The sequence below is a fragment of the Lonchura striata genome, chromosome 2 (genome assembly GCF_050655825.1).
Source record: "Lonchura striata isolate lonStrDom1 chromosome 2, ASM5065582v1, whole genome shotgun sequence".
Lineage (NCBI taxonomy): Eukaryota > Metazoa > Chordata > Aves > Passeriformes > Estrildidae > Lonchura > Lonchura striata.
This window is the reverse complement of record NC_140704.1, coordinates 49,626,656-49,770,834: the sequence shown is the minus strand read 5'-3', so window position 1 is coordinate 49,770,834 and position 144,179 is coordinate 49,626,656. Positions and strand designations below refer to the sequence as shown.

The window sequence follows — 144,179 nt, the reverse complement described above, 5'->3', positions numbered from 1 at the left end:
GATTATCTGCTACATGCTCAGAAGACATGGTCTATATTTTTTGAGAGATGTAACAGGCTTCAAGCTGTTTGCTTATTACAACTACTGTCTGGCCAGCCACCAAAGCATGCCAGTTTATCCTTTGGAGTAGGTCAGTAACAGTCCTGGGAGGAGGATTAAAAGGGGTGAATGTAAAGTCAGGTAGGAAGGGGCATCCAAGCAGGTGAAGTGGTTGGTTTTGGTCAAATGTGTGCCACTAACCGAAGTGACATGCCAGCTTATAAAGGAATTTTAGCTTTCTGCAGGTAACCTGCAAGAAGTAGAAGTTGAGCCAGCAGATGATGGGATGTGGATGGCTAATGGACAGGAGAAAAGTGCAGCAAGGCTTGAATGTTGGTCTGAACAGAACCTGTTCCTGCAGCTTTTCCTGTAAAATGAACAGCATTTCAAGAGCTCTGAAAATCCTCCTCTAACTTATTTAGTCAGGGGCTAGATGGCACTGTGTACCCAAAAAATAAGATGTTAGTCACAGATTTAATAGTCAGATGTTTCTGTACAGACTGTGAAAAGTGAACAGCAGTGAAAAGCTTAACAAGACAGGAGCAGCAGCCAGAGAACCAGACTTCTGCTGCTGTGGTCATATATACAGAAGCCTTATTTATGGGGGAAAAAAAATGAAGGATCCACTTTCTGAGCTGAATATCGCCATGTTTCACCTCTCTTTCCAGACCTGCACATCTCTTTGCACTCCCTTGCCATCACACATGCCTGGTGTTGGAGAAGAGCTTAAGGCCCACAGGCCCTTTCTGTTAAACCACAAGCTGCTTTTCTGCCAGAAGCATGTGGAAGCACCAAGCATAGCTTGTCCCCACCAAAGGAAAGCTGATATCCTCCCACAATACCTGCAGGGCTGCTGGGACAAATGCCAGCGCATCCAAGCAGCAATTACCGTGCCTCTTGTGAGGAAAGAAAACTTTTCATCAAAATAACAGATAAGGCATGATAAAACACAGCAAACTGCATTCAGCTCTGAAATCTTAAGACTTTTATAGCAGAGAGAAGGTCTTTTTCTTCCTTCCTCATTAAAGCCATGAAGGCAGACAATTCAACTTGTCTTAAAGCCACAAAAACTTTTCAGAAGTTGTCAGTTTACAAAAACCTGATATTTGCACATACAGAAGTATATGGAAACTTACATTGCTATGTTGTTTGGGGTTTGTTTTTTTCTGCTTGCCCCCACAACACTCACAGTTTGTCTTTAGAAATGCTCTGCCCCACTGAAAATAGTAACATAAACAGGAGCATAAGACAATCTGAGTTGCTTTTCTATAATGCTCCCCTGCAATTGCCATTTAGATTTTTTTTCTGAGACACCAAGGTGCTATGTTTTGTTAAACCTTAGGCAGATGAGCTCTGTCACTCTAGAGTGTGGATGTGACAGCCTGGTCAGAGAGCGAGAAAACTAGATAAGCTTTCCTAGAATCAGCTTTTGAGACTTTAAGGAATTGAAGATAAATAATCATAGCTTATTATTATACCAAACTTGCAGGTGTTGTTTTCCTACTCTCTGTTTTCTTGTTTTTCTCAAAGATTGTTTATAAGAAAGGCATTTTGTTAATTAGCCAGTCAGGTGAAATGTATTGATTAATTGACCAGTCAAGTCTATCTGTATTGGAACAATGTATAAAAAGGAGAATCTGAAGTAAAGCTGCAATGCTGTGCAAACCAGCCTTCTGGTGAGTCTGTGTCATTTCTTTTTCGACAGCAACACTGAAGAACTAAGTGAGAAGTAAAGGAAATTAAAAGAAAAAATGTCCATGGCAGTTGATATAAATAAGTGCAAATGGAATATGAAGACTTAAGTCTTTTGCGGGCCTTCACGAAACAAAAATGCTCCCAACAAGTGGGCAGATCAAATAGCAACACCACGGTGGGAAATAGTCTGTCATAGCATCAACAAAGGTCACTGAAACCATAAATCCATTTTTAAAAAATCCCCAGTGGATTTTCTGCTACTTCCAGCTCTCCTCTTCCTATCTTTATCCTTCCAACTTTCCTATTTACCTTCAGGGCAATATGTGCAGACATTCCTAGAGCAGTCACTAACACAGATAAATGGGTTACCATCAGCGGTCAAGTCATAGGGCATATCCACATGATGATGTTTTGCAAGGAGTTATGAAGTTACCTGCCCTGAACTCCTGGGCTGTCCTGACACAGCTGTCCCCAGCCTGGGTGTTATCCACAGCATGACATTAAATATTTGGAGCCTTGAGCAGACTTCTACAAATGACTGATGCATGTGCTGATGAGTCTTCATGTCCAAAGCATCAGCCAGAGTCAGGTCCAGCATATGCCCAAGCCCATTTCCTTGGCTTTCCTCCTCCTTTTTTTTTTTTTTTTTGTTTTGTTTTGTTTTGTTTTGTTTTGTTTTGTTTTGTTTTCCCTTTTATTCATCCCTAGGCTTTCTAAAACACTGCTATATTAGGAAGTTTTAATGAATGATCAAGTTCAGTTTATCCTCTTCAACCATCACTTTTTCTTGCAGAAAGGAATGATATCAAGTATTTGCGAAAGGAATTATATCAAGTATTTGCAGTGCTGTTTTATCCCCTACTCCACCCTGCTCTCATCTCCAGCACAAGGAAGTTTGAGTTTCAAATTCATCTCACCAAGCAGGTCACCAAGCATAAAATATACTTACTATCTTTTCTCTCCAGCAATCAGAGAAACTTGGGCAAAATTAACCAGCAAGAAAGCAATTGCTCTGACGGCTATGGAAATGAGCCGTAGCATTTTATGTTCTTGGCTTGCACAATACAACCAAGGTGCAGACTGAGTTCATCTTCAGATGAATCTTGTTTTCAAGATCCAGCCCTGGGCATTGTGGTAGAGCAAAGCAGCCATGGTAGGTAAAAGGCATGGTAGGTGAGTTCAGAGACTGACCAGAGCATTATTTAACTAAATGATGTGGAAATGCACCAACAGACTCTCACTTCCATATGTAAAGGGATGTCTCAAGGGACTGGTTGAACTGGTTAGGATGACTACATAAGCAGAGAAGTGAGAATTGATTATGGCAATGCCAAAATTTGTCCAGAAGTATGGATTTATCATGTATTTAACCATGTAAAATAACAGAACAAAAAATTTCAGCAACTGTTCTCCTTCTAGAGCATTCTAAATCACACCTAAATCACACATTTGCTTTTAATGCCAAAATTAAGCTGGGCATTAACTTTCTCCTGTGGCTCCTCAGGAAAATTGCGAGCAATTGCCAAATTGCAGGTTCATCCAGGGTGTGTGCAAAGCTAACACAGAGAGCAAAGGTGTTTGGGTGTAGCTGAGGGCTTATTTTGGTCTGGAGCGTGGCTATTAAGAACAAAAAGCATGATAAGAATGCAGTCAGAGTTCAGCGTCCTTGCCTAAGTATACAGGACTGAGAGTTAGTAAAAACACATTCTTACACATGCAGAAGGTAAATATGCACCAGCCTCCACAAAACCATTGTAATAATTTCATAACTATGATAATTTAATAATTTTAGAGTGTATCAAAGCTTTACAGTCATCCTGAATTTACAGGTTGCATTACAGGTAGCATCACCACTGACCTGGGTGGTGACCTGGTTAGCTGACCTGGGACTCAGGGAACATATAGAAAAGTGAGAGGGATTTGAGATTAAACTAAAAGCCTGCATCTGCACAGATACTTTTACTATATTTTTTAATCTATAACATAGTTATTCTGCAATGCCCATTTTCCAAAGTCTGTAAATTATTTCCAACTATGTAAGTTTAGACTGTATTTCTACAAAGATCACAAGATATTGTTGCCATCTCATGAACTAAATATTTTGTGTGCTATGTGGATACAGTCAAAGAAAGAATTGAGAAGCTGTCATGGGGTTTTTTATGATTTACCAAACAATAATTTAGAAACTGCAGCTCCTGCTAAATTCCATTATTTCTCCTGCAGCTTGACTTTTAAAGGTGCCATGCTTGTCTTACATTTAAAAGACTTCTCCTCTACCCTTGAAGAATTAAGACAATTTACAGGATGGAGGTTAAGTGCTAGAAGTAGGATTAAAAAAAAAAAGGCATTAAAACCATTAAAAGCAAGTAGCATAAACTGTAGATGAACAGCTAATAAGCTGAAGAAAAAATACCTTATTTAGCTTTCATACCTGATAATCCCTGAATATTTTTAAGTGACTGCATGATGGGGTTTATTTTCTAGTTATACTGCTAATACAGACATGTAAGATTAGCATAAAAGTTCATTTAGAAGTATATTTTTTTAATATTACTGAAAGTATTAGAAATTTTCCTGCAATATATTACAAATACATAGCTAAATTTACACTTATAGCACCAAAAGCTCTGGGCACTCATTATGAAAATGTAGAAGCACTGCCAGGAAAAGAGGGATGTGGGCAGGAGTGATAGGTCCACTGTGTTAATCAAGACTGATTCTGTCATTAAATATGTATATCTATCCATATTACATATACACACTCACATATCTATAGTATATAACAGAAGATATGTATGATATAGAGCATATTGTATACCACATATTACATTACATATTATATAGTATTAATATAATACATACTCTGGATTCTGCTATGCTATGTTGTGTTACATTATGTTGCATTATTTATAGATACACTTACTGTATTTTAATGTTTCTTTGATAGTTGACCAAATTAGAAACATCTCGAAATTCACAGATTCAGTTTTTTTCATCATGTTTCTGCCAAACATGCCTTCTTTTACTGGACCGGTCTTTCTGAGAAATCAAGTGCTTCTTTGTTCTGGATGGATCAACTTTAGGGAAAGTACAGGAACCACATGCACTGTCATGACAGAAAGTCAACTTTTGCATAAAGTTCATCCCCTCAGTACTTTCTGGTGGGAATGGGTTGCAAATGAAAGGGAAATACAAGATTTTGAAGACAAGAGCTAAAGCAGACAGTAACTTGCCTTCTGCATTTCAGGAACGGCAAGGATATTTTGTCCCAATTATATCGTCCCAATTATATCAGCTGCCTGGGAATGCTTATTTTCAAGTCTATTCTGTAACAATAACTCATGCAAATTGTGCCTTTGGGGTTAGAAAGATGGGCTGGTGTAGAAGTAATCAGGCTGTTGTCACTTTTCAAACAGCTAGCAGAAATTTCAGAAAAGGTTGTGAACAATGTGTATCCTCTCTTAGACCTTTATTTAAACTTTGTATACGATGCATGAGAGAACCCTCTGGGCAAATACCATGGTAGTTCAGCTATGGTCTGATGGCTATTTTTCTAATGTGTGGTAGTCTTGATAAGTACATTAGACCAGGGCTGTTGATAAAGAACTCCTGGAAGCAAACAAGTGGTAGTGCCACATTTTTATGGAAGGGTTGTAGTTTCCACAGCAGGCACTCCTGGCTCTTGTACAACTTTGAGATAATCTATGACATGCTTAATCTCCATCAATGCCCAAGCTGTGACCCATGACATTCTCTCATCAGCTTGGCTTCTGTTGTTAAGTTATACAGCCACTTATACTGTAACACCATGGTGTTCCTCAGCAACATATTCAGGCTGAAAAACCATCAGAAGTACAGATCAGATGGGGATTTGAGCAACCTGTCTAGTAGAAGTTCCTGCTCATGGCACGGGGGTTAGAACTAGATGACCTTTAAGGTTCCTTCCAACCCAAACCATCTGTGATTCTATGTGTATATAATGTGAGCTTGTGCCTGTCCTCATATGTGCATAGAACATGTGTGTGTGTGTACATGTGCATGAGATTTAGGCATTGCATATACTAAAATACATGTACACAAGAATTGGATACAGAATGGACTATTTCATTCAAATATTTATAAGCAGAAGATCTCATAAACAAAAGCAATGTACCATACTAATCAGTGATGAAAAAAAGACTTTGTAGGACAGTGCTCTGGAGCCTGAAATATTCCCTCAAAGCCAGTTTTGCTCTGCCAGAAGATACAATGCTGGCAAGTCTTGCCCACTTTAAAAATATTATTCCCAGATTTTCAGTTTTCTTAGCACAAGTTTTGTTTCTAGAACTGCTGGTATTATCTTAAGCTAATACTTTGCATCAGTCCTATTGCTTCATTTAAACCAAATGACACTGCTGCTAATCCAATCTGTTTCTCAATCACACAGCCAGCCTTGTGTTTAGCGTGGTCCTGTGCTAAGGTAGTCAAATGTAGCATGAATGATTAAGTGACAATGAGTTGTCAATAAAAAAAGAGACATCAGCAAAATGCCTCTGATTTCTCACCTAGCCCTGGATTCCTCATGGAGAATCTTCCTGTGGGTTTGGGAAAAATGTTTATTTCTTCCAAGCAACAGTAACCAAAAAGAGACCATGACGGATTTTGCAAACAGGGTACATGTTTTATAGAGCATAGGTATATGCTCTAGCTTGTGTCAAAAAAGCCAGGAAAAGTGGAAGAGGGTTGCAGAATGGCCCATGGGTTGCATTTTCTTCTTGTCCTCTGCAGCACAGAATGGCCTGAAAACACCTGGCACTGATGCTACTTCATTCTGAAGGCAAGAATTTGCTGTACTTGCAAGTATTTGTAGAGTACTTGCAGGGTGAGCAGAAGTTCTTGCTACCTGTTGCCAGACCAAAGAATTTGCCCAAGAAGATGAAAGGCTTCATTATTCTTCCTCTCTCAGAAGAAGAGATATAATAACATACTTCCAGAATAGCCCCTGCAATAAATGAATAAATAAAGAAATAAATACATACATGTGGTAAGTATATTCACTACACATACATACATAACTTTAACAAAAAATCTTTATGATATGTATTTACTTAAATTGCATTTAGGGACACTGGTCAGATCAGAATGGAGATTATGCTCTGAGAGAATTAAATCAAAAGTATCATTGTCTCTGTGGAATGTGCAAAATACAGATATATTACTTGCATCTGACCAACAGTTACTATTACAAGAAACAGTTGAAAGTCAGCCCATGTTTGCCTTTCACTGCTGATCATCTTTCTATTCATCTTCTATTCTTTCATGGCACACTGAAAAATACTTTGAAAAATTATTAGCTGATAACTGCACATATACTGACACCCATGTCTCTGTCTGAAAAATATGACAGTCTCTCCCTGCACCTGGAATTGAAAATACTGTCCTATACATAACATTAAGATTTATTTTATCAACATTGCTGCTAATTTGGTTTTATTTTACACAGTATCCTAAGAAGCAATCCTTGTGTTGGGAGCACTATGAAAATTGCTTTTTTTTTTCACCTTTCACCTATACCTGTTCTGGATAAATGAGAGCAAAAAGCCCACATCTTATCTTCCAAGATAGGGAGTAACCTGAATTTATGGGGCAAATAAGACCATTTATAGGTGCCTAACAGTTGTAGGGGACAGGTCTCCAGTCAGAAGTCAGGAGGAGACAGTGAAAGGATATACATGGAGCTGGTCTTAGACACAGGAGCGGCCAGTATCTTCTTAGTCCAGGGGCTGGCTAGACACATACCTGAGGGCATTACTTCCATTTCCTAGCATTTGTTAAATGATGAAATTGAATTAAATTACAACCAAATATGAAGTATAGAGACCTGAAAATATTCCTCCCCAAATTGTTCTGCTTTCACAGAGCACTGGCTCATGGTTTTTTAGCCAGTTACACTTTCTGACATCATTTTAAAGGCAGTGACTTTGATTCATTCCCATCTCCATGTCAATAGGAAGACTTTTAACCTATTATTTTCACCAGAATATTTTTTGTATCTTCCCTTCCTGTGTCAATATCTGGAAGTAACACAAAGAAAGAAGATTTCCAGTACTCAGTTGTGCATCATGGAGCATGCCCACCTGGTTTAAGATGTGGAAGTCAACAGCTAATGATCTCCAGATTAAATTAAAATAATAATACTAAGGATAACAGGTTGGCACCTTTAAGATCTCAAAATACAATACAAAGTATTTGCTAACAGTAAAGACAATATATAAAGTTTTTTGCAGTTTTTTAAATTAATAAATGTATGGGTACTTATATAAAGAGCAGTAATTCTTGAACAAATTAACTGAGAAAAAAATTAAAATGTGTCTGTTCCTAAATGCAAATAAAATATGCACATAGAAACTCCTAAAGCACCTTGAAACAAAATTAAGAAAATTAAGGCTCTGCAATACAAAGTGTGATCATCAAGAGCTTTCATTGTACTCTAACTGGGGAGGGTTCATTTTTGTTAATACCTTCTGGTGCACTCATCATATAACAGACTGAACTTACCTGACTTGTGCAACTGACTGGATGAATTAACTATGTTATTTGCTAGGCAAATGTGTTTCAAAGTCTTTGTGCAATAAAGATAAAAAATTAGGGGTTTTTTTTTAAATTTGAGAGCTTGAGACCTGTGTAGGGTGCGGGTAATTTTTTCTCCTTTTAAGTTTTATTAATCTTTCCTTAGAAGTATGAAGAGACATGCTTATGTTCAAAAGATTTGCTATACTAAGAAGAAGTGAACTGAATTATTACTTAGTGAGATAACACTGTTACAGTTTCATTGAACTCTTTAAAAGCTTTTCCATGAGAATGATACCTGAAATTGTTTATTTTAACATGGCATTTATTTAAACTGTTTAGGCATTAATTTGTTTTCTGTTTTATGAGTTTATTTTCCTTTTGTGTTCTTCCTTAGGATCAGATTCATAGAGGGTTACAACATATGCCATTAGAATTGGGAAACTGAAAAGGTCAGTGTTAGATATAGCAAAACCACAAGAATGAGAACCATTTTTCAAAAAAATTTGGAATATCTTCCCTCTCCCTGAGCTCTTTCAATGAGGAGCTTTGTCATGGCTCACCATTCACCATGGGTGACAGTGCAATCTCTTCTCCTTAGCCAGACTTAGTCTAGAAACACCAAGCAGCTGAAAAAGCTGTCATGTAGCCAGATCAAGACATTGTCGATGTGGGGCACAGAGGCTTGAAGGCAGTCTAGTATTTGGGTTGTTTCATGTCTTTAAAATGGTCATTTTACTTTCCATTTCCAACTGGGGACATAGCACCATGCCATCTGTGAAGCAAAAGCAGCAGCTGGGCAGGGGAGGAAAGGGCAAGGGGGAAGAAAAAAGTTGATCTGCAAATCTTTTAAACATGAGCTTTTTGAAATGTTGACATCTATGTAGAAACAGCCAAGAACAAACCAATCTTCTTCTTGAAGAAGTCAGCTGTGGCCTGGAGCATGTCTTTGTGGGGACAAAAATGTTCATGAAAGATTGTATTAAATGTACATATAGATACATATATCTATATATAAAATATCTTTAGGACCTTGGTATTTCTATGTTAGCTTTTATTTGGATTTATAAGATTAATTTTATTTCTATTTACACCATTCCAGAGGCGAGGGGAGCAAAACCAAAGCTGCGACATCTAAATCATGGCCTAAACCAAGGCTAAGAGTGGCAATCAGATCATAGTCATAGTCTGTCCCACATTACCTGGGTATGATAGCATCCCCAGCATCTGCCCTGCTTAGAATGCTTGAGTTATTACAAAATACTCCTGCTAATAAAAACAAGCACCCCAGAACAGCCATCAGTTTTATCCTCACATCTGGTGGATCATATATAATTTATGCTAATAATTTTCCACTTCTAAATCACAGCACATCCATAATTTTCCATTTCTAAATCATAATGCAGAAATCACTGTGAAAGATAAAATCAGACAAGAATCTTGCAGGTGAATAATTTAATTTCTTTAAGCATCTTTTGTAGTATTTTCTAAGCATTATTTTAATTGATTTAAGGTAACCCCAAGCAGTGAATGTGTTCTTGCTGTTCCACAGCAAATCTGATTAGAAAGTCAGATAACATTGAGAGGATGCTATTTTGACAGGTTAGTCTTTTTTTCAGTCTCACCTCCTGCAGTCTCAATGCTCCTGAACAGCTTAATCAGCTCAGGTTGGGTCTGCTCCTCCTTTCCACTCCACAACTGCTATGGCCTAGTGAACATGTAATTGTTGAACAGCAAGAATACAACCTCTGCTGCCTCTCTCCGTCCTTTTCCTTATATAGGCTTCACAAAGGTCCCTGCTGAACCCCAGAAAGGCAACATCAAAGGCAGGTGAGTCCTAACTGAGCTTTTCTGCTTCCATACTGGCCCCTTTCCTGCTGCTGCCACTTACCCTTATCTAGGCAGCCATCCTGCTGGGATCAGGCACCATTGCCAACCTGCCCAGCAGCAGGACAGCAAGCAGGTTCAGCATCTGCTTTTGGCTGCAGCACAAACTAACCACCCCACTTCTCCAGATCTCACTTATGTCTTTCATAAATAATCATGGTCTCTTCACTGTGTTTTTGAGATCTGGGAAGGAATTTGAAGGTGTTATTGATGCCATCCATAGGTACTGCCAAAACAGGTTATTGTGTATGTATGGACTTAATCCAGCTTTCAGATGATATGGAGCTAACATGTAAACAGACCCAGCCACATCCTTATAGGTCTCTGCCAGGTATGTTACTTTAGCTTCTGTAATGATACGTCTGCAGGAATGCAAGATGAAACAGAGCTTATGACAGAGACACCCTATGAAAACTTGGGCATGCCATATACAAAATTATTTGCCTGTTTGTATTTCGTAAGACTACCCACAGTACCATTGCACTATGCATATTTAAAAAACCCAAGGATGACCCATGATTAATGAACAGAGTTGACATCTGGAAACCCGAGATCTGAATGACAGCTCTCCCGCGTTTTCTATGCAACTTGTACCAACCTCCTGCAAATAAATATTCCAAAACCAGTGGCCTGACTTTAGATACTCTAATAAAGTTGGTCTGTTTGCCAGAGACACTGAGTTTAGTTGCTGCATATAAGCTATAAAAAAACTGTGGGTACTCAATAATTCTGATAATCAGGCTGCTGTTTTTCTTTTAGGTTATTAAATTGAGATACATCTCAGCACAATTAGAAATTCATCTTTGTAAACCTTGTTCTCTGTTTTGATAAAATTCGCCCTTGAGAAATCTTATAAAAGCATGTAAAGCCTAGATGAATATCAAGTTTAGGACCAGGAATAGGATATTTCTCGTCTGCATTTAATTGTAAAACAGAGCTATGGTTACTAACCTGACTCACCAAAGGCATTAATAAGCACATCCATTAAATTTGTATATTGCTAATCTTCTGTTTGTGGTTCTCCAAGATCAAGGACTTTTTGATCAATTGAAACTGTCCCCTGAGCCTATCCTCCACACCAATGATATCTTCTCTTTTTCATGTTCCAAGGATTGTCTTTCCATTTTTGAAGTCAACGTGAACATTTTCTGTTGTGTTCTGAGTGTTATCATTCATGATTCTCAAAGGTAAACCAGACAGAAGATAGAGTTAAGTTTGGAAGACTAAAGAGGCAGTAAAAAGAAAGACACTGATAACTGGAAAAGATAAATATGAATGAGTGAAATGCAAAAGGTTAATTTCAAATTTCATAAGAGCAACAAAATACCAAAGAAGAAAAGTTCAGAAATGAAAAAAATCCATAAAATCAAGGATAAATGTCCAGAACTAGCTTTGTTGTTTGCTTTGCTTTGCTTTTTGATAGAAAATGCTATATAGCCTATTAAAACATTTAGGATTTAAATGGTAAAAAAAAAAAAATGAGATCATGAAGTAGAAAGATTTGTGAAAAAGGATAAAAAATATAGAAAGAAGGGAAAAAGAAAATATTTGTAGTGACTTACATTGTTTTTTAATGATAGAGACACAAAGACTGAGGAAGTTACTAAGAAGGAAAACCCTTATTTAAAAAGTCATGATTACTACACAGTTTATCAGTAATGGCTTTGGGACTCCTTAGCTTTACATAACTAAAATCCTCATTGTTCAGTACATAAGGTTACAATAAAAGCCATTGCAGCAGATTCTGTGATTACTGTGCAACAATAATTGAATAACTTTTAAACATGTCTTTAAAAATGCAGAAACTTGACATTAATAAGTATTAATGCAATAATATTACTATATAGTTTAAATTTTAATATTTAATATAATATTAATGCAGAAACAGTATTTTTCTGAGATAATATTATAATTTTTCATCTTCTTCTGTTTCAAACAAATTTCTTCCCCAGGCACATTTATTTCTCTGGGCATTTTGTTTCCCTGGGCAGGTCCAGATGTCACTGTTTTCTTGTCTGACTGTGCTAGACCCAGCATGAGAGACAGAGCTCATAGCCAATGAAGAAGGCTCAGAATTGCCCATGAAAATAAAAAATGGGGGTGGTTTCACAGCCAACAATATCTGTCCTGTTCTGGTGAGGAATTGCCCTTCCTATTCCTGGCTTTGAAACCATTTCACAGAGCTAGAACAAGGCTTGAGAACCTTCATTGTTGGGCAGGGTCAGTGGGGTTTTTATTATTTTAGCAGCATGAAGGTAAGGTGCCTGTCTCTCCTCTACTGCACATACACCAGCTTTCACTGGTACTTGTTTCCCTAAAACTCTTAGCAATCACTGGTTAGAACAGAGGTTAGAACACTTGCCCACTTCATTGACAGCTATAGAATGGAGAACAACCTCAATTCACAAAGTAGCTGAGTCCTTGCTGAATTACATTCCTGCATGTAGTAATCACTGCACAGGTTGTGGTGGTTAAGTTGATAAATATTTGATCAACATTCAAACACAGAGGTAGTGAACAGTTCCTGGTGCTGTATGAGGTACTGAAAGGCCTGTGGTGTTAAATACCAGCTCCCTGCCCATCTCTGTCAAACTGGGAGCATTCAGGCAAAGGGACAGTTCTGTGTTACTTCAATATAATCCATTCTCTGTGTTGCCTCCATCTACCAGTACATCACTCACCAATGGTTGCAATGCATTTTTCCTCTGATTCATCATATTTTTTAAAATGTTTTAAGTACTGAAGGTTTCTCTATTTTTTTTTCCCAGAGCAAATTCTGTAGAGCTAGTAAAGAAAGAAATGAAAGGGAATCAGTTCCTGCAGGCCTTTGAAAAGGAATTTATCTATTTCAATTTGCAAATCACAATTCAGGTAGTATTTTTAACACCATGTCCATGTCTAACTTCTCTTTAATGCATGAGGGGCTTGGATCCTGTGTGCTTTGGGAAATTTCCCTGTGTACTTGCCTTCATCTTTAGGTATGAAAAACAGGATCTTAGAATTTCAGTGCCTCTTGCAGTTTCTTACAAAAATAGTGCCTCCCTACAACATGGATGCACTTTGAAGAGAATTGCACAAAATTATCACTGAAAGATTCTTAGATTCTCTCTTTTCAGGATCTTATAAGTTAAACAGCAAAGTTAACATGCGTTTTTAGTTGCTCTGGTGTTCCTGCTGTTGGTTTATTCTGGTATGTTGATGGCTTCAATCAGATCAGCTGATTGCTTTCTGTTAGGCAATATTTCTGCAAATACTTCTGGTATTTTATATGTATACTGCAGAAATTCAGACTGCACCTGCAACTAGCACTATGAATTCAACTCTTTCACTGATCACTTTTTCTCTGGCTCACACCCCTAAGTGAAATCAAGTCTTTTCAATCCATCATGAGCTGCTATAAAAACTTGCTTCATAGAATTTTGCACTTTCCACTAGCAATGCTCAGAGCCGAAAAGACACATCAGCTATATGGAGCACACTGCCACCAAGGACTATGCTCATGAAGTCATTGAAGAATAATCTTGCTAAGTTTCTGTGCTTTTTTATAAAGGATCACATTTTCAAACCTGGAGCCATAACTGTTAGGCACTTCTATAAAGTTCCTTCAGTGCTGAATACCAACAGCAGGCATTGAAACTTCAATTTCCTCAGCACTTCTAAAAGTCAATCTATATGCAGTTTGGCTGCGCAAATATGAGGCAATATAACTAATCCAGCTCTGCAGAGTTGTTCTGTGCTATACAATATACTTCCAGCTTAAAAGTGGGACATTTCAAACCCCTCCAGTTACACAGAAGTAGAAACTATGCCTGTTAAGATACCATTATTGAAAGATTCCTTTCCTCCTCCTCCCCCTCAACCAATCCACTGTCTTTGGAAGCATAGGCACCATCTACTCTGGGCACCACTAATTTTCAATTGAGTAACACTGGTCCATTAATGACCTCTTTGATGAAAATAGCCTAATAACCAGCACATGGGAGCAACAGAGAGGGTGGGAGTCCTGTTTCTTCACCACGTGTCCCCACACATATGCAGATTCTCACTGTCTAATGGCACACAGGGATTGTGCTTTGTGCTGGAGCCAGAGCTCAGCACCTACCCATCATCACCTCCCATTGCTGCATTTACAACTTTTATTTAGCAAGAATTTAATGAGACTGATTGTTGATGCCTGGCATTTTGGAAGGTAGAAATGTCAGGGACAGCAAACAAAAACAACAGCCACCATATGTCCTTGAAGAAGATGACACAAGCCTTCTGACCAGCCTCAGCAATGTGAAGCAGCCAGGACTAGTGTCTCTAAGTAATTTGTAATGCTTTGTAAAAATGTCTGCCAAAATAAATTGAGCAATATCTGTAGAAGTCTGTAATTCCTACCTTTAACTAAATTCTCAAAATCTTAACAAGAAGGAATTAGGTTAATATAAGACACTTACAGTAATAATACTTTCATAGAGCCCCTTAAATCCATAAAAAATTAGAGGTCATTACAAAATAAGAAACACTTCACATGATCTTTATATGGGAGATCAGTATTTCTTTCAAAAAAATTAAAACTGATATATTAATCACTTTATTAAAAGTTAGGATTATTTTACTGTTTGTTTAATCAGAAGTAAACTGAGAACAGATCACAGTTCTAAAGTAATGGAAGCTTTAATGATAGTGATTGAGTCACTATGAAAAATTTTGGCTCACTAGAGATCAGTTTAACAAATATTAACTAATAGTTCTGCTAAGTGCTAGTTTCTGAATATTTTGAAAACCAGATCAATAACTAACTATACTTCAGTAAAATAAGGTGCAAAAATGTAGATTCACATTTTAAAATCTCTCTGTGTGTACTTCCTTCATTTGGACAGAAATAGCTTTCCTGGAGATTTCTGTAATAGGGTGTAGCCTACTGGCAATGGTAGTCTTCTGCTACTGAAATAAATCTTAGTTGCTTTTCCAATATTAAGCAATTGGTATTCAGGATATTTCAAATTAAATGTAAAGTTGTTCACCTTTGTGTCAAAAGGGAGTGATATTTAGTATCTCAAGCATGTTTACACCAGCTGCCCTGCTTGAGTACATAGAAGCTTTGTGGTGGAGCTGCTACCAGACACTGACCAACAACATTGATGTTAAATATTTGGCAAAACCAAAATTATTCACATGGAAAACTAATTCACACTTAACATTTTATTCACTTATGTGTTCTAAAGCATGGTAAATATTCTCAGAAAATCCACTGGACACATTTCTTGAACAGGGCAAATACAAAAAAAACCCAAAACCCTGAGCAGCAAGCCCAGCGTGTGTTGTCTACAGCATCTTGGCAATTATTAGTCTCAGCTTATCAAGTCATCTTACACAGAATGGAAACAAAAAGAATAATCAGTATCATATTTATTGGTAAGAACAGAGGAAAAATAAGATGTCTGCAGTCTAGCAGCTGGTCTGTGTTCAGCCTATAACTCTACAGCTTGTGAATTGGCCACACACAGTGTGTACTGTGAAGGTGTACAAAGCACCTGCATGATTTACTAACTCTAATGTCATTAGAATTATTTCCAAATGTTTTCATATGTTGTCCCCCAGGGATTAGTTGCCTTGGGAATCACTTGTATTATTTACCATTATTTTCCTTACTGACATAGCATGACCCTGACTGATAGCCTTAACTGGTGCAGAGGTGGGGGTAGTGTACTTTTTGACCATCAGTCTCATACTCTGATGTAACAAAATTGCCATGATTTTAAAGATAAGTAATCCTTCCCAAGCATATTGCCAAACCTGTGTTAAAAGGTCAACATTTATGCTATTTTGTGTCTTCAGCAGAAAAAATAAAGCTGACAGGAGTTAAAAACTGATCTCCATAGTGCCAAGGAGTATGTGTAGTGACATAACACCTACCTGGGATACAGCATCTGATCGCAAACACATGTTTGTAACTACATGTAGCTCTTGACAAAACATTTTGTTTTGTTATCTTGCTGTATTGAATAACTGAAGTGCATGAAGCTCATAAAGATAGGTGAAGTAATAATAATAATTATTATTGCTATTATCATCATCATCATCATTATTATTATTAAGAATTGCTTGTTTCTAGAAACCAAAATACAAAAACAGAGAAAAAAGAGCACATTTTCAGCTTTTGGGGCTATTTTTTGTGTCTTTATTTTTAATGGGGGTAAATGTGTTTTGGTAATTTCTCTAAGTAGATGGCATCCTAAACTGTCCCAGATTTTAATAAAGTTTAGTGCTATCACAATTTCTATGATAAATTTCAAGGAGTGGAGGCATTGTTGCCTGTAATTATTGCTCAAGTGTACTTACAATGGCTTTTTGGAGCACTAGGTTTTTCCCATACTAATACTACTATTATTCATTTTATGTAGTATTTTGTCTAGCAAAGAGATAAGAGCATTTATTATCCAGCAAAGTGGGATAATTTTGCAATGATATGCTCAAAATCCTCTGTATATTGTTGAATTAAAAAAGCAGAATAATGACAAATAACTAAGAGCACCAGTCATACACAACACAATGTACTTGGTTTATTTTACAACAGCAATTTTAATTCCTTCATAATTGACTTGTAATTTACCGTTTTAAGAAAAAAATGTACATCATTGGTTACTATCTGGGTTTTATGTACTTCACTCTGAAAAAACACAAGAGAATTAGAGTAAAACTGATTACTTGCTGTACTGAGTTAAAGTCTACCACCTTTCTCTTGCAATAATGTGAAGGTAGTTGCTATTAGCCAGCAGAACGGGTCTCCAAGCTATAAAAATTCATCAGGTATCTCTCAGACTTCTGAGATAGGAACATTAAGGCATTTTGGCAGCTCTCATTAGGCAAATCACTGAAATCTGTCTGATCTAGGCAAGAATCACACAAACTATTTTTGGACATTCAGCGATTATACTAGCTCAGTATACCAAATTAATTCAAGGTTTTGACTTTACTGAACCTTTAAAGTCTAGAGACCAAGTCCCTGTGATCAGGAGGCCATCCCTGTCCTTGGAGGCCACACATTGTGTACAGCTGCAAGGCATCCCTGTAAATTCATCTGGACATCCAGACTATGTAAAGAAAGGAATTTATACCATGGGTATAAATGAGTTCTCACCAGGGCTTTACACAATCCACATCTTTCCTATGGAAAGGTTTGGAGCACTTCAGAAATCTCTTCTGCTTTTGTTACAGAAGGGGTTTAGAAATCTTCTGGTGCTCATTAACATGAGTATATGTCTAGTTTGGGAGTTTACCTGTTGTATTACTACTGTTGATCTCAAATGCAACATTTCACTGATTGCTAATTAATTTCATGTTGTTGACAGATCAGTAAAGCACTCAGATCCCAACTTGCTTTAAACCATGTGGACTGAACAGGTTTTCCCTGCAACACTAAAGGAAAACAAATAACCGAGCTCAGTTGTGTAGATCAGTTTAAAACATCTCAGATAAATATCACTGAAGTAAAGGATCCGGTATTCTATAGAGAGAATGCATTCTCTAGAGATTGTGGCTTTGAGAACATATCACCCCAGCAAGTTTGTTCACCCTTAGAATGCATAAGGACTGTTGGTCTCCCCCCATAAGGTTTTCTTCTTGAGTGGTCTGTGGGGGAAAAGGGAAAACCATCCAGTGTGTCATTGGAGATGTTGGTGTAGGCTACTGAAGACGGATGGATTCCTATCTGAAATGAGGAAACACTTGCGTCTGTCTGAACAAACTGTTCTTTTAGGCAAAACACCACTATTCACATTGAAAACAGCAGCAGAAAATGCTACTGCCTCTGCCCACTCCTGGTACAAAACAAGCATAATGATCTCTTAGAAACAACCAGGAAGAAAAGATACAGGCGCACAAGCACACATCTATACCTATGCCTGTATCTATGCCTCCAGTGAGCTCCTGAGTTAGTGCAAACAAACCTCACATTCCAGCAGCACTGGTAAGTGCAATGGAGGGCCTGTGCTGAGGACACCAGTTAGAGACAGCAGAGCTGCATTCAGGCAAAGTTGGAAGAAGCTGCAGCAGCAGTGCTCTTGCTGTTCATAAGCAAAGAGCTGTTCAACAGCAAAGAGCTGTTCATAAGCAAAGGCAGGAAACAGAAGCCATGAAGGAGCAGTTTGTTTCCAATTCCTGAGAGGTCCTGAATTGGTACTGAAAGGGAAACAACCCTAGAAGTAAAGGCTCAAGAAATAGTAACCTCCCTAGCTGGGAGAAGAGCCAGGCCATGGGAGCAAAGAGGGAAAGGACTGAAATCTCTGTGTTAGAGAAACACATTGCATGTTCAGTAAAGGGCAGCACTGCCAAGTTTTGCAATGCCAGGTGAAGGACCAGTGTCCTCTGGCACTGGCTGATGTGTCTGCTCGTGAGCCTCACTGTCAGTCCCACAGCAAGAGCCTTTTCATGGAAAGAGCAATCTTCAAAGCCTGTAGATGCCCAGAAGGTGCTGGAGCTCCTGTCACTGTCATAGGTACCCACAGACCCACACCACAAATACCAAAAGCAGCACCTTGCAGAGATTTCTGCGGCGAAGGCTACATTTCAGTCCGCTTTTCAGGTATCGTCTGATTTCCTGACCACACAAACCACCTGTCTTCTTACCATTCCTGCAAAGATTCATCTTATTTTGATGCCATGCACTGATATGTACAGATAACACATTAAATTACTAAAAATCATTCTCTTAGGGATTGTTTTAGAAACAGAATGTGAAGGGGTTGGAAGGGAATTTAAAGACCACCTACTCCCAACTCCATTGCCATGGGTAGGGACACTTTCCACTAGACCAGGTTGCTCCAAGACTTGCCCAGCCTGGCCTTGATCACTGCCAGATTTGGGACATCCACAACCTCCCTAGGCAATCTGTTCCAGCAACTCACCACCCTCACAGTAAAGACCTTTTTCCTAATACCTCACTCAAATTTCCCCTCTTGTAATTTGTACCCACATATTTATTATATTACAATTCACTATGTTTACCTGTCAAGCTAGGGAGAAGTTAGCATACAAATATTTCCTCCAGCTATTTTCTTACACTTCTACAAGACCTAAACCATAAGGTTTAAGCACATAGACTTTTAAGTATCATGGCACTGAAGGAAAAATCAGAAGCTTGTCAGATGAAAAATCAGAAGCTTGTCAAATGAAAAATCTCCTGCCATGTACCTTACTAGACCTTCCTGCTTTTAGGAATTCCATGTACAGAGGTTAGACCCAATGTTGATCAGAGAGAATCTAACTACCCTACAAGAGAATGTGTCCTGTGAAGCATCTCAGTGGGCTCAAACCAAGGAGAGTGAGCCTTGGAAGGTCTGAAGTTTCAGCCTGAGGAAGAATGCAGTAAGGAAAAACTGTTGTTCTGAATCTGCTGAGTGTGAAAAGCTGAGTTGTGGCTTGCTCCTGTGACACTGCTCTTCCTTGTTATCCCTCCTTCAGGTAAAAATATAGTGAGAAACAAGTTAAACCCAAAGAGCAGTGTTCCCCTATGAAAAATGTTTATACACATCAATTTCTTTCATTACACATGCTGTGTCTGTGAACAGCTGCCTGTTCACCATCACAAAATATCAAATAACTACAGAAAACAAACAAAAGAAATATTAGCTTTACTAAAGATCAATGAAACACAGTTCTGTTACATTAGCAGCAGACTAGCTGCTACTCAAAATTTTAAAAAGAAAAAAAGAGAAGCATAACCAAGGTTGTCTTTCAGCCTGTAAAAACTCCTACAAAGAAGGAGCTTTAATGAGTTAAACCAATGCTAAGTGTTGGTTCTCAGGCAAAAGAGAAACCTTCAGCCCAATGAAAGACAGGATGGAAAAAGGCAGTGGATCAGTGCATTATTTGCCACAATAGATACCAGAGGCATTAGTGGAAGTAGACCACTTATGATTGAAAGCTTGTAGTCTAGAAATTACTGCAAAGAAAAAAACAAAACAACAAAACCCCAACCAACCAACCAAAAACACTACCACCATCTGTCTATTATGAATTCCCAGAGTACATGTGTGACTTTAGATGTATGAATAAATACTCTCCATTTTGGAATTTAAATATCTCCAAGTTGAGAAAAAGGTGAATATTTGCTCATCTTCTGCTCATACCCAAAGAGACATTAATATTCTTTGCTCTGGATGGGCAATGATGCTTCACTTCTTGTGATCCTATTCTGCATAATATCTCCACATCCCAGTTTGAGGTCAGAACTATTAGCAGTGATTAGGCTAAAGTGCTCATGGAGTAAAATATGATTGTAGCTTCCTTCTAACTCAACTTTTCTCTGTTCCTCTTCTCTGCTCTAATGCTGGAATTTAGACTGCTGCAAACCTCTAAAAAAATCAATCATTCAGGTGACAGACAACCTGTCAGAGAAGAGAAAAAAACAGAAGGCTTGAGGAGAGCTGGTTGTGTGCCCTCTATACACATATCTGTATACACATATTGTTCCTACTGGTGATACAGCCAGAGTGCTTGACAATAAAAACATTGACCTGTGCTCATAAAAGGGGCAGATTAACCAAAGGTTACCATGTTTGTGAATGCTTCTAGGCTGCCTTTTTATTCAATGTAGGAGCCTGGCACTACCTGCAGAGACTGGCCTTTGTGAAGAACAATTTGATCTCTGCAAAATGTTCTTCACCGTCCCACAGAGGCTGACAGCACAAGAAGCAGCAAAGGAGTGGAATATCATCTGTCATTCACATATTCTTTCGGGCTCCACTGAATAGAAGCACAGACAATATCTCTTCTCTGGTACTTTATACAAATGTGCATGACAGACTGAGCCCAAGACTGATTTACAAGCAATCATGGAATATCCTGAAACTCAAATTTTCTACTCAACAAAAAAGCTGAAGAAATTGGTAGTATGCTCACATACTGTACACAACTATATATCCCTTTCCCAAACATGTTGTTTTTTATTTCCTGTATCTTAGCTTGCAATCCTCCCAAGAAGAAACAATGAGGAAAAACATGCCTGCAGCCTCTCACTAGCTCAAAAACAAAGGCTCTCAGAGCTACGGAGCACACTGGGCTTAACTCAAAACCAGGAATAAAGTATTTAAATGGGGAACCACCACTTAGGAGCTTAGCCAAACATTCTTTACCAAAACACCAAGGAAAACAAATCTGCTAGAAAAAGCAAGAGATGTTTAATACAGCCATGCAACCTTTACCAAATCTGGTTGTCGCCTACTCTGCCTATACCAAGCCTGCCCTGGCTGTATCGAGGGGGTGATATAACTGTTTTCAGATCATCACTGCACATGTAACTAGCAGGGAAAGTATCCCTCCAAATCAGCCCAGACTCCTGACAGTAGTAATAAACTAGCAGCCACTGCAACTCTGTGTCTTTGAATGACTCAGGCTTTTCTTCTTTGCTGAGGGAGCTACCTACTTAAACTGACAGCAAACATTGTAATGATAATTTTCTTGCTTAGTGTATGCTGATTCACTGCTGATGCAACAAGTGTGAGACCTGCAAGTTATTTTGAAAACAGGCCCCTCGCAGCAGCACCATAAGTTCATTTTAGTAAAAAAAAGACTGAATTTCTCTCACTAAATCTGTCTTTGAAATTCTGGCTGCCTCAGTCTCTAGGGAAAGTTTCTCTCCTTTTACACAAAGTACATAAATTCTATTGGACCATTTAAAATGCACGAGCTGTCCTGCAATGAGTAATTTGGTAATAGGTATTTTGGCATTCAATTCCCTGCATTCAGTTCCCTTTTCTCTCTGTGATCACTTACCCTGCTGTTGGAATGGATGTATGAAGGAGCCATGTTATGCACCATGTCCGAATTGTCTAGTGCGGCTTTTTTTATGGCCTACCTTTTCAGAGTGTTAACTCAGGTACCACTAGCATGAATAAAATCAGAGAACCATGCCTTGTCTCTATAAAGTGAGCACAAATCATAATGCAGCCCTGAGGAAAAAGATAAACAAATTTCAACACTCCAAACTGTCAGATCTCAGGCTTATACTGCAGTTAATCACAAAAGCTAAAAAAAAAAAAAATACAGTTTAGTGCAAGACCATGCCAATTCAGGCCTTCCTTCTCCCCTTAGATTGTTCCCTTCCTGACATTTCTCTTTCACTTTTCTTGCTATCGCTAGCTCTATTGTCCCCTTGTTTTAGGCTTTAAAACAACTATGCCTTTACCTCTTGCAAAGACAATTGCAGTAAAATACAGCACCAAAACCTAACTTTCCAAGACTGAAAAATCAGTCCTTATTTTTCATGATCAGACCACCCTCCTTTGGATTTGGTTCCTGTCCCCCACAAACTATTTTGTTTGCCCTCACTGTCCCAGTGTTTAACACACCATGCAGAACTAGCCATGCTGATGCTGACTTACACAAGCTCTCCTCTACTACAACTCATGTATGTCAGCAAACCAGAAGTTTAGTCATGGCCAGGAATGGTATTTGCAAAGTATACCTACATAGGCAAAATATAAGCGTCGTGATGCCACCCAGCTGACTGAGACAGTGTCCCTGCTGGTTTAATGTTCAGTGTCCCTGAACATTAAACCAGTTCCTCACACAGTGCTCCTTAGTCAGCACTGTTTCATTGGAAGAGCTTTGTCAGTGACTTCGCTTGTGTCCACTTCAGTAGGCTGGGCCATGGGAAGGCATTATTATACAGGGAAATAATTTTTCCAGCACAAACATGACTAAGGACCATTAGCTTTGAGATGGTCAACTTTCAGAAATGGTGAACAACTAGTAGAACCAGAATGCAAGTGAAGCATTTTGCAAAGAAAATAAATATTCTGTTTCCTCCTATTGCTTCCCAATTTCTCTTTCCTTTCCCATGAAGCTACTGAATTTCACAGGTTTAACTCTTGATAATAGTATAAAGGATAAGTACTTTTTATGACATCTTTTACAAAACTTGTTTTGTTTTCCTTCACAACAACTGCTCCAGCAATATAATTCCAGTCTTCAGGAATAAATAAGACAGAACTGACTCCAAAATACTACTTTTCTGAAACCTGTCCTAATTTTGGTATGATTTTGTATCATCAATTTCGTACTTTTAGAAAGAAAAAACTGCCCCACTTCCAATCCACATATAAGTGATGCAAATTTGCTAGGAGGTTTATGTTTTATTATCATACATTAAAGTTATCTACTGTAGATAGTTCTGCTTTAATTTGTTTGCAGATTGCAAACAGGTTCATGTAACTCTGTATCCCTCAAAAAGTCAGACCAAACACCATCACACATCTTCCAAGCAGCTCACAGTTGAACAATGTAAATTTCTTTCAATTTCTACCCTCTTCTTCTCTCTGCAGTGTTGTTTTCATGTTGTCTTGTTACTACTCTGAAACTTACAATTACAGGAAGATTTCTAAGCTCTTACAAAAGCCACATTTAATCAGTTTTCAAGGCAATGTTCATGCACTTAGAGGTAATGATTCCTGATGTTATTCACATCAGGAGCTCAGAGGAGCTTCACAGTTTGGTTTAACACTTGCTTGAAAAAGATACACTGTTAACTCACAGCTGTACCATCCATTCATGCTCCCAGACTTGGTGTGGTGCCATTCACTGTCCAGGACACTTTGGAAACCTGTCTTTCTCATAAATACAGAAGCAGCTCTTTAGCTATGGATGGAGGAAAGTCTTATCATGTCTAATGATGTAATCCTGAAACACATGGAATCACAGAATGTTAAGGTTTTGGAATGGACCTTAAAGATCATCTAGTCCCAACACCCCCTGCCGTGTGCAAGGACACTTCCTTAAACACTGCCAGGGCTGGGGCATCCACGACCTCCCTGGACAATTTATTCCCTTGTTCCAGCACCTCACCACCCATACAGTAAAGAACTTCTTCCAAATATCTAACTTAAAATTCCCTTTGTTGAATTTGTACCTACTACCCTGTGTCTTATCACTACAGTTCCTGACAAAGAGCTCCTCTCCAGTTTCCCTCTAGGATTCTTCAGATACTGGAAAGCTGCAGCCACACAACCTTCTCTTCTCCAGACTGAACAGCCACAGCTTTCTCAGCCTGTGTTCATGGGGGAGGTGTTCCAGTCCTTTTATCACCTTCGAGGCCTCCTTTTGGCTAACTCCAACAGCTGCATGTTCTTCTTATGTTGGGGACACCAGAACTGCACACAGCGTTCCAGCTGGGGTCTAACCAGAGACGAGCAGAGGGGCAGAATTACCTCCCTCGCCCTGCTGACCCCAGAGCTGCTTTTGATGCAGCCCAAGTTCAATTGACTTTTTGCCTTGCGAGCGTACACTTGCCGGCTCATGTTGACTTTTTCATCAATCGTCACTCCCAAGTCTTTCAGCTCATCCTTCAGCTCTTCTGGCACCGGACTAACCTGGGGAGGGTCGGAGCACCGACCCTCGGGCAGGGCAGGGCAGGGCAGGGCCGGCCCGGCAGCCAAGGGGATGGCGGCGGGCCGGCCTCCCCCGCCGAGCGGCTGACGGCGGGCGGGCTCCGCCGCAGGCCGAGGCCCGGCCCCGCCGGGCCCTGCCGGCGCGGGCAGCCGCAGCCCCGCTTCCCCGCCCGCCGTGAGCCGGGGCGGGGCGGCTGCGAGGGGCGGCGCCTCCGCGATCCCCGGGCCGCGCCGGGGGGAGGTGGCGGCGGCGGATCCGGGCCCGGCGGAGGCGGAAGGGGCGGGCGGACGTGGCCCTGACTCTGCGGGACGCGCGATGCTGGTGAGTGCAGGGAGGCCGCGGCGTTGTGTCGCAGCGAGGCCTGGCCCGGCCCGGCCCGGCCCGGCAGGACGCGAAGGCGGCGGCGCGGGGCCCGGCACTGAGTCACGCCGCGGGGACCGGGGGAAGGGGCGGTCGGGCCCGGCCCGCCCGCCCGCCTTTCTTCTCCCGGGGGCGCTGCCGGCCCGGGAGCGCGGGGGCGGCGGCGGTGGCCGCCCGGGCCGCTCGTGGATCCGGCCCCGGAGCCGCGGGCCGGGCCGGAGCGGGGAGGCCGCGAGCTGCGCACTCAGCACGCATCGCCCCCGGCGGGGTGCGGGAGCGCCCCGCTGGCCGCCCCGGCCCCGCAGGAGCTGCCCGACCACCGCGGGGCTGCCCGCTCCCTCCCTCCCACCCCGGCCTTGCCCCGTGACCGCGGCCCCCGCATGGCTAGGGCGCCTCGGTGCCTGCCCCAGCCTTTCCGTCCCGCCCCGGCGGCTCTCGGACCTCGGGCCCGTCCTCCCGCAGCCCTCGCTGTGCCCCAGTCGGCCCCGGGACTGCCCACCCCAGCCATCCCAGGCCCTGCTCCTCCCACGCCTCTCCTCTCTTTTCTCCCTGTGAGCTTTTGTCCGTAACCTCACCGGGCACTGTTTTGGGGAGTTCACCTGCTCTCTGTCCTCCCTGTCCTTTCCTGTGCTGCTTCCTTTCACCCTGTTCATCCCACCAATCCCCATAGCCCTGGTGATACTCAGGTCTGTCTAGGAGCTATTTGGTTGTACCTGGAGACATTCCCTAGTGCTCTCACGTACCATCGTGGCTGGGGGATCTTTGCCACAGTTCATCTTGGTCAACTTCTCTAGGTTTCTCTTGCTCTCAAGGACTGTGCGCCGGGTTTCCCCTTGTTGCCACCTACTGTTGTAGGTGCCCCGTAACCCTTTGTTTGTCTGTGTACTTATTGTCTCTAAACAGATGACTATCTTGCATTTTTTGTTTCAAATAACCAGCTCGTTTCCCAGTAACTTTGCCACTGCAAGCTAAGTGTGTCCTGATTGGGGTCCTTTCCCCATCCTTCTTGTTTCCTCTTGAAGTTATATTCCAGCACTGTCATTACCCCTCTGTTACCTTTCCCCTTCCAGTTTTCTTCTGCCCAGTAACCGTTTCCTTCTTCATGCTTTTTTGCCCTTCTGATCTTACTTTCCTGTCATTAAAGCCTTCCTTGTGATCTCACCTAATACTCTTTTCTTTGCACATACTCCTTTCCTCTGTAGATTCATATACTGTCTCCCTCACTTTGTATTTAAATGCTCTATCTATGCCTTTGAGGAGAAGGGAATTTTACCCTAGGTTATCTGAATACTTGTGTTCTGGTTTCAGCTGGCATAGCGTTAAACACTGAAAGGGCAGAGATTAATTACTTGGTTTACCTTATTTTGTTTTGATTTTTTACTGTCTTCTTTAGCAACTTTTCCCTTGGTATATGTGTTCATATATAATCACTTACCTCAGCCCTAATACAGACACATGCCCTGATGCTACTCGGGGAGAAAAAAATCTCTATTGGAAATCCTTTTGGGAGGACTGGGAAGAATCGTCCATGGAAGCCAGAAATATGTGGTGGCTACATAGCTTGAATTAGGCTAAATAATGTTTGTAATACCATATTGTGAATTGGTACTTAATTGGTGTGGAGTGTATTTGGGATACCTCCTCTTTGGGGAAGTAGCAAGATACTGTACAGGTACCATGGTACGTAGTTTTTACTCACAATGAACTGCTGTAATGTCGTGTGTTGATGATTACGTGTCTGTGTGGCATCGGCACTTTGAGTTTCTGATGGTGACTTGACCAGAAAGAAGCCTTCTCCATCTGCTTTGTAACTTCTTGTTTTTAGTATTTATTGTCCAACTTCTTATTTTGTGTCTGTCTTAGTTGGTTTGGTTCTTAAGATTGGTTACATTTCACAGCCACCTCATGACCACATGTTTGAGGTGCAGTTTCAGCACTGGACACACTTGCCCTGTGGAGGTATGGTGAGCACATTTGATCTCGGGATTAATTCATACACCTAACTATAGAATCCCGGTTCAGTGCCTTGTGTTAATAGCGTCTCTGGAGGAAACTTTCCATTGCTTAGCCAGGGATCATATAGAAATATAGTCTTAGTTTGGGCACCTAAATTAGGCATATGTGTTTTACTCCTTAGCTGACAAAGTAGCGGTGGTGGTTTAGCAAAATGATTCTTCTTCCACCTTGCTCCTTTGTACACTGCTTTGAACTGGCCTTAAAACTTGGGCCCATTGCTCAAACCATGAGAAAATCACATTGCTTTATTGCTTTATTAAATAACTTAAATTCATTTAAGATAAATGGATGCACACCCTTATTTGGATACTACTCTTTTTTGATTTAGCTTATTTGTAGTCTTGGTGCAAGCTCTTGGATTTTAGAAGTAGTATTATAAAAACAATACTGAGTCCTTAGAGAAAGTTCTCAGATAGCTTAAAAAGTGTTATCCTACATACAACTTTTGTGTTAACATTTTGGAGTACTGATTTTCATCTGTTGTATTTCTTAGATATTGCCTAGTTTTGTGTAGTTACAATTATTTCAGTAGGGCCTAACTTAATGATGAGTCATATCTCAGGTGCCAGTGGTTGCATGGATTGGAAATACCTGGAATCTTCTCTCTTGCCACTGATGTTTGATTTTTTTTTTTTTTTAATTAATCAAAAACCCCACAAAATGTTAGTTTTAAAGATGCTCCACTTACTCTACTCTCAACATCAAAAATCTGTATTATTAGCATGAAGTGAGGAATTTCCTGGTAAGAGGTCAGTGTGGCACCAACTGTACTGTTGTACTTCCTGTGCTGTCCAACAGGGTCTGTTTCTGTGCATCAGAAGGAAAACGGAGCAGAAATCCCACTTGGATGGGAGATCAGGAGGATGTGCAGAGGCAGTCATAGCAGCCTGCAGCTTGGTGCAGTCTTCCTGCTGCACAGACCTGGAAGAAAGAAGAGTATGGAAAACTTGGCCTTGGAAGTTCTGCATGTGCTTTAGGAATGCATGATCTCATTTTAAATTGAATACTTAGGTGCTAGCATGTTTTTTAGGTAAGAGTACTCTCATAGGAAAATTTTAGCTAACTGTATTTTTCAAGCTTATCTCCATGTAAGAAGTGGGTGTTGGAACCAACATTTAGAGGTCTGGTTACAAATTATAATCTATTCAGCATGCAAACTTAAACAGCTATTTTTTTGGTTTGTTATGGAGACCACTTGAGTTTCCCTTGCTTGATAAAAGAGAATTTTCAGTAAGAAAATATAATTCTTGGAAAATTACAGAGACATGTTGAACTTGTCTACATGAGTAACTTACTGTTTTATTGTAAGAGTTGTATGTTTTTCAGTAGAAGAACCACTAGAACAAGAGCAGATTGGCAGTTCATGTTTCTACAGCGCTGCAGTCCTGACCTGTTACAGGTGTGACTAAATGACTGGATAATAAAATTGCTCTGAACTGATGTGCCCTGTAATAGTGCTGTAACTTGCAGCTTTTAATATAACCACAGATTTAAACACTCCCTGCCTTATCCCAGCTTCTGGAAAGGTCACTGCTTTAGGAAATTATCTGTGTCCCAGTGAGTAGTTCTCTGTCAGTTTTCTCTTTACCCACAGAACCTCTTGATGTCACAAGAGAGAACGTCTTCCTGTTGCTGCCTTACCTCTTGTAAATGATACAAGTCAAAATCAAATATGTATTTTTTTAACTAAACCAAACATTGATTACATTCCACTTTAATTAATGTAGTGTTTTTCAACTCCTTCTTTATCTATGAACCTTCGAAAAATGAAGGCTACTGTGAAAATAGAAAAATAGTAATTTAATTTCGTACTTCAGGGAATGGGTAAATTTCATATGTAAATATGTTCATATGTCATATGTAAATTTTTGCCAGAGTTGGTGTCTCTTTCTCTCCAAAATTTCAGTACTTTCTTTGCCAGTAGTATCCTGAACTTGTAAAAAGAAGTAGGTGATTCTCATTCTGTTTTGTTCTGTGGTAACTCTTACCTGGAGCACTGCATCCAGCTCTTTGGCATCCAGCACAAGAGAGGCATGCAGTTATTAGAGTAGATCCTGGGAGGGCTACAGACATGACCAGACTGATGGCACACCTCTCCTATAGCTGAGAGAGTTGAGGTGGTTCAGCCTGGAGAAGAGAAGATTCCAGGGTGACCTTATTGAGGCTTTCATTTAGTGTATAAAGGGGGATTATGAGAAAGATGGAGAGAGACTTTTTGCAAAGACCTGTAGTGGCAGGACAAAGGACATAAATTTTAAATGGAAAGAGGGTAGATTTAAATTGGTTATAAGGAAGGAATTATTTACTTTGGTGGGTGGTGAGGCATTGGAACAGGGTAACCAGAGAAGTTGTGGGTGCCCCATTTCTGGCAGTGTTCAAGGCCAGGTTGGATGGGGCTTTCAGCATCCTGATCTAGTGCAGTATGTTTGTCTGTTGTAGAGGGGTGGTTACTAGGTGATGTTTAAAGGTGCCTTTCAAGCCAAACCGTTTTATGGTTCTTGAGTAAACAGTGTAACTTCAATGTGATGTTCTTCCAAAATCCCAGGAAAAGAATTTGCATTATCTCCTTTTCTTCTCCTTTGGATTGTTCTGGTTTTGGAATCAAAAGGTTCCCTGCTTTAGTTTGGTCTAATGCATACAAGGCATTGCTTGACAGTAGGACTAAGAATAAAGGATTAAGAAAATACATTTTCTCTGACATCTTTGTAGTTATGCTCTAGATTTGAATATCAGTTCAATACCATTGACTTCTGTTTTTCTTTAAATTACAAGTACCTAAAGTTGATAGAAAATTCTCCTTGTCTTTGGATTTCATTAGATTTGCTCTAGTTTATGTTGCTGTATTTCTCAAGTTGGTGTTATTGTGTACAAGAAATGGATTTACATGTAGCATGGTGAGGATCATGGTGATGGAAAGTTTCTGCAGTGCAGGGAGCTCCTCACTCTGCTCTGATAACGTACTTATCTTTTCAAGACATGCACATACTTTTCCTATTTTATTTGAGACCGGTGGCTTTGCTACTGGGACCTGGATGTATTTGATTCATTACTATACAAGGAAGAGAAAAAGATAAATTTATACATTTGAAGCAGGCAGCTACAAAAATTTGGGTTATTAGTAAGGCAATTTCAGACATAACTGAAGTCAGAAACTTCTTGTATTTTTAATTTGCATTTGATGTAACTTGACTTTTTGTTCCTCTGTGTTTCAGGTTGGACAATATCTTAATGTGGATTAGAGTTCAGAGCTGAGGCTGGTGGTGTGACCTTAGTTCACCCTGTTTTGCTCTGTAATTTAAACTTAATTTCATATGTAAATTTGCAAGCTCCTTTAGTCTCACAGGTGGTGGAGACTGTCATTTGGAAACTATCTAAAGTTTGGAGGACTGCATTAGGGGAAAAAAGAGGATTTTAGGAAATAGTTCATAGTTTGTTAGCTGTTAGTCTTTTCATCTTGCTTTTCATGGTAATAATTTCATGGGCAAATGCTCTGCTTCTGGGTAGAGAAAGGATAAACTTTTCACTGTACAATTGAAAATGCTTTTTTAGAATGTTTGCTTTTTTTAAAGAAAACAGACTGTTCTCTTACTCTTTTTTTTCAGAGATAACTTTTGAAGAAGTTTTGTTGTTTCTGAAAGTGTGCCTATGCTAGGATGCTGTCACTAATAGGAGTTGTATAAAATCAAAGTTTATATCCTTTAGTAGTTAAATTGATTTTGTTACATTCTATTGCAGGCTTAGCTTTAATTACTGGTGCAAGCTTAATCAAAAAGAAGGAGGATTTAAATGCGGGTGTTAGGGTTGTGTGGCAATTTTAACTTTTACAAAATTAAGTTAAATTTTTTCACTTCTATACCAAAGGTGCCTGTTGCAGTTATTAGAGATCAAAACTGATTAAAATTTGCTGAAAATTATACCAAGTTTTTTAAGTAGAACTAACTTTTTGTGAGGTATAAATTCTTTGCTAGAAGTTAAGGCTGCTAGAATTCAGACTTTGGAATTGAACCAGAAGAATTACATACAGATCCCTTTCTGGATTTTAATGAGAAGGTGCTCATTCTTTTTTGGGTTGACAGTAGGCATCTGGAATGAAATATATGAAAGGTGTACTGTTCATTGCCAACAGTGTTTGCAGCATTACGCCACAGTCAGAATCAAGATCACTAGCACATATCCATACACTTAATGTAAACACTATTTAAAAGCAAAATATAAAATAAAGAGGGAGCGGCTTTCGCAGGTTGTGATTTTGTTACATGCAGGAAATGAATGTAAGTAACTGCAACAGTCCTTAATTTATCCCTTATTTGTCACTTCAGTATGAAACATTAGTATAAAGGACGTTATGGGAAGAAACTCTGCAGTATTTAAGCTGTGCTCTTGTAGTGCATTCAGATGTCTGAAAATATCACTGTTTGCAAGATTAATCAGTGTGACCATCATCTTTATTTATAAATTGAAGGGGCAAATTGGACTGCCTTGATCAATCAAGCTCGTGCACAAATAACAAGAGGGAAGAAGTTGTAAAATTAGCAAGCTGTTGGGAAGAGATTCCAGCCAGAATTGGTTTTTGCTTGTTAGCAACATGCTAATGTTTTTTTTTAAGTTATTTGTAAGAACTACTGCCTTCCAAGAGCATGGAAAAACTCTGGAAATATTATTGCAGGTGAAAATTCTTGTTTGTGTTTTTAACAGGGCAGTATGAAAGTGTATTTTGCAGTGCTTTGAGTGCTGTTATAATGTTGGGGGATTTGTGTTAGGGTTCACATACCATGTCTGAAGCAAACTGTAAGACAACACTGTTTTCTTGGTGGAGATCAATAGGATTATGATGCTTTAGCTTACTAAGTTGGATTTAGTTTAAGTTTTGATGTCTGGTAAGGTCTTTTGGGAAAACAGTTATGAATAAGAATTGTCCTTGCAGGATCATTATGGTCTCCAAACTAGCCCAAGGTATTTCAGAGTTTCCAGCCCTTCTGTGTTTGTTCTTTCTAAATTGTGTTGGATTTAACTCCTTTTGCTGTTGTTTTTGGGGTTTTTTTGTGGGTTTTTGGGGTGGTGTTTGGTTGGGGGGTTTTTTGTGTGTTTTTTTTTTCTCCTTTCTAAGGAAAAAAAGATACATTACTTTATCTTCTGCTTGGAATGTTGGGTAGCTAGCAATTTTCATGGCTTGTCCTCCCTCATTTTCCTTGTGTTCATCTTCCTGACTGATTCAAGAAGTGCATCTTCATGTGCGTTATCCTTCATTATTTATGTTTATTTGGGCTTCATTGAGCTTTGTTTAGTCTTTTGCTTTCTTGTTTGTTGTGTTTTTTGTTTGGGTTTATGCAGGTTGTGTTGTATATATGATTTAAGCCAGAGAGAAAGTGGGAATACTCAAGGCTCTTTATCTTAGGGTGGTGGTTTAACCCTGGTTGCATGCCAGGCAATTACCAAAGCCCCTCCATCATTTCCCCCAGGTAGACAGTGGAGGACAAATACAATGAAAGACTCATGAGTTGAAACAAGGAAAGGGACAGATTTCTCATTGATTACTATCAGAGGCAAAACAGACTGGTCTTGGGCAAATTAATTGAATTTGTTATTAATCAAAATCGGAGCATGAAAAGTAAAACAATTTTTTTAAAACACTTTCTCCCCACCTCTCCCTCCTTGGGTTCTACCTCCTCCCCACCAGCAGCACAGGGAGACAGGGGCCTGAGGTATGGTGAGTTCACCACAGACTGTTTCTAGCACTGCTCAGGTAGAAGAGTCCTTCCTCTGCTCTGACACAGATCTTCCCATGGGAGACAGTTCTCCATAAACTTATCTTGCATCAGTTCTTCCCATGAGCTACAGCTCTTCATGGACTGCTTTGATGTGGGTCTCTTTGCACAGGGTGCAGTCCTCCAGGCACAGCCTGCTCCAGCATGGTCATAAGTCCTGCCAGGAAACCTGCTCCAGCATAAGCTACTCTGTTCATGAGTCTGCAGGGTCCCTGCCATGAGCCTAGTCCAGCATGGGATTCCCATGGACTCACAGCCTCCTTTCAGGCATCGTCCTGCTCTGACATGGGTCTCCTCCATGGGCTGCAGTGGAAATTTGCACCCCTGTGGACTTTCGTGATGTGCGAGTAGGTCTCTGCATCCCTGTGGTCCTCCATGGGCTGCAGAGGCAGAACTGTTTCACCATGGTCTTCACAGGCTGCAGGAGAATCTCTGCTCCAATGCCTCGTCCTCCATTGACCTTGGTGTCTGCACAGTTTCTGTCACATATTCTCATTCCTCTCTTCTATGGGTGCAATTACATCTGTGCAATAATTTACTTCCCTTCTGCCATCTCTGGTTGGCACAGCCTTGGCCAGTGGCAGATCCATCCTGGACCTGGCTGGCATTGGCTGTCTTGGACTTGAGGGGAGCTACAGCCAGCTTGTTATGGAAGTCACCCCTACAGCGGGCCCCCCCCAATTACCAAAACTTGCTACACAAACCCCCTACACTTCTGTATAACTTTCTCCCTTATTTTTCCTTTTTCCAAGGTATAAAAGCTGTATTAAAAGTGTTTTAAGAAGCTAAGAAACACATTAACTGCTGGCTCAGTTAAAAAATAATGTAGAGTCTACATCCTGGTTTTGACACAGGAATATGCAAGACTTTATGTCCCGAAAGGACATTTCAGTTTAGGAGCAATCTACAAATTTTCACATAAGGATTATTTCATCAACAGAGGATGGCCAAGCAAAACTTGAAATGTTTTCCCTATGTAGTACTTAAGGATGTAGACCCTTGCACTGTTTTCCAAATAGATGTTGATGCAGTAAAACAACTCTAAAACTTATTGTTTGTGGGATTCTAAATATTGACCAGAGTTTACTTCGGCTGGAGTTGCAAAAGGGAGAGTTTGCTTGGGTAGACTATAATAGCAAACCTTGTTGAGTCTAGATCTAGCCTTTGTTTATGAGGCAGCTTGTATATGTTGGAGTACAGTGTGGGTTGTTTGGGGTTTTTTGTATTAGCCGTGGCATTATTGTAGGGAGATACCTGTCAAAAGCTGCTGGAATTGCTTGTTCAAGGAAGACAAAGGTAAAACTGAAAGGCAGAAATAAAGAATGTTAAATAATAGACAAAGAGAAGGGAAGAAGTGGCACACTCCAAGTTTCTTGGTTTTATTCTGATGAGTAGTTACTGATATTTTAGAAAAATACTTGTATTCAGGCATGCAGATAAGTCACATCTGTTAAAAAGGCTTTTAGTGAGGGCAATCATGGATAATTTAAGTAAATAAGGAAAGTGTGAAAACTGCAGTTCCAAGTTACTTACATATATTGTGCTTAAATTGGAACTTAAAATTGAATTTCAGAGTCTTTTTAGCTGTGAAGAACGTGTCCAAGCTTTGTTTTATTTGCTCAGCTGGCAACTGTATCGTTGGCACATGAAGTAATGTAGGAGTGTATTAATTACAGTGCTTTAGATATCATTGATCAGAGCTGTAAAACATGGAGGAGGGGGCGTGGGGAGAACATCGAAGCCCAAAATGAAGTCATCGTTAGGGAGGTACAGTATTAACCACCCAAAATTTACACCAAATTTACACAACTTGGTCTTAAATTGCTGCCAAATTACACATACTTTCTTCTGGGTTTTTTGTTTTTGTTTTTGTGGGGTTTTTTTGTTTGTTTTGTTTTGTTTTTGGTTTGGTTTGTTTTGGTTTGGTTTTTTTTTGTTTTTTTTTTTTCCTTAATGCTGCACATAATTTTCTACCAGACCAGTTTTGGGAGGGAGGAGTGTGCATGCTTACATCTCTGCCTTTTCTCATAATGAACTGAATTTATCTCCCTTGCAAATGAGATGAGCTGAGCTAAAACTCATCTACACGTAGCTACATGTAGCTCAGTGTTTTTTTTAGTAATACAGAGGAACTGAACATTGTTACTTTTGTCATTTGTCTCTTAAATATCTTCACTGAAAAGGGAGAAAAAAATCTGGTATTTCTCTTCTGGTACTGATTTCTGGAATAACCATTTTTTACAATAGTTGTGTCATTTTGCTGGAGCACAGTGAATATGTCTGCTATAGGCATATTCTCCAGATGTTAATTAATTACATGTTTGTAGCATATGAAGTGCTAAGGACATTATGCTTGTTCCTAGTCTTGCTTTAAGAATTATGTCATGTGAAGTGCATAAACTGTCTACCTAGCTCATAGCCTTTCTATTTAGTGGCCTAAAATAATTCTGGACAGAAATGTGAGTGCTATATAATGTTGCATGCAGGACCATGACTCAACTAAGCAGTGTTACAGTGTAGAACTTACAATGCTAACACATCAGCTGAAGTCAAGATACTTTGGAAACTTCATAGTGCTGAAGGCTTTTGAACTTGTTTTTAGTGACATTCATTCCACCATAGTTTATTAGTGAAACTTCATTCTCTTCCCAAATGGGTTTGGGTGTAGTATGATTAAATTCAGTCACTTAAACTCATGCTATTAGACATGACAAGAATATTTTCCTCATATTTGAAATTTGATGAGATAAAATGAGTCTAGAGGTTGTGCCTCTTTATTGCATCTTTAAAACAGTGCTGTCTGGGCTCTTGCATCAGCTGGGAAACCTTGCTCTGAACCTGTAAGTTCTTACTGTGCAAGAAGCTGACAAGTTCAAATTCTCTCTGTAATTACTGAAGTGAAATATCTTGAAGTATGTCATTTAGAAATAAGGGGTTGTGGAGGAACAACAGGTGATGCACAGGCCTTGGAGCTGTAAAGCTGAAAGTTATATTGTGTTAGGATGTAATGATTAGGTATTTGCTCCAGCAGATAGCTTGGGATGCTGAAAATCTGGTGGGGTCTATTATGTTTTTTAAATAAAAGCTTGGTTAACTTCCACATTTTCTTGAAGGCCTCTTCCAGCATAAACATCATTTTCCAAAGATGTGGGATATCTCAAGAATACTCTTAATTATTAGATTATCAATAAAAACAAGCCCAGTATTTTCTAATGCATTGCATTTCTTTGCATGTGATGTTTATTTATCATGATGTGTGTCCCCAGGTAATGAGAAAGAGGGAGTAACATTTGTTTTAAGTCCTTCAAGGTTGTTTTAAAGTTTTGGCAGAAGTGTTACCTCCTTTTGTTTGGACTGTTTTAATTGCAGTACTTGAGTGCGGGGTTGAAAGATTGGCTGGCATAGAACACTATCATCCTGCTGCATCAAATTGTGCCTATTTTGTCTGGAAACTGCAAGGGTGGTATTTCTCATGCAAATATAGTTGCTCCTGAAGCTGTAATGAAGTTTGAGTTCTCTGGTCCAAAGCTGTGGAGTGGATGTTGCAACTCAGGCAGCTGGTATTATCCTTGAAGCAGGTCAGCAGCAAGTCTGATCTGGTCAGCAAAAAGTCTGCTTTCTTTGGGTAGGAAAGCACAGTGATGGTCAGTTCAAGACCAGCTCATGCGTAGTCCTGCCAAGAGCACTTTGCAAAGGAGAAATCTCACTGATTTAAAGGTCATGACTTAATGGTGCGGTTTTAATTCAGGCAGAGTCTGGGCACTAAGCACTGGCTTAGGAACTCTCTCCCTCTTTTTAGCAGTTGCGATGTTGGGTGAAGAGATGCAGTGTCACTATTGTGGACTCAATTTGACCTTCGAGAATTGTTTGCCTAGGAAAAGTTTTTTTGTGTGTGAATCAGAATAATAGCACTTTTCACATGAAATAGAATATCATATGTTTGTCTATAATAACAACTGTGCCAAGTAACAAAGCCTTATGTTACCCTTGCTCTTTTTATAAATTTAATACCATAATTTAGTTTAACCACTAAGTACGAATAATTCTTTTCATAAGTATGTTTTTCTAGTAAAGTGTTCTTACATATTGAAATTTTATTCTTGTTAAAGTAATGTATTAATAATTACCTTTCCATTTTTCTGCACATGAATAGATCTGGAAGAAATTGATAGTAGATAATAGATTTATTCATCTAGTGCTCTATTTTGTGATTGTTAACTAGTAGTTAACTGGAAGAAGTAAATTGTTTGAGTCTAGGAAGTTAGTGAGATGATACTGTCATTCCTTATTAATGTAATTGCAAAAGTCAAATTTGACACCAACCAAAGGATAGTGAGTTAATGCCAAATGCAGTGGAATTATGACTTATAATGAATATTTTTATGTAGTGGACTGCATGTGAAAATAAAAACCAAAATTAAGTTCTTTTTCATAGCATACAGAGGTTTACTATAGGGGAAGGGGAGGGAAAATTATTACAGTGTGAATGAGGAGCGCCTTGAGTTGAAAAGATTCTGGGTAAAGGTAGTATTCATAGATGCACCAGGATATATAAAAACTAGGAGATGATTAATTAGAGAGGAGAGTTAAATATTTCCATCATCATAGAGGGGGAAACTCAACATCTGCTGGTTATGCTTTCTGCTAGCTAGCAAGGGGTTGGCCTTTTGTTAGACGCTCTTATACGGCAAATAAGTATTTTGTATTAGGTACACCAAAACAACTTTTACACAAATGCACTCTAAGCCCAGGCTGCTTGCTGTTGGCAGATTAATAAGCAAGTGACAGTTAATTCTGATACATACTGCAGTTGTTGTGGGGTTGCAGGTTCAAAGCAATTTCTTCTTTAGTACCAGATTTAAGAAATCAGAGTGTTTCTGCTCTCCTGGATTGTAGACATGGAATTAATTTTCTTGCTTTTATTGCGATGCTGACTTAGGATCACAGTCCAAGACTGTGGGTGTGTAACATGCATAGAGTGCATGTGGAGGTGAATGACCATTCATGGACCTTTGTTCTTCCGGGCTTTTGTTGCTCAGTCCTGGAAGTCCACTGTCAGTAGTACTGCAGCAGGTTCAGTTTCCAAAAATTAAAGAAGTTAAATACAGGCAAGGCATGATCTCGATTCCACTTCAGCATTATGATGCATGATTGTCATGTGTCTTTAATAGCTAGCTTGCTGTAATTAGAGAAACAAAAATGGGAGGGTTGAACTTTAGGTGTGTCTTTACTAAGTTGTATATTGATTGAATTCTTGCTTTTCTACCTAATCCTCTGAGTAGCTGTTTCTCCTGTAAAAAAGAAAATTAGCTACATATTCAGTTGTATGTCAGATTTAAATGAGACTGTAATTGTTGCTGAGACTGACATAATGAAAATACTTCCGTAGTGTTATTACTTAGAGGTTGGGATTTAAATGTGTATGGGTCATGGGAAAGCAAAGGACTGTGAGGCGTGGTAATTTCTGTGTTACTGTAGTAAGACAGTCATTGACTGAAAAGAATGAAGAAAAGTCTCTATCTCAGCTGGTCTTTCTAGGGTTCAGGGGAAAAGACGAAAGAGAACTTCAAGATAACTGGGTGGAAGTCAGGGAGGGTGTAACAGAATACTTAATTTTCAAAACTCCGTGAAGCCTGGAGTGGAACATGGAATAACCTAGAAGTGGCTGTGACAAAGCACCTATGACTTAACTGTAGGTTCTAAAATAATTTATTTTATTTTCTGCTTCTCAGAGACCAAGAACAAATAATAGGATTTATTTGGTCTCAGCCTATACTATTCTTGAAATTACGGAAGGGTTCATGTGAACCTTGGATGACAGATTTATCATAAAACTTTATTGTCTGGAGAAAAATGGAACACCATAAGGTTTCACTGTGGTTTGAATATTCCAGTCAGTGAGCTCTAGGGTGCAGAATGACAGAGTTGTTTAGGCTGGAAGGGGTCATCATCTAGTCTAGTCTCCTTGTCTTGGGCAGGGACACCGTCCTTTAGATCAGGTTGCTCAAAGCTCCTTTCAGCATGGCCTTAAGCACTGCCAGAGTCAGGCATCTGCAGCTTTTTGGGACAGCCTGTTCCAGTGTCTCAACACCACCCTCACAGTAAAGAATTTCCTCTTTATATCCACTCTGAATTGACCTTCTTTTAAGTTAAAACCATTGGCCCTTCTCCTGTAACTACAGTTACTAGTAAAAAGTCTTTTTCCATCTTTCTTACAAGTTCCCTGTATGAATAGAAAGACTCCAGTAAGATTAAGTTGGTCCTGACTTAGTAAAACTCTTTTATTTGTGGGCTAATTTTTTACATTGTCATTTTCTGATATGTACTTAACCCTGTTGCTTTGGAGGATAAGTCATGTTAAAGTTGTAAACATATGTATGGACTTGTATAAAGATGAATCTTCTCTGCTCAGTGCTTTCAGTGGACCTTTCCAGGTGAATATGTTCCTTCACCGTAGTATCTTGAGGCTGATGAATTGGTGGCCATTTTTTCACTATGTCCCGAACTTTGTGCACTTAAAACTCAAGGGAGTAGTGCATTTTATTACTTTCTGATTGCTTCATTCACAATTTAATTGATATTTATTCTGTACTCCTATTAGTAGTTCTTTCTTCCCACTGTTATTGACTGTATGCTCTCTTTCTGGTAAATTATATTGAAGGAAGTGGTGATCTTCTACAAAGCAAAGAAATTAATGTAAGCATATGCTTGCCAGATAGGAAAATTCTCTGCTACCAAAATGCCTTGGCCTTTCAGGTTGCCTGTAATAGATTCTCAAGTTTGGAAGAGTTATTGATAACTGAAGAAAAAGTTAATTGTAGTATTTTCTTGTTAATCTTCAATATCCATAAGGATGCTTCTTAAGCAATGAGATACCACAGAAGCCAGAGCTGTTCAGAAGTACTGGAGTTTTACTGTTGAATGGGAAGGATCTATTTACACTTGCTGGTAAATAGTGTCTGCTGCTTGGAAATCTTTTTACTGTTATGTTGTGTTGTTAGCATTAGGGTTTTGTTGTCAGCTGCACTGATCTAAGTACCTACAGTCTTTGGATAACTCTGGATACTAACTGTCTCATTTTGTGGTGAATTGCTAAATTATTTTCCTTGGTTTTGGTATTTCACATCTTAAGATGTATTTCTCATCTGTGTAAACAACAATATTTCAATTAAATAATAAATTTTGTATCTTTAGTGTGGATAAATTTGGACCGTCATATAACATGTATGCTTTCTTTTCCTATTGCAGATTATCCTCCTGAAGAACATCACATTTTGTGTGTAAAGAATATCTTGCTGAGTTGCTGCAACTAAGTTTAGAATGTTACTTGACTTGTGATTCTGATGGAGGAATAACAAGAGCTCAGGCTGCTGCACTGGAAGACTTTACAGGAAATACAAAATGTCGTCGAATAGGAGTCAGAACCCGCATGGACTTAAACAGATTGGTCTTGACCAGATATGGGATGACCTAAGAGCTGGAATTCAACAGGTTTACACCAGACAAAGTATGGCGAAATCCAGATACATGGAACTCTACACGTATCCTAGTGCCTATGATAGTGCTTTCACTGCAGTGGTAGATTAGAGATAGCTTTTTACTTTTTCAGACAGAAAATTGCTCCATAACTATTTCACTTTATGGCTTTTAAGAATGCATGGGTTTGTTTTGAAGATTGGCCTTTTCTATTTAATATTACTGGCAAATAGCAAGAACATTCTATTGTCTGGAAAACTGGCTCACATAATTATTAAGGCTACCTCTATATTTCAGGTTTGATTACTATTATCTTTAATAGAGCACATGTTTAAAGATATTTTATTAGGAGGTCGAATTTTGAGTCCACAATGCACAGAAAGAAAACAGAAATTCCTCTTCTCTGTTAATCTCTGGCATTATGCTTCAGGTCTTACTGATAATCATGTCCAGTTACCTGGAAAATTTTCAATTGTTGTTCTGTGTGTAATACTTCACTATTGACTTGATCGTATAATTTTCCAGCTAGAGTGCAAATGTCTCCTGTGGATTTTGCTTTAATTCCTTGCTTGCATTGGAGAGCTATTTTCCAGCATCTCTCCATTCTGGGTGTTGCTGTAAGATGCTGGAAGGGACTTAACCTCCTTGTTCAAATGCACTGAGGTACTCTTTGGAAGATTGTAGGAAACTTATTTCTATTGGGTATTGTATAAGGATTTTTAAAAACTAATTTGTAGGAGAAATGTGTCTCTTATGTTATAGTTATGGTGTTTGACTTTAGGACTTGATTTTAGAAAGGAAATTCTTTTATATTTTGCCTATAAGGTGGCATGTAAATGGATTCAATGACCTTTGTTTTGCATCTTTTGTTCTGCCCCAACTCTTGTAACCTTTTATTGCTCAGTAAAGTCAGCACTGCTTAAGAGGGTGATGGTGTACACACTTTGCTGTACATATGATAGAAATGATTACTGAATATATTTCCTATCATTAAGTAGTTCTGCTGTTTTTCTCTGTCAGTATTTAGAGTTTGGTTTTTTTAATGAAGTTATTATTCTGAACTAATGTCTATAGGTGTTGTTGGCACTGATTTGGAATTGCAGCATATAAAATTTTAGTCTGTATTAATTTTTTGCAAAGACAGAGCTTGAAGTCTATAAACCAGTGAAATCTGTAGTTCCCTGGACTTTCTAAGGTGGCAGAAAAGTTTCTGTACATGTAATCTTAGCATCAACATGTAATCTTTTCTATCTGTGCGTGCAGAATCCATGCTCCAAGCCATGGTGGGAGAAGCCCTCAGCAGCCTACTGTCTCTAATATACTTCTTTAATTGTGATGGGAAGATAGAATAACATATGTTTAGGGTCAGTACTTTTCCTAAGATTTAAAATTAGTGATTTCTTGCAGTGCTAGGTTAAACATTGGTTTTGATTCAGTGAAACAAGTCTGTGAAAGTTGAATGTCTGATAGAAATATGACATACAGTCAAAGCTCTGAGAGTTTTTTCTTCTGAGTGCCTTTAATACATTCTTGTTCATGAGGTCTGTTAAGCAGGGCAGCTGAAGACTAACTACTGATTATAATGGTAATGGTTTAACATTGCCTTTTTCCCTCTCCTGATGTTCTCAAAGATGCTCAGCTGTAAAAGGGATATGCTGTCTGTTAGTTACTCATTTCCCCCCTGCTTCTGCTTCAAGGAGTTGTTGGTATGAAAATAAGGACTGGTTTTGTTAATTTCTTAAGTGAATTAATTTAGGAGGTAATTTTGGTGCTCAGTTTGGAATTTTTCTCCAAGTGTTTGGACTTTAATATAATAGTTAGAATATTTGGTACTGGTTAGGCTGAGTATTTAATCTCCTATGAAGATAGCAATGCATTTTGCTTCCTATACCAGGTACATGTGTTCAAAAGTTGTGCTTAAAAGATTGCACCCCTTTCAAAGCAGTAACTGACATATTTGCCCAGTCTTTGTGAACAGCAAGTCTTGTACTCTGGTAGACTTTTATTTCAGGAAGCTTTGCTTATCAACCAGCTTAGTTTGGAAAGCAGAACAGCTGCAGTTGAGTCGCAGTTGCAGCTGTAATTGGACTGAAGATCAGCTGTACTTGTAAGAATGTCTTGACAATTTACAGTTTAGTTTTTCCTCATCCTCTTTTGTCCTCTGTCTCTTTCCCCATCCACTTCCTTTTTTTTTTTTTTCTGTCTCGTCAGGATATTTCTCCTGAAGTGGATTTCATTTCATCCCTCCAATTTATAAGAGGGAAACTGTGCATATAAGCAAACCAGCCTTCAATCCTGTATCTGTGCTTGATTTTTCAAACAAAATTGACTGGAGATGTAGAAGATTTTGTTGTGCCTTGTTTTCAAGTGCCTCTGGGAAAGAATAAGAATAGTTATGCAATTCAAGCAGTTCAGACCTCTGTCGCACCTGCACTTATTTTCTTTGTTCAGAGGGCCTCTTTGTGGGACGGTAAATTCAGTCTTTTGAGTACAGGCTGGTGCCTGTGCTTAAGGTGGGTTTTTTCCCCCTTCATTTCAGTGGGAGCAGAAATGAGAAGGTTATTCCAGAAGTTTTCTAGATCTGAGAATATTGAAGAGGTGAATGAAAAATTTTGTTTCTGAATGGTTGTTACCAAATTCCTCATCCGTACTTCTTGTAATTTAGATTTATTTGTGCTTTAATTGCAAGCTACCTTTTTTTTGTGAGATCAGATGATCATGTCTTTCCTTCTTGTGCAGTTTGTTTTGGTGTTTCATTTTTTTCCCCTACATGTGAGATTCTTGAAAATGAAATCTAGATGTTTTTCTGTTCCTTACCCAGATATTATGTAATTTCTAGTCCTGAAGAGCCTAATCGTTCCTATAACAGTAATTAACATCATCTGACAACCAGTATTACAAGCTAGCTCAGAATTACATGCCAAACATTGACTTTATGCCAAAAAGAGAAATAGCCAATAAAATTAACTAGATTTCTAGGAACAATTGACCTAACAGCACTACTAATATTGTGAGGGAAGGGCCTGTTCACACTGTTTTCCATTTAGTGATTATTAGTTTGGAGGCTGTGATCCACAGGACTCACTTGTAAAAGTCAGTGTTTAGGGGTATATGTATACAGAACATCTCCTGGTGGCACATAGTCTGTTTGGATGAAAACTTCAATTAGTCCGTCCAAGAGAGAGCCATACTTTTGTATAGCAAGTTTTGAGTTTCTGTTTTGAATTGTTGGTTGAAAACCTATTACTTAGTTTACTAGAATTGTTCTTACTCATATTGCTGCAGGCCACTTGTCTTTATAGCCACCTCTTCTTAACTCCATTTGGCAGTGATAAAATATTCATACATCTTGTGCTATTTTCTTCTCTTTTGGCATAAAGTGATGTCCATTTTTCAAACTAAATGTATGGCAAGCCTGCAATTTATTTTCCTCAAACCTCATAGTATGTGAGGATGAATTGGGGTTTCCTTGACATTTGTATTGAAAATCAATGGAGAGAATGAAAGGGGTTTGTTACTTTTTTTGTTTTATGTATCTTAAGAAGATTCTCTGACCAAGTAATAAAATGCCAGAAAACTTTGCTGCACTATATCAAAATAGTGTATTTTTTCACAGTTACTTAGACAAAGAGCTGAGTAACTTTGCTGAAATGCTTACTTTTTTTAGAAGCACACATCAACAATTTTCAGATAACATTGGTGAATGGAAAGATTAGTGGTGTGCTTCTCTGTTGTATGTGTGCACTCTTTATTTGAAATGCCAAAATTTTGACATAAATTCATGCTTTCACTGCCCTGATGTACCAAACATAACCTGAAAAGCATTTTTAGGGATTCTTTTAAACAATCTAGTTAATTTATGGCCATACAGAACAGACTAATCTTTTTGTCCAAATTTAATATTTAAAGAAAATTGGAGAAAAATTAGTTTAAAGCATCCAATTGCTATTAATTTATAACAGATTAGATTTGCATCTGCATGAGGATATCTTAAAATGTCATTGATAAGAAGAGTTTATAATACTGTTGAAGGTATGATGTGGTTGTTTAACTAAGATGTAAGTTGCAATGTCCAGATTGCTGTGTATTCAGATTGGCTTTCAAGGTCTTTCAAATGTTATATACATAAAAATTACACTTGATTTCAACAGGTTCCTAGAATACATTTGAGTAATTGATTGGCATCATTATCATATAGGTCTTATGTGGAAATTTGAAGAAAGTGACTGACTTTATTATGACTTAAAATTTGCTTAAGTCTTATACCAGTAAATTGGATCTTAAAAATGTGTTTCTTACATTATTCCATTATTAGCCATCATTAGTAAATATTTTCAAAATAATTGCTTGAAGTTTGTCAAGGACAGGTAAAGGCTAGGGTGTTCTGTCACATTTCATTATTTTATGAAAAATCCTTGCTTATTGTGATTCAGTTTTGTTCACTTTAACAAAGTGGTGCCTACTGAATATCTATTGGATCAAATGTAAGTAATTGTATATCAGAAAAGTTTACTGTAATCATTTTATAAATTGAGATTTTTTTCCTCACATATTATTAGCAAGTGATATAGGAAAATACTGTGTTGAACATTAAATAATTAAGTGTAGTATGCTTACACTTTAAAAATACCAGATGACTCAGGATAATCTGTATGTTCATGAAATAGAAAGTATAAATATATTTTAACTTTTTTTTTTTCCTGTGAGCAGATTCAGCACCAGTAGTATATGTTGACCAAGCAAAACCATGAAGCTCTTTTCCAGCATCCATTGCCAGGGTCTTTTACTTACAAAAGATTGCTTCTACTTCAATCTTTTTTCCTTTTTGAATTCTTGTATTTTAGTAGGGTTTTAGATCAGCAGATGCATATTAAAACTGTGAAAATATTTCATTTTCTTATCACATGAGTCTGTTGTTACCAGGCAGCACAGTATGTTCTTGTTTTTTTTTCTTTCTGAAGAGATTATTATGCTCTTTCTATGCGAAAAAATACTGAGGTGTTAGGGCATGCACTTCTTATTTACATCTCAGACACTATTCCACTTTCTCTTAAGGTTCTCTTACTCTAAGCCATCCTTTCACTTCAGTGTCAAATTGTTTAAGGTCACTTCGGATACATCAAGACAGCCTCTTCTGTCTGCTACTATTAGTCCTGAATATATTCAATATCCTATTTCATAGGACTTCTCATGTTCCAGTTAGTGCTTCTGTGAAACATGAAGGCAGAAGTAAATGTATTTGTTGACATGCTTCAAGGGTACATAATAGACTTTTTCTTGTGTGGAAACATACATATAATTGTGTGTATTTACAAAGATTGAATCTTCAGTTTGAAAGAAGGGCAGAATATGTTTATATTTGTGCAATCATTTCCTTTATGCACTCTTCCACAATGATTGCTTGCTGTTCTTCTTGCTTTTTATAGTAACCAATAGTACTCCGTTCAGAACTAACCTCTGTCAATGCAAAGAAAGAAATTTAAAAGCAGCCTCAGCTATGGAGGTTCTTATGCTCCCTGGAATAAAGACTGTACACTTTGTTTATGCATTTGGCTTGGAAATTTTTGTGTTTTCCTTGTAACTCAGTGCTTCTCTGGGATGCATTTGAGTTTATGTTGTAGAGAGAGAAACAAGACGTTATCTATTAGTCTTCAGATGGCTTTTGCTGAAAGTGTCTATGATCTCAGACTTGTAGAAACGTGTTCAAGCTGAGTTATGCCTGGATTTTCATAGCAGCTGCATGGCTGATGCTGTAATAGCTTCTCAATCTCTTGCCTCAGTCCTTCCCTGACTAAAATGTTTTGTCTAAAATGGAGTGATTTAGCTGAGCAGTTGTATCAAATCTAAAGACTTTTATGTATCAATGTATCAAAATCTATCAATTGAAACTTAATAACAAGTGGTGAATGTGTGGGTTTGGGTACAGGATGTTAATTTTGTTTGTTTGCTTTCTGTGAATTGCTTTGTGGGGGTAACCCTTAGTGGATGATGAACTGAACATAGATAAAATCTCTTTCTGATACCTCTCTGAAAAGAATGAAGTTTTCTGGGGTGTTCATTTTACTGCTACTCCTCACAAAGATAAAAGTGAGTGTTTAAACCACTTGTACTTAAAAGCAATTGGTTTTTCACAACCTTATAATTTCAAAAACATGCAAAATTCCTTCATCTGTTTGACTCACAAAACATTAAAGTCATGTAGGTATGTCCACTTCTCTTAGCATCTTCTCTTATGTCTGGGGTAATCCAGCCTAATCTTCTGGATTTCAACAGGACTTGAATGGCTTTAATTTTGAAGAAAATATGCAGAGCTGTTCTTTACTAAATATAATAATCTGTGTTGTTTGTAATGGAAGTGGTTCTGCAATAATGCAAAGCCTCTATAGCCTTCCCTAGCAATTTTCCTATCAGTGTTTGCAGTAATTCTCTCTATGATGCTCTTGCATGCCTTTGGTATAATCTAGGAAAATACAGATTTTTGACAAAAGTGGAATTAATCTCATTTTAGTCCTGCAGGCCAGCTACTGAGCCTGAAGTTAATTATTGCTTAAGGTCAGTGAAATAGAAAATTTATGCCTAAAACTGATCTTTATAATAAAGAGACTAGAAGTAATGAGAGAGAAATTGTGATTGGGCAGTTGTTTGGCTTGTGTTATTGTGGGCATCTCTGGACTATAGTTTTCTGCTGTGTTCTGTTAATTCTGCTTCCCTTTCAGTTCCTTTAATTTTACACACCTGTTCCTCACACAGACTTCTGCCAGGTATGTTAATTTTTCATAGCAAAATGAAAGAACTCTGGGGACCTGGCTGTGCTGGTGAAAGGTGAATCAATTATTACCTCAGCAGAACTGTTTTCTTTTAAAAATTTGAAGACTTATGCAAAACTGAATAATTTATACTCATCAGTGTAGAATGCTTTCTTGTTGTGTGTTGAATAACACAACTGATAGTTTTTCTTATATAATTTTGCTTTGCAGTTGCTTCCAGAGGAAAAAACCCTGTATGGAGTACTTTGGTACTTTTCAAGGACAGAGGGTGTTTTAGAGTTGACCCTGGTATGCTCAAGCTTGTGTTTTGTTGCCATACTTGCTCAAAAAATGCATGCAGTGCTGCTGAAAGAGCCTGTTTCACTTCCCCAGTGTGGACACAGAAGTTGGGATCTGCTCACCAAAGGGTCTGGGGCCAGGGACCACCGTTGGTTGTCGTGTTGGTTACTTCCCCAGTCCTCATGACTGACTGCCTGCTTGAACTCCCATGCTCCTGGACACCAGGTGGCAAGTAAACTCTGCAGCTGGATTGTGTGTAGGGCCATTGCCTCCAGTGGCAGTGGTCTCCTACAAGGCCTCAAATCCGTTAGGGTGTGGCAGCACAGGATTTTTTTTTTTTTTCTGTTGCCTATCTTTAGAAACTGAGGCAAGGCTGTCCAAAGTAATGTAAATTATATTGGTGACAGAGGAGGTAAAATTGATTTGTCTTTGGCTGTTTTTTGTTCTGAAGATTTTTTGGAGGAGAATAAAGTTTTGAAAACAAATTTAATCTTGAACAGCAAAATGCTGAATTATTTTAGGAACTTTCTTACAGTTTTCTACCTCAAATTTATTTTAGACAAGAAAATTAAATTTCTCCTTCAGTGTAGGGAAGGTGTAGATGTTAGATGAGATTCATGTTGATCTCTTCCTCCTTTAGGTGGTTTGTCTGCTGGGCCAAATCTGAAGTTCAGCAGCCCAAGTTCAGCAGCTTGGGGATCAGCACATCTTCACTGTGGTTCAGACTTTTCTATTGATGAACTAACTTCTCTGCTTGTTATGGTATGCAAATTGCTATACAGAATTGTGCAAACACTCCCAAAAATGTTTCCTGGTAACTATTTGTGTATGTATATAGCTTCCAGCATACCATGCATTGAGGGATTTATTTTGTTTTCTGCAACGTGGAATTCTTTTCATAGCATTCCCCTTGTGATTCTCAGATGGACTGTCATACACTTTGTTGTAAGCAGTGCAAATCTGATTTTGTTTTGAATATGTCAGTCTTTCTGTCAGTGGCTGGCTCTAGCAGATGGGGGGGACAGATTGTAAACAAAGTGTGAGAGAGCATGCTTTATGTAGAATATGTCAAAGAGTTACACTTGCTTTGTTCCACACAAGTCAAACTGAAGTGAGTTTGCAACTAGAGTGCTGTCTTGGACCCTTTGACTAGCAAATCTCAAGCCAGAATAGAAGGTAAAGATGAGCATTACTGGAATTACTTCTGTTGCAGCTCTGAGGTGATTACTGTCAGGCATGGACAAAAGGTCTCAGTCTCTGTGTTTACTTTACAATGAATCCTGGGTTTAATAGTAAAATGTATGGGGTAAGAAAAAGGCTTATGTCTTCCAAGCCTTTTATTTTTCTGAAGGCTGTTGTGATTGTTCGTAGAGATGAATAGAATGTTTTTGTCAGGCAGTACTCTCAAAACAAAAGAATTACCCTTCATCTGGGCAGTCTTCCTATTTTCAGGCTTACTCAAAGCCACTTGGGATAAGAGAGGGGAAGAATGAGGCAAGACTGTTGAGGGGGTATTTATGAATCAGTCCTAATTTCATAGTATCATGATGAAGTTTTCCATAAACAATTTTGAAAAATTTATATATTAACTATTTTTAAATTATCCTGTTGGACATACTTGCTTTTCTTATTTGTGACAAGAAAGTAAGTTGCATATCTAAAGGAAAATGGTTGTGCTATGTGGTGTTCTTCACTTGAACAAAGAATTCTGAAATGAAAGTGTAGATAGTAAAAGTAGCAACAGTGCCAGGGAATTTGAACAAATGACTAGGAGGTGGAAGAAATCATTAATCCAGGAAGTCAGTGGCTGATAAGAGGCTGATGAGAGGCTGAGTAAAAGTTCAATTGCTTCAATTCAATACAAATGAAGTCTTTATGTTATTGGTTGACATCGTGGGAAATTTACTTACTTGGCATCTCGATGAGTTAACAGATAAGAAATAAGTGTACGCAGTGTATTTTCAAAAAGGGTTACTCTTAGGCAGAGAGCACAGAATGACTTTCTGAACAATCATGTAAACATAGACTGTGAGTAGGCTTTCCAAACAGTTTGATGTGAAGACCCTGAGCCTTGTACTTGGTGGCATGCAGGATACTCTGATCATTAAACCCAGTTTAAGGGTATGTTTTGTCTATGAAGTGTTTTATAAAATTAATTATAAGGAAGTTAATTGGTTATTTGGAGACAGTTTTCCTCTTGAGCTTTACTACTTAGAGGCAAATCTGTTTATAATGACTGTAATGCATCATATATTTGTGGTTTATCATTCTCTTGGTATTTATTTGTGCTGATGTCTTGCCATTTTATTGTGCTGGACTTTGTGAATAGAAAGAAAAAGTCAAGTCTCTGCAATATATTAATTTCCTAGTTCATGGTGCACTGTGGAAGAAACCTGTCTAGTGGTTAAAGCTGGGTCCACTTTGTGTTGAGGGATGAAGTACTGGAATGGTCTGCCTGGGGAGGTGCTGGAGTCACCATCCCTGGATGTGCTTAAAAAAAGACTGAATATGGCACTTGGTGCTATGGTTTAGTTGAGGTATTAGGGCATGTGTTGGACTCAATGATCTTGAAGGTCTCTTCCAACCTAGTGATTCTGTGGAAACACAAAGCTAAATTAAACATTCTGTATTGGTTAATGCAATGTTTTCAAACAAGGATGTGACTCAAAAACCTGACCTTGGACTGTCAATAGAAGAGTGGGTGCTCGGTAGCTTCATTCCTGCTGGCTGATTGTTGTTTGTGTGAGTCATTAGGGTGCTTTTTATTGTCAGATCTGAGTTCTCATCGAGTTCAGTTTAGGTGGTACCTAGTTTATTTTTCTTGCTTGTGGAATGCAGCTTCTTTAAGGATGCCTTCTTAGTTGAAGTGTTTGGGACAATGTGACTTCAACTTACTACTTTGGAAGAATTCTGAATATTTGAGTTTTTTAGATCAGAAAACAGAATGTGTTCTTGAAATGTTACATTAACAGCTACAGCAAGTCTGCCAGGCTGTAGTACTATAAGAGGAAAAAATATTGCTGCCGCTTGCTTGGGTTGTCTGCTGCCTCTCTGATACCTGCCTTAAAGATTTAAAGAGCAGACTTCCTACCCTGGGACAAGTCTCAGATTTTTCAGGTAGAAAGCAGTGAAGTTGCAACAAGAGCTCTAAAGGTAATCAAGAGACTTCAGGGACTTGGGATGACTGGTTAAGAGATCAGAAGCTGAAGTGGTTGTCACGTTTCCAGTTGCAAGGCATGATGAAGGAAGAAACAGGAAGAGCTGGCAGATCCATACTTGGCTCTGAGCCTGGTGTCAGTGACAGAATTTATTTTTTTTTAATCAGTGCTAGGTTTATATGACACCAGGCCTCAAAATCGGAAAAGGGATAAAACCAGGGGGCAGCATGCCAACGTTTGAAGGATGGTGTGTTAGTGAGGTCCTTCAATCTGATATCTCAGTGGAGGTAGGTGATGAAGACCCATGTGGCAGCAAAGAAAGAAGGGTCACTGTTGGAGACCACAGAATTGCCTGGTCACATAGGAATTAGGGCTTCTAGCCAAAAAAAAGGTGGTGGGATCAACAGCTCAACCAAGTGCATTTGTATGAATGCATGCAGCAAGGCAGCAAGCAGGCAGCCAGTCACAAGCCTTCTTCCCAAGGGCTCAGTGCTGTAGCCAGTTCTGTTCAGCAATGACTGAGACAAGGGGATCAAGTGCACACTCAGTGACTTGGCACAGCATGCCGAATTGGCTGAGGGTGCTGATCTGCTGGACTATGGGTAGGCTCTGCAGAGGGGTCCAAAGAGGCAGGACCAAAGAGCTGAGAGGCCTGTGGTATGAGGTTCAGCAAGACCAAGTGCTGGGTCCTGCACTTTAACCACAATCACCCCAGGCAGTGCTGCAGGTTGGGGGAAGAGTGGCTGGAAAGTGGCCCCATGGGAAAGGACCTGGGGTTGCTGTTTGACAGCTGTCTGAATGTGAGCCTGCATGTGCCCAGGTGGCCAAGAAGGCCAATGACATCCTGGCCTGTATCAGCAATAGTGTGGCCAGCAGGACCAGGGCAGTGATGGTTCTGCTATACTTGGCACCTCAAATCCTGTGTCCACTTCTGGGCTTCTTACAACAGGAAAGACATTGAGGGGCTGGAGCATGTTCAGAGAAGGGCAATGGAGCTGGGGAAGGGCCTGGAGCACAAGCCTGATGAGAGGCTGAGGGAGGTGAGGGTGTTTTGCCTGGAGAAAACGAGGCTCAAGGAGACCTCACTGCTCTCTACAACCACCTGAAAGGAGTTCAAGGCGAGAGTCATCCCCTTCTCCCATGTAATAGGCAACAGGACAAGAGGAAATTACTCTGAGTTGCATCAGAGGAGATGTAGGTTGGATATTAGGATATTTAAAAGATCCTTAGATAGGGTGATTAGGGAGATGGTTTAGTGGTGACTATATTAATGGTTGGACTCATCTTAGAAGTCTTTTCTGATCTAAACAATTCTATGACTGTAATTTTACACTAAAATGTTGGGATTAACTTGTAGCCTAAAACTGGGTTTTAGTGAATCTCATGGTGTGCATTTAAATGTGTGTGTCTCACCATTACTGCTTTCAGGTTCATCCTGTGTGCCAATCTTAAGTGGCCATATCTTTTATAGCGGATGGTGTTTGAAAGAATGCAAAAGTATTCTCTTGTGTTTTCAACTACTGAATGTTCCTTGAGGCCAGTATTGAAATTTCTTTCAGTTCAAATGAAAGCTTATGTATTTATAGAACACCAAAATAATAGATAAAATAAATTCCCTTTAAATAATCTTATCAGCAAATTCCACTGCTTTGTTTTCTTGGTGGTCTTGTTAAGTAAGCGTTAAATAAATTTAATGTTGGGGTCAGTGCTTTCAGTCTGACACAATTTTGCTGCAGATAATTCAGCTGAAAATTACTTAATTTTCTTAGCTGTGATTTGATTTGATGTGGACTAGTGCATCTTGTAATGCATTACATTTAAGTAGTTTACAGTTGTATAAATGATAGCTTATTGAAATGTACATTGTTTTTCATTGTATTTTTAATGTCTTACGGTAGCAAATGTATTCCTTAACTTTCTTGTCAGTCATGTTTATAACTACTGTACCAGTGTACACCAGTCTAATCAAGCACGGGGAGCTGGAGTACCTCCTTCTAAATCAAAAAAGGGCCAGACACCTGGAGGTGCTCAGTTTGTTGGCTTGGAATTGTACAAACGGCTAAAAGAATTTCTGAAGAACTACTTGACTAATCTCCTTAAGGTAAGATGGGGTATGAGATTGATCTGCACTTGGAGTAACATAAACTGGGCTAAGAAAAGCTGTATCAACAAGCTTAGAGGTGTAAGCAACCACTGGAAGTAAATTGAGTGATCTTAAAAGGTACTTTTGTCTCTGTAGCCATTAGAATCTTTTGTTGGCTTTACCTCAGACATAGATCAGTTCTTAAGCTTGTACGTGTGAACTGCTTTTCATCTTCAAGCCAAAACAACATTCCTGTGTTTTATGGAAGTAATGTTTCATGAAATCTTAAGCTGTCCTGTACTTGAGCAGGAATAGCTAGACTTTCCAAACAATTAACCAGCAAATTAGGAATACTGAAAAAATGGATGCCAGTCATGTTGAAAATGCCTGGGGTAGCCTTTATTTCAGTGTTATAAATAAACTACTAATAGAGCTGGATGTTGTCTTGCATCCAGAGGGACAGGGATGTCTTCTGGAGCTTTATCTGTGCTGTGCATTTTTTTTCAGCCTTTTAATTTCAAAATCTAATACTGGATTTGTGCCTTATTAATGCAGAACTAAATGTATTAGCGGTATGTTTCATGTAAATACATTGCATGGTGTAGATTTATTACACAGTCAGTTTGTATACCCTGATATATCTTGGCTGTACCTTAGAATTGTGCAACAGTACTGGCAAACTTGTCATTTCAGGATGGTGAAGATTTGATGGATGAGAGTGTGCTGAAATTCTACACTCAACAGTGGGAAGATTATAGGTTTTCAAGCAAAGTATTGAATGGGATATGTGCCTACCTCAATCGACATTGGGTTCGTCGTGAGTGCGATGAAGGTCGTAAAGGAATATATGAAATTTATTCAGTAAGTAGCTTTTTGAAGTTTGTGATTTGTCCATTCCATCTACCATGTTTGCATTATCATTCTGTAGATCACTCCTTGAATCTTGTAGGAGGTTCATAGACATTTTGAAGAAGTGGGCAAAGTGGCATTCTCCCTCCTTTCCCTACTCCTACTTCAGTATATTTGTAAAAATACCACAGGTCTAAGTCTGTGAGTTGTTTAATCTGCCTTGTATGTATTGGGACTTCAGCAGTAGACTGTTGAGGGTTGTCTGAATATTTGCTGCTTAGTGGTAACTGTGTACCTCAGTGTGGCCTTGTCATCCCACTTACAATTCAGCTAAGCATTTCAAACACCAAATGAAGCAGTAAATAGTATTCTTTTTCTGATGACTTCAATATATTTCTACAAATTTTTTAGCATCCAAGCTGCTAAAATTCAGACAACATTTGGTTTTTAGTGTAAGTTACTTTGGTACAGTTCTGAAAGACTGATATGTGATCTTGATAATTTTTTGTAATGTGAAGTAATATAAGAACTTAACAGAACTTCACTATCTCAGATAACTAAAAGAGTTTTTTTAAAAGAAAGGATAATTACTGTCCTTACTAGTGAAGCACTAGGAAAGTGCTGTGCTATTTTCCTGTTTCACTAAAATAATTTTGCATATGGTAGAAAAACAGTTGGTATGCTTAGTTCCCTTCCTCTTAACTTTAGTAGCCTAATGCTAAGAGACTTTGTCAGTTTTGAAACTGCCAACAAAAAAAGCTGTGCGTTTTCAAAGTCATTCAAAGTGGGTTTTGTTGGTTTCCAGAGCTGGCAGTGGATCCCCTGGTAGAAAAAGGAACAACTTAGTGGTAGTGGTAAACACAGCTGTAATTTTGATGTGAAACATTCTCATTGCTTGAGAAATGTGTGTGCCAAAAGACAGTTTTAGAAGTTCTGATTAGTTTGCATACTATATCAGCTTTCCTTAAAGGGAATTACCCTACATGTATATGTAAATATTTTCTTTATTCTATCTTTCATCTCCCTTCTTTTACTTCTAGCTTGCCTTGGTGACCTGGAGAGACTGCTTATTCAGGCCATTAAATAAGCAGGTATATATGTATTACTATATTACAACTCTAGTGTTACTTTATAGGGTTAATTTCATATATTATTAGTAACTGCTTCAAGGAGTCTGGTGGCAATGGAGGCATGCACAGACCTGGAAAATAAAATTGAGCCTTCTGCTTCTCCTTTGTGATTCTAAAAAAGCAGATAAATATTTGAAGAAATAGACCTCTGTGTGTGTGATTGAACCTTGATACCAAGACTTCTGTTAATCTCTCTCCTGAGAGGACTCTTGGCTTTTTTTTAAAAGCTAAGGAGACTTGAAGTAGTAATTCCAGTGGTTACTAAGCTAGGCAGGAGTTCAGGCTGATGACAGTCATGTCTTAAGGTTTGGGAGTCAATATTGGATGAGAACGGATAGGGACAGGCTGGGATTTTGGTCTCCTAATGTTACTGTGAGTTGTTACATTTACACTGATGCCTGGAAGACTCAGGTCAGCCAAATTTAGTGAACCAGCACAATATATAACAAGGCATCACAATTTTTAGGTACATGTGTATGTTGATTTCACTTCTTACCAGTACTTCATGATGAAGTAGTTGCAGCAGATTACCTGTGTGAAGAGCAAGTGGTTAGCTCAGGTCTTACTACAGTGTTTTGTATTTCAGGTATTAAAAAAAAAAAAAGATACATTGGGCTTTGAAGGTTTTTTTTTGAAATTAAAGAAAAAAAATACTAAGCACTTTAATACCTATGTACACCTTACCACTAATTAGATTGTAATTATGTCGTATAACTTAAAGAGTATCATTCTCTGTAGGAACTTAATATATTCAGATCTCCTTAAATGTTGTTCTCAAGGTGCCTGACTTTTCTTGAATATGGAAATACACTCCTAATTAAGTATGGTGCTTGATCTACCAGCTGCTTTCTCTGTGCTTGACTTAACTTTTAATCCCTGTTTTCTAAGGTAACAAATGCAGTGTTGAAATTGATTGAAAAGGAAAGAAATGGTGAAACTATCAATACAAGGCTGATCAGTGGAGTTGTACAATCCTATGGTAAATGTGATTTCTTTAAGATTCTGTTACTTTCTTAAAAATAAATAAATTTATGTACCCTAACCGAACCCAGAAGTACCATCCCACCTCCTCATATGTCCAGTAAAGATTTTTTTTTTCAGTAATGTAAATGCAGTTCTGTATTGTTTAACTTCACATTTTATTGATACTTTATACAATAACAGATGATTGTACCATATTTGTGAAACTTGAGAGTGCAACTGATAGACAAGAGTGTTCATCATTTACAAATCAGTTATTAAGGAACTAAATCTGCAAGTGGGGAAGTGGCTTGCATAGCAGAGTGGGGTTGCTTTTTCCCTTTTGGATAATATTGAGAGCATTGCCATCCAAATTACTGATTAGTTTCATTAATAAAAGTGAAAACATATAATCTGGAACTCTTAAGAGGGAAAAATGGAAGGAGAATTTGAACTAGCATTTGAGATAGCAAAGTTTTCCAAATCCTGTAATCCTATGTTTAAGAAATGTATCTTAAAGTGTAGTTGACATTAGTCATGTCTTGTACTGATATTTTTTAAATGCAAAATCAATGTTCTTTTTTAAAACGATGCTGATGCAATCCCAGTTGATTGCTCTCATCTAAGTTAGAAGGAATGTCCTTGTTTATTTGCAGGAGACCACTTCCTAAAAACCATTTTTTTTAATTTCTTGGTCTTTTTTGTTTGGTTGTGGTTTTTTTCCTTTAGTGGAGCTGGGGCTGAATGAAGATGATGCATTTGCAAAAGGACCTACACTAACTGTCTATAAAGAATCCTTTGAATCTCAGTTTCTTGCTGACACAGAGAGATTTTATACACGAGAAAGTACTGAATTCTTGCAACAGAACCCAGTCACAGAGTACATGAAGAAGGTAAGTTACTTAATCTGCTTTGTTATTTTTGTTTTTCTGGATATAGATTTTTTTTGAGATAAAGGAATATAAATTCTAGGCTTTTATTATCAATTTCTTAAAATTCTGGTTATTTTACAGAAACAGCTGGTTTTCCCTGTAGTGATTTGCTTCTGTGTTTATCTGATCTGAAGTTTGTCTCCTTACCTCATTTCAGTTAGTACAGTGAAAGTAGGGAATTTTCTGAACAGTAAAACCAGAAGATTTTTATTAAAATAAATTCAGATTTTTTTAGACTTCAAGACACCAAAACAATAATTCTGCTTTAATACCACAAGTTTACAATTTCTGTACAAGGAACAGTGTGTTGACACATTTATTGAAGTAACTTCCTGAGCAAGCTGGCTTAAGAAATACATCATTAATTAGCTTTCATTCTCTCAGAATATTTTAGTGTCATGAGCCCCTAAAAAGTACTTCTCATCAACAGAGGCCAGATTTAAATTCTTAAATAGTCTATGGTTTTGGAGATCTCAGACAGGGCAACTGAGGGCAAGCAGGATAAACATTGGCTATTTCTAGACTGGTTATTAGGTCAGTCTTACTGACCCGGTAGTAGATAGGTCATCTTCCACCTTGGACAAGTGCTGCTTCATATATTTTTTTCTTGGCACATTTCTTCACTTTCTGAATTGCTGATTGTTTATTCCCTTTCAGCTTAGTTAAAAAAGAAGAGAACTTTTAAAGTATGTAATGTGCAGATACACATCCCTCCCTGCAGTATTCTTTGTGTAATGCTTTTTACCACAGAACGTATCCTTTCTTAACTCTTGGCATTAAAGTCAATGAATTACTGCAAAAGAAAAGAAAAATATTGGAGGGGAAGTCCAATAACACAGTAAAAGGAATTGTGTCTTTAGTAGTTTCCCAATAATTACCAGATCAACCTATGTTTACTTTTCTCTTGTTGAATTAATTTTTTTTTCTTCTCTTTCAAGTTCTTGTTTTAACTTCATCCTAATGTATATATAAAAAGAAAGTAAGGGAATTTCAGTCATTTAGAACCTGAGCAACTGGCTCATCCAGACTTCCTTGATACAGGACAGTAAGAAGCTGTCTGAAGGTCATTGCTATTTCAAGATCTAGAGATTACAGACAAGTAGAAATAACTGATTAGTTCCCTAAACAATCCTCAAGGCTTCAGAAATCCACAAAACAACAACTTGCTTTGCTTGAAGCTGGTGCTGAAGATGAAAGCACATACGAAGTTAGCAGACAGCAGGGGAAATGTTCAGCAGAAAAGTGTGTAGCCTTATGTATCTGCTCAAATTAATATATTATAGATGTATAGAAGCCATTTGGGCACTCTTGGCATCTCCTTACACACTAGTGGCTGTAAGATCTTACAAGAAATCTGATGGAAGCATGAACTGTGAACGGAGTAATCTTAAAGTAAGAAAGGTAGTACAACTACTCGACATTCTCACTGGAGCACTGTACTTTGGGTTCTGTCTGGCGATAAATAGCATTGCAAAATGAAAAGAAACCCTAGGACACACCAGCATAGCATGACTGTGTTACAGTAGAACTGTGGTAGTGTCTTGTAGAGTAGTCAATGAAATCTTAACTAGAACTAGGATTTGTGTATGTAGTTACATAGGCAGACTTACTGAGTTTAGAAAGATTGTGAATTTTTCTTCTCAGGCCAGAACTCATGAGTAAAGCTGACATAGGCTGATGTGCTGTAGGGAAAAAGGTCAGTATTTCTTAAGATTGTTCCTTGAAATACAGTCTTCCACTGAACTTTTCATCTTTACAGTTGAAACAAGTGAAGCTACTGTTGTTTGGATTAATCATTTTTCCCCTGTTTCTGAAATGTGGCTTTAAAAGGAAAATGGATTTATAAGAACACCAAATAAAACAGATTATAAGGAAACATGAAGTTAGAGTAAATACTTCTTTTCATAGAAGAGCTCACAATGAGAGCTGACTGTTAACATTAAAAGCAAAGGTCTAAGGATATTTTAAGAAGCAGCATCAGAAGCAGCAGAATTTCCTAACTACAGAAATACAGAATTTATTAAATGCAGGCTAAGTAGTTCCAATGTTCATAAGAAAGATTTGCTGCTATTTGCTGTCAGTAAGGAAGTTGATTGTTATTCCCTACTGGTAAGAAACTGGCAAGTACTCTGGAGCTGGAGTTTATATGCCTTCTCAAGTTTCTGATTGCATTTCCTGTATTTTGATCAGTGCTGGTTTGGATCTAGGAGACAGTAATCTGGGATCATTTTACAAGACATAAGTGCAAAATCATTGCAGAATGAGTGAAGCTAACAGTGTCTTAGATGATTTAAAGCTATGTGTGGTACAGTGCACTTGCAGTGTAAGTGTTCCTTTTTTATTGTCCAGAATATGATCTTTCATGCTTTCTTGTTACTCTGGCCTACTAGGACAATGAATTAACCTAATTCCATTTACTTGATTATGTTGTTCATTTAAATAATTTGAGTTGATAAGAGGACATACACCCTTTATCCCTAATAATGTGCTGCAGTTACAAATGGTTTGTAATGCAAATCTCAACACTTTTGCAAACAAAATGGAGGTAATTGTTATGTAAACAATTTCAGTTTTATATTTCAGTGTAAGTTCTATTCCTTGAATGACATTTAGAATTTTAGTTTGCCAAGAAGATACACATATGTAGTATTTCATATGCCAACCTAAATGCTAGTATAGTCTAAATGACTGTAATTTATTGGGAAGCTTTTCTGTGTAAGAATGTAGATGAGAATACTCAAATAAATTTGTCATGGGCCTAGTGTTAAATTGTAGTTTTCTGCCTTTTAGTTTTGTGGAGCCATGAAATACATTCATTTTTGTCTTAAACAGAACTACCTCTGTAGCTGGAGAACTTGCTGATGGTAAAACTGCCAGCATCTCATGTCAGCGGCTTTTTCTTTTTCTGACAGCAGATTTCCATCTGTAAACTCCTTATTCACAAGCAACTGGAAAACAGTTTTGCTGTGATTCTGCCCTGCCACTTAAACAGCACACTGTATTTTCATCATAATCATCAGTTCCAAATGTATGATTTCTGGAAAAATAACTGCTAAAGTAGTTGGTCCGTAACACCAAACTAGAGAGAAGTTTGCTTGTTGTTGTTGTTGTTTTCTAGAAGAATTTAGTGAACAGGCACCTGTTTTCTGCTGTTGGATTCGTGTTCTGCCTTCCCTGCAGGTTTTCATGTTTTTCTCTGTGTTTCTGTAGGCTGAAGCTCGCCTTCTTGAGGAGCAGCGTAGAGTTCAGGTATATCTCCATGAGAGCACACAAGATGAGTTAGCACGAAAGTGTGAGCAAGTACTTATCGAAAAACACCTGGAGATATTTCATACAGAGTTTCAGAATTTGTTGGATGCTGACAAAAATGAAGGTAAGGAGTCTCAAACATTGGCTTTAGGCTTAGAGCTCTCCTCTGTGATGATTTGTGAATGATGTAAAATCTGTTGCTAGCTAAATGTCATTTGTTCAGGAATTAGATTAAGAGAGAAGATGATCACTAAACTGACAAGAAGATTTTGATGAAATTGGGATGACTGATGATACTGCTTCAAAGACCCTACCCCAGTCCCAGATATTAAGGCAGAGCAGCACTAATTTGATTTCTTTTAACATGGCTGGAAGAGTTTCAAGAGCACTTGATCCATTTTTCCAGCTGGAGCTGAAGCTTGTGTGAGAGAGATGGGAGGTGAAAAATAGACCAGTACTCTTTCCAGCTGTTTCAGTTTAATCCATGGATCTTCCTGAGTCAGCACTGAGAATTTTAAAAAGTGTTCAGAAGTAGGTATAGGAAATGTTAAAAGAGGAATAGATGCAAATAAGTAGCTTTTAAAATAGAATATATAAAATACATAATATTGCATATAGAGTGTGGCAGCAAGTCTCTGGCTACAAAGAGCAGCACACAACTTTCCCAGGCATCGCATGAGAAAGGCTATGAGAAGATCAGAGAAAAGAACAATATTCTTATCTTTACTTGCTGCACCTGTTATGAGCATGTGGAATGAGTTATGGAGATTTTTTTACCAATGGGTGGTTTCTTAAGTAGTCAGGGGTGATGGTGTTTGGACTGAAGGACCAGTTAGGTCCACCTGTATTGTGACTGTCTGTAAGGGTTTCTTAAGTATAGGATAATAAAATGATTGATCAGCCTTCTGAAAATCATGGAGTCAGTGCTAATTATTACCTGGCTGAGGGCCTGCAAGAAAATACAGAGCACAAGGAAAAGGTGGAAGTTATTAATTGATGTGTTAATTTTGGCTGTGAAAATGATTAAGTGTTGCTAATGGGTCAAATTTATATTGTCGTAGAGAATACCTAGAATAAAGATTTCTTCAACACTTCCTCTGAAATAAGTGAAGATTATTAGACTTTAGGTATCTTTAAGGAATTGTCAATTATGTGGGTTTGTATGAGTTTATTCAGGGGTTAATAGCACAAAATAACAGCCAGAGCTAATTCCTGTGTTTCATGCAGATGATGAGGATGAATCATGATTCTGATTTCCCAGTTGGGGAACTAATTAAATCTGTATTTCATGTCTGAATATTGCTGTACAGCTGAAATACTGCTCTTATGAAAGGGGCAGAATGTAAGAGATGCTGTGGTTACGTTACTAATGATAAAATTGTTTGTTTGAGTTTTAAATTGTGACTATGTCTCATTGTATATCTGTCTTAAAATAGCAACTACAAATTATTATTATCTATAACAGTCATGTTGATAATGAAGAGATGCTTTGAAATCAAAAAGGGCAATTCAGTATGATTAGTAGGTCAGAAGTTAGCTGATTTAAATGTAAATAATTTGTACTAGTATTTGAGTCTGATGTTGTTTGTGTTTGTAAATATTTATTCCATAATTGGAAGAGATTTTCATGGCTGTTGGTTTGTGAAATGACTTCATAAATGAGTCTGACAATTGAAATAGCAATAGAACAAACAAAGTTTTTTCTGGACTTGGGCCACTTTCACAGACTTATTTTTTCCTCCTACTTTATCAAGCTCATGGGTTATGTGAGCCCATAGTACAATCACTTCCTGCAGTGATGCAATTCCATAAGTTTGTCAGGGTATATAAAAGAAAAGAAGTATCTTGTGTCTTGGGCACTGTCTAGTTATGTATCTTTGGGTTTACTTTTGTGTGGATTATTTCTAAGATCAACTAGACTTTTTTTAAAATGCTTGATTTTTTTTTTTCTTCTTTTTCAAAATATTTTCTTTTCTATTATCAGGCTTCAGTTATGGAAATAGTAGCAATTCCCTTGCCCTTTATAAGATTGATGAAGTTTCAAGATTAGAAAATATATTTTCAGTAATAGTCTGATAATTCACTCTTTAATCACAGTAATCGTTAATTCTCCAATTTATGATATACTAACATAGCCTTTGGTAGACTGTCCTAAACTTACAAAAAAAGGTTGCTCTTGATTAAAATATTTGTTGCTTCGCTCTTGAAATTACACTGGTTTTGAGGTCCTTTTATGCAAACTGTGTTGGAAAATATCAAACCCAGTTTGCACAAACACAGTGGCCAAAAGGCCACTCCTTTTGGTGTTCTGTAACTTAATCTGTTGTGCAACTAATGCATAAACTGGTTATAAAGGTTGTGGGACACATTCCTTATGGGTTACATACTCACATCAGTATAATACCTGTAGGAAATAATTTGGTTTATTGGGAGAAGGCTGTAATGATGTAGGTGGAGTTACCATGCAAATCTTCCATGAGGCTTTGTACCATCTCTTCCTTATTTCACCCAACACAGACATCCTGGTAAACCAACCTGTGAACACTCGTTTGTGGGTAAATATAGTAGCAGCTTGCTGTATCTATGCACGGCATTATTTTCCTTTTTTCTAAAGTTCTGCATGGTATTCATATATTCTTATAGAAGTTAACATCAGGTTGCAATAATGGTTTTTCACAAAGAGAAAAAAAAGTTTCATTTTCAAATCTGCAAGTTTAAGTTTTGACAAAGTTTTAAGGAAAGAAAAGGGCTATACAGAAACCTAACTGAACTGCAACGTCATCCCTTCAGTATTAGAAGGCATCAAACTATGTGTTACATTTCAGAGTTAGGTAGAGCACTAGCTCACTGATTGCTCTGTTTTGTTTAATCTGATAATCTCTGGTGATAATAAATCGCTCACAAGTCCTTCAGAGAAGTCCTTGCCCCTCAGAAGAGCTAGATGCAGCTGTCAACCTTTACATGTGTTTCATAAGGTGAAAATATCCTCCGTAGTTTACAGTAAATATCTGATTGTTGACTGTTTCACTGGAGTGCCTGTTCAGTGAGGGCAAGATTGCAAGAGGTCACTGGCAGGTTTGTGGACCTGGTTTATGGCCAATTCAATGTTTGCCTTTCTTTTTTGAAGAGTTCTGCTCTCAGAAAATACAAAGTATCTATCCTGTTGAAACTAAATAATAAAAGCCAAAACTCTCTTCAGTTTTAGACTTGCCAAAATTGCTAACTGATTTGGAAAGTGTTGGCTGAAAACTGGTGAGATTTTAATATGAAGCATTACCATGCTTGATAGTGAAATGACATGCCATTTTACCTTCATTAGTTCTATCGTAATGCTTTTCAGAACCTCTTTTCTTTCAGATACAATTATCACTACTGGTAATCAATCACTTAAAGTTGTTTTTTTTAAAGAGATGTCTTTTACTGTCAGTGCCTTATTGAAGGAAATTTGATTTATAATGTTTAAATTTACCTGCTAAGGTCATATCAACCTATAACACTTTGCCTTAAATTTCCAACCATTACTGCTGATGCTGTCCAAAGTAAAAGTGTTGATATGCAAAGAGCTACAAGTAATGTTAGATGTCTGAGAACTGACCTGTTCAGAGTAAGATTTAAAGGACAGTGGTCAGCTGGAAAATATTATACTCATAGCACAGCCAGCAGTAACATTAATAAGAGCCCCAAATTTGTGGCAGCACCTCAAAATGTTACTTAAACAAGAGAGGTTTAACACCATTTTTAAATCATTGCTTGAAACCTGTGAATACTAAAAATCAGAAGTAAATTTTCTACCATTCAAATGGTGTGTTTTTCTTCTTGAGATTTGTTGCATTGTGAAGGTTAAAAATAGATCCTAATATAACAAATTGTTTTCTCTTTAACTAGTGTCAGCTTTCCAGGTGATTGCAAAGGTTTGCCGAACTGGATAATCGTTTACTGTCATTTTTTCTGGCTTTTTACAGGAGCAGTTGCATATGTGTTTTTGTTGACAATGGATGTTTAGCTCCTATTGGCAACTTGTAAATGAGAATTTGAAGCAATAACCAGTACAGATGGGAGATGTTAACTTTCCTTTTTTTTCCTCTTTTACAGACTTGGGTCGCATGTATAACCTTGTATCTCGAATCCAGGATGGCCTTGGAGAGCTGAAAAAACTTTTAGAAACCCACATTCATAATCAGGGTCTAGCTGCAATTGAGAAATGTGGAGAAGCTGCACTAAATGCAAGTATCCCATCAGAACAAGTCTGTATGTGCTGCCAATGTTACATTAGAGGATAGTGAATTCTTCCTGATAAAACTTCCAGTTTGTTTGTTTTCCCTCTCACTAATTTAATTTGTAAGGACTTGGCAATTCTCAAATGTTAGTTGAGGGCTTAAAGCACTCTGTTTCTACTGTTTAAATTTTAGGGGTCTTTTTTGCTTTCATTTGGTTTGGGCAGGTTGTGGGGGTTTTGGTTTGGTTTTGAGGAGGAGGGTGAATTTCCATCTGGGATCTTGCTCTCTGTCAGGTGTTAGGCTGCTTGGAAAGCTGGCTGTGCAAACACTAACATGTACAATATAAGTACACCTGAAGTCCACTGTTTCAAGAAGCATTCTCTCCAGTTGACTGTATTTTATTTCATCATCTTAAGGAATTCTGACTTGAATGAGACTATCTAGAGAAAGTTTCTCTTGGTTTGAGTTTTTTGATAATGTCTTTATTCTGTTTGGAAAAGCATGAGAAATAGAAGGAGAAGAATGAACTTAAATGGTTGGAAAGGTCACAATATGAGGAGGAGGAGATCAAGTCTTTGGAAAGGCTGCTATTTTCATCCCATAATTGTAATTTCAAACTTAGTTTTGTATTGATTAGGGTTGCATCTTGGCAACATGAAGTTGTTTAAATCCTTTGCCGACTTTCTTCTCTTTAGACAATAGGATGTTTTCCAGGGGAAAAGAAAGAAAGAAACACTACACAAAGTAAGATCAGGATAGAATAGAGATTCTGGTAAATTTTATTTAAAGTGGAATTCAAGAAGCATTTAGACAATGCTCTCAGGCATTGTCATTGATAATTACATCATCAGTGTGATTCTCAGGGTGGTCCTGTGCAGAGTCAGGGGTTGGACTTCAATTATTCTTATGGGTCCCTTCCAACTCAGGATACACTATGATTCTATGATAAACTTTGATTTTTGACAAAGTTTATTTTAACTTGTTGCTTTCCTGAGAAGTTCTTGAAAAAGCTTCATTCTAAAACAGTAATCTGTATTGAAGGATCTGTTGCTCATTTCTATAGTTTTAAGTGCATAGCTTTTTAGCAGTGTTGATTTTTTTTTATGAATCATAAAGTAATCATGAAGCAAGTTCAGGAATCTTCAGTTTCATTTGTAGATGTCTCATAAATGTTGAAATCAGATTTGCTCCATGCTTGGCACATCCCCCTAGTGGTCATCACTCTCGAGGCTTTTTTCTGCTTAGGCCTTGAAGAATTAGGCCAGGAAAAGAAAAAAAAAAAAAATCTTTCTCCAGGAATTATTTCATATTTCAGAGAGGGGAGGTCCAAGATTTGCATGTATTAGCTGAGTCCAACCATTTACAAAATTCTTCCTGCCTCTGCCACTTTTTCTTGTTTCTACATCTTTCTCTTTTGTTCCTTATTCCACATATTTGTTCTTCATTTTCACAGCAGTATCTCTGGCTGTTACCCTTGGGAACCATCCTGCCTTTTCTTGCAATATCCCACACACCACTGTATTGCTGTTCATCATTGCTTTGTTAGTCCTCTATCCTACTTAGGATTTATTCTTCCCAACTTCCTTTACCTGTTCTGTGTCTAAACAGATAATCAGGTGAACACATGCTTCTCGCTTTCTGTGTAGTCAGTACAAAGAAACAGTCATAGCAACCTGACTCATTTCACCTATTTTAGACTTCAATGCAGAAGTAGTTGTGTTCTAGTCTCTGTTAACAAGACTGCTTTTCAGTCAGAAGATTGGCTGCTTTCTGTGCATTTTGTTTGTTGTTTTTTTTTTAGTCCTTGTAATCAGTACTTTTCTGAATGTCCTTCAAATCCACTTGCATTCCTTATCTCAGAAATTCTCAATAATCTCAGTTCTTTGTCTCAAGCATGTCATTAGATTGGTGGTCCATGGTAGTCTGTGTCTGTCTTCAGTGGCAACAGGAAATGTTTTTCAGGATCCTGATAAAACCCTGCCCATATTCCACTACTTTTAGCCAACAAGACCTTCTGATCTCCAAACTGAAGACTTCCAGCCTTTTTTAGTCTGTTGTGCAGTAGCTGTCTTGTGTGCCTGATGATTTACTTGCCCATCACTGTCCCTACTCCTTGACTCTGCTCCATCTTCATTGAGAAGCAAAGATCAGTAACTGCACAAAGAGCTCAGTCTGAGTACAGTGAGCTTGATGTTTACTGACATTTGGCTGCCACTGGGTGCTGAGCACGTAATTTTTAAGAACTACCAATGACTGATGTGTCTGTACTAAGTTGTACCTACTGGATATATACCAGTCACATTCTTACTGCAGAGGTTTTCCTCTATAGCAGCTGCCATTTTATGATTGTCCAGCTCTCTCAGGTGTGCCTTGAAATAAGTTTAAGTCTTTGAAAATGTTTGCAGTGGTGAGTAAATACTTAGTTGTCTTTTGTGTGATGTGGTACACTCTGCACTCTGGTTGCTGCAAATGAAAGCTTGCAGTAATGTTAGTCAATCCTGGACATAGGACCTGAACTAGTACTGGGTACTAGTTTACCTCTAAAATGTTTCTAATACTTCGTAGGCTTTCTCCACACAAATTTTCTTGGGCCAGAGAATAGCTCCATTTTGGAGAAAGTAGAAAGCAGAAAGTTAATAGGTTGCAAAATCCAGTCTCTCCTTATTGCAGGATCCAAAAATGTATGTACAGACAGTGTTGGATGTCCATAAGAAATACAATGCATTAGTCATGTCTGCATTCAACAATGATGCTGGCTTCGTGGCTGCACTAGACAAAGTAAGTGCATGTAGTGGCAGATGCTGGACTTTTTTTTTTTTTCCCATGCAAAATAAAAAAAATTGTCTCCCAAAATTTCACTGTCTTTTGTGATTTGTAGGCTTGTGGTCGATTTATAAATAATAATGCAGTGACAAAAATGGCTCAATCATCCAGTAAATCCCCAGAGCTATTGGCACGATACTGTGACTCTTTACTAAAGAAAAGGTATGTCCTCAAAGACAAGTTATTATATCATGTTGGCTTTTATTTTTAAAGGTTTTAGCCTATGAAGTTTTATACTGTGTTCAGAAACAGAACTTCACTTTGCAAGAAATTAACTTTATCAAATTCTGGATACAAAAATTTCAGTAGGACCATTCCTAAAGGCTGTGTTGTTTGGTATTCTTTTTAAGGAAGATTGGAGGAAATAAGAAAATCTTTCTTGCCTTATAGGAATCTTAAGTGTTTGTTTTTCAGTAAAACTGAAGGAGGGGTTTTAGGTAGGGTTTTTTACACTGAAAAACTTAAATTGGGTTGTATGTTGTAAAAAGATGCACATTCCCTTTTTCCATTAAAACTGTTGCTTTCCTCCTTTTTTTTTTTCTATAGCTTCTACTATCTGGGCAGAAATTGAGGAGAAAAACTGCTTTCTAACTTTTCATAGTTCAATATTAATTCAAGTTATTTGTCTTTAAATGATTCAGCAGCTCATACACTGAGTTGGTATCAGTTCAGTTCATACTGGATTGGTGTCAGATTTGTTCCTGGCAACATTTCTAGTTGCTTTGGTGGAGGGAAAAAAGCCACCACCAAACAACCCAAAAAAGGGACAACTTGCTCACTTTTCTCTTTCCCATCTCCTCCTTCATTCAGCAAAGGGTTTATTTTCTCCTTTACAAATACTGACTGTGTGCGGGGTAGATTTGGTGGGCAAGCATGAAATGGAGGAAGACAATGTGGTGCCACCTGAGATTTCACCTAGTCAAGTCCCAGCTCTGTGAGCTGGTTTCTTCTCACTGTACGATCTAAGATAAGAAATAAAGATAGCTTTTAGCAGCAGGAAGAGAGAGGTCCATGTTTAAGCTCATAAATCCTGAGAAGCACCAGGCTATCAGCAAGTCTCAAGCAAGTCATGGTCCAGAACTTCAGCCTGTGACATTTGGGAACTTCAGAATTGTTGACAGGTGAAGCAGTGAACTGTTCACTACATTGTTTTCTTTCTAAAGAGCTTTTGATCCCAGAACTACTCAAATTTGCATTCTTTTACTTCTGAAGCATCCATATGCATCCATATGTTGGTTTAATTCTGCTGGTTTGGGACTCATTAAAAATGCACTTCTTTAATTGCAGCTCAAAGAACCCCGAAGAAGCAGAATTGGAAGATACACTCAATCAAGTGGTAAGATGTCTATAAATACATATAAAATATAAAAATTATTTTGTTTATTAAAAAACCGCTTACAGCAGATTTAAAGTGGCTATATTGAAGCTATGCTTTTGCTTAATCTGTCTGTGCATATAAAATATATAATTTCCACAATATCTTTTTATATCATTATATATCCATATATATAATACGCTTTACATGTGGAATATACAGTTTTTGTTTTAAAATAGTATCTATATTTAAAGCAAACACACCATTAGTCCCTCCACCCTCCCCCAAAAAAGCCAAACAAAACCCCCAATCTTTAAAATTTAGTTGCAAATTAAGTAGCTCCTGCTACATCTTTCTTAAGACAAATGTTTAAATATTTTTTCCTTACAAATTATCTTGGCTTTTCCAGATGGTTGTCTTCAAATACATTGAGGATAAAGATGTGTTTCAAAAATTCTATGCTAAAATGCTGGCAAAGAGACTTGTGCATCAAAACAGTGCCAGTGATGATGCTGAGGCAAGCATGATCTCCAAACTAAAAGTAAGTATTCCATTACTGTCCCATGATCTACTGCCCTGCAGGTCTTCACACTGTTTTGGAAAGCATTGACATATGTCCTTTCATTTGTTTATTTTATGCACAGAAAAATACACAACCTAGGTCTATTTTTTCTCTCTTTTTTGTTAATCATAGGGACTTCTAGTGCATGTCTGCCTGATGGAGCTAAGCTTAATTATTCTTAATCAAATGAATGACATGGATTTAATTATTCAAGGGAATGAGTACTGAAAAGTAGCTTAATTTTGTTAACCCGTATTTATGCAGAGTTAAGCAAAATACAACTGACTACCCTTTGACTAGTCTGTTTCATTGTGTTTCGCTTAATTTTTAAACAAAATATTCCTCAGTTTTCAGTGGCAGATAAAGCGCATATTCCAGGGGGGATTGGCACTTTGAGTAAGGGAAATACAGAACTTCATACATTTTCTGTTAAGAAAGAAGTTCCAACACTTTGTTCTTCTCATTATCCAATGTCCAAAATGTGTTTTGCTGATGTATCTGTGCTTTCAAATACAGCAAGCTTGTGGTTTTGAGTATACCTCTAAGCTGCAGCGGATGTTCCAAGATATTGGTGTAAGCAAGGATTTGAATGAGCAGTTTAAAAAGCATCTGACCAATTCAGAACCATTAGATTGTAAGTAATACCTTTACCTAAGTTACTTTTGCACAGTATAGTTCCTCTTATTACTGCAGAACTAAGTGTGTGAGGGAAATGTTTGACTTACTCATACTGCCACAAATTAGAGTTAGTGTTTTTCTGACCATGATAGCTGGGATGTTTAAATTAGGTCTTAAATTCTAGGTCTGTTCTTTGTTTTCTAGTAGCTCTTTATATATTTTCTGGGTAGCCTCCTCCTGATTTTAGAGCTCTTGTTTAGGTACGTAACTAAATTAAGCTGAATACTATCTTGTCTCTTTTTTCTTTTTTTGGTTTTTTTTTATGTTTGATTGGAGAGATGTTTTTCTTTAAGCAGTTTTGATTTTTAGCTGTTTAATACAGACTCGTGTGAAAGTATTAAGGATAAAAGTATATTGTTTTCCAGGTTGTTAGATTCCCCATCACCTTTTTATACTTTTCAACTAAAGCATGTTGAACCAAATTCTGTAAAGAATTGATAATTATTTCTTGGATTACAATTAGAGTTGTGTATCATCAGGTTTAAATTTTACTTAGTTTTTTTATTATTCATACATGACTTGACCAAAATGCCTTACAAGTATAGGTGTGAAGGTCTGTTCTTGCAGTTGTGTACTGTGGAGTGATGATGAACACTTAAAATTTTCCCACTTCTGTGTTAAAAGAGAAACTCATTGTAGGGATGGAAACAGAGTAGTAACTTCTCCAAATAAAAGAAGATTGAGTGCCTGTAACGGTAAATCTAAAGCTCTCCAACTGCAGTGACATCTCTCATGAATAACTTCGGTTATGCTCCGACAAAAGTAAAATAGTAGTTAAAGATTTTTTACCATGTCAGTTTGATAAAGAGCCAGAAACATGTCTGTGTTAGAACTGGAGAGGAGTTAGGAGAGTGGAGTTAGGAGAAAGATGGAATAATGCAGCTCATCCTCTTCACCTCTCTTTCAGTGGATTTCAGCATCCAGGTGCTGAGTTCTGGATCGTGGCCGTTCCAGCAGTCCTGCACGTTTGCTCTGCCATCTGAGGTGAGGCACTTGCACTTGGTTCATCTGAGCATGGAATGATCTTGAGAGGAATTTTTTTACAAAGCTGGTGTTTCCTTCCATTCTGTTGCGTATCAGAGAGGACTAGAAGTGTCTCTGGTATTTGCCTGTTTGGCCTGAGGATATTTGGAAGAAGATAATTGAGTAAGGTAGTAAGAGGAAACTGTGTGAAACCCATGGTTTTGTATCTTTCCCATGAAAACTCCCTGGTTAATGAATCTTTCTTCAAAATATTCAACAGCAACTAAAGCAAATCTGTGTTAGTGCATTTTTCTGGATATACCTAATTTAAGAAACCTTTTCATACCATTGCTTCAGCTTTGCCCAGTAAAATATTTAGATATTATAATCATTAGTTTTCTGCTGAGTGTTTATCCAGAAAAAAGACATGAATATTTAATGTGAGAAATAAATTTAATGCTGTTACCTGGAGGATGAAGGTGCTTAAAACAAATTGCTTTTCTAACCATGTTTAATGTATTCTAAAAGGAAGAATGAACCTTAAATGCCTATTTACATTTGTACTGTTAATGATACTCTAAAGGGGAAACTCATAACAGAGGGAAATTTTTCATCCAGTCTACTGAATTTGAATACTTTGAGTTTACCTTTGTGTTATTTAGACAACACAGTGGTTGAGGGTGATCAGATTTTCTGATCCTCTGTTGCTTTCATAATATGTTCTAGTAACAGTGAATGAAGATAAATAATATTTATTTATTTATTTATTTATTACTGATGTTTTTATACAGTTAGAACGGAGCTATCAGAGATTTACTGCATTTTATGCCAGTCGTCATAGTGGAAGAAAATTAACATGGTTGTATCAGCTGTCCAAAGGGGAATTGGTTACCAACTGTTTCAAAAACAGATACACATTACAGGTAAGGAAAAGTCATACCAATAGAAACACTTGGTCATGGTTGTTTTCAGAGGACTGGATGCAGCCAGTAGAACCCTTATTGTATGTTTATTTTATTTACTGTACTGATACTAAAGATCTGTGTTTAAAATAAATTTGACTTAAGAAACAGAACACATTGCCTGTAGTTTAAACAGGTGTTGAAATGCATTTTGTGAGATAAATACAACCTCTTTGCCTAGGATTTCATGCTGCTTATACTATACTGTCTGCTTTCTTTCAAAAAGTAGATGGGATGGGGAGTTCACAACAGTAAGAAGAAACAAGATAATGCCAGACTTTGACCTTGTCATCAACATATGTTAACCCTGTGGTGATAGGCTTGGATAAGCCATTGATAGCTGCTTGGTGTATAAATTTGGTTTCATTATTCTGCTGGAGTTGGGAGGGTTGTGAGGATGAATTCAGCAGTCTGTACTGGATGCAGTGATGATTAAATGGGCAAGAGTTGGAGTGACAGAGGAAAACAATTTAAAACTATATTAGCAAATAGAAGGAAAATGTTTTGATGCCATAATAGAAGAGTTGATAAAGTGTCTGAAGCAAGCCAACTTATTCTAATCCTGAGGTTTATGTTTAGATAATTCTGGAAGGGGGAGTTCTGGTTGTAAAAGCAACATTTTATTATCTTTATTTAGTTTGATTAGCACCACTTGGGTATTCTCTGTTGTCCAAATATTCCAGTGTATGTGTTTAACTGGTGAATTTCAGGCTGTTCAAATTCAGGAAGTGTTTGTAAGTTCTCATTTTCTGATTTCCCCTCTGTCCCCTCTGTTCTCTGTTTTTGGATCTGTCAGGCATCCACATTCCAGATGGCGATTTTACTGCAGTACAACACAGAAGATGCCTACACCGTGCAGCAGCTGACAGACAGTACTCAAATAAAAATGGTAGTGACTTTGCACGTTTTACCACACTCTTGTGAGCAAGTGTTTTAGTCTTCAGGGCTTTTGCTGCTATCATGAGAAATTTGGATTACGCATGCTTGGAGCCAGAACCAGTTTCTGTCCCAAAGGAGACAGATATGCTCTATTCTTCATCAATTTACTTTCCTGTAATCATAACTGCCTGCTCTTCTGATGAGCCTTAGTGCATGTACATTCCTGTTCATGACTAGAGTGAATTGTCTAGCTTCCTGCTGAGCTCTGGGTAGAAGTTTTCAGTATTTCAATGCATACATTTTAATGTTAAAAGACAACATTCTAGCAAAACCAGCATTTTCCCTAAATGATTGATCTATGCATCTGTCATTCTTTTATATCTTAAGGCTTTTTTACATGAACTCAGTAAATCTGCAATTCATTGGCTAACTCTTTCCTGTGGAAAAGGTTCCCTCCTTTTCTTCCCAAGCAAGCTTTATGACCCACAATTTGATATTTATTTGACCTTTAGCAGTAGATGTGAATCAAATCTGCTCTGACTTCTGGAAAGTAAGGTATTCCTATTCACTAGGATCTTTACTTCTAGAAATGTGTACCTAGAAAGTTATTGTTGCTGATAGATTACAGCAAACCCAGAGGTCTTAGGGAGTTGTCATTTATTACAGACTGTGATAAAATAGCAGCTTTGCAGGCCTGCACAGAATATTGCCAGTAGCCGCCTGAGTGAGCAACCAGCAACAGCAACCAGAATGGATCCCTGTTAAAACAAAAAGATGTTAATCAGAAAGCAGAGAGTGCTTGCTTTCTGAAGTTTGTTTAAGCTTGCCATGGTGTATATATAGTTGCATGGTTTGGGAAAAAATATTTCTTAGGCATATAAATCTAGTTGCAAAATAGTTCCTAAAGCAGCAAGTGGAAAGATCTTTTTTTTTTGGAATTAGTATTTCTCAAGAATTTTATGATATTTGACCAACCACAAGTGGGATATGTCATAACACCAAAAAAGGACATTGTTTTATTTCTGTGAACTACGTTTTTACTGCTTTTTCTTGCCCCTTCATTTTGCAGTGTTCTGCACTCATTAGTTCTTAGTCTAAATATGTGCATTCTTGTTCAAGTTTTTAAGTTAGACAAAGGTGCTGTCTATCTGCTCCAATAATGTTTTCTATAATTTTGTAGGATATCTTGGCACAAGTTCTACAGATACTGTTGAAATCAAAATTACTTGTAAGTACTCTTGTTTTTTTATGACCTGCTTAACATACAGTGAAATATGTTAGACTATTTATTGTTTGTTTCTTTATTTATTGCAGGTTTTAGAAGACGAAAATGCAAATGTTGATGAAGTGGAGTTAAAACCAGATACTTTAATAAAACTGTATCTTGGTTACAAAAAGTAAGCAGCATGCATTACTTAGATGTAATGGGTAGCATCCTCCTCTGCTTTCAAAATCTGGGTGAAACCTAATATACTTGGGATGCAAGCTTCAGGGTTCAAGTGCCAATTCAAATGTAGATCCAATGTTTGCCAGCATTACGGGAAAGGGCTGGTGAGTGGTGGGGGTTGAGTGTGATTTCAGCTCTTTGACTCTGACTTTGTCATAAAGGTAAAATAAAGGTAAGGCCTGACATATTTTCATATGCTCTTTTTGTTCCTTAATTGTCCAATTCTTGAATAATTGATTCAAGTGCTGCTGTTTTGCCAAGGTGTTATTTGCATGCACTCAGCAAATCCATGATATTTTATAAGGTTACACTAGTGTCCAGTGAGCAGCAAAGGTCAGAGGCATAAATGTTCATCCACTGCTGCTAACACTAGAAGATCAGGCTTGTTTTATAACCATGGTGTATACAGTGATTTGAAGACTTAATAAACACAATTTTTCAGTAGATTTTATTACTTACTTTAAACAGTTGTGCATTTTAAGCTGTTTACAGCACTGTGGTACTTTTTATCATGCTTGCCAGAGCATAGATATAAACACACATAAATTCAGTGAGGAGTTCAGTACTTCCCAAAGATAAGATCTCATGTGAAAGAAACATTTTAAAACCTTTCCTTATACCTCAACTCACACTTTATCTCATCTCTGTCCCCCTTTACCAAATTAAAGGTTTGAGAATTCATGGTCTGTTGCATTAATGCAGTGATGGAAACAGCTCAGTGTTGCTGCACTGTGCAGCAGCTTGTTCCCAATTTATGATGGAGAACACTGTGCTAAATAAATAACAGATCTCCTCGGTGCAGCTAACAGGTCTGAGCAGAGCCCTGTGCTCCCTGGTGCTCCGATGCTGAGGTTTGCTTCCCACTTGTGACAGAGGACCTTGTCTTGAGTGGCCACATGTGGCAGTGGGCTCACCTCAGCACAGCTGTCAGTGCCAGGGAGTGTGTGAAAGAAAAGCAGAGCTCAGAACACAGAACAAACAGGTTTCTCCACATTATGTTCAGAATCCAGTCTGTAAATTAGAAAGGTGATTCTGCTTACATTGACTTTTTGTCCCCTTCACTGATTCCAAGCTTCTTACTACACACAATAATATTTTGAATACAGTGTAACTGTACAGTGCTAGTTACACAGATCATTAGGATGGATTCAGTAAGCTGTGAGATGCATTGACACCCACCAGAAAGGTATTTTGTTTCCTTGGTTGGTTGTGGGCATTCTTTATTTTTATTTTAATTTTTTTTAACTTGAATAAGAGCATCTAAGTTTTCAGAAGAGCCAAAGTCCTGTATTGTTGTAATTATGGTGCTGTGGCTTTTATTTTGGAGTTGGGTTTTGTTTGGAGTTTTTTCTGTGTTTCTTAGGTTTTTAAACAGTCTAATTGTTCATTAACTTATGCTTTTCTTTACAGCAAAAAATTAAGGGTAAACATCAATGTGCCAATGAAGACTGAACAGAAGCAGGAGCAAGAAACTACACACAAAAATATAGAGGAAGACAGAAAACTACTGATTCAGGTGAGTTTTATTGCAGAATGCTGTCATGGACTCAGAATCACATCTTTGTAATCATTTAATTACACTTACTTCAGGGTTTTCCTAATTTTTAGTAGAAGACAACATGCTCTAACTACATTAGAGTTCAAAAAATGTATTTTAAATATTGTTAAAGGTGATTTGAGTCTATAGTAGAAACTGGAGGAAGGTACTTCTACAGACAGGACGTTTTCATTCACATTGTTCTAACCTGATGTTGTTGAGTGTTTGGGTTCCTTGGATACATGTTCACCAGACCTTGTCCTGGGTGAAAACTGAATAATATAAAAATAGTAATACAGGTAGTATAAAATCAACAATGGTTTTATATTAGTTCATTTGGAATCCACTTGAGAGGCCGTGAGAGGAAATACAGTTGTACAGTAAGACAGTGTCACAGTAAAGTTAAATATATAAAGAAAGCTTTTTGCTACACAAGTAGTTTGGTGTGGCTCTTGTTACCAGTTGGTGCTTTTATTATTATGATTGACTGACTGTAAGCACAGTTCTAAAAATTCATGAGTCAAAACCACTTCTGATGACTGTGTGCTGTGGAGACTCTGAGTTCCTGAAGTCTGTGTGAGTAGCTGACACTCGTGGGCAAGCTTCTCCCCGTCTGCTGCTCGAGTTGGTTGTGGTGGTGATCTAGGGGAGTTAAATGGCTTTACACAGAGGGACAAGTACTTTGCTCCTAAACACACCTTCCCAACTTTGCTGTGCAGGCTGCTATTGTGAGAATCATGAAAATGAGGAAAGTTTTAAAACACCAGCAACTGCTTGGAGAAGTGCTAACACAGCTGTCCTCAAGGTTCAAGCCACGAGTTCCTGTAATTAAGGTATGTGAGACCTGCATCTCTGAACCTGGATTCCAGGAGGTGAGGATATATACGCAGACAAAACACATGCTTCTGAATTAAAAAGGAAAGCTAAGGAGATGGTGAATTAAAAAGGAAAGCTAAGGAGGTGGGACAGATTTCTTTTTTAGTTGCAAGTAGGAAATATTTAAACCAGAAATACTGCACTTCTTTTAGGGTACTCTTCATGTTTCACATTGTTGGCAGTGGTGGTAAAATAGTAGCTGGATTGCATCTTTTGACATCAGTATCAGCTTGCCCTTGTTCCAGGTTTTCCTTTTGTTCCTTCTTTCCTAGTTGTGGAACAACAGTCAGCCCTGGGATTAGCATGATAAAAGTTTCCTGCTTTCCTTTACAGTAAAAATGTTGGGGAAGGGGGCATTGTATTTCATTATTTACTCATAATTATATTGATTATATTATTAATTAATGTATATTAATTTCTTCATCAGTTTGTTTTAGTGAGCTCACCAGAAGTTTTCATATCCACAACCAATGGGTAGGTGAGGCAAAGGACAGGCAGTGAGAGCAGTTGCATAAACTGGCATTGCCAGTGCTGGCAGTGACACAGACAGCTCCTCACTGCTGCTGCTCTCTTTCTTGACCTTACACAAACTCTGCATCTTGGTGTAATTCTTTATTTGGTGTCTTACTATGAAGTTGCTCAACATACTGATGATCTCCCAGCCACACCCCTGGAATGGTGTCCAGTAAGTGTAATTCAGTTTAGTGGATTAGCAAAGCCTTCTGCTTGGATGTGGTCAGAAAGAGAAGAGTGAACTGCTGTGGTTTGCATCCTTTGCCTATTCCCGTCTTCTGCTTGGCAGGGAACTCCCTCGGGGGTCAAAATCAAAGTTTGGAGCAACCCCAGAGAGGGCTTTTATGCCCATGTCCCACAGCTTACCTCTGCTCTGTTCCTCCCACAGAAATGCATCGACATCCTCATTGAGAAGGAGTACTTGGAACGTGTAGATGGTGAGAAGGACACCTACAGTTACTTGGCTTAGCATTTTTATTAGCAATTACCTGACTGTGTGACACTCAGCAAGTAGGTATGTGATGGAAAGAATGAAAGCGACAGAACTTCATAGCAGCCACCCTGCTGCCATTTGGACCTCCCTTTTTAATGACTGAGACCAGGACTCCATCAGCCAGTCTCAGATTTACATCAGAACTGCTCAGGATTGATACATTTCAAGTATGTAAATATGGACACCAATGCCATTTAACCTAATTTAAGAACAGAAAGGAATCAGACCCTTCTCATTTAAGGGTTGCATGCTACTGCATTTAAATCAATACATTGGCTATATGATAAACAGCTGCCATCACAGGCAGCACTTATACATGTTGGCAGCACTTGGAGAGCGAGTCTGAATGGACCCATGTGTAATCTGCTATGAAAAACCATTTGTATAGTGTGTTTCATTTTTTAATGTGTGATAAATAATAAAAACAAATTAAAAGATTTCTGTACAAGTTGCATTTGGTTTTATTGTTTTAAGTTTCATGAATTATCTTTCTAAATGTAAATAAAAGGTATAATGGTTATGAAAGCTATTAGGAATTCGTTTTGCTTTTCCTCCCCATTTTCTGGTGCGTTAAGAATATTTTCTTCTCTGAAGATACTGTCATCTATCATTATCTGTGCATGTTATTTCTTTTTGAAGAGGAAATGTCTGCACTTTGAAAATAAATTTGTGATGATTTCACAAGATATGCAGAACAGAAAATACTCAGAATGTATGTGGCAATGCTTGGTCATCTGAAATTGGAACCTGTTTTAACATTGCTCATTGTGCTATGAAGTGCATCCCACTTGCATAAATGCTGCCTAGAATAAAGGAGGTTTAGGCTGCCCATTTCTTTGACTGGAGCAGGAAATTGGGTGTGTTCCTGAAGAACAATTCCCATTAAATGCAACCTGGGATGGGAATTAAAATACTTTCAAGTGTTACTACACATAGCTTGATTGAGCAGGCCTCATTCCATTCTTCTCACAACATTTTATGAAATTAGTATTGGCTTTCCATATGCTACAAGCAAAATGCTGCCATCCTCACAGGTCTTACTTTTGGTAATCTATATTTTCTAATCTTGATCGTGGAAAGAACTTAAGGTCTATAGCCATTTTACCCTGTATCAAAACTGATTTTATTTAGTTTCTTTTCACAGGAAAAATAGCCAGTTTTTTTTGTTACTAATGTTTCTCTTGACAGAAACTAATGGTTACAGTTTAACTCTGGGTTAAAAACAAAACTTGAGCAGTACTAGAAGGGAGGGGATTTTGTATGTTTGGTATTTCTGTTCTGAAAGAGCTAAAGACTGCCATTAGGGGCAATAGAAGCATCTTGCTGCTCACAGTTGCTTTTGGAAGTTTAGAAGAATGGAGCTGGTGATGTTGCTTAATTATTTTTATTTTTTTCCTAAGATGCTGGTTTGGTTTAGTGAACCCTTCTTGCAGAAAGTTCAGAGCTAATAAATTTCTTTGGCAGGATCTGTGTGCCATGATGACAAAGAAGCAGCCTGAACTCCTTTCTTAGTTGGAAGTCCAGAAATCACCTGCTCTGAGCTGCCTTTCGAAGCCCTTGGCTGGTTAAAGCAATGCTTTGTGTACTGTGCATCCTTCAGATCAGGAACTGTGCTCTACCTGAGCAGGGAGAAAATCAGGTTTTTACTTTTGAACTGTTCTTTTCCTTATGAACTCCTAGTTCTTACTTGAGCCACTACCAAGGCGTGGGCAGCTGCCTGCTCTACGTGGGAGTGTGGAAGCGGGAAGAGCTGAATTCAGGCCCAGGCTTGGAGCCCCCTCAGTGCAGCAGGTAAATGGTCACAGTGGATGGGATTTCATGAACTCAGTTTGGCAATAATGCCACCCTGTGCCTGCCTCCTACTCTGGCTGATTTGCCCAGAGCATTGTGTTCTACTTTGCAAGAGGCTGCACAGTTCGTAATCCACTAGCAAGAAATAAATGTGCTAGCACTGTACAGACATCTAGCTGCAATCTAAATGTTTCTGGATGAAATTTACACATTTCTCTTCTGCATCTCTTAACCTTTTAATATATGTGTAGTTACTGTTGTGTTCATCATTCAGTTTGTTGCTTTAGAGAAGCCACAGTAAGGGCACCTTTTACCACAGCTTCACCTTGAAAGTAGCGTTTGTCACAGAAATCACAGCTATTCTGGCAATTGTAGGAGTTTCTGGGCTGCAGCCATTACTCCAGAGAGCAGGGATGTAACTGCATGCTGAGGGAGCTGAGAAGCTGCAAGACTCCGCTTGTCTCACTTAGGCACTGCAGCACCACAATCACCCGACTGACATCTACACTGTTTCCATCTTTACGCTGATAATAAAGGTGACCCGAAGTAACAGGAGAAAAGTGTGGAGCTGCCTTTGCACAGAAGTTACAGTTTCAATTCACCTTGCTTTCAAGGGGCTGACACAAAATTTCAACTCGATTCCAATAAAAATGAAGAAGTTCAAGTATCCTTTATTCAAGGTTGAAAAATGTACCACACCACATTATTGCAAAAGTTCATAGGTACAAAACACTTTGCAGCTGGTGAGAAGGCAATAAAAAGTTGGTTTTTTTAAAATTTGTTACTATAAATTACTGTTACAGTACTTTGCAAATACAGAATTTCAAATTGCATCATATTTATTTTTCTAAAATTGCCCACAGTACTAGAAATTCCTGAAGATAAGGCAGCTGTTTGTTTAAAAGAAGAGGTAGCTGGTGTCAAGGGATTTCCATTTCTCTTTCAATGCCCACATACTTAAGGGCATCAGCTTGGCTATATCTGAAATTAAAAAAAAAATAACAAAATCACAAAGAAGTAGTGTCATGGAACATTTCAGCTTCATTATCCTGACAGAATGACACCGCAGCCTGGAATACTCAGATTTCCCATCATTTCTTCAACAGCTGGGGTGTTTCTTCCTTGTGTGAATTTGCAGGTGAATAGCACTGCTGACCCATTCAAGAAACTACTTTCAGAAGTGTTTGATCAAGAGGAGACAAATCATTAAAATTCCATACTTATTTACCTTGAATCTAGCAGTCCTGAAGTTAATTTTCAGGACTGGAAAGCAACTGCATCTCTCCAGGCTGACCTACACAGTATTGCCACTGGACAGCTTGCTTTTTGCCAAGTGAGATGATTGTAGAGGAAATAAGGACACATTCTTAGCAAGTACTTGTTTGTAGTAATTCTGAAATTTCATTCTCTGAAATGTTTGCCTATTTCTGAATGAGGGGGGAGTTAACTTGTACTGATACCTAGGTAACCCAACCACAGAAAGTCTGTCCCCATCTGTCACTACACTTTGCTTTATATGAGCTGCTTTTCCAAGCTTGCAGGCTCTTAACCAGCTGCATTAGTGCAATCAGTCTTGCTATGGCATCTGGCTTAACAAAACCAATGTGGGGAGAGCTGCTTCTCAGCTGCTGAGACCTGAGGCTGCAGGGGCCAGGCATAACTCTGAGCTGCACAGATACTGAAAGCTAATTCCATCTGAAATTCATCTACCCACCTGTAGTCAAAGAACAGTTCTTCACCAGTCTGAATGGCTCTTTTAGCAAATATTCCTATTCTGTGATCGCCATTAACCATCATAACTGTTTTAAAATAAATTAGGTATGTTAGTACAAATACTGAGAAAATGCATGCTAAAGAAATACGTCACAGTATTTCATACATTGATGAAAAGCAAGTAAATGAGAAACTTACCTTTTGCATAGCAGTTGGGATTTACTGAATGGTTTGCAAATCTAATTTTGTTGCCCTTGCGTGTTGCATCAACCACAAAATCTAGGGGGGTGGAAAAAACAACAAATCCCACAAATGATGGATGGGTCACCTACAAACACATTTTTGAGTTTAATACCTAGTGTGCTTGGATCTTAGCAGCTGAAGATGATAACTGCACAGCTTGCCCCATGGAAGAGCTGGCCCACCACTCTACAAGAGCTGAACTCTGCTTTTCCTTTACCTCCTGCCACAGTGGCATAGCGGCACCTTAGCTACCCATTGAAGCTTCTCTACCTTTATTCCACAAGGACAAGCTCTGTAAATATGCTGTCAACACTGACATAAAGCGGCAGGTTTTTTTTTCCTCATTTCAACTATTTTCTAGTATTTTCTACTTGACATAGTGCAGTCTGTATTTTTCTCTTCTAATGGCAGCAGCCACATACCACATATCTGTAGGTGGCTTTTTTTCCCCCAACACAATTCCCATCGTAACTTACTGCTGATTTAATTCAGTAAAATTACTTCAGACAACACCTGGCAAGCCTTTTACATTCTTTAGTCTACTTAATGTCTGCACATAATTTTACTCCATGAAGTTCTACTCCTCTTGTACAGTTGCTTGTGCAACAGGATCCATCACTACATCTAGCTGATGAACATTTAGAGAAAAAACCCCAAAGACTAACTATCAACAGGATGAATCCACACACTGATAGGGAAAGATGTGTGAAAAAAATGCTCGATGTTACCTGCTGTCTGTAGAAGAACAGGGCTGAACAAAATGCTAAGCATACATACTTTACTTGTACTGCCAAGGGTTGCAATTAGTGCATACATACCATTATTCAAGTTAAACAGAAAGCTGCACATGTATTTGTCGTACACTTTTCCTCTTCTGTCTGCCTCATCCTGAGAAATAATCTGAAAGAAACACCATTTGTAAAAGAGAGAAGAACTCTTTACATTGTGTAACCACAGCAACTTAATGTCAACCCCTCCCAGCCTTTTGAAAGACAGGTGGGAGTTTTTTATTCTCCGATTCAAAGTATTCCCAAACAAAGTGTTGTTTTCAGCAAGCATTCTGCACTTGCCAAACATCCATGCTTTGCTTTTAGCATAAATAAACTCTTTCAGAGCAGAAAAGCAAGAATTGCTTCTCCTCTCAAAATCAGGACTGCATACCAGACTCAGGTTTTATTGCTACAGAATACAGCTTAGCGAAAGCTCCTACTGACTTTCAGTACTATACTAAATAATTTGCCACCAAATTCCAAGCATGTCTGAACTGAAATTCCATCTAAGATAAAAAGGACATTCCAGCCTCTCCTTCTCACAAGAGCCTGTTCCAAAATTTTTGTGACATTCCAATTGTGTAGCTCCTGAGGTCTGAGCCTGTGACAGCAGTTGCAGCCTGTGACACTTGGTCAGCCACATGGCTCTGTCTGAACGTGATGCCAGGTTACAGACAATGGCATCCCATGGTTGGTCCCTGTCAATGCATAACTATACCAATTAAGCTCATATCCAGTCTTCTCCATCCTTACCTCACCACAGTATTCAGAGATGAATTCATTCTTCTGTACAGGATCTTTGATAAAAATCCCCCAGCCTGCCACATCTGAAGGTGCCAATAGTAAGTGCTGTGGAATAGAAAAAACAAGAAGTTTTGATATATCTGGCTTAGACTTGACTTCAGGGTTTTTTTTTCATTTTGTTTTGTATCACTTAGTGAAATGTATAGGTTGGGATTCCAGGAGTGCAGACAAATCCAGAGTCTTCTAATGATTAAACACACACTAAAATTACAGCTTGTTGATCAGAAGATGTGTATAAAAGAAAATTGACCAACTGTTTGAAAGCTACTAAAAATTTTCATTTAATCACCCCAAGACACCATGAAATGAGGAGGTTACATAAAAAATCATTTACTAAAGATTTCAGCCTCAAAAGGTTTGCAGACAGAAGCCCACTACTCATTAGCTCAGTAATCAACTATTCTGTGAGAAGATGGTCCAGAGTAGAAATAAACTTTGGCTTATTGATTTATTTGCCAGAACTGAACAGGCTTTCAAAACTTTAGTAGACTGTACACAGGTTTATACCTTAGAATCAACAACTGAAGAAAGAAACAGCTTCTAGACTCTGGGATAAACTTCTTTATGCTGATCTGGGGAAAGATTGCTGAGGTCTTTAAAACAGCAGCCTATTTGCAATTAAGAAGCAAAGCCTGATGGGGAAAAGGAGATATTCTGCTGCCGTGGTGCACAGAAAACACTAATTGGTACGTGACAAAATGTAGATAGACTTAACAGCAGCACATGAGCAAGCTAACAAGTGGCAACTTCTTTCCTTACTGTATTGTTTGGTTTTTTGTTTTCCACTTTGACAGCATGAAGGCAAAGAAATTCCATTCTCTGGCTTGAAAATATAAGAACACCTCAAAACCCAGGCAGACACGCAGTTGTATAACCGGACATACTTTTTTGGATCCTCTCTGAATGCTGCAGTTCTTGCAAGAAACATTTTTGCTGTCCCAGTGGTCAGCTGCTCCACAAGTCAGGCAGAGGTCAGGATCACACTCACGGACAGCCAGGTAACAGGGACACTGCTTGGTGTTGCATTGTGCTTTACAGCGACACCCAGGAAAACGATTTTGGCCTACAAAGGAACAGGTGAAAAAGAAAATCAGCAAGTATGAAAAAATACAGTGTAAAATTAAGACTGTGCAAATTATAGCATATCAGAATATTGTAACACAGCCACTGATATCTGCATAGGACATTCAGGAATATTTGAATAACTCAATTTTAGGTCTGAAGGCGCTTTCTGATTTCATGCGATGGCCAGTTACAAGGGCCAAATTAAACTGAACATGCTCGCACTGATGGACACAATTTGCTGCTCCTGTAACTTGCCTGCAGCATGGACAGACTGGTTGTACAGATGGTGAGAGACAGTGAGAGAAGTTTATAGATAACTTTTAAGTGTTTTAAATGTTTAGAAGTTTATAGATAACTTTTAAGTGTTTTAAATATTTTACTTACATTCTGAGCTGCACTGACAAAACTTCTCACAGAAGTTTTGAGCAATTACACATGGACATGAGCTATCACAAGGCTGACGTGGGTGATCACATGGCTGATAGTTGTAAACGTGATTCGATGACCCATCTGAATAAAAATAGCAACATTTTGTAAAGTTGAAAGTTGCAAACAAACAATATACAGTTCCTCTCAGTCTAAGGCAGAAATTCCCTTTCAATCATTTAACTAAGAAAGCCCAAATATGAACAAAAAACCCAAACCCACAACAAGTGGGGTTAAAAACCCAAAAGACACAAAACCAGAACTGTAACATTAGTGAGGTGTTATGTGGAAAACTGAGAAACGAAACTACAATGGTGTAATTTCCTGTCTGAACATGTTTTGGAATAGCACTGATATTATTCAGCATAGTAAATTTGCTTAAATACTGAAAGCAATTTTTAATGTGGAACAACAGTCAACTTTGAAACAGGTAACACTGGCAATGTAATCCCATTATTATTATTACTATACCACTGTGCTTTCCCAAGTCAATTTTCCAGTACAGACAATGCTGAAGGCTTCTAGGGAAGAAAGGAACTACCAGGGACAAGTCTAGAACATTACCTATACAGTAGCTAGGAGAATTTGGTGCTATATAAATTATATTTGCTATTAATACACCTGAGCTTGTTTTGGGTTTGCATGAATTTGTAAATTTGTAAAAATGCTCAAGTTAATCAGCAACAAAAAATGAGAGAGACAAACTGATCAATTATTTATGTTGCTAGAAGTCCCAACTATTCTCAATAACTTTTGAGAGAACTATTTCTAAATTAAGCTGGCTTACAAAAAAAAAACCAAAAAACTTCTACTGCAGCTCCTATCCTTTATACCATTTTTACCAGTGCTTCAGTGAAGCCATACTGGAAAGATAGTAAACTCAGCCTTCTTTCCTTTTTATGGAATTATACAGAGCTCTTCCAGATATGTAAACCAAAGAGTACCTTTTGTCCCTACAAATATGTGTAAGCGAGAGTTTACATTTTTAATTTTCATTCCCCTAAAATTTCTAGCTCCCCACAGAACATACATAATGGCCTAACATTAAAAAGACAAATAACCAGGCCCCCCCACAAACAACCAAAACAAAAAAAAGCAATAGTAGAATCTTAAAAGTTCAGGACATAAATGGAATGGAAAGATGCTAACCCTTTTTCAGCTGTATCTTTCTGCAATGAGCAGCCCACAACCTGCAAAAACACAAAACAAACAAGAAGGTTGACAGGAACTCCTCCTGCAGTGGGCTGGGAAAGGCAGCTGCACTTGCACCCACACTTGACTTAAGATGGGAAAGTTTCTGGAGACATGAACACCTGCTAACTGCACATGAGTCAGAGGGGCTGCAGCAGAATCACCCTGTCCCAGTCTAGGGCTTGACAAGATCAGAGCTGTGCAGGCTGCTCCTCCCGCTCCCCACACCATTCCTCTAGTCCCAGGATTGCACAGATGAGCAGTCCCCACCCAGCCCAGCACAGAGATGCTTAAATTCAGATGCCCTTGAAGGAAACCCTGCCAAGAGCAGGCTGCTGGAGCTGCTTCTGGCAGGCAGGAGCAGCAGTGAAAGAAGGATACGGAGCTGCAGATCTGGAGGGCCACACCTCCTAAACAGGGGGTCAAAATGGGACAGCTGTTTGCTTCACAGGACTCGGCACCAGCACCACTCTGGTTGTTGCCTACAGATCACAGCCAGGTCCCACCCTTCACCTGAGGAGCTCCAAGTACTTGACAGGAGACAGTGTCTGCCTGGCACAGCCACACTGATGGGACATCAGTATTCCTTCTGGCTGGACACTTGTCCCCAGTTGTCCTGGCTGGTGGTGCTGCACTGAGCCTTTCCCATTCTGCTTCAAAGCCTACACCCCTTTCTCTGACGTCCTTACACTTTTCCTTCAGTGTCCCCTTTCTCAGGTAACTCAGCCAAGCATACCCTTTGCCAGAAGTGGTGCTCTTGTTGTGTGGTGGATTTTATTATTTGTGTTTGTGGCTTTGCTGTGGTTTTTTTTTAAGAGTAACATGCTTTTCGGTTAGCATTCACTATATTTGAAAGTTCTTGCAAGTTACATTTACCCCTTCATTTTGTATCCATTTCAAATTGCAAACTCTTTGGCCAGGGAATGTCAGCTATTCCATAAACAGTGTGTCAGAAACAATCAAGCAAAAACATCTGTCTGGACATTTAGTACCAAAAGAAAAACTAGACTTTTAATTTCAGTAGCCTTAAAGGAGAAATCAATTGTTTTATTTTTTTTCTTCAATTCTATGCATTTTAGTTACCACTTGTATATAGTGAACACACATAACAAAAAAATTAGACTAAGGATTTTCAAAGTTTATACTTCTTGGACTTCCTTAGTACATCACGTAACAGCATGAAGACAGTATGGGAGAAGCTTCATTCCCTGGCCAAAAAATACATTGCCAGCTGCATCAACAACCTCATTTTCCCTGCAGATTTACTGAGCTGCCCAAAACACTCATGAGCACAGGTACTAAAAGATCCCCAGCACAAAACACCTACAAAAGCTATTTTGCCTTTCACTGAATGCAACACTCCTCAGAAGTTTGCACTCTGAAAAAAATTCTCCCACTGTAACTACTTAAATGGGACTTTTTCACTGCTACTTCTTTCATAAAAGCATAGCAGCTTTTACTTCAACCAAATGGTGTGCAGCACCCTCCAACAGCTTCAGATAAATAAGATTCTCTATAAAATTGCCCTTCTACAGCCTAACTGTGAGATTTAACTCAGCAACCAATTTTCTTACAAGCACTGAAGGAGCCCATACAAGTTAGAAACCCACAAAAGCAGATTTGTGCAAGTAACTAAGACTAAGAGGAAGGAAGAAGCCCAGCATCACAGAGTACTGTAATAAATAGATGACATTCCTATTAAAAGTGATTCACTCTAGAAGAAAAGGCTACCAACATATATTTATGAATTATGAGACACTGACTCTGCAAGAAGACACTTCCCACATGCCTGAAAGGAGTGCAATTTTGACTTAAATTGCTCTAATGCACACCAAACTACTTTCTTTCTTGTCTACCTAGTGTTTGGAAAATGTAACATACCATATTTTTGAACAAGTCTTTCACAGAAACTTGTCTGTCACCCCAAGATAATAAGAACCTACTAGCACAGCAAACCCTTAAAAGCATTCTGTGGCCAGACTTCTTAAAATACTCTTTCATTAGCAAGTAGCTTCACTTTTTCTCCTAAGGTAAGCACTATCCTAATACTTTAAATGCACACAAATGTGCATACACATCAACAAAGCATTAATCGTAACAAGTCAAAGCAGAAGGAAAACTACAGGTGGTGGTCATAATGGGAAAGGCATCCATCTGCTCTGCCCCTCTTCTGGAGAGACTGGTGCCACAGGAGGGAGAGGGGGCTGGAGACACACAGTGGCAGCAGAACTGTGGGGAATGACAAGGCAACAGGAATCAGGCTGCCAACACTGACCAACTCGACAGGAGTTTTGACTGGCACAATCCAATAGTACTTCACTGCCTTGTAACTTCCAAAAACTGCCACAAAACATGCAAGTTCTTCTGGTTAGTGCACAAAGCTGGAGCCTGAGCAAGCACCATACTAAAGGCAGAGTCATTTTTGTATCTGCCCTATATAAATCTGCCATCTCAAACAGAAGCAAAAGGCAAGACTTGGTCCCATGCAGCAGGAAACAAAGGCAAGGAAAAGATGAAGTTGAGAAAGCAACTTGAAGCTTCATTATAAAAAGCCGACTGGAAACTGCATAGCAAGTTTCCAAGCAAGCTGGTGTATTTGTGCATCTGGTTGCAGGACAGGCAACTTAGAAAACAAGTGTTTCCAGAAGCATCACAATAGCAGTTGTCAAAGATATTGTTCTTCTCTCCTAACGACCTACTAGACTTCTAAACTTTGCCAGTGATTTTAGGCAGCAGCAGTGTCAGCCAACCTGGCACTAAAAACACTCTTTGGAAGAAACTGCTCCAGCATTTCTTGTTTTGCACAAGGATACTCTGCTATCAGAAAGAGCACTAAAAATTCAAAATACATGTAAATTATGTCAGATATGTAGTTGAGTCTTTGCAGTGTTTGATTTTCTGGCATCACTCAAAGACTTCAGTCTCCCAGATCATCTTATCCACAGCCTCCCCACCACTCCAAGACTCAGCCTTCCAACCAGGTAGCACATCTCATCTGTGCAAATGCCTCAGCTGCACCTTTTGCCTGATAACAGTGAGACTTTAAATCCATACAAAAAGGCATCCTGAACTCTTGGCAGAACTACATAAGCTATTCAAACACATGCAGTGAACAGCAGTCCAGCAGAAGGTAGGTACAGGAGGAAAATAAGAAAGGGAGGGGGAAAAATAATATATTTTCAAATAAAATTACTAAGTGGCCTCTGAATAGGGGATGAGGGAGAAGAAGAAAATCAAAATAAAGAAGCAGCTTTAGATGGCCTTAAAACCAGTACCAAAATAGAGGAAGGAGTGCTAATTAGTTAAAGCAAATTCAACTCAGCTCCTAGCAATGGAAGAAAAAAAACACATGAAAGAATGTACAGTACTGAAGTACACTCTCTCTCCAGCATACACTCCTGCTTTTCAGAATTCTTTCTTCATTAAGATTTTTTACTGGCTTCTATGCAAAGTACTCACTTCTCATCAAGGCAGAGTTTTCTCAAAATAACAGGTTAATCTGATACACAGGCCAGGCTCTGACACTGGTTCTCCAAAAAGCAACTATATTAGAAGCTGTCTTCTTCCACTGGTCAGCTTTATTACAGCTATCTTAACAAAAATGACACAGGAAGGAGGGAGACAAGACATTTCATTATCCAAGAGGGGTGCAGTCTTGCCAGCTCAGTACACCCATAGGGCACCAAGATGATATGGGAAATAGGCAAAGTCTTGCAAGAAAAGACTTTATCTGCTCTCAAATCACAAGAAGCCAGCAAAAGCAGCCTTTTGCTGCAGCTTTTCTCTCTGGTGATGCTGCTTTAGCTCAAAGCCACACACACACACATGGAAAACATGCAGACAGGTAAGAGTCCTGCAATAGAAAAGGGCAAAAGGAAAGGAAGGGCCTTCCTAGCTCCAAGACTGGATTTACTCTAAGAGTGAGTAAACTCAACTAAAAGAAAGGTAAGAAACAGAGGAAGATTTCCAGATTGCTGGCTGTGGGAGATCTTCAGAGTGCTCAGATTACAGCAGGATATAGGCAGGCTAAACTGCTTTCCTTTTTAAAAAGGCTACTGCCACAGAAGAATGGAAACAGCTTGATTGACACATATTCTGGGACATTATATTTGTAAAATTATCTCCTTCCTTCAATGAGAGTTTAAAGAAGTAAAGGGCATTTCAAAACTAAATCACTACCAAAAAAGTTTTTATATTGGCAGCTAATAAAAAAACAAATGAAGTCAAGAAACCCCATGCAATGGAGTGTGCTTTCATTTACTTGGGGGAAAAAAAAAACAAACCTCCTAAATGAAAAAAAGTCTGAGGAGTCCTCCAAAACAATGTCAGTCTGGTAATCGTACAATCCATTTCAGCAGCAAAAATACGTTTGAGCCTTTTAGCTGCTCTTTTAAATAGATGTAGTGGCACCATTTTTACAGCAATTTGTGTGAATCTGACAGCAAGCTAATTCTCAGCTACATATTCCAAACTTGCACCGTGGCTAATAATCTAAATTTAAACAGCCAAGCCCACCAAATGCCCAAACACTTGAAAACTGTGCCAAGAGCATTAAAATCAATAGCTTTTGCTGAGAACAAAATCTTTTCCAGATGCTCAATCTTTTCCCAGCTCACGTTGCCTGCCTCTACATTTTGCTACAAAGCAAAAATACTCTACTCCAAGTCAACAGGATCTTTGAACCAGTTCAGGAATTTCACTAGGCCTGGAAATAATAAATAGACAAGCTAAGACAGAAGCAAGAAGAATTGATGGGAGGAGAACTGGAAGGATAAACTTGAGGGAAAATAAGGGAAGCTAAAGGGAGAAATAGGAATTTATATGGGGAAAAGTGTACTTATTGCTTGCTAAAGAAACGGTTTTGCTAATTTTCAGTCAGCTTTTAATCTCCTATGTTCTTATCTCTCAGAATAAAAATAATCAGTGTAGAGCTGCATTCTCCAAACCTCAGAAGTCTCAAAGAAAAATGCATTTCACTGACAGACAGTAGCCACCAAGCTTTGCAATTTCAACAGAAATTGTGTCAAATAATCGTTGTGGCTCCAGAAAAGCATAATTCTGTTCTTCACTGCAGCTTCACTTCAAATAACAACTCGTTAACCTGGTTCTTAAGTTGGTGTTCTAGGTGCTAATGCAACTGGGGTGCTACAAAGGGATAGTTTCTCCTACAAAAAAAGGCAATCCTACTTGCTTGCTATCTGAAGCTTGCTAGAATACACCTTATCATTAAAAAAACATAAGCTTTAATTTTAAAATACCATATAATCATTATTCAATCCTATTGAAACACTTCTGAATTTAATGTTTATTGCTGTAAAAAATAATTATACCACACTATCTTGAATGTTGCAACAAGACGCATAGGTGATTTCTAATCTAAACAGAGTTTTGATTACTTGCATCAATACACCTACAGGAACCTGGCTGTTAAAGAGCTTAAAAAGAAAGCAAAGGGAAAGAAAAGAGGAAGGCTATAGTTGCCAATGCAGTAAGATTTTGTCTAAAACTAATACAACTTTTTTTTTTTTAATTGCTGCAACTTTTGGTTTTGGAAGCAAAAGAAGAACTGCACAACTTTTCCTCCAAAACATTTTCTGTTCTGATCCCCTGTATCTCCAATTTATTGTTATGCTAAGGGTATTTAGTAACAGATTTACCTGTGTTTCCTTTTCTTCTTTCTGGGAGGAGTATCAACATCTTCAGCAGGGACTGGTGCAATAATACTAGATTCCTTTACTCTAAACTCATACACCTAACAAGAGATACCATAACACATCCACGATAAATCTCTCACTAGTACAAAGTTGCTCATATTCTAAGTTAGTATGATTTCCTCCAACCAACAACTTACAGATTATATCCAGTCATAGTCTCTTTTCAATATATTTAAAGTTGATTATTTTTGTCATTTAAGAAGTGATACTCTAATTTAAACCTCCTGTAAATTTAACTTAAAAACAATTTTAAAACTAACTTTTATGTATTTGTGGTATGAATTCTGGACCATAGCATTCTTGGGAAAACCAAGAAAATTAATTACTTTTCCCTTTTAGTAATCAATACTGGTATTTGTATACTTTAGCTTTAAAAGTAAATCACTATGACTCTTAGCAAGTAGCTTCCCTTCTTACCTGTCTGCACGTTTTGGTCCCAATCAGTCTGGCAATTGCACAAAAGTTGTCATAGTAGGTGCCAATAAGAACTCTAAACATTGAAGCTTCTGCACCACTCCATTCCACGTTCTCTGGAGGCTCAATATTTGGCTTCATTTTTATTGGTGTTTGACACCTAGAATTTGCTTCTATAATAAATATTTGAGAGTAAGACTACATATTAAAATTTACATTACCCTTCACAATTTCAAATCATTAACTGCAGTTAAAAAAAAACCCAGGTTTTTTGTTGCAGTTTCCTAAGTGCCAGAAAAAACAAGCACTTTTCACATGCCTCTTACAGAAGCTAACAGTAGCTACTTAAATTAATGACCTACACATAAACTGAGACAATACAGACATTCTCTTACAGTTTGATTAAATTCATACTATTATTCTGTCTCTTCACTCAGTTCTATGCATTCTAAACACACATTTTCAAGGATTGTACGCCTCAACATGTTTTGGCTTTCTGTTGGTTTTGTTGCGTTGGTTTTTTTGTGGTTTTGGTTTTGTTCCATCCTCTCAAGCTCATGGAATAAGCAGCACCGACCAGCCTTACCAGAGGAACTGGATGTTTCGTCTTTCTTTTCTTCTTCCTCCTTATCGTTGTTTTCCCCGCCGGTTTCCGTGCCGGCCTCTCGATCGCTGTCCGTGTCCTTGGACTCCAGAACGTTGATGGTGGGCGTGCTGGGCCTGCTGGTGTTGTTGGGGAGCCGGCCCCTCCGGCGGCCACCGGGGCGCTTGGGCGGGGTCTTGATGCGCTCCGCCGTCAGGGCGGCCGCGAACTCCTTCGCGCCTTCCTGAACACAAAACATCACCATTTACAGCACGCCAGTCCAGACGTGGTTCCACTTGTGGGAGAACACCTTCTGCTTGCCTCCTGAGTAACTTCCCACTGTTGTTCAAAATTATTGTGTGCACCAAAGTTCCAATTAAAGGCACTCCAAACGTGAACACAAGTACTTTTGATGCTACCATGAAAAAAATCTACACTTACAAAGTATTCATGTCAGTACTTCGGTTCACCTTCTACTTTGGCTGCCAAGTGAAAAATAATTCAGTAGTAAATTTCTATTTCCCCTGATGATAGAAAAAAATTAGAATTTCCCACAGAGAACACCCATAAAAATACAAGAACTTTTCTTGCATACGGCACTTATACAATATGTGTTCTGCATTTTTTAAAATGCAAGCATTGGTAACTTGTTTTCTAGTGGAAAGGGGTATGATATAGTGTAGCAAGTTTTCAGATGGGAAAATTGCATAGTTTCTCATACTAAAAAATATAGGAGAATTATGAGAGAGATTTGAAATTATAGCACTCAAGATTTCACCTTATTAATTTCCACCCTATTGCTTCTTAAGAGCACAAGTCCCAGATGGAAGCAACCCTTGGCAAACTAAAAAACCTTTATAATTTTTAGTTGTGATATAATTTACAAGAGAGCAAAGTCTGCAGTTCCTTGACTAGATTGGACAGAATAGCAGCAACACCATTATTAGGTGATAGTAGTATTTCTTCCCTACAAATATCTCAGGCTACATCCACAATATTCCTACTTAAGATGATTGAAAGTTAAACATTTTTTCTCACAGCAGCTGATGGTAAAATACTTGACTTCAAATGACCCACAAGCAGATGTACTATCCTAGATCCAGCTGCCCTTAGTTAAGTATCCTGCTATACTGCAGCCAGCACTCAGTGAATTGTGACATATAAAATTATCTTACCAAATGTTGATAACAGTGAGGTCCACAAGGCTTATTATCTAATGCTGTTTCTGTATTCTTTCGCTTATAAGTATTGGGAGTTGCATGGAATGCTGTTGAATCAAAACATCACATTTTTAAGTTTTCATATAAAAATACATTGAATATGTAACCTCAAACTGTACCCAAAACACAAGGTTACCAAAACTTTACTAAAACAGAATAAAATACTAACAAATGAAATGAATAAATAAATAAATAATAAAATAAACCCCATGTAGTGACATATGACTTACCACTTAAATAAAGAGAAAGCACATAGGTAAGTTTCACATATCATGGAATGGTTTGAATTGGAAGGGACTTAAAAATCAACTCCTCTCTGCCATGGGCAGGGACATCTTCCACTAGACCAGGCTGATTAAACCCCATCTAGCCTGGCCTTGAACATTGTCAGGAATGAGGCAACCACAGCTTCTCTGGGCAACCAGTTCCAATGTCTCACTTCCCTCATAGTGAAGACATCAAACATAATGTTCCTTATATCAAACGTAAACCTATCCTCTTCCACTTGAAAGCCATTATGCCCATTTACACCAACAAAGAAAATCACTACATTTGTTTTATGTATCAAGGAAGATTTCGTACATCTCCATTTCCAACAAAAGAACAGACTTTACTTTGTTGTCATGTTAAACAGAATTACTCAGGGCCTCTCCTATTAATGATCACCTTTTCAATGTGTAAGGTTCAGTTGTTAAATTTCTATCCTGCCAAAAAATCCAACCCCATGCACACTTTGGAAAGGTAATAGGACCCACTTTACATTTTCATTGGTGAGAAGGACACATAAGCATTTTTGCTCTATTAGTTTATCAGCACTCCAGCTAAGCTGACAGGATCTAAGAATTCAGTTCCCAGCTGCAGGGTAAAAACAAGTTAGCATTGCACAGTCACTCTGGATAAGTGAGCCAAGTCTGCACCTTGGAGAAGTTCTGGTCCTGTATCTGAGGGACTCTGTACAGCTCTGTGAAAGCTGCAGAGCAGTGACTCAGAAAGGAGCAGAACTGGGTATGTTACACATGCAACACGAGCTCCTTGATAACAGGAGAGCCGAGTTTCCTATCCACTCTCTTTCCCAGAGCCAGCTCTCCTCCTGGGCAATTCCTGTATCCTAGCAGGGTGTTTTCAGGGAAACTGACTTTTCACAGTTTTCTGGAAGTCTTACAGAGACTGTATCCCTCACAGAGCTTTTCTGAAGCCTGGAAAACCTGCCACTAGACTCTCACCAAAATTCCTAATATAATGTGGGAGCATGAATGTATGAGCTTTTTGAGATACTATCATTAGCTTTCTGCAATTGTCTTTTTAAAAACAACTCATCTGTGCTCAAGGAAAAAATACTTTGGTTTTTGAGAGATATCAATAAATACTTTTTCCCCTCTAAATCTGTAAACAGTGGCATACAGAACTGCAAGGAACAAAAATGAAGAATGGACTGAAATTTTAAAAAGAAGAGAGTATCCAGTGCTACCTGTCTGTTTGCTAATGCTCCATGAAGGCCCAGGAAATATGCTCAACTTAAAATGTGCAATTTCCAAACTATGCAGAAGCACTTATGCTGCAGTTTCACTGCAGCTGCAGTTGGGTAACTGTAACTTACAGTGATGTTTATAAGAATTCAGTGAATAGAAAATTGTCAATATGTTCAAAATTAAAGAAGAAATCCCTCCCCTCCTACCCATAATAATCGAAAAGGGCTGTTCCACACCAACACTTCACACATCTCCTTCATTAAGCCATTTCCTATTAATTTTATTTCCAGATCATGCTCAAGACTTCTCTCAATGTCTCTGTGCTTTAAAGACCCAACTTTTTAAATGCACTTCCTTCCCAGTTAAAGCATGTGGGCAGAGCTCATATCTTCCCAGGCAAGGCTTTTAAAAAGAAACTTCATTTCAGTGGTCTGGCTTGCAGCATAGCTCTGCAAACACCTGTTTTGGCACCTGTTTTGGGAGGGTTCCATCTTGGAACCTTGGAAACACTTCATGTTTCCCTCTCATAAAGGAGGGTGAGTTGAAAAATGAAATAATAAAGTCTACAATACTGTGCCTGTATTAATGATAGCAGCACATGGGAACCCCCCAGGAGATCAATGTACTCTTCCAAAGCTTTCTTAAAATGGTATTAACAAAGTATAAGCAATAATAAGTAAATATTACATCCCTTTCTACAGACAAATATGCTGTATTTTTAAAGATCTGGAAACATAAAAAAGCTTTCATTTGCTATATAAGGGCATATAGATATATAAAAATTATTTATAAGTATAGGAATGCAATTTATGTATATTGTTGCCATTAGTGCTCTTTCTTCCCTCAGATTCCAGTTAAAAGCTTTCATTGCTACGCCACTTTGCATGTTTCAGATATCCTTCAAGTGCTCATATATTCTGTAAGTAAAATATGTTGCATTTTGTTCCAATAAAAAGGAAACAATGCTATTTAATGCCAAGTTATTTCACCTTTTTCCATCTTTTAAGAAACAATGAAATGATGGAAGTCCTTTACCCAAAAGTGTTGCGGGGGGCGAGGAGGGGGAAATTCCCATGTTTTTCAACATTGCATCTTTAAATTTGCACAGTATACCATTTCCTTCAAGGCTTTTTTCCACTTAACTGTTTTACCTTCTCTTTCCACAAGGAAAATAATTTTCAGCAATGCAAAACAACACTAAAAATTTGCAAGCCATGATCTATACCAGGCTGCTGCAATGTACAGAAATCAAAACTATTCTTTTACATGTCACTTGCAGATGCAATTATTTCTCTCACAAATTCATTTGTGCAAGGTTCTAAAATGAGTGTTTAAAAAAAAAAACCTTTTCTTTAGAAAATGAAGAAATTAATTTGTAATATAATGAAACAAACCAACATTTGCTATTTTTAAACTCATGAGACCTCAAAAATAGGCTACATCTGATACTTAAAATTAGGATCATCTTGTGTTCAAGTATTTAAAAAACACCCAACATGGTACAGTAAAGACAACTACAGTCAAAACCTACCACCTCTATTGCAAGATATTTTTTGGGGAGGCTTTTTATAAAGAAATGACCCAGGATAAAAATAAAACTATTTGTATAACTGTATTATGAAATTTTAAAATATCAGTAGTAATCTTTTTTCAAAAAAAAAAAAATCACAGAAAACTTTGTAAATTTCCTAAACATCTAAAGTCTGTATTTCTTTAATGATTTCCTTAAGAGAAATCATTCTAAAATAGTGTCCCTGAGCATGTTTTCTGCCTTCAAATGTATTATCTGTCTCATCCCCAATGGGCTCAACTCTCATTTTCAATAATGTGAAAGTACACAGGCAACGGTTTAGCCTGAAATGTACATTTGCTTCATAGTCAAGCTATTTGGGAAATTCTCCCTACCTGATATTTTTCCTTCTTCTAAATTCTTTGTTAGTCCAGACATTTAGGCATAATTCCTTGCTGTCAGCAAATGAAGTCGGTACACAAGTTTTTTCAGTTATGTCATCACCTGCACATAAAGGGATCGCCAGGTCGTCAAGGGGACTTGATACGTTGAAAATCTAATGATAACTTTTCCTATATTTAATTCAAATGTTCTAGAACAAAGATTGGAAACTCTACAAAATAACTAATTGTTAACTAATCTTAACAAAAATTAATTAAAAATGGAATCTAAGGGAAGGAAATACAAAAAGCAAAACGAGACCTAATAGAATTCCTGTATTTTTTTTTGTTCTCTATGCCTTCTCCAGAGATTTACACCTTTCAAAGCACCAATGTGATCACTGTAGCCCACTACATTAGCAAAGTAATTCATCAAAAATGTCATCATCCCACAGCACTTGACAAGTGCATGAAACAGAATATAGAGGCAACTGTAGAAATGTAATAGAAGTTAAATTGTTAAATTGTTGCAGAGACACTGAAAATTGCTACTGCAGACTTCCAATAACCAAAGCTTTTTCTTTTTTTTTTGATGAGTTACTTATTCCAAGCCATGAGCCGGGTGAATTTTGACCAACAGTCTTAAGATTTCACAGAAAACAAAGAGGCCAAACAACTGACTCTCTCAGTTTTTAACAAAAAAATTCCGTGCTCTAGACAGACACGCAGACAGACACGCAGACAGAAAACAATCCTCTTTCCTTACAGACAAAAAGAAAAGGAAGCAATGCATCCAAAGCAGCGAGCAGTCATTGTTGCAGTGGAATTTGGGTATGTTTTCAGGGAGTGGCAATTGAAGCATCAGTTTACTACATTCAGGATCCAGTGTTGAGCCCACACAGTGAAGGTCAAGAGATCTCTTTGCAGAGATTACATACCAAATACATTATCATCGATGACAATGAATGTGCTGCATAGGCTGTCACAAAGAGCACTGTCATAACCAGCCATTTCACCCTCCATCTGACACAGAGGTAAGTCCTGAATGCTTCCACAGTGGAAGTGCTATGCATCCCTCTTTCTGTCATGGCCCTGAAATCCTGAAGGGGTGATTTACAGTTTGGGCACTTTTAAGTATGAGGCAGTTTAAATAAAGCCTTGGACATACACCACTTTGGAAAGAACACCAGCTTGCTTAAGGGACATATCAAAAGTCACCAGCAACAAGAATTTAGGCCATCTTTTAGTATAAATACATCATCTTTTATCTCAAGATTATGAACACACAGAAAGGAGGCAAAATGCTTTTGGCTTAAAGGATGCTGCTGGTATGAGAACTGAGGTCCTTCAAGCAGTGACATAGCTCTGGACATTCTCATGGACTGAACCTGGCACCCAGGAACATGACAAAAGGTCCAAGACTGTGAATCCTTCATAGCACTTTTATAAAAAGTCTCTCAGAATTTGTGCCTCAAAACTGTGGTCTGGTAAAGTAGCAGGTACCCAACAGGTAGCCAGCAAAATCTTTCAGTTGCACTTCTATCAGTCTGCAAAAATGACCATGAAAGACAAATCTACATACATTAATGAAACAGAGTAGTGAAATATGTGCATTTTAGAGGAGCAACCATCTCCACCGAAAAACTAAAAGTTTAGAAAATCATTGAGAAAAATGCCTAAAATAACTGCAGCAGAAATATCTCCAGTCTTCAGAAGTGCTATTAGAGTAAGCCTGTCCTCACTATGTCCAGACAATGCTTTTTTGTTGACTTAATCAAAATCGGCACCCAATCTCTCTGCTAGACTATTGAGAGTGTCAAGAACTCCTAAAACCCCTGCAAGACAAACAGATTGCCAACAATCAGCATACAGCTTCACTTCCCTGTCCTACAGACTAGGGCTGTACAAAGCACTTCTTGGAATGAGTGTCCAGGCAACTAAGACACCACAAAACCTACAGCTTCACAGAACACATTGTGTTGAAGCTGGCTGGTCAAGGCAACAGCTTACTCCAGAAACTTACTGTGCTTGAACATTATGCAGAAGTAACAGCTTCCTTTTATTTTTTATTTTGCATTTTCTAGCAAGACCTGCCAACAGAATATAAGGAGAAAGTGAAACTAACAGACCTAACTCCAAAATTTCAAGTACTAAAGGAACAAGGAACATGAAAAGCTTCCCCCCTCCCCACCATCTGAGAACAACTCCAATTCCTCCTCAAACTGAAAGGCAATCAAGGGATATGAAAAATCAGCAGCACTGTGCAAAGCCTTCAGTGTGGAGTACAAACACAGGCAGATTGCATGTGTGCTGGATGAGGAGCTGCTGACAAAGCACAAGGATTCCCAAATGAACATGCATGCACACTCACAGTGGAACATGCAAATGAACAGCTAAGTCAAAAGCGAAAATTAATTTGGTATAGAGGGCATCACAGGATACTGGTACAAGTTAAAACCACTTCATATTTGGCTGTTAGTTTCCCCTTTACATTCAACTCGCTGTCCAGAACAATTGTCTGAAGTAGCACTTCAGAATCTCTTCACATTCTGCAAGTGAAAGCCCACATCACTGCTAAGCTCTTGTCAGCTTGTTGGCCCAGAACAATGGGGCAACATGAAAGCAGTTCAGGGGAAAGGACATCACAATTTCTGAAATTCAACTCCCTGAAACAATTCTTCAAATAACCTAGTACAACTAATGTGGCTAGAAAGTGACATAGCAGAATAAAAGAGAAAACTGTTCATAAGTGTTCATTCTCCCTAGTGGAAAATGAAGCAAGTCTGATGAATAACCAGGATTTTTTATGGAAAAATACATCCCATTCTCCATGCACAAACTGAGAAAGTGTAACACAAACAATAGTAGAAGAAAACAACGTTGTTTTCTTGCAGACTATATAAAAAGAGAAGTGATGTTGCAGATTGGTCCAAGTCAGGAATTCTATACCAAGTCCCAAATGCAAAAAGAATAACAAACTACCCACACATTTTTCTGAGGTATAGTTTCCGCTGCAAAATAATGTCAACATGTACAAGCTGTTTTTATAAACTTTAGAGATATTTCTGATTTTTTCTTCTCTTTCCTTCCTTTTGCATTGGATCTTATGGTACTTTCAAGTCTCCTGACTTACAAAAAAAAAAAAAAACAAAAAAAAAAACCAAGACATTTATGAGAACCCTTTAATTGTACTTACGATGCAAGAAGCAATCATATTTAAAACAGCGTCTACAGAAGAGTGTGTGAAAGGAGTGCAGGCTTTGCTCCCTCTGAACTGATTTAGCATTTGGTCCATCTATGTTTGGTGTGCACTCAGGAGGAAGAGCTCCAGGAAGCTGCTGCTCAGTGAGTTCTTTGTATCTTCAAAGCAAAATAATAGAAGTCATTTATTGAATACAAGTTTGTGTTTTTCTAAATACCACTGGTTTTTATTCCAGTACCTCTCTGCATTCTCAATGACAACTTAAAAAACACCCTAATATGTGTCAGCTAAAAAGGCCAACCTGTTAGTGGCATGACAAATTATTAATTCCATACTCATTAATACAAATCGACTAGGAAATAATGCATTTGTTTTCAAGACCATCACAACCTCATACATGGTATTTCTAACTCCAAAAACATGATTCTTTTTTTTTAGCAGAAGCTTTTATTTTACCACCTCAAAAATGAAAGATTATTAGACATAAAAGCACCCACTTTTCAATAGTTTAAAGGAAAAGCTATTAAACACTTCTGTATTGTTTGACTTGGGGGAGAGAGCCAAATCCCTTTCAGTGTCACTTGCAGAAATTACACAAATGCCACAGAACTAGCTGCATTCCTAATCAACAACCAATTAATGAAGGATTTATTTTATAGAGTAATCTTTGTTTCATAAAGCAACACAGCAATATACTCTAAGAAATACATTCTTACTTCTCTTTCAATTCTTCTGCTGTACCCTTGTCTGGAAACATTGAGGAAATGGCTTCAAATATCTTGTCAGAAGGAAATCTCCGAGGTGGGTGGGTTTCTTTCTCTGTCAAGGAAGGAAAATAATTTGGAAAACAAAACAAAAAAATATTTCTGCTCCTTTACTACCTCAAGAAAGTGTTCAGAGAAAGGGGGTGTTCGCCAAAATTCTAATGTAAAAAAGAAGTAAAGACTTTTATTCCCAAATCATTTACTATTTTAACTGTGTTAAGTGATTTTCCTGATGAGAAAAATCTACTAGTAAAATTCAGAGAAACCATTATTTCACCAGCAGATGGAGATGGAAATTCAGAATTCTGCCTGCTTTAGAATAATGATACATCATTTTCTGATGAGTACCAAAACATTTATTAGACAGATACCTGACTGATTTTTGGTGCATTTGACTGCCTCAGTATGCCAATGAGCAAAAATTGGCAAAAGTGCCTCTCACAGTGTTCTCAACAAAAATCTTGAACTAAATGACAAAGGAAATGATGAAAATTATGCTACTTTAGACCTGAAAACTATCACATAGGAAGAACAAATTTATTGATTGGTTAAACAAAACATTTTGGGTTTAATTTTTAAAGTCTGCAGATAGACATACCCATCCTGTTACCTTCCCGATCTTTTTGCTTGTCATCTCTTTCATCAGGATTGTCATCTCCATCATCATCATCTTCATCATCACTATATTGACCAAGGGCATTGACCAACTCAACAAATATTTCATCATTGATAAATCCACATTCTGAAATCCAGCAAAATTGGGAAGAAACAAATAAACACAAGGTGTTTATGAGGTATTTTTAATCCTTCTTACACTTTAATTAAACTAGGGCAAATGCTGTCATTTATGAAAAGCAATTTTGTAGTTTTGCCCTCTTAAATAGCAGTGTTATATAAACCAAGACCAGTTAAAAAAGCTCACTATTCATTTCTTAGACTAACAACAGGGAATGGATGAAGAAAAATTCACACTTTTTTTTCCCGACTCCCTATGTTACATACATATGTAAATCTCTCTTCCTTGTAAGACAAAAAATACTACCAGCTGCATTATTTAGGAGATTTTACGCCAGAATCCCAGTTCCAACATGGCTGGGTTTAAGCCAGTCTGGAAATGCATGCTAACAGTCTATAAACTAATTCTTAGGCAGCTAAGGAGTCTCCAGAGAGATTTTTGGTTGATAGTTCCTTAGCATCCACTTCCCACAATAGACCCCACTGGCTGAGTGATAAAAAAAGAATAAAGTTATATACAAAAAATTCAAGAGAAAACTGACAGTTACAATGCTGCATGTATCTATTTATTTGATTTTATTCTACTGTGACATTCAGATGGCAGAACAGATTAAATAATAAGGCATTTCTGCACAAATGAAAAATCAGTTAGAGTGTATTAAAAAAAAAAAAATGAGCTGTCTGGGAACTGTAGTGCTTATTACTGTCCTTTTGAACCTGGACTGGGTTTGCATGTCAAAACTGCTTGACAGAAAATAACTTTTATTACTATGTAGACAATGAAAATACCACTCGAATGTTTTAAACAAACTCTTAATATACACACACAGGTTAGTACAAATTGTCTCCCAAAAGTGCAATTACAGAGCTAGTTTAGAATTCTGACTCTTCCATAGGAATGCCTCTGGATTACAGATTCCCAAAGTATTTACATTTAATTACAGCCACACAATACAAGTTATTGGGAGACTAAAAAAGTCTTTCTACTTCTAATATATGTTATATATTATGGAGAACACATAATAATAATAATTGCCATCATAAATTTGTATATCAAGATGATCAAACAGGATTAACTTTAAAGCTAAACTCCTTTAATAATAAATTAAATCAATAATAGAAGACATTTAGTAGTAATGGTATCATCTTGACATAACCAGTTTTCTGACAGGGAAACCAGCAATCAGTAAATGTGTAAAAATATCCAAAGGCCAAAGCCCACAAAACATTCTATGTTTCTTATGAAATGCAAAGGCACCAAGTATACTGAGTACATTAACAAGACTGGTTGGGTTGAGTAGCATTTATTATTGAATCACAGGCTTAACCTTCATAAATGGTACACAAAATCAAAAAATGTGGTTCTTTCTCAGACACATCAGCATTAACAGGAATATGATTAAATTTAAGAAGCTATTCTCTGTTTGAGGGAAGGGGTGGAATGTGTGGGTAATATCTCTGAGAAGGGGGAATCACAGCAGTCAAGAGAAACCTCTCCAAGTGAAGTTGAGGCTTGTATAAGCCAGTTCTGAGGGAGCCCAGAGCAAGTGAAAGGTTGCCACTTCACTGAGACTTTAGCAAAGTGAGGGACAGATTACACTGCAGGTAGTCCAGCTCCCACACAGGAGAACAGGTAAACTACACCTCAGAATAAATATATGTAATATTTCTGTATCAACAGAAGGATACAACTTTGCTCTGTAAGCTGATTTACAAAGAGTGGGTTTTTAAATAGCTAGCAAGTTCCTTAAAAAAAGGAAGGGAAGAAAACCCAACAAACCTACAAGAGGTTATTCTGTTGAATCACATTTGCAGATGTCATTATCAGAGTTTTGCATAATCATCCTGCAACTTTCTGCTAGGCAGGACACATACACACATCACAATACCATATTCCAAAGCTCTGAGCACAAAACTGAATACCAAGAATCACTGTATGGTATAAGAAAAAAGTTAATGTGCTTAATTTCTCCACTACTGCTTAAAACTTTGCAGCCTAAAGAAAATGCAGAACAATACATTTAAATAAGGAAGCGTGGTATACCCAATGTTTACACAATGTAGAAGTTGTAGAGATACTACTGTAACAATCACACGCCAAGCCTTAAGCAACAGTACAACAATAATTTATATAGGAAGAAATGATTAGTATACCTGAGTGTTTGGGCTCACCTCTGTCTCCATGCACTTTCCCATCATAGTTCTTGATCAGTTCTTCAATAAAGGTACCATCCTGGTCAAGCACTTCATCTCCCATATATGGAATGTTGTGTAAAACAGTTTCATCCTCTACCTAGGAACAACAGTGATAATCAAAACATTTTAAATTGTGTTGTCAAGTGACCATTTCTGCATTGTTTTTCACTATCTACAGGACTCTGCCTGCAACAGGAAATTAACCAGCTTCACTGCTTTAGCACATTTACCATTAACTAGAAAAACAAAACCCTAAATGACTTTCAACAATTTTTTGCATTCTTGGTGGCTGGCTCAAAATATTAACACTAGCTCCTAAACTTAAGGTTAGTAGAGCAGTTCCACAAAGTTTCTAATATGGAAACTCATTAAATTATCTGGCTTTGGGAGGCTTGCACTTGGTAAATTCATTCATCCCCTCTTGGGGGTTCTCTCTTACAGTAACATAGGAAAGCACAATGGGAACCGCCCTTTCATTGTTTGGCCAGAGATAAGAAAATATGCTACAAAAAGACTCTAAATTAAAGTTGTCTAAAGAGCAAACAGAGAAAAATGCCTGAAAATTTAATCTGAACTCCACCGTCCCTTTTTTTTTTTTTTTGACAGATTAAATGCATTAATATTCCCATCAATAGAATTTACGGACCTTGATACTCAGCTACATCTTCCAATACTACAGAAGAACCTTCTATTGTTAAAAAAATAAACTTTCCTGCTGATCATGATTCTGTACCCATCCAATATATCCAAACACTGTTGAATTGAAAGCAAGGAGAAAAAGATGTGAAAAAACTGTTTATGTATACTGATAAAAAACCTGTTGTTTAAATAATTTCATAATAATTATTATCAAAATAACTAGTCAGCAAAGGGAGTTATATACAAAATGATGTGACAAAGATTTGCAATAAGCTAAGCTTTTCAAAAAGTCAAATATCTATATCAGAAATCTATTGCTGTGGCTTCTGCAGTGAAGTTAATCTGGAAAAAAAAGGGCATACTCAGATATGAAAATGACCATTATGTGGAGAGTCTATTTCAGGATTTAGTTCCCTTTATTCCACAAGAATATTCTGTTACAGATATGTTGGTTCATTGCCTTACATCAAAGCATTCATATCCCTCAGAAAACATTTCTCAGTACACTAATTAGATACTTTCAAATAAAACTACATTTGTTAACGGCCACAAAAGACAATAGGTCACCTGAATTCAATAAACTTTACAGCAAGATTTTGGAGATACTTAGGTACATTGAGGACAGAGATTCAGTTTGCAAAGTTACCTTTCTATTTATTTTATTTGGGGGAGCTTATTTCTGATTATTACTGCCCTACTACCAATACCAATAAAGTAGGGAGGGTAATTGGCAATAGATTTTGCTGGCATACTTCTAAAATTAACACCTCCCTTTTCTACATACCTTTCTCTTCCCTACAGTTGTTTAAACTTACCATAAAATTCTGTTGAAGGGGAGACCAAGAATACATTATAGGCACAGAAGCAACAGCATTGAGAGTCTTCAGTGGGATGACTTGTTTTGGAAAATCAATGTCACTGGTAACAGAGCACTGAAATAAGAAGTTGAAGTTATACTTACATAGCAACATTGGAAAAAAAAACAAAAATAAATCACAGAACACTCTACAATGTTCAAAATTCAAAGAGTTTCTCAAAAGTAGCCATATCAACCTTTGAAAAATACATCAGTTTTTAAAGGCATAATAGGAAAAAAGTTTTAGCAAGAGAAAAGAACCTCAAGAATTATTTATATGCCAATATATTCGCTAATAGATCATGACAGCATTTTCCACTTATTATTAAGTGGCTGTGATATTAGTACTCAGACTAATCAACCTACAATACAAATTAGATTTGGAATCTCAAAACAGATTTAATACCTGTTGCTTCTGCTACACTGATGTTAGTGCATACACTCAGACCATCTGAGGGGCAAGTGAATCTCCCTGACTTCAGATCAATACACTGCAGAAATCATGTATTATTTATGTTATAAAAATAAAAAAAAAATTACTTTAATGTCAGCAAGACACCTTATATAAATAAAAACTCCACATCTTTTTAATTCCTGCCTTGTTTCTCAATTATTTTCTGTTTATCCTATCCTCAAGCCTTTCATTATGCTCACTGCTTGCAAAGGAAAAACAAAAATTAATTCTTAATATGTAACTCTGGATACATCAATGAATTTTTCAGCTACAGGACTTCTGTTTTGGATATTCAGAGATTTATGTAGCCTTCAAAGGATAAACAATCCATAGAAATACAGACAACTATTAAAGTATTCTTGCATCTAATAATCAACGGTTAACAAACAAATCAACTTTTCTCAAATACTTGGACCACAGTATGAAGAACTCTGGGAAAAAGGTTACAAGCAAAAGCAGACAGGAGCATACAAAGCTAGGGGAAGTACAACAGAGAAGATTTGGAGGTAGGTATAACAAAGTTTAGAACAGCTATCATAGCTACCTGAAAGGAAAAAAGAAAGTGAAGACAAAAGATCTTTCTCCTTTCCAGAAGGGAAAGATGAACAGAGGTTCACATTTCTAAAGAAATACACAAAGTAATGTAACAAACAATATACAGAGACAGTAACCCAGCAGAATGACAGAAGCCAGATTTATTTCTTTTCTTTTTAATCTGCAGCAATGAAATTAGATTTCTGCTGTGTATATTAATATTCTAGACACCATCCTATGCTACCACTTCATTCCCATTTCCGGTTAATGTTTAATTTTCTAGCTAGCAGCCACCTAACATATTTTTCATGTATTTTTAAAGAAAAAAATACAAAAGTAAAAGAATTAATTACTTTTATCTTTGGAACTAGAAGTCTTGGGCTGACAAATGGGCTATGTCAAAGTGACTCAGTATTTGGTACTAAGCCTCAGTTACGCTGCTCTGTTGTTCTGGTAGGGAACTCAGGTTGATGTCTGGTAGCTCTGCAAAGGGCACGCTATGGTCTCCACTTGATGCTGACTGTCACCAGCAATGCCCTGCACTCTTCACCAGACACAAGAAGACTTTCACACAACCTTTCTATTTCTAGCCAGTGTCTTATCAAACTCTGAAGAAATTCAGCATATTGAGAAAAGAAGATTTTAAAGTAATTTTTTAAAGTCCCCAGCATTTTTTCATCTCGCTTCTCTCACTATAAATTATGGCAACCTCGAATCAAGCATTAGAGTTCTGATTCATGAGACACAGACTGGATTGAATGGAGTAATTAGTGTGCTCTATCAATACAGGCAGGAAATTAACATAAAGAAGAGTGAACACCACGCTTGAAAGAAAAGAAAAAAGAGGAACAATCTTCTACTAACAAAAAAAATGTGAAAATTGGATGTGTAGCTGTGTCAATTATTATCAGTTCTGATCCCACACAATAGCTGTACATAAGTACATGAGTAATTGCATATTCAAGAACATTTACAAGATAACACACAAAGGTCCTCTCCTTCTTGCATTTGAACACGTGTGCACACAAATGCACCTTGGTGACACACTCCCACTCTCCAGTTCTCCACTAAAATTAAGGAAAAGAAACTCTGCAAATTTATTTGCAGATAAAGTACTTTGGTTTGCTTTTTTTAACCTATTCACAGTAAAGTCTTTTCATTCTCACCCTACCGAAGAGTTCCCTTTTCAGCTTATTACAGATAAACATCTTCAAACTTAAGTGTGAAAAAGTGCCTAAAGAGCAACTTAAAAATAAGGTAAATTAAGTTGGGATGAATATAGAGAGCTGGAATGGACTTATATCACTGAAGTTACCATGACACAGAACGCAATTCTGAGTAACACACTCTAGAACACCCCTGCTTGAGCAGGAAAGCTGCACTAGATGACATCCAGTGGTCCCTTTCAACCCTACCAATTATGTGGAAACCATTTTAGGTGCTCAAATTATGCCACAACTCATGAAAGTGTTTTTCACAAATTTAGCATCCACTTGTGAAACACAAGGATTCATTAACCTAACTCCAACTGGAGCAAGAGTAAACTCCCAGCACCACAGAGACAGAACAGTTTTATTAAAGGATGCTAAGGTATGATCCAATTATTATCAGAAATAAAGAAGTTTCACTTTTGTGTGTCATTCAAAGCCAAGTAGCCCGCTACATATTTATTGCTTTGCAGAAGTCATACGATCAAAGTACACAACAAATAAATTCTTTAAGACATTCATATGAAACACATTGGGCTGCCAAGTCATATCATGCAGAAAAAAAAATATAAAGAACAGCCAACTTTCCAGTAATAAAATGAAAACGTGTTAAGAATCTTGTGAGTGGAATTACCACAACACATGTTAACCAACCTCCCTGGTCCCGCGCAATGAGCTCACAGAAGTCATGATGTGAACAGGCTGTATCCTACGTTGTTTCCATTCCTGATTTAAGATTTCAGTTCTTTCCAGAATCTTCTGACGATTAGAATTAAACATACTCTAAAAATTAACCACAACATTATAAATAAATGAAAGGCTCTAAATTAATCTGCTAGCATCTTAGGGCAGTCTAACATTTAACCAGATATAACAACAAAAAAGTGCTCAAAACATACAAATTTAGTTTAAATGTCAGTGAGGTTCAATACAGTTCATTATCTCTTTCTTCAATTCATACCATGTTCTCACATTTAGAGAGTCACACATTTAGCATGGAACCAAATTCTAAATTGAATTTGAAAGAGAATACAGCTAATGAAGTTTCTGTATTAGCTCTCCACACCCTCTTCTGATACTTGACATTCTGGACCAAGTCACATATAAATGTATCATATATGTTTATAAGACCATAGAGTTAAGACAAGTTCCCAGTAGGATGACAAAGTATTCAATGAAATTGTTATAGCAAGTGTGAACTGTAGTACACATACTTCAGAAAATAATCAATACTTGTAAAATTTTATAAGCAATAGAACCAAAAGATAAAGTACCTTTACTTCATCAGCACGTCGGAACCTCTTGAGTTGCCTCAGTCTCATATATTCTGATTTTACACGTTTTCTCCAACAAATTGGTCCCTTCTCAGATTTTTTTCCGGTTTGACCCATGATTATCCTACAAGAGACAATGTCACGTTTGTATTACTAAGTCTGACACCACTGCTTACAGCAGTTAGGATCTTTCATATCCAATTCCTTTAATTTCTTTCAATCACACACTTGCAATACCATCCCAATACAACAGAAAAAAAAAGGAAAACATATTTAAGTGATAGGCACCAGAAAACAGTAATTTTAATAGCAAATCAGTGGACCCTTCACATTTGCACTTCTAATGCCGCTATACAAAAAGGTATCTCATGGAATTTAAAGGGGAACAAATCAAGATTGCCACTGCAAAGATACACACTGGAATCCTTGCAAGTAGACTTGTAAATTAACTTCTGGAGGACTATGTTAATGGCAGACAAACCTCTTCCTCCTTGCAGGAAAGGTCATCTTCACTAAGATACCAACTCCTACAACAGATTTCTGGAATCCTCAGATACAGAGGTAGCCCAAGAAGTACTCAGACCCACAACAGGCACTCAAGCATGAAACATTTGTAGAAATTCAGGCAATGAGTTTTGAAACAGCCAGAATAAGAGACTTTGCTCTTTTCTCAAATATTCTATAAGACCACAAACTGCCCACTGATTCCACTTTACTGATCACCCTCCTAGTGCCAAGTGTTTCATTTTTACATTACAGGACTGTTGGCAATGAACTTGTATTTTTATGCTATAATACAAATGCCTTGCCAGAATATGCCAATCTGCTCCTTATTTTTCAAAATCAAGGACCGTATGCTACAGCTATGCTGGCAATGACTATTTTGACAGCATCCTGAAACTAAACCACTACACCAAAGACTGGCTTCTTCTCAAGAGCTGCACTGTAAAGCCTACAATATTTCACTGAATAGCTCAATATATCATTCACATGGACTGAAAGGCTGAAACATCCAGTTGCCCAGGGTTAATACATTCTCAAACAAGCATAATCAGTTTGAGCAGAAACAACTCCAGCCCTTCTAATTATCAAGACAGGTCAACATGAACAGAGGTGTCCTCTTTGGCCTCGAACCCAATTGCCCAGTACTACCTTCATGGCCCCACACCACAGTTCCCTTAACAGTCCTAAGTACAGCTTTATCCAAGTTACTGGAAGCTTACTGCTCTATTTTCAGCAGTTCTGTAGAGGTCAGATTTCAGTTCTATCAGACTTGATGATGATGATGAGAGAGAAAAATCAATACAGAACCTGTTTATTCTCAAGACTATGCATTCATTTACAGTGAACAAAAAGGTAGTAAGTCTATAAAAGCCTGAACCCATTTTTATGCAAGACTTAATAAGATTTAAAGTAATATTTTGCAAGAAAAAATGTTGGGGTTTTAGATTTAGGATGAAAAAATAATTGGAAAACAAATAGTAGAATTTCCAACACAAATCATTTTCCTCAAACATCCTTTGAGGAAAAAAGACACCGGATACAAATAACTATGTAATGCACCTGACTAGTCAGAAGGTAAGGATAGCGAGTTACCATGGGGAGATAAATCTAGAACAAAGCGTCAAACACAGTTACCCTGCTTACATGCACAAGACAGCAAATAAAACCCACCTGTATCTCATTCACCACAACCCTAGCAGTTACCAAAGATAAAAAAAATAAAATTATACTTAAAAAAATAATCCTAGACCATTCATGTTTGAACCAGATAAGATAATCAGTGATTCAAAGCGCACTATGATACTGATTAAAGAGCAACATAAAAGCATTATGGAGTATAGAAAAGACACTATCATATGCTAAACTAGGCAAAGTAAAAATATTGAAAAACAACCCGTTAACTGGAAATAAACTAGACATAGAATAAGTACCATTAAATAACAACCTCAATTTGTAACAGTACAGAACATCAGAATTTCTTCAGCTATGATTCAGCCAAAAGACATGGAAAAGTCAATGAACTCAAAAGATAAATGAAAGCTCAGTTGATCATACTGAAATAATATAGCCCATAAAACTGAAACACAAATTACATTTACTTACTCTAATACTGTCCCAACCACAGCTCTTTTTATTCTAGTTTCCTGGATAATAACAAATTACTCTGGCTTAAAAAAAAAAAAGCTTTCTTGACTGAAATTAAATTGCCAGATAATCCCTGCTCATCAGAAACAGATCTATAGAGAAATCACATATAATTGGATTAAAAATAACAACAAACAGACAAACCCAACAGAATTTCCATCTTTCTTTTACTTAAGTACAGTTCCAAAAAAACGTGAGAGAAATACAACCCCATTAAAAAAAAAAAAATCCAATCTATTCATTTTCCCAGTAATGAATATCATTGCTACCTGTTGCATAGACAACTTCATAGTCAAGGCACCAAATAATACACGATAGAAAATCTTAAAATCCACACTGTTGCTTACATCAAGTTAGGGCAAGAAAAAGTTCTCTTACATAAAGCCAAAATGTTACTGGGCAACAGTCAGTGGGATATACATCACACATGAAGTCCAATGTGTATAAACAAATTAGAAACTACATCTTAAATGGTAAGTCCATATTAAGAGAAAAAGCACTTAGTGGAAAGGAAGCATATGCACAGAGAGTATAGAAAAAATGTGTCTAAGGAAAAAAAAGTGTCTTGGATGCATGTTTGCAAAAACTTTTCAGAGACTGTCAAAATTATTATATTACTGGTCTCTGAGCAGCAGAGCCAAGTCAACTGTGTTTATATGTTTTTAGGCAGTCTAACGTAACCAAAGTAGAATTACTGTGTTGCTAACACATGTCCCCAGTCTCAGAAGAAAGCACAGAATAAACCAAGGCAGGGGGCAGGGCAGGAAGAGCATATTCACAGAGTTAATCCTCATACTGCAATTGATCTATCATCTCCACATTAGGACTACAGACAAATGCCATTGATGATTTCTCATGTCAGTTCAAAGGTCATCCCCAAAACTTTAAATTTAAGAAGCTAGACCTGAGAAACGGGGAAAAGAAGTTTCACAGGCAAGGACAGCCAGTGTTGGGGTGCAAAAAACAAGAACTATGAAAGTAGGGTGGTGCTGTACACTACTTCCCATTCCTGAAAGCAAATGTAATTTGGAGAATTAAAAGACTTCAGACAAATATCAACAATCTCTGGGGCAAGACTGCCTAGTGGTCTACGTGCCTAGAACCTGTGTGTAAGACAAACCTCTCTCAAATCACATTCTTGTGCACGTAAACAGTAGGACTGGTGAAAGCACTCTGAACTGTAACAGACTACACAGTTCCCACTTTGCTAGATAGGACAAAAACCTGCATATTTTCCTTAAAGTACATTGTATGGGAGTTACAGCTAGGACTTCAAAGCAAAGAAGCTAGTGAATGTTAAGATCAAATTTGTCAAAACTAGACAACTTTTCATATAAAGTTTCAGAATACTCCCTACAGGAGATGAAGTGGCCAAAGCTAAATCCCATCTGTCTGAGAATAGTTAAGTCTGTCTTAAGACAGCACAGTTTGAAACAGTTTCCATTTAATAAATAAAACATGATACTGATTATCTTAGCACAATGGTCTGATTCTGAGAGCCCTTAGGCCTGTCCCTCTTCTCCGTTCCCATTTCCCCTTCTGAATCCCATCAGTTGTTGGTATTGTTTTAAAAACTTATTCTTTCCCATTTTTTAATCTTTTTTTTTGATCAAAATGGTCCAGAGAAACCATCTAACTGCCAAAGAGCCAAGTCCTGAGAAGCTCTAGAGAAAAAAAAAAAAAAAAAACAACCCACAAACTATGTAGCAGCCAAGTTAGTTATTTATGGACCGAGTATTGCCTATCCAGAAAAGATACAAAGAAAGCAAGCATAACTCCAAAGCAGTGATACTGTTTCTAGAGAAAGCTCTTCTCCCAAAGTGCACTATGACTACCATGCACAACCTCAGCTAACCGGGACAGATCACACCTGGCATCACAGTAAGGAGGGAAACCTGGCCATAACTCCCTGGACCTTCTTTGCAGAAGAGGGAACACTGTGGGCTGTCTCACTCCACACTGGGCTATCACCCCAGTACCATGACAAAAAAGGAAATAATTATACTAATGAGAGGACCAATAGTATCCTAGACCCCCACCAAGTACAAAAAAAAAAAAAAAAAAAAAAACTCTTAAGGAGAAAAATAAGAGAGTACTAGGAATTAGACATACTAAAGCCACCTAAACACAAATTTAAAACTAAAACCTACAAGAAAATAGAAATTAAGACATAGCTAGGTTTTTTTTTCAGTTTCTACTCATACTTGCACAGCTAGAAATGAAAAACCAAAAATGGCAGTGTCCTAAAGCATATAAATTTGTTTTTTAAAGAAACCCTGCTGAGCATTTCATAATTCTGTATAAGACCCACAGCTTTAGAGCAAGTTCTTAAGAAAATTCATGCCTATAAGCTTAAAGCAGGCAACCTTTACTTTCAGCAGACAAATTGTGTACAATACATCTAGGACTCACAATGAGACAATGAAGTGTAGAACAATTTCAGCTCAAATTGCTCCTGTTTTGCCTACAGAACATAGAAATAGCCTTATTTAAAGACAACGTCCTATTTTTCTTTGATCGTTTTGGCAATATCCATCAGTGACAGACAAGCACACAGATAATTCTCTAAATTAGGCAGCCTATTCAAACAGCCATACAGCTGTCAAAAACTATATTTAAGCTCCTCTGGCTACCATGCCAAATTTCAGGAAAAAAGATAAATTAATGAAAACTTTCAACTAAGAAGCATGGGAGAACAAATGAGGGGGACTGCCCTTTTAAAAGAACACTATTAGTTTGCAATTGTGCTTAATATTACACAGTATTTTAAACTGTAGAAATACTACATTATCTTCCCACTACTCATGATCCCTATTTGGAGATATTTATGAATAGAAACATATTTTGTACAGCATAGTATAATTTACAAGTTCTTTTTTTGTGAATTAATCTACACTCATAAGGTTATTCACATAGTTTAAATATATGCTAATATAATACAGTACTTCAGAGCACTCTTAACCACCAGTTTCAGTGCACGGGTTGAGGGGACAGTGATGTTGGAGGAGAATACAAAACCCAGTAGAGAAACTGCATTTGAAATCTGATACAAATAGAATAAATAGGTAATCATGGGGGGCTTTTTGATGCCTAGAGTAGTGGGAGAGTAATGAAGATATAAAATAATTCAGATGAGGCACGGCCAGGCAGGGGAGAAGTACTGTTTCTACATCCTAGAAGGCCAAATGTTTTCACATGTGCTTCTCAGAAGCTGGAGGACCAAAGGAATGTATTTAACTGCAGGACCCAGCTCAATGGATGATACCACAGCGCTGCTTGATCTCCCCTCCAGTTCACCTTCAGCACTGCCCACAGCCCTGCAGTGACCTGCTGCCACTGACTGGAAAGCTCAAAGCCTGCACTGGCTGCAGGAGCTGTCATTTCAAATACTATACCTTTACTAATTTGGAGTCGACACCACATCATGAAGCTACTCACCAAAGTAGCTTCCTCAGCAGCAATGGCATCTCACCATTATCCCACCCTTCCCAATTCATTTTCACCCCAGTACAGCTCATTAACTACCACCAATTGACCAATGATAAATAAAAACTTACTATTGCAATTGTTTTCAGAAACACAGATGAGTTTCACAGTCCCATCCACAGCTGTGGCATCCTCTGCACAACTATAAAGCAGGAAGAATTTTATAGAAAATCAGGCCAATGCTAGAGAAAAACTAGTGAAGGCAGTGAAACCACAAACAGGCACTGGTTTCATACATCAGTGTGCTCTGGAGTGGCAGGCATGCTCTTTAGCTGTAAGCTGTTATCAGATCCAGACAGCATACAAGTCTTTCAGCCTGAGCTTATGCAATCTTATTAATGGGCAAATTATTATATAATAAAACCTACCTGAAGTCAACACAGAACTCTTTCAAGCATCTACAGAAGTTAAAGAGGGAAAAAAAGAAAAACAAAACAAAACAAAAAAAAAAAAAAAAAAAAAAAAAACCAAAAACAAAAAAAAAACCACCAAGCCAAAGAAAGCCAACCACACCCCACCACACCCTTCTGTGTTTTTTCACAAACCAAAAAAAATTTTTACTTGGGCAGTAGAATTTAGGACAACTTTCACATTCAACCCAAAAATGCAGAAATTTAGCAAGAGAAGGGATTAACAACATTTTTCCACAAGCCTGCAAAAAAAAATTCAGTGCTTGCTAGAAAACAGGGAAAAAACCAAATACCCCCATTAAGAATGCATTTCAAGTATCAAAATTCAATGAGTTAAGCTTACAGCTGAAGTTGTTAACTTTAACAAACCATCTCATAAAGAGCTAATATAATCTTTTTGTGACAGGATTTTACACAGCACAATACAATAAAATTATTGTTAACTGCAGCCAACTATTTTTCAGTTATGTTAAACTAAACTGCTTTGAAACTCTTAGAAATTTCCTTTTAGTATTCTGTTTCAAGCACCCTAAATGTCAAAACAAGATAATACAGTCCATGAACCCATCTAAATCTTTCCAGAGTAAGCAGTTTCCAAAACTCTTACTACAACTATCAAGCACCTGGAAAAAAAAAAAAAAACATAAAAACAACAAACCAATAAAACATATACATATAGCCAGACTTCAAAAAAACTAACTTGAAAATAAATTATAAATTAATGCTTCCATCTATCAGAGCTCTCTTCTACATTTATATCAGACTTTTTTAATAGCACAAAGAGATTCATAGAAAAAAATGTCGACATGCCAATATTCTTTTTTTTTCTTTTGATAAAGTAAGAGAAGTTGTTCAGTTGTGATTTCAGAGCTGCTAAGTCTTTCCACATTAAGTTATGCAAGCTGTAGGTGGGTGGGGGAAAATGATACTCACAGAACCTCAAAGGGCTTTTTACCTGTGCTATTACAGCGCAAACAAAAAAAAGATATGACCAGAAGTTTTATAGTTGCCACTCTGCTTTCTGGATTTTTTAAAGTAAAACAAAGCATGGTTTTCTTTCAAACTTATCTATGTAAAATACCACGTTCTCATTTCCATGGGAATAAAAATATTCCCAAGGCCACTGTCAGCTTGGATATTTCAGAGCCCAAACTAGACCAACTAACAAAAATCTCTATCGCTGAAATTCAACATTATAAAGATTAATATAGTTTATTAATAATACTTCACAAAAATCAACAACAGCACATTTAATCTTTTACAGAAGTAATTAGAGAAATAGATGGGAATAAAGTGTAGCGTGTTTTTATTATTTTATATCACAGAAATGTGATATTTTAAGTTTGTAGTACAGTTCAACCTAGTTTTAAACAAGAAATGCCTAAAAATACTTATATATTAAATTTATATCATGTTGTTATTCCATATGCTGAAGTACTGTATTATTAAAAGCAGCTTAAATTTCAAGAAATAACTTACATCAAATGCTACCATCAGTTCAACTACCTTCTTCAAATGCTATTTGGTGTCAGTTTGACCTGGAAAAGACATCTGTCCACTATATCAGTGGTCACTCATTTCTACTTCTACACAGCCTTCTCTACTGTGAGTGCTTAAGTGCTTATGATTCTGTAATCAAACTAGGTCAGGCAGGGAAAAAAAAAATCTGTCTGAACAGCCCAGAAAATGAACATACTTGGTTTTTAAATACATTTTTTCAACAAAATCAGCTCCACATGCCGGTTTGTTCAGCAGCCATGGGTTTGTTCAGTCTGTTCAAGCCATGAATTCTTGAATCCACATGAGGGACAGAGGGGCGACATTGGGGCAGAAACAAGAGGAAGAACTAAAACAGGAGAGGGCAACAGCTCAGACTTCAACACAAGCATTTGTGAAACCATGCCATTCATCTGATACTCAGTTTTACTGGTACAGAAAAATTATTCTTAAAAAACAGAATCAGGAAGCATTTCTTAAGCCATCCATGCCAGCTGTGCCACTCTTTGGGCAGATAAAGGCCAGCAGCTTGTATTTGCCTACAAAGGCTTAACTAGTACCAAGTTCTCTTTGGGAGTATCTAAAAGAAAATGATCCGTTAACTGATCTAAGCAGGTAACTCCAAATATTTCATCTGGTCTTCCTCACTCTGACAGGCATCAGTGGTTGTGGACGACATAGGTTATCAAAATACTCTAGATCCGTTCTGACAAGATTACATGTTCTGCAAGAATGTTCTTGATCACTCAAGAGAGGGAAACTTTTACAGGCTATTATCAAAGACAAAACTATTAACTAATTAATCTGATGGAAGGAGGAGAACCATCAACAGCCTCAGATGTACCAATGCCAACCCCAAACTGAGAAGAAATGACTATGTGTGAAAATTCAGACTATTTCCTCTTTTTCCTCCTCAAATTAGCAGAAAACCTCTGACTTGCCAGCAGAATTAAAAACCTGTTCTGCAGAGTGGGTAACAACTGCATCCAAGACATTTTAGCATCAGCCCTCAAACCAACACAAACTGATGCTGGCTATAGGCTTTCCAGGTAATATGGCAGCTCCAAAAGCAGAAGGTCCACTGCTACAAATAGTCATGCTTTTATTATAAGCAGTCTCATTACAAGTATGTTGCTATTATTGTGACAGCTACTTAATTGTAATTAGTATTTGCAACACTAAAATACACTTCAATTAGTAGAGTCCCTTTTACATTACCCTGTCACTACAATATTGTTGGGGTTATGTACCACCAGCCTGAAGATTTTGCCTCCACTGAAATTGCTGTTAAATCCAAGGCCAGTGTACTTTCTCCTTCCTGATACAAACAATGGTTACTAGCTAATTAGTAATTACCTAAGAGAATTTCACTTTGCAGAACAACATTTCAACCAAAACTAAACAGCACATTCACTTACCTGTTTGCTTTTAGAAGCTGATGACAAATACATCCTAATGTACTGCTCAGCTAGAACCAGGAAAGGAAGTGGGATCTTAAAATGTAATTATTTCCTCTCTTCATTGTCTGTCTACACTACCTCAGCATCTCAGACAGACTTTGTATAGCAAATATGGTACATTTGATTGTGCTGATCAGTTACTTTAAATTACATATTTTCTGCACTCAAAAGCATAGTTTCATAACTGGACCAAAGCTGTCAATGCTGGCACCATAAATATCCGAACCGGCAATGAAGAAGCAGAACCATGAAACCAGAGCCAAGGGAAAGCAGAAAAAAAGCTCTCCTCTTCAATGCAAGCAAACCATTCCAGCATATCATCCACTTGTCTTAGACTACAATATTTATCTTCCACACTATGTAAAACATCTCATTCACAATACGCAGTTTTTTGTTCTTTACAGCACAATCAATGCATTATCAATGCAGTTAATGCATTAACTACTTCAGCAGGATTAGCTTTCAAGAAGCTGTTGCCTGCTATCTCTTCATCAACTAAAGATTGCTCTCAAAAGATGTAGTCAGTGGCAAAAAATAGCAGCAAACTTGTCTACATCACTTGTCAGTGCAAGACAAATGAAAAACTAGTGTAGGTTCTTTCAATTGCATTCTGCCATGTACATTCCACATCCCACTACAGCTACTCAACAAGTATTAGCAAAAGTCAAAGGCTTCAAGGCATGTTCTATTTATTCCTACAAATATTCTTTTAGAATACCACATAAGCTCCCCAAACTCCTGAACATGCTTAAAAATGTGTCATGCTTTTGTCTGTTTCTGGGCCTTATCAAAACTGGATGAGTCGCTCTGAGAATTTCAACCACTACATAATGGAATTAACTCCCTGAATAGCTTGTTTTCCTACATAAATCAGAGCTAAACCCAGACAATCAGAATTTGAGCACTGTTCTAGCTCTTCTACTGAAACATGCCAATCTATGCTAAAATGAAAATACAAAAGGCAACAGACAAGACTCAGTAAGGGATTTCATTTCAATATAGGAAGAATATTCTTCCTGGTGAGTGTGGTCCAGCATAGGAATGTATTAAACAGAGGTGTCAGAATCTTCACTCTTGAAAACATTTTAAAAGTGGTCTGGAAAATATTATTTCAGTGCTGACCTAACCCAAGTTGGAGACTGGATCAGAGAACTTCTAGATCTAAAACAATCCTACAAATCAATATATCTCTCAGCTGGGCCCACCATCTCAGAACAAGGACCACACTATTTCTAAAGCTCATTCCAGGGAGTTTGTTTGCCTTTTAAATTTTAGTTAATATTCAAAAGATGAAAACAATGAGCACTGTCACTCTCAGTATTTCAATCTGCTACAGACACAATGTGAAAAACACTACCATTAAAGGAACAGTAATTTGTGAATTAAAATGCTTAAGAGCTTAATCAGACTAAACTCTTGAGTTTGGTGTACAATCACTGATTTTTATAATCAGTAGAAACATTAGTCTCCTTTCACAACTGCATCAGCTAGTTAGTTCATACATTCCTTCCCACTATTCCATGTATTGGTTCATTTGAAAGATGCCTTGAATGAACAGTACAGTTAGAACTTTCAACTCTCTCTCTCAGAAACTGTAATTAAAAAAGATTGGAAAACTCTTCACTAATTAAGAAAGCAGTCTAACTAAAATGCTTAAACTGAACATTATGTTTAAAATAAATAAAAGACCATATATAAAGGGCTGTTACTTTCAAATTAGCTGTCTTCATAGCCTAATGGGGTTCTGCTTCTCTTATAGCCCAACCTTTGTGTCTTTGAAGTGGCACTTTTTTCAGACCTTTTACTTTCCACCATTTAAGTGACTACAGCCTTAGCTTGCATTTGGCATACTTAAGATCAGAAGGGTGATCTCTACCCTGGTATATTAAATGCTGAGTTGTCTTCTGGTTCGGGGCTTGTTCTGGCTTTTTTCCTCCTCTTTTTTTTTTTTTTTAATTTAAACATATTCTAGAAGAAATCACTAAGTGAGTCAAGAGGGAGACACATTCACAATAAGCAACTATTCTATGATTTGGTTCCTCAAAATGTATTGAAACATGTGCTGCCTCAATTATTTCTTCCCAAGCACAATGGTTTTTTGGACTTTGTTACTACCCCACTACCTCTTTAAGTTAATAGCCACCAATTAATACTTCAGGATACTCAATACTTATAAGACGCTTTCCTGTATCTTTTGATTAAGAATTTCAGGTAATTTTTAAACAGGCATATATTAAAAAAAAAAAAAAATCCCCATTTTTGTGGCAATTTCACACCTGGTCATGACGTGCTACCTTGATCTATCATATACAAAGTGACTATGCACAACCTTTTCTCTTACAGCTAGGTACAAGTGGCTATTTCAGTGAACTAAGAGTACAGTTTCATGACATATTTAATCCAATTAAACTACTTATTTGTAGTAGTACTACTCTGAAACCAACTTATTAACTATAACGACTATATTTTTATTTGCAGGATTATTTCCCAAAGCAAAACTAGTTACCACTGGAGTGGTAATTAAAATATTATAACATAGGCAATACCTTGAATCTGAGCTAAGCAATGTGTCAGAATTTCCTCTAAATTGATGATTTTTAGCCTTCTTGTGATAACAAGGCTGATGAACTCTTCTGCATACATACTCTACAGGAACTACTGATGCAAATGGTAAGCATAAACCAAATGTGTCATGGTTTACTGTCCACTAAGTTACATATATGTTCTCCAACAGTTTCGTGAAGGATTACAAGTGCTCTGGCCTTATGAAAAGCTTCATCATGAACATATATTCTATAAAAAATAAAGCACTTAAGAGATAGGAGAAGTCATTAAAAAGCAAATTACAAGGGAGAAACACCACTTAGGGCTGCAGACACTGATGTGTCAACAGAGAGCAGCCCTTACGCAAGCAATGCCACTGCAGTCAACCACCATTCCAAAGACTGCTCTCTGCTCCAGTATGAAACATAATTACATACAGTATTTTACAGCAGCTACAATCCTGTGCCGTACGCCTAGATGTTGCTAGGGAATGCTCCTATCTTAGATATTAAGAATTCTAACCTTCGGTCAGATTTGGTAGGAGCACCTGTTTGCCCTCCGCATAGTTAACTCCTGACTTAGGCTTGCCTTGATCATAACACATACTTTCCTTCATCAATTACTGTTTCCAGTCTGCTTTTAACAGTTGAAGTAATCTCTCCAAGCACAGTTCCTCATTACTGCACAAACATATCAGACAAAAATTGCCAGCTTTAACTTTCAAGCATCACCCCTACTTTATGCTGGCATTGCTACAAAAAGAAGCCCTTTTACTTGCACCTGCGCTATCATTTCCCTCCTGACAGCAGGAGAATTTTTGCAGCCATTGACAGAAGCAAGGAAGTTCTCTGGCTGAAAATATCTTGCTGCTTTTGACTGAAGAAAGTGAGCATCCAGTCATTCTGGCCCCACCTAAAGACACTGACCCATGGCCTTAGGCAATCCAATTTTCAACTCCTTGTGACAGTACTAAATGCCTACGTCTGCAGATCAGTTTCTGGGTGTGCTCAGTTCATATTATTTTTTTTTTTTTAATGCTCTCCTCACTCAGTAAGTCAGAGCAGTTCAGTTTTACTGACACACAAGACACGAGGGAAACATGTCAGCTCGAGGGCTCACAGAACTCATGTTTTCTTCAATCATGCTCCCCATCTGATTTCTTTTAAATTATAAATATTAGTTTGCCTCCTACAGCATTTTGTTTCTTGCTTTCTCCCCGAACAGTTCATTCACATTCACAATTTAAAACTATGTTGCATTAAAATCCTTCTCAAGAGTTTCTACCATTATTATATACTGACCAGGCAGATACTGAAATCTCCCTCAGACAAGGAAGAAAGAAAGGAAAGAATGAGGCATCAAGAAGCTCTTGGATATCAAATAGAAAGAAATGGTCCTTCACTCCCTTTTGCTTCCTGGAAAAACTTGAGAAATCTTAATTTATCTTCTTGCTCTGCTCTTTTTAAATGAGAATCTTCTATTTTTCTGCATTAGAAAACTAGCAAAGCAAAGCAACTGCCAGTATTCAACACCCCTTACTCTATCTGCAAGCACATTAAAAACTTTGCAGCTCAGAGTTTACAAGTAACTCTTGATCATCCAGAAGCCTTTCAGAAAACAATCAAATTTGTGTTCCTTAACATCTAAAATAACCTTAAACAATCTGCTTCAGAAATTTAAATAACAATCATTAGAAAACCCACAAGAACTCATGTGGTCATGACAAAACCCCCCAATCATTTAAAAGTTTGTGTAACTAATTATAGGTTGATTAAACATGAAGTACCTGAGCAAGATCCCACAACAGCACTGTTATAGAAATCAAGCTTATTTCAGATTTTCTATGAGACGAGGAAGGAGAGCATCAATTTGATGACTTCTTTCTTCCTAATAGCACACTGCCTTCAGATTTATTTTGACATTATCTCATTTTGTGGGAGTTCTTCATTTAGAACATTTACTCATCAAACACTGGTATGGATGCTTCTCAGTTTCATTCTCTTCAGTAGAGAAAAACAAAAATGTTATGTCTGTTAAAAAGAAAACAAGATTTCAATATAAATAATTAGTTTTTCAATACATTTTCTTACACAAATTTAACAATAGATTACAAAAAAGTAACAGAACATAATTTGTTTTCAGACAGTCCTTAAAAGACAAATCCATACTGGAGTGTTCTATCTATATAAGCATGACTGCAACTTTCAAAGCTATTCTTCCCTTCAAAAAAATCTTTCTGTGTCCCCACTTCAGGATTTAGAGAAGTAAAAACAGACATTAAATCATTACTGAATGCCACTTAAGGAGTAAGAGTAACCCATTTAAAAGAAAAAACCTTTCAATTCCCTACATTACCACTTTCTTCCAGTACATTTCAATACTTGATACTTCTAGAAAAATACCAGTTTGGAAATAAAAACAAGAAGTTCTCAAGTGGTTGTCCACTTGGGTGCGGAAGGGGAAAGAGAGAACAGGGAGATCATAACCAAATATTTCATATTAAAGACAGAACCAAATTGGCAGTAACTGAAACTGACATCTCACTTCACTTTGGGCAACGTGAGCCGTACACCATGCACCAGGTAATGCAACTATTTGCTTTTCACTTTGATATCTGCATCTATAAATACTTCTAACATTTGCATGGATGAGTAAGATTATTTGGCTCAAAAAACAAATAAAACATTTTAAAACTCCAAGCAACACCACAGCAACAAAAAGTTTCAAGCTTGAATTTGATCATACATTTTGCAAGTCACAATTAAAACCATCCCACGTTCCTCACAGCAAACCAAGCCTGGTTATTTGTCAGGAGAAAGTTTTATGCATAAAACTTGAGCTTCACCTTTGAGTTGCTCAAATGCATACCTCCAGAATTTCTCCTTTCACACTCATTCACAGACACCCAGAGGAATTAGATGACTCCCACACACATTCCAATTAACCTCTGTTGCCTAACACCTCCATCTCTTAAAAATTTAGCTTTTTGATATCCTGGATAAATCTGGCAGAAAAAGTAACATTTGCTAGAAACACTCCAGACATGTCTCCACAGGAAAAATAATTTATGATGCGAATTTGAAGAACACAGTCAATTCCACCTGAACTTGTTTTGTGGACACACCTTTTATACTCTAGAACCTAAAATAGCCACAGGTTCTTCTGTTCAACCCATACCTGCAAAAGCAACACACTCCACACAGGAAACACCCTGATGCACAACAATTCAGGTTCAATAGTTATTCCATACTCTTTCCCTGCTTAGGCAAATAGCCTAAAAGCTTAACTTTGAATTCCAAAAATCCATAATTCCAAAATGAGTTTCAAATGATGAAAGTAACTGTAAGAGTTACTTAACAAACAATCATTTAAAATTTCACAAAATAACTGGGTCTAATGTATGGCTTCCTTATTCTGTAAGGTATACAGTGATAAATCCACATGCACGTAATATTATATGTTGCTTAAAAAGGGAAAAAAATACAGATACTACTTTTCCAGAAGCTTGACTTAATACAGAAAACTAATTAGAAAGAGTTGATCTTGGAAAAAGCCAAAGAAAAAGGTAAAGGGGAAAAAAAAAACAAACCAAACATGCAAGCCCAAAAACTCCACCATCTTCCAGTGAAAAAGAAAACATCTCCCTTAGGCTGTGGAAGAGAACTGCAAATACTAAATGAGGTCTTGGGACCGTATGTCTCCTGGCTTCAAAGCAAACATGAATATCTGCTGTTTTATTCTTAACATAGTTTAACCCCCAGGAATGGTTAAATTATGTTAAGACTAAAACAACGTATGTTGATCTCTTCTCCCAATAATTACTGGATTTAGCTTTGCACTAAACACATTGGCAATAAATACTCATTAGAAACATGGCACAAACTAGTGGACATACAAGTGGAAGAAGTTAACACAAAGGACAGAATTTACACTGTCTTGTTTATATACTATAACACTAAAAAAGAGACAATAATACCGACTTTAATCCATTTGCCATGGTACAGTTCCATGGGTAAATCAAGTATCTGCAACACATACCCATACGACTTCTTATAGAAGCAGCAAAATTAATTCCAGCTCTAGAATTTTTAATCTTATTAGTAAAAACGAAATCAGACTACACACCAAAAATATAAAGCTTGCCAGATCCACTCATGCTAAGAAACATGGAAAGGAAACCAGCACACATTAAAAACATTAAAATTATATATGAGTTATAAGATTTGAGTTTCTTTCCTTTCAAATACTTTGTTTCTTTAAATTATATCTGATGGCTTTGGGATTTAAACTGAACATGCAGGCTGTGAATAGAGAATGCATGGCAGGAAAAACTGAACTAACCATGTAAAAGGCAGAATGGAAAGAAGCCAGATACAACAAATAACTGACAAGGGAAATAGGCCTGGTTCTAGATCAAAAAAACAATTTAAAGAAATCATACCCTCCTGTAAAGATTTATTTTCAGTTCATATCCAAAAAAGCCTAGGATGTGAACTGCAATTTGTACTACTTTGCTTGCATAATTACACATACAATGTTATTCAAGCAGGCACCATATGTATATACAAAAAAAAAAAAAAAAAGAAAACTAATAGCAAATTCTGGAGTATTCAGTAATTGTGTATCAAGGAAGTCTTTATTTGCACACAGTAAGACACCAGTTTTACCTCATTTGCTAATTAAATTATATATATCCCAATTAGAAGCTTTGGAAGTACTACATCACATTTTCAAGCAAATGACAACACTGTGCTGATCCACTCACACCATTACACTGTTATTTTTATCCACAGCATTCAGATCACGCACAGTATGTATCTAAATGTCCAAATGGCCTTCTTACTTTAAGAGTACTACTGATTTTACCACTAGATAGGAAGTGGAGAATGCATTATAAATCATTCCAAGTCAACAGCAGTTTTTACAAACAGAGCAGAGACACAATACATGAAAAATCCTATGTCCAAGCTTCAGCCAGGTAGCCAAAAGCTTTCTTAAATGAGAGTGCAATCCACACTAATTTGGGGGAGTGTTGTTTGGTTTTTTTGTTTGTTTGTTTTTGTGTGGACACAGCAAGGACATTAATAGACTTGCCCTTCTCTCTCAATATTTTTCAATTACAATCCATTTACAAACCTGTGGCTAAATAATTATTTATATATATTTTTAATTCCTTTCTTCTTTAGTATTTTTTTTAAAGTTTAATTTGTCAATTTTATATGCAAATTACACTTTTCTTCTTAATAGTTGTCTCTACTCAAGTTTAGTACTGTTACTCTACCTCTTAATTCAGAACCAAGTCCACAGTCTGACCCATCTTAGTGGAAATCTAGGTGTATAATCAAACTGCCTACTACTATCAGTTACAGAAAGCAGCATGTCTTAGAAAACTTCCCTGTATCTTGCTTGGAGCACAATAGAACCGTCCCTCAATAAATTTTATTTTTAGTTTCACCTCATCCATAAATAGACCTACAAACCATCAACCCAAAGTATTTAACTGATCTGTATGAGAACAGATAGAATACCTACTTAGCAATTCTGTACGTTGTTTTCCTTTTAATCTTTAGCTCAACAAAACCCTTGGGCATATACTCAGCTAAAAAATAAACCTGAGCATTTGACTAAATTGTAACAAGTGTTATCACCATTTGCCTGTGAAGCACCCCTGTCTCTTCTGCATACAATTTATACAAGATTTTGCTGGTTTGGCAACATTTTATACAAGATTTTATTTTGCCTCACTGTTTTCCTTGCAGACATAGCTACTTTAACAAAATTATTCCTTAAAAGGTGTCAGTGCAGGAGTAACTCATCCATTTAAAGACTGACTTAGCCACTCCAGAACAGTTGTACAAGTCATACACTTAGGTGTTAAATGTGTAGATACATTTATAGATAGATACATTTACAGATGCTGTCTTCAATCAGACACCACTTCAACAGGCCCAGTACAACTCTCCATGGACCTTGCTGACGGAAGGAACAGAAGGCTGGAAGCAGCTTCAACATTAAAATAAACCTCCTGTTACTGTCCTACAGCTTCTTTTAACAGTGGTCTTGTTTGTCAATGTAAGTGTTACACAAACGCCTCCATCAAATCATTAAGAATCAAATTTACAGTATGCAGATAATTTCCTTCACTCTTTAAAAACACCTGGTAAAGTGAATTTTTCTTGGATAAGTAATACTGCCAAAATTACTTTATCGACTCCGTGAACTTCCTTGCTCAGCAAAGCCCAGGTTCTGGTTCTGTTCCTGAGATTTTCAGTATCCCTGCTGTGGAAAACGTTATTCCCCCCAAAACTTCACAGATACTTTTCCTCAAATCAGCTAAGATCCATCTGTAAGTACTAACAGTAGAATTACAGAACTTCCAGATTACAGCCAACACTAAAGTTTTTCCACAGCACTTTTGCTCAAACACAATGTAAAGTAGGCATTTATTATATGTGCCTTCTGTCAGTGCTGCAGCCATTTTAAGAAATAACTCTCACTGTTCAATCACATGAATATAGAACCTTCATCTAAAATTGTTACTCAGTTTTATCATTACAGCTGAGAACTTACTAAAACACATCCATAATCTATACAGGCACAGAAACTGAACAGTTTTGTGAATGGTGACAGAGCACTTCTTTTGATTAATTGCAAGAGGAATTTTAGAGTGCACCAACTTTCCTGGGAGCACTGTTGGCCTGCACCAGATTCTAGATGTAGCTTATTCTGACATAAGCTTCTTTACAGAAAGTGGCTTGCAGTCTCTCTATATCTAACACAGCTCATGCATTCAATAATGCACTATAAAAATTCCCTTCTCCCTAAGCCAAAGTTTCTTTGCAGGTAAGAAGTAGCACGGGAATATTTACATTTCACTTATGAAGGTTGCAATGTTACAGAACAAACAAAAACCAGTTTGAAAGCATGTCTTCAAAGAAATCACCATATTTTAGCTTGTTGGCAGTTTTAGCAAGAAAGGAAAAAAACACAGCGGGGTGGGGGGGGAACGCTGAGCTTGAATTTCAGGTCTCCGGTCTAAGCTCACACACCACCACTTCAGCTCATTTTAAACTGAACGGTGACATTTTATGACTTTTTGAAGGTGCAGAGTTTCAGCGTCTGCCACTTTTAAAGGTGAAATTACATATTAAAAAAATCTATGAAAGAACTCTAAATTTCTTCCCAATTTTTTTCCTAAATTAAAGTCTTGAATCCTTCCAAAGTTCCAGACAAGAATAGCAGTTGGCATCTCATGGAACATTATACTGTCACAGATTTCTGCACAGGTTGTTTAGCTTTAATTGTTACTTTCATTTCTCATGGAGGCGGAGGAAGGAAAAAAATATTTTTCCTTTTTGCTTCTTGCAAAGGAAACTCCAGAACAAGAAATGTGACGTTTTTATTTAGTACTTTGTAAAAGTACTAGGTCTTAAAATCATTCAACACATCACAGAAAACTTTTGAGTCACATCTCCTAAAATACTGAAAGGGCATTTTCTGAAAGACTTAGTACATTTCAAATAGTCACATTTTAATAATCACTAGTGAGCCTAGTTATTGTACACTATGTACAAGTAATACCCATCCTTCTGCAGATACTTTATTGTTACCACAAATAAACATTCCCAGGACTCTCAATTTGATATAGACACTGGGAACAAACAAGGAATTACCTTTAAATTTTTATAAATTGCATAAAGAATCTGAATGTGCCAACCCCCCCCAAAAAATATTAGCCTATCTTTGAGAAGAATCCCCACCTAGATGTGAAGATCACACTAAACGTGCTGGCAAAAACTCTTTGCTGAAATCTGTATTAGTAAGAACCAAACTCACAATAGCTGAAAGTAGAGTTGCTAGACTTAAGAAAAGACAAACCTATCCTGCTAAAATTAAATTACCTTCTCCAAACTGTTACGTGCTTCTCATCAGAGAGAATAAGAATCTGAACTTCCAGCTTTAGAAATTTAAAAAACTTTTCTCTTGCTCAAATAAAATCAGTATGGTGCTTTGTAAGTTAGAAAGTATCTCGAATAATGTACAAGTTTGTTGTCCCATTCCTGCCGCACATCTGTGCACGCGTTGCTTTTCTTTAGTGTATGAATAACAATTTTGGAATCACCACGAAGACCTGGTAATGTTAAATACATGTGCATGATGCCACAACACACCGATTTCTTTATCCAACCACACATTTGTTGCTCACGGACGGCTCAGCCCAGCACTCTCCTTCACACCTCCCCAGACACCCTACCTTTAAACAGTGCTCCGTATCGCCGTGCTTGGCGATATGAGACCCAAAACCCCGGAATTTTCAGCTATTTATGAACTTTCTCCCGGCGCTCTGGAAGAGCGGGATCGCACGGTGATCTCCACGATTAGGAAGTTCGCCGGAGCAGCCGCCAGACCGAGCTCCCCCCGGCCCCTCCCGAGCTCTCTCCCTGAGCCCGGAGCGCCCCAAAGCCGAGGCGGGACCCCCAGCGCAGCCCCGCCGTCCCGCGGGCGGGCGGCCCGGGCGCGCTCAGCCTCCCCGCCCGGCCGGCCCCGGCTTCCGGGAGCCCGGGCGGACTGTCCCGGCTCCCGGGAGAGAGGGACGAGCTGCGTGCCGCGCTGCCCACGGCGGGCACACGGCTTTCGGGCACACGGCTTTCGGGCGCACGGCTTTCGGGCGCACGGCTTTCGGGCTCGACACGCACGCACACCTCCCTCTGCCCGCGCCGGGGCCACCGCCGCGTGCCGCCGGCTGGAGCGGAGAGGAGGGGAAGGGAATCGCCGGGTCTGCCCCCCGCTCTGCCTCCCGCCGCCCCCGCCCTTCGAAGGAGTGACGGCGAGCTCGCCCCCAGCCCGGGCGTGCGCCCCGCCGGGCGGGGACCGGAGCCGCCGGCCGGGCTGGACGGAGCCAACTTAGACAAAGGGCACTCCAGACTCCATGTCTCCCCCCTCCAGCTGTCACCGGCCGGGAGCCCGCGTGTCTGCCCGCCGGCTCCCCGCGGGAAGGGGACGCGGCTGCTCCCCGTGAGCCGCCGCCGCCGCTGCCCCCATCCTCCCCTTCCTCCCTGCCGCCCCCTCCCCTCCTCTCCTCCCCTCCCCCATGACAAAGGACCCGGGTATAAATAGCCGCTCCCGGCGCCGCCGCCGCCTCGAGCCCGCGAGGTGTCGCTCGCCCGCCCGCTCACTCACCCGCCCCCCCGCCGCCCCGGCTCCGCGCCGCCGCCGCTCCCGCCGGTGCCGCCGCCAGCTCCGCTCGGCGCTCCCGCTCTGCCTCCCTCCGCCTCCGGCTGCCGGATTCACCCTCCCGGACCGAGCGCCAAACACGCCGGCCCAATCGCCATCGCGCTCATTGGCGAGCGCCGAGCGCCGCCTCCATTGGACGGGCGGCCGCGGCCGGGGCCCCGCCGGGCCAATCGGGCGCGGCGAGGGGCGGGGCGCGGGGCGCGGCCTCGCTCCCCACGTGCGGGGGGGGCAGGGAGGGGTGGGGAGAACTCTTTGTTCTCGCGCTGCCCGCGCGGGGGGACGGGGGGCTCGCGCTCCCCCCGCTCCCGCCGCCCCCCGCCCCCCGCGCCGCGCGGCGGGGCCGGGCCCGGGGCCGCGCCGCGCCGGGGCCGCTCGGAACTCCGCGGCCGCCTCACGTGGAGAAGGGGCAGAGGGAGGGGAAAGGGGAGGGAGGCGGGCGAGAGGATTGGCGGGCACCGGGAGGGGCCGCGCTCCCGCTCCCGCTCGGCGCCGCTGCCGAGTTTGAATCGGTCCGAGAGCGGGAGCGGCGTAACGGCCGTAACGGTCCCGGGGGCGGGAATGTCCGGAGCGGCCCCTCCGTCCCGCCGCCGCTCCGCCTGTTGCGCCCCCGGCGCCGGAGCTCAGCCGCGGCAGGTCACTCCGGCCTTCCTCCGTCTTCAGCAGGGAAAAATAAAATTGCCAAGATAAGTTTTGCTAGCGGGTACTTAGCCCGTCCCTTGCGACCGCATCCCTTTCCGATGCGCCCCGCATCGAGTGCTACTTCCGAGACACACTGGAGCCGTACCCTTGCTTCCACAAGTCCCGTCATCCTTCCTTACCAAATATCACCTCTCCTCTTCCTTGTGGCTACCTCAGCGCATCTTCAGGGGCAGAAGTGAGCAGCGGCCACTGTAAGGGGGTTCTGACTAAGAAAAGTCTCTCACGGAGGAAATAAATCACAAACGCGCCCACATCGCCAGATCATGCCGTGGGCTTGCGTGTCTCACAGACGTGACACGTAGGGAAAACGAGGATGTATCAGCCCTGGAGGCTGGGGACAGCCCACGCTGGCGGGGCAGCCCCGCCGCTCCCCGGCGGATGTCTCGGCCGGCTGAGTCACTTTGCAGCGCTGCTGCTTCGCGTCCGCCTCTTTGACCTTTGCTTGCCCAAACTTCACCGCCGCCAGCCCTCCTTCAGCGCATCGCGCCGGCGGCTTCCTCTCCCTCGCTGCTCCGCATCCAGCGCGGCTTCCCCCTGTCGTGGGGGGATGTCATAAATCGCAGCAGCCGCAGCAAAGTGCTCTCTCCGCATCAGGCTCGCATCCTGTTGCTCGCTACGTGCTGTCTCCAGCCTCTAAGGCTGCTGCTGTTTTCCCTCGTTTCTAATCCACGAGCCGCGCTCATCAATCTTGTTGCCGAGGTTGTATTTAAAACTTGACGGTTCGTGCACCTTTTTACTCTGCCGTCGTCCTGCTCTCTGGTCGCTCCAGCCTTTACTCTGCTTCAGCAGAGAAAAATAAAATTGCCAAGATAAGTTTTCTAATGATACACTTCACCTCCCTTGTGACCAGATCACTTTCCCATGCGTCCCACATCGAGTGCTACTTCCGATGTGCGCTGGAGCAATCGATACATCGTTGTTTCCGTCATCCTTCCTCACCAAATATCAGCTTCCCTCTAACTTGTGCTTCCTAGCGCTACCTTAGTGCTTCTACAGGGTCAAAGTTCAAAAAATGACCAGTGGCCACTGTAATGAGGTCCTAAGTGATAAAAAGTTCTTGCAGGGAAATAAATCACAAATGCACCTTCATCCCCCAATTAATGCAGTTGGCTTATGTGCCAAGTGAGGCTTGGTGTTCTCCTACTTAAAGGCAATGTACTTGTGTGTTTTTATAGTCTCTTTCTATGTGAAAGTACTTAAAATTTCCGGGCTTCATTGTGTATTAAACTTGGAGTGAGGTCTCAAGTGTGGGCATTCCCACTCTGGATGTTCTTGATTTACCTCATGGCCTTGAAAAGGTGTTTCTAATAGTATCTCTTTTTTTGATTTTTGTTTTTGTTTTTGTTTTTGTTTTTTAATCTCTGGGGTTTCATGAGTTACGAGCAAAAAGCACGCAGCAGAAATTATTTCCTATTACAGTTACATGTCATATCGTGGTAGATAGCTATAACCTTCCTCGCATTCTAGTGGAGTGGCTGACAATTGGGAAGATTGTCTTTAAAATATTACATTTGAAAAATATTAGTCATTTCTGGAAATTCAGCTATTGTGAATCTATTCTACCCCAAGATGGCTGCCACCACCAAAATGGCTACCCAGTCTCGTCACAATTTAGGTTTTGTAATTTATTTTGATCCTTCAAGATGCACTTCATGAGATCTGGTTTTGGTCAACAAGAAAAGTAATAATTGCTAGATAAGGGTGAGGTAACTTAATGCAGCAGATACGCTTAGCCACAAGGTGGAAAGATCTGCATTATAGAACCTACCCTGTGAACTAACCTCAGCACTGATCACATCCTTTTCCTCTCTTGTACAGAAGATTATTCATCTGCTGTACCTGAAAGTGATGCTTACTAGAAAACTGTACATGTTTTGAACTGAGTTACTGTTTCTTCTTTGCACTGTACAAAACAACCTCTACACCAAGGCTCCATTCTAGGCTCTTAAAACAATGAACTCCTGTCAAGAAATTCTATGAGGTGCTGATTTCCTGATCCGTAGTTCAGGCTGCCTCAAACCTCCTGGAGAATTTTGGTAACAGTTTGATTCTCTACACAGGAGTTTAATGTTGCAACAAGCTCCATACAGACTTTCTGTTTTCACAGAATAAACCACCCAAATGGTTTTCTGTTTCTGCTGTATTTCTGTGATTAAAAAGCAACTATTTGAACAAGGATCTGTATTATGCAGAGACATTCCAATTGGATCTTTAGGTAAAAATAGCACAACAATTTTTGAAATAATTACAAAACCTGGTATTTTGAAGAGCCTTTCTCAAAGGAGTGAATTCTGGTGGCAGCATGGTACAGTGCTTTTGAGAAAAGTGGCTAACATTGAAGAAATATACACATGTTACATGACAATTAAATAAAATCAGGCTCAAGAAAAAAGTATCAGTTTTAGACCCTTCTGGAACTGTTGAAAGCATTTGCCCTTTTTTTATAGCTAACACACTGTAGAAGAGCATTTTCTATGTTTCCAGCATATGAATGTAACATGTACATTCATATTGCATGTATGACTATGTAGAATAAGGATTTGTCAGTGCTAGATCACCAGCATCAATTAGACATAAAAATAATTGTTTGACAGCATCAGGGTATGATTGCTTCCATGGGGGGATCCTTATGTGCTTCTTTCACCCTTTAAGGAGTGGTATTTGAGTCCAGGAAAAAGAAGGGGCAAACAAAATTCTGCTGCAAAGCAAAATTAACAGTTAAGTGGTTTCTTTTAGATATTTTTAATATCTGAAAGAAGGTGTTATTTCTAAAGCATAGGGTATTCTTTATGCACTATTATCCCAAGATTTCCTTGTAGTTAGAATCATATGGTATTTCTTCCCGTCAGGCTTGGGGGACCAAGCCAGACCTGTCTGGGAACTACCTCGGCCTGGAATAACGAGAGATGTTGGCCAGTTTTCCCCTCGCCCACCCGTTTTTTTCCAGGAGAGGCGCAGCAAGGCTGCCCCCAGCACTGGCAGCCCGGAGCAGAGACGCCGGTAGCTGCATCTGTAATTCTTGTAGATAAGCTGGTGACTTGCTGATGGCAGCGTCGCTTTCCTTTGTGCTCCGGAATGGCAGCGCAACAAAGCTGCGTGCAGCTTTGGGCTGGCTCTCTCCGTGGCGCGGGCTGCTGGCTCCACGGATCGGTCACACAGCCTCCAGAGGTTCAGCCTGCTCGTGTTCCAGCTCCCGAGCTCGCTGGAAGGGAGGAAAGGAGGATGGAGGGGTAGGTGTAACCCTGTCCTGGTTACACCTACCCCTACAATCAAAGCCGGTAGCACTGCAAGTAGTATTTCATCCCGTAGAGCGTTTAGGAGCGTGATCTTTGTTTCTTGGTGTTTTCCTAACCCTGTACTTTTACAGAGACCCTAGCTTGTAGTGTGTCTGAAATTCTGCATTTTGGTCCATGTGAATTTGATGAGATTTTACAAAATGTTTACATATGTAGAAATGTAACTACAGTCTAAAATCTAAAGTAAGTACAGTCTAAATCTGTAATAGCATTTATCTCTTATGCACGGCAATGAATACACAGAAATCAGAATATTAAGTGGCATATCATAAAAAGGCATATCAGAGACCCTTTTAAAGTATTGGCCTCTTGTATCATTATTATAAAAAAAGCAGGGAGTTTGTGTTAACTTTTAACAAGAAATTAATGACTATGTTTTGCAACTAGCCACTTTGAGATTAGCTATGTTTTCAAATGTTTTACATTAATATCTTACTGGTATGTATGGACCAATTTCCCTCAAAGAAATGCAACCTTATGAACGGTTTTGCACGTCCTTTCTGACCTCTTTTTTTTCCCCATTTGCCATATGCTTCTCTGCAGAATTGAATTTATTAATCAGAAAATAGGCCAACATTACTGTGGATATGGTGCTCATTAGGCTAAATGAGGAGGAGACGAGTCATTGCAAGATATAACATACACAACAGCGTCTGTCAGACCTGCCATGTCTCAGGAATGGTGCTTGAGGGTCCTGCACTGTCCTTCCTGGCTTCCCTCACTCTCAAAAGTAGGGTGCTGTGGCCTGAAGGCACAGGGCCTGGGGCCTGGAAAGGATGTGCCCCTGAAAGAAGCACCACACAGTGCTCTAAGGGTGCCTGCTAGCAGAAGTTACTCCTGCTGTGGACTCTTTGCCTACTGTGCAACTAAAGGACTGGCTGCCACTTGCACTTTTCACAAAAGCCATTACCTGGAAACTCACCCAACTAAAGGAGAAGTTCTTGGTGCATGTTTAGTGGCAAGTGTGGGCATATTGTCTAACAATGGCAATTAAACAGACTGCATGCATGGAAAAAAAGGTGTAACAGGGAGTAGGTTGCTAAATATAGCTGGGATTTGATACAGTGCTGTTATAGGAAAATGCACAGATTTCTGTGCCATTTATGGGCTGCCTGCATCTGATGCTGTGAATGGTAATGCATGCAGCTGGTTCCTAGCTCTGCAAATACATCAGTGGCACACACACACCCCTCACACGTATCCCCAAGTAGCAGAAAGCTACTTGTCCTTTTGCTGAGTGTTTGCCTCATGTGTCACGATAAAGGTATATGATATATCTTTTACTGGGTATTTACTAGTGTTTTCACTATGCTGTGCCACCTCAGCTCTCTCATACTGTGTTCAAGGTTTTACAGAGGATGCAAGACAAAGGTGGGAGCAAGAGTGATGCAAAGAGCTGACACAAATTACAGTTCTATATTAAATGCAGGACAGTATCCTTTTGGCTAAAGAGAAATGTTGCTGAAAGGAAAGCTGCAATGTTGTTTTTATGCAGCAACTTAAGCAGTGTAAGTGATTTCCTGTTAACTTTTTTAACATGCAGATTAAGCTTATTGCATGTGATCATCCATTTCAGTTTTTGAAAGGGGTTAATTGACTTCCCCTGCCTTCAACTGGAAATGAACTTGTCTTTAAGCCTATCTGTAGGAAATTTTTTCACCTCAAATAATCTACTTTTGATTATTTTGTGGTTACAGAAGCTGCTTAAGTAAGTTGTGTGAGAAAAATACTTTCTCTTCCTTTTCTGCTTACATTTTGCTTTTCTTTTTATTCCTTACCTGACCTGCATTTATGCTTATATTCAAACCACTTAAAGGTCTAAATGGTATAATATCACAAAATTGCCATGAAGACATATGCCTGAGAATTTAAATTGCAAAGCCCTGGCCCCATTTCCAGGTACTTTTGGCAGTGTAGCTGTATGATGCTGCTGAGTGTACCACTCACAGGGGAGAATTTTGCTGCAAATTTAAAGGTTCAAGTGGGTATTCAATAAGTGTTGATGGATGATGGTCTCCCATCAGGCCAAATCCAAGATTAAAAGCCTGAGCTCTATTTGAATATTTTGTTTCTGATATGTTGAAGTTCTCCAGAGGCAGGGGCTAAATTACCTTAGCAGATGGACAGAGTTCATTGACTAGAATTAAATCTTCATGTTTGGTTGCAGAATGCACTTCTTCTGACAGCCACGTGCAACATACATGTAGTGATAAGTCAGACTGTTTGCAAAACCAAATGCAGTTGTGAAATCATTTACCCCTCTTCATTTTCTCTTTGATATTTATGTCACATCTACTTTCAGCTCCTTCTTTGTAAAGGTACTGTCCTGTCCTGTTCTGTCCTAGAATTACACAATCCTGACATCTAAAATAGTAGGAGGTGTTTGCACTTCAGGCAACCCTACACACCTGTTTTGAAATAATGCATCTTATGTTATGCATATACATATAAGATCTGGCATATTCAAGGTTAGTAAATTAATAAATGTAAAAATTAAAATAATGCTTATCAACATAGACTTGATTAAACTGAATGAAAAACTGAATGCCTTTATGGGAGAAAACTAGGAATACCTATAGTTTGAAAGTGGATTTGATAAACTGTTAAATCTAGCCAGGAATGGTAAGTTATATCATCAAAAATCAGTATAAAAAGATGTATGGTAAAGACTTTACAGCAAAAGTAAAAAGATAATGAGATTAAGATACCCATTAAGTAAACTAATGCAAGTCATAAAAATAAAATGTTCACAAAAGTTTATGGAGATGTACAAAGTACAGAGTATCTATCACGTTTGGACCCCAGACTTTTTTTTTTTCCCAGTCTTAGCCCTTGATAAAAACATCCACAAATCAATGCAACTTTAGAAAAGGGATTACCCAGACCCATTCACTATTGTGACATTGTGTCAGTGAGTTTACTTCCTAGGTATAAGGATTTCCAATTATTTCTAATTACTTTTTGCCAAATATGCAGTTCTTTGTAATATATACATCTCTGAAGATCAAAATGGTAAAAAAAGTATACTCTGCTGCTGGTCTGAGAAAGCTGTTACTGGGAAAATAATCTATTTCTAGAATCAGAAGACAATAAGCTTTTCATGCTTTATGACCATGTTTTATGAAAGGATCACCATTGCAGTGATTTACATGCATGCCCAAATACAGAGAAACCTGTATGTTAAACTCTGTCATACAGTGATGCAAGACTTGGTCATGAGACTGACAGACAATGTTACATTTTATGTGTCAGCTGAATATGCTGGTCAGATATCTAATGGAAAGAATGACCCATTTGAATTTGTATCCAACTTGTATCACAGAATCAAAAATGTCATTGGTTTAACAATTTCAAAATGTTACATATCACTTTCCTCTCTGAAGCTTTCATGATTGGTATGAAACATACAATTAAGAGAAATTAAGGGAACTGGGCCTTAGCCAAGAAAATTATGAAATAACTCAGTGTCTACACAGACTGATGCTGGGAAATGTTTTTTTGAAGGCTGGATGGCTGACAACTACATAAATGTTGAAACCTTGTCTATAATTTACATTTTAAAAATCAGATTTTGCTCTCAATAGTGCTTAAATAATACTGAGGGCAGAAACTCATCTTTTGCTTTCAAAGGATGAGAGTTAAAGATGAGAAAAGGAGAAGGCTAGGCAAGGCCTGTGCTGCACTAAATTTCTGCTGAAGATTTTAAAATACTCCAAGTCACATTGAAGGATTGCTTTATGAAGTTTAATATCTGTCAGACTGAGGGTGTAATTCTGATTTTCTCAATCTATGTGGGCCTTAAATGAATTTTAATTGGTATTACTCACTGGGAAAGTGAGATGAGATTCTAAGGCTGTAAGTAAGAAGGACTGAGTCAACCAAGTGAGTGAAACAGTGACTAACTAATTAAGTGAATGAGTGAGCACGGCATTGTTTGCTTTTGTGATCATTTCTATGCATGAGTGAATGGCAGGGCTATTACATGGGTGTGAATGAGTGGGTCAGGATTGCTGAACAATCCATACATTTGTGTGGTCTTCCCATCCCTTGATTAGACTAATGAGCTGAGTGTTTGGAATATTAATGCATGTAGACTAGAGCTAAACTTGTTATGTAGTTGGGAGACAAATTAAAAATATATGATCTATAGCCTGTCAAATTCTGTTTTCAGTTTCATACATGTAACTCTGTATGGGGTAATCAGCTGCTCCCTGGCAGGTTTCTTCCAGCTCATCGGTGTCAGGGAGCTGAATGCTACACTATTGCTTCTTCCAGGATTATTGTTGTAAGTGACATTATCAAATCTGTTTGTAGTTTATTGCAAATCTAATTGTGTCGTATAAACTGAAGCATTATCTGACAATGAAATTATTTTCTGTCTTATTACACTTTCATAAAAGAACAGATTTGGCTATCCTTATGTCAACTATTTCTCTTCCAAAGTAGTTAACAAGGCTAGCAATAATTTTGGCACCCTAAAAGCTTATTCCTTCAGATAGCACAAACAGAAGCAGAATAAAACCTTATTCTATTATGTCATATACAAATCATATTCTGTTGTCACTTTTTATTCAATAGCTGCCTGCAATTAAGAGAACACGAGTCAACACTATGGTAAAATTCAATCAAATCATAGGTGTGATATAAAGAAATGGTGTAGAATTTTGAAAGACTTAGTATTTTTCCCCCCTATGGCTTTTTCGTTCTTCCTGAAAACTTGCTTATCTTTCCATTTTTCTAAAAAAAAAAAAAAAAAATTAAAAAAAGAAAAAATGTAAATTCCAGTAGTAGAAACGGTCAAAGAAAACATATCAAGCACTTATCACTACCAGCATTTCAGCAGCTCTGATGTCTTGACCTGAGTTGGAGAATGCTTTTAATTATTGTAAATTATTCTGAATTTGAAAGTCAAGTTTATGGGAAACATATGTATATTACATAATTAATCCTACAGTTTTTTCAGACTCTTTCTTGCATGTTGGCTGATTGTTCCTGTACAAGATATTTCCTGATCCTAAGCCAATTTCTGCCCTCTCATCTGCACTACACTCTCTCCGAATGTTTCAGTAAACTGAGCAGCTGGCAGTATTTTTTTCATATATCTTATGATCTGACAACATTTTGCCATTCTCTAAAAGGCACGAATCCTTTGCTTTTTGCATCCTCCAGGTTTGGATGGCAGTCCTCCAGAGAAGGACATGATTTGGCAAACAAAGTGATTTAGCAAAATGCTGATGTTCTGTGTATGCTGCCATCTTTTCCAAGTGTATTTGGTCTTGAATTAAATGCCTTAGACTACATGGCTAGCTTTATAGAGAGTAACAGTTTTAGGATTCTTGTGGGTTTTCCTAGCCAAAAAAGTTATCTGACTTTACAAGCAAAATTATCACTGATGTATGTTCAAGCCCAATGCCAAAGGTAAAAATTTGTGACTTATACTCTGATGGAAGTCACATAAGTACATCCTAGTTATCCAGGCATTGGTAAAACAAGCGTAGGATTTCATTCAGGTCTCATGACAAAAGTGATGAAACTCAGGAACAAACAATGGTTAAAATTATTGAAAAAGTTTTAAATGGCAAAAGTGTTTATAGAAAACAGCAAATTGTCAGTCTATGTTTTAAACTGATGGTAAAAATATTTTAAAATTCTTCTTCATTCAAAACATGTATTCCTATCTAAGGCTACTGTTAGCAGCCACTTTATTAAGAACTGAAAATTGGCTGATGTTCTTCTGAGACTCTGATTCTCCTTCTAACAATTCCAAATGGGACTATTGAATAGAGATGGCTGAACAACATTTCTATGAAATGTACTGTGTTTCAAAGAACAGGGTTTATAGGTTATTTCAGTCGAGTTCTTCAGTTTATGATTAACTGCTGGGAACTTAGGGGTGTGAGGAATAGATGGTCCAGGGAGAAGATGTGATTTACTCTTCCTTTAGTTTACATTGTGGTTTTTTTGCAACTACATTTGCATGTGCTAATTCTCACATTTTCAAAATAAGGATGGGATTAATGAATGTTAATAAAGTGCTTTTCATGTGAAGAGAAAAGGAGGCTTTAGATCTCAGGAGATGATTGTTAGAGTGGAAACTTACTTGTGAAACATTTAAATTCTTTTCAAAGTACATTTCATATTGAATGCTGTGAATGCAATATTGAAATACAATATTGGGAGATAAGTAGGAGTTAAATCATGCCATATTTATTTTGGGTGGCCAAATACATGGAGACAGAAACCTTGCCCACAGCTGGATCAACTTTTCAGATACAAAAGGTCAATGTTACATCACAGAGCAAGCAAATGCTTGTCTGCATGTAATTCTTGCAGATCTCCAAAAGGTTGCATTCAGGCTGTGGCTTGACATCTACCGCAGATCATGGAGGTTAATCAAAGAACATTCACTTCATGAAGTTATGTCATGGTTTAACCTCAGCCAACAGCTAAATACCACGCAGCCACCCACTCTCCCCGCCTCTCTAGTGGGATAGGAAGGAGAATTAGAAACAAAAAAAAGATTAACCCCATGGGTTCATAACAATTAAAGGATTGAAATAAAGCTGATAATAATTGTGGTGATGATGATGATGATGATGATGATGATAGTGATAATAATATAGTAATGAAAAGGAGAGAGAGAGAGAGAGAGAGAGAGAGACCCCAAAACCAAAAAAATTATGCACAACATATTTTCTCACCCTTCTTGATTGGAGCCCAGCACATCTCTCAGCTGTGATCAGTGGCTCCCAATGTTTGAAGGCCCCACCATCTGTTGCCATGTTTCATCTTTAACAGCCCAGTGTATCAGTAGATTTTCCTGGAGGCTGGTGCATTATAGGCAACAGGATACAGCCACTACATGCCATGTTCTTTAGGCAGGTGTCCATGAAGTTCTTTCAGAAATTAGTCCCATTGTCTCTTTTTTTTCTGGAGTGTCATGTCACCATAAGCCTTGCTTTTCAAGCCTAGGACAGCGTTCTGGGTGGTGGCTTGGGACACAGGATCTGTGTCCAGCCATCCAGTGGCTCCTTCCACCACTGTGAGCACATGGCCCCAGCCCTGGGGGGTTGGTGGGAGTGGGTTACAGCCAGCCTGCCCTCCCATGTTCACTCTACAGACACCATCCTCCACATAAACTTGTCCTGCTTGATTGCAGCTCATGATTCACGTTCATGGACAACCTTTGTGAGAGTGTCCATGGAAAAGTTCCATCCCTTGGTCATGAGCCCATCTGTGGGTGACATCCCTTCCTTATGGCCCAAGGTGTCATGGGCCCACTGAGATAAAAATAGTTCACACTTATGTTGCCAGTCCAGATCCACCTGAGACACTTTGATCTTAGCAGCCTGATCCATCTGCTGGTTATTCTGATTTTCTTCAGTGACCCAACTCTTGGATACTTGAGCCATCTGCATGATGTATTTTCAAACCCAGGGTCTCCACCCAGGCATCAGTAGCTTGCCACAGCAGTGTCAATGCCACAGTGGCATTGCTGCCAGTTATTCTGCTTTCATCACTGCAACCACTCCCACAGGGCATTTGCCAATATCCATGAGTCAGAGTAGAGAGAAAATGCTGGCCATTTCTCTCATTCAGCAATGTCTAAAGCCAGATGGATGGCTTTCACATCTGCAAGCCTTCTCCTTCTGCAGTTTCTGCAACTTGTAGTAGGGAGCTCCCTACAATTGCTTTCCATTTCTGATGTTTCCCTACTACATAAGGACCTGTGGATGCCAGCCTGGTCAGGGAGAGAGAAATGGCAATCATTTCTCACAGTGGCTTGTGAGAATTTTTAGGGAGTTGTAGGAATGTGATAACTTGTTAGTCTAAACAATCTGCAGGTGGTGTTTTTGCACCTTGCTTTTCTGTTCCTCTCAAGGATGGTGTGTAAGAAAGATGGTTTTATTCATAAACCAATCAAATAGAATGTATCATATCGGTCTATTTAAGCCAAAGTTTCCTTTCCATAAAGGCCTTCTTTTCCTCCTTTTTATGCTGCATCCTCATCTGTTCTTGTGTCATTCTTGGCACAAGGGTGACAGGACCCATCAGTAAACAGGGCATTTTGCTTCTCTCTTTCTGATAATCTATTATGCAGTGGGGCCTCTTCAACACATGTTACTTCCTCCTTTGGTGGCAAGCTATTAGATTGCACTCTGTTCCTTAAACTAGACTAATAGACAAAAATAAATCAAAGAGTGAATGATTAATTCTGTATTATATATTTGGCCTTATAATATTGCCTGCACAAAAGGAGAACCTTATGAATATTTCTGTGTATGAGGTCACTAAAGATTACGGACTACCATCTGGAAGTGCTGCACTTTTCCACCTTCTTAGCCCATACTTCATGTAGCCTACTCAGAATTCTCCTCGTGCTCCCTCAGAGCGTGGAAGTTGAATGCGTAGGCTTTGCACATCACATACTCTCTCGCAGTCCCTCTTTCACAAAGTGCCTCTCACAGGTCAAAAAGTTCACATCACTGAGAAGACAGAGAGGATCAATAATAAAGAACTGCTGTCATTTGACAGCTGCTCATTGACACATATTATGAGTATCCAAATTTATTTTACCAGCTTTTGCTGCCGTTCTCTGTGTATAGACTCAAGGGATAAGAAAAGAGCTACAGAAGCTGCATCATTAAAAGTACAATGCTGCAGAAATGTCCAGTGTGAACAGCTTCGGATCCATGTTTTTTTGCATGTTCTCAGAGCTGCAGCTCAATTATTTATAGTACATACAGTGTTTTCCTGAGAAACTGAATGAAGGCAGGTAAAGAGAAACTTTATTAATCCTGGGATTCAAGCTGTATCCAAAGGACACTGGCAGTTCAGAAGACTTTTCTAAACTGCACAGCTGAGAAACACTTATCCCTGTGTGCCTTACCCAGCATACAGAGAATACCACATCAAAAGCACCAAATCAGCTTCATTAGACTGCATAAACAGAAGGCTTTGTGTTTTTATTTGCTTTCCTTCTTATTTAAAAAAACATCAAACTTAGGAAATTGCATGCAAAATTAAATAAATGAAGCCCTACATTCATATGCACATACAGTTACCTAGTTAAAATGTCAGAAGTCAGGAAATGCAAAAGTTAATATTCTTGTGTCAGCAATGTTGCACTAAATGGAGACAGTTTTCTCCTCTTGTTTTCATTGTTATATTTATTCAAGATTATGGCCCCTCTCAAACTGCAGAAACTTCAAAATTTTTGAGAAAAAGATAGTAACATCTGGATCAAACCAAGTAGACTGCCCATGCTTGTTTGTAAAATGTAATTAAGTCTTTGCTTAATAATAAAATAAAACTCTAATAAAAATAACTGAATACATTAATTGCTATACTTCTGCTGTTTAATATACGCTGTAAAATAAACCAGATGCACATTATGACCAAATTAATATTGTTGTAGAAGCTTGATATTTGCATTCTGTGGTTGCTAGCATCCTACATTAGTGAATTAGAGAACAGTTCTGTGCTGTCAGATTTGGGTTTTTTAATTATCTTCTAGTCATTAGTCCAAAGTGACCAATATCCAGCAAGTTATTAACAAAGAGAGGAATTCCAGCACCTCTCTGCTGAAGGATCTTTAAAATATATGTCCTTCTTAGGACTGCTGAAATATCTCTATAAATTAGCATGTTCTTCATTTTAAAATGTATGCTATTTGTCAATTTATTATCTGAACAACTTTTCAAACACAGTAAAATATAAATAAATGTTTGAGACCTGAGTTAACTGGTTAACTATCTTTCTGAAGCATATTTATAATATGATTGATCACGGATATTTTACAATGCTAAATATACAAACAATGTCCATTGGTTTAGTCCACTGGATATTGTATATTTACAAGACGTTATTGGGAGGAAAGGTGGCCCCTGGGGGGAGTGTGGTCCCCGGTTTGGTTTAATTTTTTTAAGGGGGGAACATCTGAACCTTTACTATTTATTATTATTTCGAATTCAATAGTGGATATTTCATTTGACTGAAAGGACCAATAGAAATAGCATGTACAAAAATCCCCAATTATATTAGGATAAACACTGCTCTGCTGATCTCAAAACCTACTTACAGTCCTGTCTTCTATCTGAAATAAAGTCTGCCAAGAATCACATAATTTTGATCTGTTTAGAAGAAAAAGTTATATGTTAGAGCTGGATTTGCAACCTAGCTTGCAAATAAGCCTACCCTGAGAATGTGAATGTTTCAAATTAACAGCTAGTCCCAAGCTTCTTGTGTAGGTCTGCTGTGAGTGCTGAGTAAAGAAAAATGCAGCTTACAGAAAAGCAAGTGGAGACCTTGAGTAGCTGTTATTTGGCAATTCAGTATTCATTGCCCATAACCAATGGCAGTAAAAATGTTTATGGACCCCGATCATTTCCCATGGGATTAGTAATGTCAGAATTTGTACAAGAGCACTTTATCTTCCATTTATGCATCATACTATAGTTTCTAAAGTTCTAATTACCTGTATGTTTCAAAACATGATGTGTGTGTGAAGGAGTCAGTTCCTTTTTATAATGCATGTAAGCTATGGAATACACCAATTTACCAACAACAATACATTTTTTTCTGTTTCATTTCAGAAATTTGATCTTTTTCATCTTACCTTCCCTGAGGAAGAATGTCTAGAATTCACATTTACTGAAAGAAAACTAAAGCTCTTGCTATCCACAGAGTAGCAGAAAGAGGGATCAGAAGAGAATTTAGTCCCGGTTATTGAGTAGCTGAAATTTAGATCATATCATCAGTAGAGGCTGCTTTGGTGTGCTGAAAAATGCTCAGATTTAGTCCCAGTACCATACAAAATCAATAATATATCTACAATATCAAATACAAGTGTAAAAGTTGGTAGTTGGGTGTAATTGATAAATTATAAAGGGCCCAGTTGTGACTTCTTTGTGAACCATCTGCCACATTAGATATATGTAATATATGCAATATAGAGATGGTGTAGGCCTGCAGAAAGTAGTCTGCAGTTTTATAGGATATTTTTCCGGTTTTCAGTTATATTAAAAAGCTGTTTGTCATGAATAAATCCAGGGAGGACAGAGAACATCTGCCCTGTAAAATTTAACTCAAGCCAAATTGTGTCCTGTTGGCCTTATTTTTTTTCTCTCTATATGTAAAAAAAGCATAAACAATTTTTTTTTTCCTAATGCTGCAATCTTTTGACAGGGGCTGCAGAAAGACTTGCATTACATTGAAGATTGCAATCTTATTCTCAGAAAAGCAGCAGTTGAACTGAGTGTATTGTTTGGTGAAGCAGTGGTTCCCCAGCCATCACTTGATCATTAGTTCACTGCACTGTGATGTTTAATGCCCTGCTCTGGCACTGAAGCCTTCCACTGAAAAGTTCTTCATGCAAAGTTCTTCTTGAGGCCATCAACACACCTGAAACATTGAGAG

The 144,179-nt window shown here is 38.3% G+C and overlaps 2 protein-coding genes across 26 annotated transcripts; one reads left to right on the top strand and one right to left on the bottom strand.

Annotated features, from left to right (window-relative positions):
• The first annotated feature begins 24,821 nt into the window (after window positions 1-24,821).
• On the top strand, window positions 24,822-77,361 carry CUL1 (cullin 1). 6 transcript variants are annotated; one of them, XM_085573415.1, is made up of 24 exons: window positions 24,822-26,867; window positions 27,718-27,949; window positions 28,246-28,318; window positions 39,933-40,225; window positions 52,291-52,465; window positions 53,141-53,308; window positions 54,337-54,387; window positions 55,315-55,405; window positions 56,116-56,279; window positions 59,529-59,691; window positions 63,660-63,790; window positions 66,455-66,562; window positions 66,663-66,769; window positions 67,895-67,943; window positions 68,332-68,463; window positions 69,001-69,118; window positions 70,070-70,146; window positions 70,917-71,048; window positions 71,884-71,976; window positions 73,147-73,194; window positions 73,281-73,363; window positions 74,824-74,929; window positions 75,670-75,783; window positions 76,728-77,361. In XM_085573415.1, exons 4-24 carry the CDS (start codon window positions 40,086-40,088, stop codon window positions 76,806-76,808), a joined length of 2,331 nt encoding a protein of 776 aa, XP_085429541.1. In that variant the 5' UTR covers window positions 24,822-26,867; window positions 27,718-27,949; window positions 28,246-28,318; window positions 39,933-40,085; the 3' UTR covers window positions 76,809-77,361. The 6 variants fall into 6 exon arrangements, with proteins under 6 accessions (XP_085429541.1, XP_085429540.1, XP_031359785.1 ...); XM_085573414.1 differs by having other exon boundaries at window positions 24,822-27,855; window positions 28,249-28,318; XM_031503925.3 differs by having other exon boundaries at window positions 24,822-27,855.
• Window positions 77,362-79,274: 1,913 nt separating this feature from the next.
• Window positions 79,275-130,355, bottom strand: EZH2 (enhancer of zeste 2 polycomb repressive complex 2 subunit). 20 transcript variants are annotated; one of them, XM_085573429.1, is made up of 21 exons: window positions 129,585-130,355; window positions 121,319-121,562; window positions 107,988-108,111; window positions 107,395-107,496; window positions 104,477-104,593; window positions 102,981-103,119; window positions 100,702-100,833; window positions 100,044-100,146; window positions 99,322-99,485; window positions 92,722-92,813; window positions 91,550-91,790; window positions 90,967-91,136; window positions 90,493-90,587; window positions 84,794-84,834; window positions 83,603-83,728; window positions 83,038-83,216; window positions 82,103-82,198; window positions 81,398-81,479; window positions 80,535-80,615; window positions 80,338-80,422; window positions 79,275-79,604 (listed from the first exon to the last, which is right to left on the bottom strand). In XM_085573429.1, the coding sequence occupies exons 3-21, from the start codon at window positions 108,102-108,104 to the stop codon at window positions 79,544-79,546; spliced, it is 2,223 nt and encodes a 740-aa protein (XP_085429555.1). In that variant the 5' UTR covers window positions 108,105-108,111; window positions 121,319-121,562; window positions 129,585-130,355; the 3' UTR covers window positions 79,275-79,543. The 20 variants fall into 20 exon arrangements, 19 of the variants coding, with proteins under 19 accessions (XP_085429555.1, XP_085429543.1, XP_085429556.1 ...); XM_085573417.1 differs by having other exon boundaries at window positions 100,690-100,833; window positions 107,368-107,496; window positions 129,585-129,981; XM_085573430.1 differs by having other exon boundaries at window positions 100,690-100,833; window positions 102,999-103,119; window positions 129,585-129,978.
• Between the last annotated feature and the right edge of the window lie 13,824 nt (window positions 130,356-144,179).

Coding starts and splice junctions, on each gene's coding strand:
- CUL1 (XM_021546263.3), top strand. CDS start 40,086: ATGTCGTCGAATAGGAGTCAGAACCCGCATGGACTTAAACAGATTGGT. Junction 56,280..59,528: donor TCACAGAGTACATGAAGAAG/GTAAGTTACTTA, acceptor GTGTTTCTGTAG/GCTGAAGCTCGCCTTCTTGA. Junction 66,770..67,894: donor GACTCTTTACTAAAGAAAAG/GTATGTCCTCAA, acceptor CTTTAATTGCAG/CTCAAAGAACCCCGAAGAAG.
- EZH2 (XM_085573419.1), bottom strand. CDS start 108,104: ATGGGTCAAACCGGAAAAAAATCTGAGAAGGGACCAATTTGTTGGAGA. Junction 100,147..100,689: donor TCGGGAAGGTAACAGGATGG/GTATGTCTATCT, acceptor CTTCCTTGACAG/AGAAAGAAACCCACCCACCT. Junction 79,605..80,337: donor GAACTGTTCTTTGACTACAG/GTGGGTAGATGA, acceptor TTTTAATTTCAG/ATATAGCCAAGCTGATGCCC.